This window comes from Prosopis cineraria, unplaced genomic scaffold, assembly GCF_029017545.1.
Source record: "Prosopis cineraria cultivar Desert tree isolate PC_DT_omini unplaced genomic scaffold, ASM2901754v1 PC9, whole genome shotgun sequence".
NCBI classification, from domain to species: Eukaryota; Viridiplantae; Streptophyta; class Magnoliopsida; order Fabales; family Fabaceae; genus Prosopis; species Prosopis cineraria.
The window spans coordinates 32,398,477-32,533,789 of NW_026555340.1; the positions used below are offsets into that span (position 1 = coordinate 32,398,477).

General features: G+C 33.7%; 13 protein-coding genes, 1 non-coding gene and 4 pseudogenes across 30 annotated transcripts; 9 read left to right on the forward strand and 9 right to left on the reverse strand.

The window, feature by feature from the left end:
* The first annotated feature begins 6,156 nt into the window (after positions 1 to 6,156).
* On the forward strand, positions 6,157 to 8,394 carry LOC129320234 (ras-related protein RABA6a-like). The gene is made up of 2 exons (XM_054965567.1): positions 6,157 to 6,657; positions 7,772 to 8,394. The coding sequence occupies exons 1-2, from the start codon at positions 6,434 to 6,436 to the stop codon at positions 8,208 to 8,210; spliced, it is 663 nt and encodes a 220-aa protein (XP_054821542.1). The 5' UTR covers positions 6,157 to 6,433; the 3' UTR covers positions 8,211 to 8,394.
* A 2,268-nt stretch (positions 8,395 to 10,662) lies between these two features.
* Positions 10,663 to 13,845, forward strand: LOC129320233 (pentatricopeptide repeat-containing protein At1g12300, mitochondrial-like). Of its 3 annotated transcripts, none has more exons than XM_054965564.1 (3): positions 10,663 to 12,642; positions 12,750 to 12,860; positions 13,050 to 13,845. In XM_054965564.1, the coding sequence occupies exon 1, from the start codon at positions 10,823 to 10,825 to the stop codon at positions 12,524 to 12,526; it is 1,704 nt and encodes a 567-aa protein (XP_054821539.1). In that variant the 5' UTR covers positions 10,663 to 10,822; the 3' UTR covers positions 12,527 to 12,642; positions 12,750 to 12,860; positions 13,050 to 13,845. The 3 variants fall into 3 exon arrangements, with proteins under 3 accessions (XP_054821539.1, XP_054821540.1, XP_054821538.1); XM_054965565.1 differs by having other exon boundaries at positions 12,760 to 12,860; XM_054965563.1 differs by having other exon boundaries at positions 10,663 to 12,860.
* A 1,242-nt stretch (positions 13,846 to 15,087) lies between these two features.
* Positions 15,088 to 25,004, reverse strand: LOC129320231 (probable serine/threonine-protein kinase SIS8). Of its 6 annotated transcripts, none has more exons than XM_054965561.1 (13): positions 23,838 to 25,004; positions 22,734 to 23,177; positions 22,344 to 22,447; positions 20,881 to 21,953; positions 20,568 to 20,617; positions 20,194 to 20,262; positions 19,334 to 19,434; positions 18,067 to 18,145; positions 17,870 to 17,968; positions 17,715 to 17,783; positions 17,160 to 17,209; positions 16,078 to 16,254; positions 15,088 to 15,657 (listed from the first exon to the last, which is right to left on the reverse strand). In XM_054965561.1, the coding sequence occupies exons 1-13, from the start codon at positions 24,321 to 24,323 to the stop codon at positions 15,531 to 15,533; spliced, it is 2,928 nt and encodes a 975-aa protein (XP_054821536.1). In that variant the 5' UTR covers positions 24,324 to 25,004; the 3' UTR covers positions 15,088 to 15,530. The 6 variants fall into 6 exon arrangements, with proteins under 6 accessions (XP_054821536.1, XP_054821534.1, XP_054821532.1 ...); XM_054965559.1 differs by having other exon boundaries at positions 20,776 to 21,953; XM_054965557.1 differs by having other exon boundaries at positions 20,758 to 21,953; positions 23,838 to 25,003.
* An 11,323-nt stretch (positions 25,005 to 36,327) lies between these two features.
* LOC129319779 (uncharacterized) lies at positions 36,328 to 38,857 on the reverse strand (the record flags this gene model as incomplete). The annotated part of the gene is made up of 3 exons (XM_054964845.1): positions 36,328 to 36,983; positions 37,079 to 37,123; positions 37,994 to 38,857. Coding segments are annotated over 3 exons (1,071 nt in total), but the record flags the coding sequence as incomplete, so codon positions are not given.
* Positions 38,858 to 45,120: 6,263 nt separating this feature from the next.
* Positions 45,121 to 50,467, forward strand: LOC129320086 (mitogen-activated protein kinase 9-like; annotated as a pseudogene).
* Positions 50,468 to 51,039: 572 nt separating this feature from the next.
* On the forward strand, positions 51,040 to 52,252 carry LOC129319780 (uncharacterized; annotated as a pseudogene).
* Positions 52,253 to 54,217: 1,965 nt separating this feature from the next.
* Positions 54,218 to 57,353, forward strand: LOC129319781 (uncharacterized GPI-anchored protein At4g28100-like; annotated as a pseudogene).
* A 200-nt stretch (positions 57,354 to 57,553) lies between these two features.
* On the forward strand, positions 57,554 to 59,370 carry LOC129320087 (protein MOTHER of FT and TFL1). Of its 2 annotated transcripts, XM_054965262.1 has the most exons (5): positions 57,554 to 57,924; positions 58,017 to 58,078; positions 58,194 to 58,234; positions 58,812 to 59,075; positions 59,156 to 59,370. In XM_054965262.1, exons 1-4 carry the CDS (start codon positions 57,730 to 57,732, stop codon positions 59,030 to 59,032), a joined length of 519 nt encoding a protein of 172 aa, XP_054821237.1. In that variant the 5' UTR covers positions 57,554 to 57,729; the 3' UTR covers positions 59,033 to 59,075; positions 59,156 to 59,370. The 2 variants fall into 2 exon arrangements, with proteins under 2 accessions (XP_054821237.1, XP_054821236.1); XM_054965261.1 differs by having other exon boundaries at positions 58,812 to 59,370.
* A 5,312-nt stretch (positions 59,371 to 64,682) lies between these two features.
* Positions 64,683 to 64,755, reverse strand: TRNAK-CUU (transfer RNA lysine (anticodon CUU)). The gene has a single exon. It is a non-coding gene; the product is annotated as a tRNA-Lys (tRNA).
* Positions 64,756 to 66,885: 2,130 nt separating this feature from the next.
* Positions 66,886 to 70,190, forward strand: LOC129320710 (beta-glucosidase 44-like). 2 transcript variants are annotated; one of them, XM_054966271.1, is made up of 11 exons: positions 66,886 to 67,477; positions 67,765 to 67,853; positions 68,036 to 68,111; positions 68,209 to 68,280; positions 68,375 to 68,462; positions 68,554 to 68,806; positions 68,895 to 69,010; positions 69,102 to 69,319; positions 69,415 to 69,446; positions 69,523 to 69,625; positions 69,725 to 70,190. In XM_054966271.1, the coding sequence occupies exons 1-11, from the start codon at positions 67,210 to 67,212 to the stop codon at positions 70,000 to 70,002; spliced, it is 1,593 nt and encodes a 530-aa protein (XP_054822246.1). In that variant the 5' UTR covers positions 66,886 to 67,209; the 3' UTR covers positions 70,003 to 70,190. The 2 variants fall into 2 exon arrangements, with proteins under 2 accessions (XP_054822246.1, XP_054822247.1); XM_054966272.1 differs by having other exon boundaries at positions 66,887 to 67,477; positions 67,795 to 67,853.
* Positions 70,191 to 72,552: 2,362 nt separating this feature from the next.
* Positions 72,553 to 77,154, reverse strand: LOC129320647 (exonuclease 1). Of its 2 annotated transcripts, none has more exons than XM_054966187.1 (12): positions 76,815 to 77,154; positions 76,653 to 76,689; positions 76,356 to 76,530; positions 76,169 to 76,247; positions 75,738 to 75,782; positions 75,442 to 75,591; positions 75,189 to 75,303; positions 74,657 to 74,757; positions 74,159 to 74,256; positions 73,977 to 74,069; positions 73,415 to 73,632; positions 72,553 to 73,249 (listed from the first exon to the last, which is right to left on the reverse strand). In XM_054966187.1, exons 1-12 carry the CDS (start codon positions 76,890 to 76,892, stop codon positions 72,696 to 72,698), a joined length of 1,743 nt encoding a protein of 580 aa, XP_054822162.1. In that variant the 5' UTR covers positions 76,893 to 77,154; the 3' UTR covers positions 72,553 to 72,695. The 2 variants fall into 2 exon arrangements, with proteins under 2 accessions (XP_054822162.1, XP_054822163.1); XM_054966188.1 differs by having other exon boundaries at positions 73,111 to 73,249; positions 73,337 to 73,632.
* A 1,423-nt stretch (positions 77,155 to 78,577) lies between these two features.
* Positions 78,578 to 82,341, reverse strand: LOC129319529 (alpha-dioxygenase 2). 3 transcript variants are annotated; one of them, XM_054964640.1, is made up of 10 exons: positions 82,186 to 82,341; positions 81,832 to 82,092; positions 81,030 to 81,179; positions 80,617 to 80,750; positions 80,309 to 80,522; positions 80,066 to 80,211; positions 79,711 to 79,938; positions 79,330 to 79,532; positions 79,005 to 79,248; positions 78,578 to 78,921 (listed from the first exon to the last, which is right to left on the reverse strand). In XM_054964640.1, the coding sequence occupies exons 1-10, from the start codon at positions 82,276 to 82,278 to the stop codon at positions 78,696 to 78,698; spliced, it is 1,899 nt and encodes a 632-aa protein (XP_054820615.1). In that variant the 5' UTR covers positions 82,279 to 82,341; the 3' UTR covers positions 78,578 to 78,695. The 3 variants fall into 3 exon arrangements, with proteins under 3 accessions (XP_054820615.1, XP_054820616.1, XP_054820617.1); XM_054964641.1 differs by lacking the exon at positions 82,186 to 82,341 and adding an exon at positions 81,293 to 81,359 and having other exon boundaries at positions 81,832 to 81,972; XM_054964642.1 differs by lacking the exon at positions 82,186 to 82,341 and adding an exon at positions 81,293 to 81,329 and having other exon boundaries at positions 81,832 to 81,849.
* Positions 82,342 to 83,768: 1,427 nt separating this feature from the next.
* Positions 83,769 to 85,752, reverse strand: LOC129319324 (guanine nucleotide-binding protein subunit beta-like protein). The gene is made up of 2 exons (XM_054964358.1): positions 84,786 to 85,752; positions 83,769 to 84,065 (listed from the first exon to the last, which is right to left on the reverse strand). The coding sequence occupies exons 1-2, from the start codon at positions 85,665 to 85,667 to the stop codon at positions 83,964 to 83,966; spliced, it is 984 nt and encodes a 327-aa protein (XP_054820333.1). The 5' UTR covers positions 85,668 to 85,752; the 3' UTR covers positions 83,769 to 83,963.
* Positions 85,753 to 89,365: 3,613 nt separating this feature from the next.
* Positions 89,366 to 92,197, forward strand: LOC129319782 (pre-mRNA-splicing factor SPF27 homolog; annotated as a pseudogene).
* Positions 92,198 to 96,180: 3,983 nt separating this feature from the next.
* Positions 96,181 to 99,324, reverse strand: LOC129319222 (protein PLASTID MOVEMENT IMPAIRED 1). Its single transcript, XM_054964221.1, has one exon. It carries the CDS (start codon positions 99,172 to 99,174, stop codon positions 96,580 to 96,582), a length of 2,595 nt encoding a protein of 864 aa, XP_054820196.1. The 5' UTR covers positions 99,175 to 99,324; the 3' UTR covers positions 96,181 to 96,579.
* Positions 99,325 to 100,974: 1,650 nt separating this feature from the next.
* On the forward strand, positions 100,975 to 105,655 carry LOC129319355 (cyclin-dependent kinase D-3-like). 3 transcript variants are annotated; one of them, XM_054964399.1, is made up of 7 exons: positions 100,975 to 101,548; positions 102,088 to 102,386; positions 102,472 to 102,580; positions 103,182 to 103,358; positions 103,771 to 104,006; positions 104,085 to 104,387; positions 105,155 to 105,655. In XM_054964399.1, exons 1-7 carry the CDS (start codon positions 101,444 to 101,446, stop codon positions 105,210 to 105,212), a joined length of 1,287 nt encoding a protein of 428 aa, XP_054820374.1. In that variant the 5' UTR covers positions 100,975 to 101,443; the 3' UTR covers positions 105,213 to 105,655. The 3 variants fall into 3 exon arrangements, with proteins under 3 accessions (XP_054820374.1, XP_054820376.1, XP_054820375.1); XM_054964401.1 differs by having other exon boundaries at positions 103,308 to 103,358; XM_054964400.1 differs by having other exon boundaries at positions 100,979 to 101,548; positions 103,182 to 103,307.
* A 347-nt stretch (positions 105,656 to 106,002) lies between these two features.
* Positions 106,003 to 107,985, reverse strand: LOC129319209 (protein DETOXIFICATION 16-like). 3 transcript variants are annotated; one of them, XM_054964209.1, is made up of 7 exons: positions 107,805 to 107,985; positions 107,267 to 107,353; positions 107,112 to 107,168; positions 106,793 to 107,031; positions 106,579 to 106,698; positions 106,387 to 106,473; positions 106,003 to 106,284 (listed from the first exon to the last, which is right to left on the reverse strand). In XM_054964209.1, exons 2-6 carry the CDS (start codon positions 107,329 to 107,331, stop codon positions 106,400 to 106,402), a joined length of 555 nt encoding a protein of 184 aa, XP_054820184.1. In that variant the 5' UTR covers positions 107,332 to 107,353; positions 107,805 to 107,985; the 3' UTR covers positions 106,003 to 106,284; positions 106,387 to 106,399. The 3 variants fall into 3 exon arrangements, with proteins under 3 accessions (XP_054820184.1, XP_054820183.1, XP_054820182.1); XM_054964208.1 differs by having other exon boundaries at positions 107,494 to 107,985; XM_054964207.1 differs by having other exon boundaries at positions 107,267 to 107,400; positions 107,494 to 107,985.
* Positions 107,986 to 123,748: 15,763 nt separating this feature from the next.
* On the reverse strand, positions 123,749 to 125,791 carry LOC129319260 (WAT1-related protein At3g18200-like). The gene is made up of 7 exons (XM_054964264.1): positions 125,568 to 125,791; positions 125,404 to 125,466; positions 125,187 to 125,303; positions 124,872 to 125,103; positions 124,591 to 124,749; positions 124,356 to 124,507; positions 123,749 to 124,270 (listed from the first exon to the last, which is right to left on the reverse strand). The coding sequence occupies exons 1-7, from the start codon at positions 125,753 to 125,755 to the stop codon at positions 124,120 to 124,122; spliced, it is 1,062 nt and encodes a 353-aa protein (XP_054820239.1). The 5' UTR covers positions 125,756 to 125,791; the 3' UTR covers positions 123,749 to 124,119.
* Positions 125,792 to 135,313: the final 9,522 nt, after the last annotated feature.

Consider the following 135,313-nt stretch of genomic DNA (forward strand, 5'->3'; position numbering starts at 1 on the left):
AAAATTTCTAACATATATTGTGAAAATATAAAACTCCACTTGAGAATCGATTATTTAATAAAAAAACACCAATTTGGATAAGTCACTTTTTATTAAATAATTAATTTTTAAGTAAGGTCTCATTTTTTCACAAAATACGTTAGAAAATTTTTCAAGTTTAGTTAGTGAATTCTCAAGTGGTACTTTTTATTAAATATTTGATTTTCAAGTAGAGTCTTATATTTTCACAATATATGTTTAGAAATTTTTTCAAGTCGAGTTAGTAAATTCTCAAGTAGAGTTTTTTGTTAAATAATTCATTTTCAAGTGAAGTTTCATATTTTCACAAATATATATTAGTAACTTTGTCAAGTTGGGTTAGTAAAATCCTAAGTCACATTAGTAAATCTCACCTCACAAATTACAATTAAGGATCATGGTCCTTAACTGAGGTTTCAAAATTTTATGATCTGTAATTGAGATTAATGTTCTTAAAAGGTCTTTAATTATCATTCTTCCTTTTTTTAATTTTTGGTTGAATAGGAATATCCGTTTGGATCTCATGCCTTGCTCAATAAAACTACATCAAGCATTATAACAAATAAAGTAGGACAATAAATAATAATTCATAATTAAATAAATAACATATAGTATAGAAATTAATAAGTTATCTTAATAATTTAAATATCTAAAATAAAAATAAGTTAAGTAGGGAAATGGATAACATTTCATAAGTAAATTAACAAATAAAGTAGGATAATAAATAAGTAAAGTAAGAAAGTTTTGATATTAATTTAAATAAAAAAATTTATTATTCATATTAAAAATTTAATATTAAATCAATACCTTTAAATTGCAGTAAAATTTTAAAAATTTAAAAATTTTAAATTTAAATAAGTATAATCCAAGGGATTTTATTAAAATTCTCCTTAAAATGAGAATTCTGTTTTACAAGTGGGTCTTATAAAAATAAATCTAGTTTAATTAAATTAAAGTTACATTAAAAAATTTCATTTGTGGCATATAATTTTATGTGTCATACTTTCTCCATCTCAAATAATAAAAAATTTTAAGAAATATTCAGCATCCTAAAATATAATACACTTTGATAAAACAAAATTTTATTAATGATTTTTTTAATATTATCCTTCTCATTATATTATTTTTCTTTAATATTCCTTAACAACTAAATTATTTAATGAAAGATATTTTAAAAAATTTTATATTTTTAAAAAATTTAAAATTATAAAGTATATTTAATAACTTTCATCGATATATGAGATCAAATTTCACGTATCATCCCAATATTAATATAGAGTTAATCCATTTGAGTTAATGTGAGCGAAAGCAGTGATTATCTATTAATTTTTTAAAATATTTTTTAATCATTTAACATTAATATCATTAATTTCATCAAAGAGAAAGTTTCATTTTAAACTTTTAAATACTAATAAAATATTTTTAAATATTAATATATTAAATTTAATTTTTTAAAATATTTATGATTGATATAAAAATAATAATTTAAAACTCACAGTATTAAAAATTAAAGAATTGAAAGTATAAAATTAAGAAACTAAATTAAAACGAAATAAATTAATCCACTGGCATAAAAAATTTGTGACCAAAAAATATGAACCAAATTTTTAAAATTTTAGGAGTATAGTTAATTTACATTGATATATAAGGTCTTTATCATTAATACATAAAGTATTTATCGTTAAAAATTTATAAAAGATTTATCATTAATATAGAACAATATATCATTGAAAAATATAATAAATCGATCATAATATATAATATAATAAATGTCAGGTTATTTACTCAATTTGATCCTATAACATGGGTTATATTAATAAAAGTCACATTAAAACCTTACACAAAATTTAGAGGACTGAAAAATCATTTTATTCAATCATTTATTTCATGTATAGAGCAATTTTCGTTCGGGTTTTTTCCTTACCTGTGGTCTGTGGAGGATACTTAAAGTGATTCGCAATGATCTTGAATTTCTGTGACTTTAAGGGTCGATATACATCAAATATAAATTGCTTAAAGTGATTTTTAAGTGAAATAAAAATATAAGAGAGAATGATAAATAAATAAATTGTAAGAATATTAATGTTAAATTAAAATTTTTCAATACTAACATTCTTGAATTTTAATACTCCTTTTATCATGTTTCAGTGTTAAAATTTTTAATTTAACATTAATATTTTTACAAAATTCATATTTGTCATTCTCCCTAAATATAATACAGAATGAAGGTTCCGTTGTTACAAATGAGTCTTGTAAAAATAGATCCAGTGTAATTAGATTAAAATTACTTTAAAAAATTCATATGAGGCATATAGCTTCATGGGTCATGCTTCCTCTATTTTAAATTATACAATATTTTTAAAAAATATTTAGTGTTCTAAAACATAATACACTTTATAAAAAATAAAATTTTGTTAATAATATTTGAGAAAATAATAGATAAATCTCTCTAAAATGAAAAAATTATAGTAAAGTCCCAATGGGCTTCTTTAGAATTAAAATTCTGTGTGAAATTATTTGAGTACTCCTACACTATTTAGAAAATTGTGATTTTTTAAATTATTTTAATCATTAGTGAAATCAAACTTATAAATGCGTGTGCTAAATTTATAAATAATATAAAATTAATTAAAATTTGCTAAGAGAAAGTTATAATTTTTTAAATCATTTTAATCATTAGTGAAACTAAACTTGTGAATACTTTTATCATACTTGTAAATGATATAAAATTAGTTGGACTTTATTGAATGAAGAAAATTACTAATAAAAAATTGTAATTTCTTATACCATTTTAGTTATTAGTAAAACTAAATTTGTGAATGCTTATACCAAACTTATGAACCATATAAAATTAGTCACAAATGGGCACTAAAGTAATTTCACATAAAAAAGTAATATCAAAGAAGTTTTTTGAGACCTCACTATTGTTATCACATTTTATGAAACCAAATTGTTATTTTCATATTTCAAAGAGATTTATCTATCATTCTCCCATGACATCTTTATAATATTACTATTCTCATTATATTATTCATCGTTAATATGTTTTAATAAATAAAATATTAAATAAAAGGTATTTTAAAAATTTATTTTTTTAAAAAATAAGGCTGTAAGATATATTTAATGAGTTTTATGACTCTACATAATTCTTTTAAAAAGTATCTTATAATTTAATACAAAATGAGTAATAATTTAGGCTATAATAAAAGTAGCCTCAAACAAAATGTATAGGCTTCTAATAGAATTTGAATATGTAAACTTTCAACCCAAGCATGTGATAATTTGAGACTGAACTTTCCAATAATGAACCTAGTTGTCCAACTAAATAAACACTCCCTTCATTTAAAAATATAATATATTTTTTGAGGAATTAAATGTTAAAAAATATGAGATATTTTTAATCTCTTAAGATGTAATCATTGTTCCTTTTTCCTCTAAAAAATGCATTGTTTTTAAAACCGGACAAGATTGGTCGGTCCGACTGGTGAATCGGTGACCCAGCCATGTGTCCGGTCCGGTTTTTCTTTTTATTGTGATTTAAGTTAACCCGGGTGACCCGGGATTAACCTGCCCAAACTCTCGGCTCAGGCGGGTTGGGCGGGTTGAAATTTTAAAAAAAATTGATAATAATTAACCAAGATATATATTTATTTTTGACATGATAATGATTAATGATAGGTCAATAGGAGTCATAGGGTAAAAAAAATCATACTTATGTCAGATGAGGGGACGAAAGATGCAAAAATAAATCAAAAAGTATAAATATATATTATATTATATTATATTATTTTTTAATTTTGAATTATTTAATTAAATAATTTTTAGAATATATCACTTTTATTTATTATCTTTTATTTTAAAATAAATTTTTATTTCTATTATTTTAACTCATTAAAATTTTTTTATCATTTAGTTAACCTTATTTTAAAAAAATATAGAAATGTTGTTATACTTTATTATTGTTAGAATTATTGTTATATGTTATATGAGATATTAAGACTTGGATATGGATGAATGTATTGACAATTAATATTTTTTTTATTTAAATTATATTATTTTATTATGACCTGTCTGACTCCGATTTGACCCCCGGTTGAATCCATGACCTCTGACCCCTGAGTTTGGCCGGTTTAATGACCGTTCCGGTTTTCAGTACCTTGCAAAAATGTCTCCATTAAGTAAATTACTTTATATTTATTTTAAGGTAAAACACTTTATTAAATAAGAATAAATATAAAAAGATAGGGTTAGTTTGAAAATAAGTAATTATTTTATTTGAATATAAATATTTTTAAAAATATATTTAATTAAATATTTCATTTGTTAAATAATTAAATTGAAGTAAATGATTGATCAATTAGGATGCCCGTAAGCAGTAACGTCCTTATTGCATTTTGGCAGCCATTTGTCAATACTCAAGGGGATCACTTTTTCCATGTCTATAAAGAAATAGATTTTCTTTAGGAGTGGTTGAATCATATTACTTGAAATAATCAGAATTAATTAATATGATGATCCACTAAATGTATTGCTTCGCATGCTTTTTATTGCTTTGATGATTATTTAAATTATATGCGTATTTTTTAAGATAAAAAAAATGTGGCATGCACATTTTATAACAGTCCACATCCCTCATTTTTCAGAGCCGTAGTCTACTTCGCTTAAAATGTCATTTTTTTAACATTCAAAAGTCAAGTCCTTAAAATGTCATTCTATTATTCGAGGAGACGTGGATTATGGAGTCTCCATCGCTCCAAAGTTTTCCGATGCCTCTTTTTTTTTTTTTTTAATAAAAAATTGTTGAGGTTCATTTTACCCTTTGACAATTTTTCAGATTTTGTAAAGAACAAATTATAAGTTTTATATACACTTGAAAAAAAAAGGGTTTTACAAAGACTCTTATAAATAGATAATCTATACATAATACTCCATTCGTTTCAAATTATAAGGTATTTTTAAAAGAACTTATTTATCCTAAAATATAAGATATTTTAGGTAGATTAATATTTTATTATATGTATCAATTTTAATATTACTCGATCGCTTTTTATAATTAATTTTTATCCATTTTTTTAATATATTAAATGATAGATATTTTTAAAAATTTATATTTTTTAAAAAATAAAATTAAGTATATTTAATAAAATTTATTGATATATAAATTTTATTTAAAAGTATTTTATAATTTGAGATGGAGGGAGTAAAAAATTTTAACAAGCCATATTATTTAAGAATAATAAATAGAGCAAGGCTGCTTCATCTGATACTGTAATTTTTATTTCCCCGGCTCCAATGGTTCAACTTGAGGCCAAACCAATGGTCGGACTTCGAACAGCTCTCAAAATACAATTTAAGGCCAAAGCCTTTTTCTATTTCTTTCTTTCTTAGTTTTTTGTTGACATGAGCTGAGGCCTTTTAGTTGAGCGGCAGGTACGCGATAATAACAAAAGAAAACATACCAAAGGAGGATTGAGTTTAATAAAAAGGACTAATTCTTTATAATATGACATATGAGATTCAAATTCCTGTTGACAAAAGTGTTCACATTTAGAGGATTATCTGCAAGTAATAAAACAAAAGAAAACCTCCAGATTGCTCGAAAAAAAAAAATGAAGAAGGAAACCTCCAGACACACACTGAATGTCTGATTCGTTCACTAAAATATACATGGTCTGGTTTGTTTTCATTAGAGGCTCTGAATGGGAAGTCGTATCAGGGTTGTTTAAAATAAAAATAAGAAGCCTGCTTAATGTTGTGGGCTCTTAACCTGCAAAACCCAGGAGAAAAAAAAAAAAAAAGAGCACAGGTTCAGCAAACTACCTATTAACACATCGCAAGAGATTTGAATCCAAATTCCAAAGCCATCTTAATTTACTTATCACAGCAATGGCTTCCACCCACTAACATGATGACATCTAAACAATGATTACCCAAAGGTCCTATAATTTGGAATCATTACCCTTCCACATTTTCAGAACCACCAAAGCCATTGTTATGATCTAAACCACATGTGATTGTAGCCAGTGTTGGGGCAAAGCGTATAAAGCCGTCAACACCCAATGAGAAGGGCCATGCGATCAGCATAAAACTGCCAACATCCAAAAGGTAGATGGCAGGTGGAACAATGTCATTGGACCTTCTTGGGAATTCGGTACAACCAGGTCGGGTTCTTCCTATTATAGTTGACGACATCCACAAGAATGGACACCATCAAGGACCAGTCATCATGTCGTTATCTTCGGTTTCACATGTAAATTAGTCGATACACGCCAAAAAACAAACACGGCGATCCTTTTGCACCCTATTACTAGCTACTTCCCATATTAACTAGCATATTCTTCAAGCTCAGGGTTTTCCACCTTCTTCACAAGCCTTGACAGAGGAGAGGGGAGCTTCAGAGAGAAGAGAAAGATCAATGTTTATGGCTGATGCATTTGATGAATATTGTGATTTCCTGTTCAAAGCTGTTCTGATTGGCGACTCTGGGGTTGGGAAATCAAATCTACTCTCCAGGTTTGCAAAAGATGAATTCCGATTGGATTCCAAGCCCACTGTTGGAGTGGAATTCGCCTACCGAAATATCAAGGTCGGAGATAAACTCATCAAAGCTCAGATATGGGACACTGCCGGCCAAGAAAGGTAACTCTTTCTTCACACGCACTTACTTACTCCTTCTTTCTCCACGAGTCTTGCCACTTTTTCTTTCCTTTTCCTCCTCGTGTCGGCATCTTTGATTCTCGCTTCTCCATGTTTGGATCTTATCGATGGTTTTGTTCCAATGGTGAAACAATGCAGATCTTTCTAGTTTCTTTTGAGCTCTCTCTTACGAACGAAACTTTGATGCAAATATTCAACATCCGATAATTAATTACAATAAGAACTCATCTTTGATTGAAAGGATAGATTTTTCCACTGTATTTTCTACATCTGAAAGTTAATGAATAATGAATGCAGTTCATTTTGCTAGTTATTGGTGACCAGATTAAAGTTTATAGAAAACAAAGAAAACAAAACATTACTAGAGGAGCTTTGAGACTGTAGAATCCTTCCGTGATGGACTCTTGGATCTGATCACGGAAAAGGTTAAGTGGGAAAAGTCCATTCAGGTGGGACCCCGAAAACACCGGGATTAAGGATTCTCAGATTTTCCATACGCTTTGTTTCTTGATGCAGAAACATTTCTATGAAAAGAACAGTGCATGCCATTTAACTGTCAGAGACATGTTCAATCTCAGTATCCAGGCACTCGATTTAACTTTCACCGAAATTCTTTGTTTGTAATGCATGCTTCATGTGACTTGTCTTCAAACCAAAGATGTAATTTTGGATGCGAACAACAAAGTTATAACCATTTTGATGCTTTTTTAAAAAAATAGAAAAGAATCTTACCAACAGGGTCACTCATTTGTCGTCACAATTGCTTTCCGCGCTTCCTCTTTTTGCAATAGTTTTTTAAAGTTCACATGCAAGCTTGGTAGCGTAAATAGAGGACTAGGTGGGCCAGGGTATGACGGTCTTATGGTCGAGACTCGAGAAAGTGCAGAATTCAAAAAAAAAAAAAAACAAAGAAAAAAGGAGTGTTGGAGTTGAACTTTGTAAATCAAACGAAACATTATTATTAATAATTAAAAAATGTATCAATTATTAATTATTAGAAACCTCCAGCACAGCGAGGGAACAAGCCAAGACAAGGCATGGACAATGATTTATCGTGAAGAACAAGCTGAGTGGGTGTTGCTTTTATGTGCGACAGGTTTAGAGCCATAACAAGCTCATACTACAGGGGAGCACTGGGAGCACTGCTGGTTTATGACATAAGCAGACGATCGAGCTATGAGAGTGTGAGAAAATGGTTGTGGGAGCTCAGAGAATTTGGGAAGGAGGATATGGTGGTCATTCTGGTGGGAAACAAATGCGATTTGGATCAGTCCAGAGAGGTTGAGAAAGAAGAGGGAAGAGGATTCGCGGAAACAGAAGGACTGTGTTTCATGGAGACCTCTGCTCTGCAGAACGTGAATGTGGAGGATGCATTCTTTCAAATGATCACCAAGATCCACGACGTCATCACTCACAAGAGTCTGGACCCCAAAATCAACGGTACAGCCATCAGTATTCCAAATGGGAAACAGATTGCTGTGATCGATCAAGTCACGGCAACTAAGCAATCTAATTGCTGCTATACTTCGAGTTGAGACCCCTGCATTTACAATATATTTCGTGGAGTCTTCAATACTTTTTTCTCTTACCAATCTTCTTTCCATTGCCTTCTCTACCCCTCATGATTACTTCTTCTCTTCTAAATGATGCACTCATGACCCAATTACAGAATGTAAATGCAGTTTTTTCTATCATATATACCCTTTCTTTTGCTGCTCAGTGATGACTTTGGAGGTGGGGAGAGTACACATCCTTTACAACCGATATTCGTTCCTTTTCCCTTTAATATTTTGAATGTTAGTTGCCGGACTAACTGCATGTTTGGGAGATCTTTTGAAGTGAGAATGGAATGAAGTGAGATGACTAAAAAATATAAATTATTATTTGTAAGTTTTTTTTAAAGAAGAATGGAATAGTAAGGAAAGATTTCTAAAATACTCCTTTGTCACCCATAACTTAATTTTTTTGCCCTCTCAAATTGAAATTTAAGGATGGAGTGATGTGATATAATTATTTCATTTATAAAATTACCCCCAATTTTTTATCCTAATAAAAATATCCTACATGTTATTTTCATTTTTTAATCATCTTTCTTTCCTCTTGCTAGGGTTGCACATAGGTAAGATTGAGCAAGCATCACCCCAGCCCGATGTGCACCTGAGCACTAGGCTAGTTTGATTAAATGAAAATATTTTTACAAGTATTTTTTAACAAGTATATAAAAAAATTTTCTTAAAAAATATTATTATTATTTAAAATATATTATTCATAAAACTAATATTAAAATTAAAATTAATTTTTTAAAAGTTCAAATCAACAACAATTGCCAATTATTTTTACATAATAATAACTTAACAATAAATTTTAAATTTTGAAAGAGATTTAAAAAATTGTAATGATAAAAATTGTCTAAAAGATCATAAAAATAATATAATTCATAATAATTTTTAATAAAAAATAATGTCATAAGATAAATATTATTTACAAAAAATAAAAAAACTTACACATATTTGGGCAAAGTAAGGTTTGACCTCATCGATGCCTAACCTCATATATCCAAATGCTTTGGATAAGGTTAGGCTTACCAAGTATTTAAGTATAGTGCATAACCCTACTTTCTGCTATGTCTCTCTCGTTTTTGCCATCTCTTTTTATCGTGCCTTTCAACATTATGATTCTATTGTGTTGTCTTCTTGTGCAACATGAATGTTTGCTTAAATAATTCTGTTACTTACTTTCTCTTTTTATTCTTAATTCTTAAATATTTTGTTTAACCATTAATTATTATTATTATTATTATTATTATTATTATTATTATTATTTGTTGCATAAATATTATAATTATTTAATGGACATTATTATTATTTTTAAGTTTAGTCATATGAGTAATATCAAAATTTTTTTTAAACTATTCCATTTCATTCATTTTATAATAACTTCTAACCAATAGTCATATAAAACTATTTCTTTTCATTATTAAACTCTTAAATAATAAAAAATTTTATTCTATCCCATTCCTCTTCACTTCATTTCATTCTATTTCATTACTGACTGTTGCTTTTCATCAAAGACTTGTCTTAGAGCTCTTGACATTTAGATATTAAACCACTAAGTCGAAGTAGCTGGAAAACGCGTAATTTGAGTAGTCTGAAAATGTCTAGAAACTTATTTTTACTAATTATTTATCAAGGTACCAGGTGATCAGATTCTTAAAATCTAGAACTACGAGAACAAAAATTTAGACCGAAAATAGAGTATTGCGTTCTGTGTACCCATCAGACGGTGCCAGAGTACCAGGCTCATGCTGACAAAATATTTGAATATTTTTTTCCTAGAGGATATTTTGTTAATATAGATATTACTTTGAACATGGAATCATCGCAAACTGGAATTAGCCGCAAGTCCCCAAGCGAGAGTGCAAAACTGAATTAGGCCGCTTTTTGTGTGACATTGGGCTTCCTCACCCATGGAGAGCAGGCATGAAATGGGTAATAAGGCCCAATATGAACTATGAGTTGGGCCTATATCTCGTCTTCGAAGAACTTTCTGGGCTGAACGAACTGGACATTCGCCGATCGGGATACCACGCACATGATGAGAGTCAGGTTCCCCTTTTCATAGCAAATTGGTAGATAATTACGATTTTTTTACGTCCTTGTTATCATTATTTCTTGATAAAAAACAAAAAGTGAATAGTTTAATAATTAATCAACCAAAAAGTGGTTTTACGACAAAAATCTAAAATACTTTATTTTAAATGAATTATAGAATAATTATATTAATTCCTGAAAGTTTGATTAAATAAATATTATGATTTTGAATGAAATTTAACTTGATTTTTCCAACTAGTTTTTCGTAAAATATGATTTTATTTTTGACAAAATATTTAGGAGAGAGAATTTCATTACATGAATTGAATCTACTAAGCATTAAAATATGGTTTTTTTTTTTTCCTTCTAAAGACGGAATAATATTTATTTTCCTGGAAAAAAAATTTGCAATCTTGCAGCGTCCAAGAAAATGCGGGCATTTGCTATTGGCGGTGGGCAGCAGGAAGGGCAGGAAGGGAGCAGGGCGGCTGCCGGAGTGGGCTGCCTACGAAGATAATCGATTGGCAGCAAGACCTGCGTCTTTCAAGGCGACGGCGATGTTGAATACAAGGTATGCCATTCCCAAATCCCCTCCTCTTCTTACAGCATCTACCTGCCTCGTTTACTTGACTTTTTCTCAAAATCCGAGATTCCATGCACATTCTCAACGGCAGTCTGCGAAGAAAACTTCTGGCTTTTATAATGTCGCTGATGCTTTAGCTTCATTCAATACCATGATCGACCTCCATCCCCCTGCTCCCATTCTCGAATTCGACAAGATTTTGGGAGCACTTGTAAGGATGAAACATTATCCCACTGTTATTTCACTTGTTCGACTGGTAGAGTTAAGGAGAGTGACGCCTTCCATTGCCACTTTCAGTATCTTGATCAACTGTTTCTGCCATATGGACCAAATGGGTTTCGCTTTCTCCGTAATGGCAAAGATTCTCAAGAAGGGTCATCAACTCAATATGATAACTCTGAATACTTTACTTAAAGGATTTTGTATTAATGGCAATGTCTCAAAAGCACTAGACTTTCACGAGGATCTAACCGCAAGGGGATATCGGTCTGATGAATATACTTGTGGCATCTTAATCAATGGATTATGCATAACTGGACGAACAGGAGCTGCCATTGAATTGCTTCAAAAGACAGAGAAACAAGCGCTTAAGCCTAATCTAGTTATGTACAGCATAATCATTGATCGCCTGTGTAAAGATGGACTTGTAAATGATGCTCGCAAGTTAGCTTCTGAAATGATTCTTAAGGGAATTTTCCTTGATATTGTCACCTACAATTCTTTGATTTTTGGTTTTTGCCACGCGGGTCAGTGGAAAGAAGTGAATCAATTGCTGAATGACATGGTAATGAAAAACATCAATCCAGATGTCTATACTTTTAATATATTGCTTGATGTATTATGTAAACAAGGCAGGTTAGTAGAAGTTCAGGGTATGTTTGCCATGATGATGAAAAGAGCTGTGAAACCTGATGTCTTTACTTACAGCGTTTTAATAGATCTGTGTTGTTCAAGCAATAATGTTGATGAGGCAAAAGAATTATTTGATGGGATGGTCAACAGAGGCCTACTTCCGGACATTCAGAATTACAATGTCTTGATTAATGGATATTGCAATATTGACAAGATTAATGAAGCCATGAGTCTCTTGAAAGAGATGCGCCACAAAAATCTGGTCCCTAGTATTGTTACCTATAATTCTCTTATTAGGGGCTTGTGCAAATTAGGAAGAATGTCAGATGTGCAGGAGCTTGTAGTTGAGATGGATGATAGTGGTCAGCCTGCTGATGTAGTCACTTGCAATATCCTGCTAGACACTTTTTGCAAAACCCAACATGTTGACAAGGCAATTGCACTTTTTCATCAACTAGTTGTCCAAGGAATCTGGCCTGATTTGGACAAGGTAGTCAGTTATGATTGGCGGAAAGGTGGAAGGTTGAGTTGGCCGGAAACAGAAATAGAAGGTGGAATACTGAAGACTGTAGAAGAAATTTTTCAGAATCTTTTGATTAAAGGCTTTCATCCTAATGTCAAAACATATACTATTATAATTAGTGGACTTTGTAGGGATGGCTTGCTAGATGAAGCTGTAACCTTGCTTTCAAAAATGGATGGCAATGATTGCCTCCCTGATGTCATTACTTTCAGTACAATTATAAGTGCCATGCTAAAGAACAATGAGACTGGTAAAGCAGAGGAACTTCATCAGGAAATGATTGCTAGGGGTCTGATAAGATGATGAAAGGCATATATAGGTTCCCATCAACCAGACTGAAGCTATTTTCTTCTTTGTGCATCATTTGCTCAGTCTGGGCAGCTCTCCCTCCCTTCACTTTTTAGCATGATCTCTCTCTGGTATGCGTTTTCCCCTTCTGCTATGCCTACAAGTGTTGTCTTTGCCAATGTCCGAACATTATTTTTTATTTAATGATAATTTGAGTCACTCGTGTTTATTTTGGTAGTCATTTCCAGTTTTCATCAGAGGATTGATTGGTATTCAGAGTTTTTGGTGTTAGAACTATCGTGATTCAAGTTTGTTCATGCTATCTGTGTCTAGGCTCACATTATTCTAAGTAAGTATTATATCGCTAATGCCCTCTGTCTTCTATTTAGAATCATATTTTGGCTGACTATGGAATAAATTCATGAGAACAGCTACAAGTTCCAAGTGAAGTTTTAATTTCTGTGCTTTTAGGAATGTTGACTTCCTGTTTGTTGGGACTACTTGTAATTGGTACAAACTCCACACTTTTTTGTGTCAGGTTGCTTGATTTCTCATTGATGGACCTCTAAGAGATTGATTCTCTAGCCTCATGGACCTTGTTGAGGCAGGAATTAAAGCCACCAAGGGAGGATAATGGCGATGCTCAGTACTATTGGACCATGTGAGCAGATGGAAATTTCACTATGAGATCCACACATGAACTACTGATGAATGAGGAAGGGCAGCAAGAAGATGACACATGGGATGTGGACATATGTTGGGGGAAATGGCCTGGGGCGCAATTGGCGAGTGTTCCTCTAGCTTGCGGTTAAAGGAAGACTGCAGACCAATGCTGAGCGATGTTGGCACCAGATGATAGAAAATGGAGCTTACAGCATTTGGGGCAAGGCAGATGAAGATGTGAAACTCATGTTTGAGAAGATGTGAATGAGAAAAGGGAGTCTGGAGGCGCGTGGTCCTGAGAGGAGTGGAGTCTCTGCTTAAAAACCTCGGGAAGAATGATTTAAAGACAACTAGAGAGCCAAGAATGTAGCGGATGGACAGAGAGCATAGTGGCTGATTGTGTTTGGCGCCCCTTGCTGAAAATCATGGAATGCTAGAATCAGAAGCATCTTTGTTAATAAGAACATTAGCTCAGACTATAAAATCTTTGTCAATTTCCTGCACGCAATTGCATTTGTGCATCTGACTATATAATTTTTTTGGGGGTATTATGATAGAAAGAATATACACTGAACTGTTCGATTCGTATGCTCCAATTGTATGCTTGTGAAGCACTCGTTTGTGAAATTGACTATAAAATTTGTTGCTGTGAATGATATTTGATGTTATCATACTTCCGCGCAAGTCCCTAGTTTGAGTAAGGCGCGCGTTAGGGATTGCATGCGTTCATGCAAGTTTGAACCTTAGGTGATGGAAGTGGGAAGGTTGGAATAAGCCGCGAAAAGGAGGGGCTAGAATTGAGAGGGTGCACTGAATGAGGTTCCGACTCAATGCAGATGGAATTAGCGTTGCATCTAATCTGGGCATCTGGGCTTCAACCAATTTCAAGTAAAAGTCCATCACAGCCTTCTCATCCGGGAAAGGATCAGGCGCCAACGAATTTAAATTGAGGGTGCAATTGAGGCATGTGAAGGCAATAGATATCCTGTTATTTTTGAGTTTGGATACTTTTTTTATTTTTAATATAAGGAGTTCCAAAAATATCAAGAACAATGAGTAAATCTCTCCCAATTAAATTACTACATATATTACTACATATACAATGACTGGATTTCAAACTTGCATTCACTTGTTTGAGTGACAAGGGCATTTATCACTCATGGAAACTTCAATTGGCAGTTTGGACATTTTTCTTTTAAAAAGAAAAGTAAATTATTTTAAGCATCCAAATGAATCATTTAAATTTTCTAATTAAATGTTTATATGTATTGTATTATACAGTATTTTTACGGAACTACATTATTTATTACTTATAGATTCTTCCTATCAATCAAATAATGAAAATTTAAATCTCTTAAAATAAAAGATTTTTTAACTAATAGGAGAGTTATCAGGGCCTCTTATTTATTAGCATGAGACATGGCTCTTGGACAACTAAAAATTTTATAATAGGCTGGCCTCGTATGGTCCACGCCACTTTAAAACTTCTCAGTATCCTATATCATGATATGTAGAAATGTCCTCTCACGTATCATCGCATGGAGCTTGAGGCGAGTAATATATATATATATATATATATAATATTACATAATGATATATTGATTGTAAAAAAATAGTTTTTGGGCCATGTTATCTCACAATTGAAGGCTATGAAATTGAAATCTCGACTGTTACGATGAAAGTGTTGAGTTCTTGTTCGAACAAAAACAGAATCTTGTTACTTTAGTTCAATTAAGTCTTGTGGGTTGATTTTTTTTTTTTTTGAGTAATCTATTACGATATGATCCAATGGTTGTCTGCCATTCTGCATTGCGCGACCGAGAAGACGCGCTTTCTTTTCCCCCCACTCTTCAGAACCTGTTCATTTGATCAGAATGCCTTGCCTGCCTGTCTTTTCAGTGTAATTCAGAGAGTAGGAATGAGAGAAGTTGGCATAATCAAACAGGATTCCCATACAATTCGATGCTGCAAACTTACCCAATTCCCACGCCAACTAGCTCGAGCAGCACATGGCTTTCAGTCTCGATCCTATCCTTTTTTGAACAAAACTTCTGAGTAACAAAATTGATACATTGATTACACCCATTTCAAAAGAATTTAATACAAACAAATTGCACATACAGGACAATCTTGATAAACAATGGCTTCACATTGGATTGTTGGGAAGGGGGAAAAAGAAAAAAAGAGGAAAAACCGGAGTGGAAAGAATCACAACCTTGAATGAGAATGTACGAGAGGTCATGGTTTTCAACTTCAACCAATCACTTCTTCACTCTTTCAAATACTCTACAACTTGCCTTCCACTTTTTGCAGTAGATTGAACAAGGGTTTAGTTAGCTGTATACTCATTGGACTCCTATCCAGCTGGGTCTTGTGCAACTCGTGATGCACTTGACCTTTGCACTTGTGAACTAATGATTGGCTTCTGCAATGGCTTCAGAGCTGCCATTATTTCGGCAAAGCTTGGTCTCAACTTTGGATCTCTATTGCCAAAAAGAAGCCACATTCAGTCATGCAGCCATAAAGAGGGAAAAATTCTTCCACCAGGATGTAACAAGCAATAACTAGGGAAAACAATTGCTGGAAACGAATGGATACATAACTTGTTCAATCATGTTTGGGTCTTTATTCAGAAACATTTGAATCATATACATACATACATACATACATATATATGTTGAAAAAAGAAATCTGACACAAACAAGGAAAGCAGGGGAATAATGTCCTCACTCCTCACATACTTCCGTAAGTCAATAGGTACACTTGGCTGTTCAGGAAGATAACCCTTGAATCATTAGCAGTTAGGATATCTCTCTAAAGTTCATTTACTGAATAATCTGCAATAAATAATCAGACATCTACAGTTTAATATGGAAGGACGATACAAATAAAACTACACTCACGTCTGCCAGCATTTTCTGATAATATCTGCAATGTCAGGGTCCATATCATCTGGGATTTCAAGTCGGCGATGTTGGAAACCCACAGCACCAACAACTTGCATTGGATTCATTCCCCCCCAGGGTTGCTGCATGGTAGAGAGCTCCCATAATATGACCCCAAAACTGAAAACATCACACCTGGAAGTTGGATCCCAACTTATTATCATCATAAACCATGAATGGATTAAAAGTAGCAAAGCCAATGAGATGATAGGTAAGAAGGGAGATAATGAACCATGTGGCATGTAAATTGAAGATTTAGAATGTTTTCCTAAAGCTCAAGATGCGCAAATCAGATGGGATTCATTTGTGAACCATTATGTAGACATGGGAAGCAAGATCAAGTCAAATATGACCCTAAAGCTTACTGTTCAAAGGCCAAGTTATTAAAGTGGTTGAATTAGTTTTTAAATGTACTTCAAGCACACTTTACTTAGTTTTTAAATGTCTAAGTTTGTTGGCCAAAAACCATAATATGTTTTGCATGAACATACATCTGATTTTTAGATGTCTTGCAAAGCATTTTCATTTGTCAAATTTATCGATAGAAAAATCAAATATCAGTTGATTCCAAGTGTTAAGTCTCCTTTAAAACATAAATAAACAACTAAATAGCTTCTTCATTTTGAGAGTCCCGGTTACAGCAGACAAGGTTGTAACACCCTAGAATTTCGAATTTTAAATATTAATGAATAGGAAAGTTGAGGTTTAGGACTGATTATATGATATTTCGAGGTTTAGAGAGGTAGAAGCACCCTAACAGTAAGCTACAAACCTTCAAGGCTGAATTAGTTCAATTTTCAGCAACAGCATATTCATTATTATGATCAAGATGCTAACAAGAACCTTGCATTCCCACCACAATCTAATGATGTGTGCGTGGGTGTAGTATATTTCAACATAAATTTTTATTGGGAAGCAACATGTGCCATTCTCAGTATCATACATTCACAATGGCACTCTACTTTCCACAATGAAAATTCAATAGAAAATCAAATAGTTTATACCAAGAACAAAAAACTGAACAAGAAAAAAAAGCTTACTTTTCATTTGAAGGCTCATTTCTTAATATTTCTGGAGCCATCCACTCTGCCTGAAACATAGTTAACGTTATACAACATGAAGTAACTACTGCATCCAATTACTGGGATTTGCATATCTTCTTTCAACAATTCAAGCTGAGGAAATGATTGTGGAAGAAAAACAATGCATAAAGGAGCAAGATCGCCTTATATAAAGACAATATCCATAGTCTAACAGTTAACTTATTGTCACTGATCTTAAGATAATACACGAGGAAATAATGACTTCAAGGTTGTTGGCCATCATATCCCCTTTAAATTCGGCCCAATTCTAGGTGTTCTGGTACTATATATGCAACATACCATAGCAGGCATACCAATTCAGAAGGGATTAATTTCCAGACCTTCTAAAACTGAAGTTAAAGACTGCAGCAAGTGACATTGCATGTGTGCGTGTGATAGAGAGAGAGAGGTTCTGAGAAAGAAAACATACGGGCGAGAAAGTAAACAAGCAAAATTTCAACAAGATACAATGGAACAACAAAGTTTATTAAGGAAAGGTTTATGTTATCTTACTGTTCCTGCAGTTGATCTCGAGGAAAGGAATGTACTGTGCTTCATTCGTGATAAACCAAAGTCGCATACCTATTCAAGGACACAGAAGATTTCATACCAGCTTGGAGCATCCACCACATTATTAAGGAAATTTTGAAGTGGGTTTAGGTTTGCACCTTTACAACCCAGTTTTTGTCAACAAGAAGATTTGGAGACTTCAAATCACGATGGACTATCACTGGAGAGCAGTTATGCAAGTAGTTCATTCCTCGCGCCTGAATATTCATAATAGACAGGTTATGTCTAATAAGAGTCATTGACTAAAGCATACATAGGCTGAATGGAGCTTCACAGAAAGACAACAAAATCCTACAGCATCCAGGGCCATCCTCAGTCGTCTTCGCTCGTCTAATTGATTGTTAGGCCGGTGGATTAATCTATACAAACTTCCCCTGAAAATATTATCTATGTATCAGTATTTGAATGGTCAACAATGCCCACAAAAAAGTCATTTGAAAAACAACGAATACACTTGAAACAGTAGACAAAAAGAAATTCAACAAACTATGGTACACATAGTATCTCAATAATTTCTGAATTTACCAATTGTAATTTATTGACTAAACAAGTATCAACAAATGTTCGGGTTTAAATATGTTTTTTTCAATAAAAGGAAATATTATTTTAAAGCAAAGACAAGATTACATAATAACATGATCTCAAATAGATACATGCCTAAAACTATCCACATATGCATTTCTGTAATGCAAGAATATCCAAATGTAAACCATAATATCTAATAGAAATTACGTAAAACTGATAGAACCTGCAACGAAACAATGCAAATTTGGAAGAAAATAGTTTGCTGTAAACCTCTATTACGCGTGGAAGATGTAAAGGAATACAATCCCTAATCACTCAATGATCTTCTACTACACCAACAGAACAAAACGCTCAAGCTAACACTCTCAGAAAGAAAAGTAACAGCACACTCAACCTGGTTTTCGAGAGACCAGGACCTCTCCCTCACTACAAGACCATACTCATGCCAATACCCCCCCTTACACCCTTTCTATACACCTCCACTTACTGGCAGATTCTGAGCATCGGTTACCTGGTGAAAAGCCCATTCTGCCCCTCTGCTTAATGAGCTTCAATATCTGGGCCCTTACTCCCCCTTCTTTTACAAACCCAGCCCCATTTCTTATCAGTGGACTCATCAAAAACAAATAATTCATTTTCTGTAGTTTTGCCTCAACTATTGCTATTTTACCAAAAGAATAAATATGCTTATCTCATAACATGGAAGTTCTTATACATACAGGATGTACAATTATTATTTTCCCAATAACACGTGTCATTGTAGTTGTATGACATGCCATGTCATTTACTAAACCAGCTCAGTGAGATTTTTCAGTAGATGTCAGAAATAACAAAAAATTAATGTTGAGCCTTCACTTAACAGCTTTAGGGATGAAATGGTCCTTTGCAGTAGAAAAATACATACAGCGTTGTTCTTTTGTCTAAAAGAGAACTGTTCCTTTAATTTTCACTATTAGAAAAGATCAGCTTCCAAAAAAGTGTAAATTTGCAACCAACAATCTCTTACTAATCTCAAGAAATGAAGCCCTCCAAATTACCTGGCAAGAAATTCTGTAACAATTGAAAGATTTGGGGGTTTGGTTACAGCTCCCATGAAGAGAACAACATTTGGATGCCTGAGCCTTTTCATTATTCGGACCTATTGCAATTCAGAATATAATTCCATAAGCACTTCCATCATCTAGAAACATTGATTTGACAGCCATCCAGCATTTAAATTTCAAAAAGGGGAAGAGCAAGTCACTACAAATGGCCAAAAAACAAATTACTAAGTTACATTTATTATGCAGAACTAATAACAGAATCATATCCAAGAATCTTTCAAATTGGTCAATCTTGATCACGTTTAAAAATTCATGAGGAAGACTGAAAGGTGAATTAGGACAAGGCCTCTGTCTCCGTACAGGTGCTCCCCGATTAGTAAAAATATTTTGAACATAATATAATGAAACATATCAGTTATAATTAGTTATGAAAAGATACTGAAAACGGAACGCAGAATGAACAGGCAAAAACAAAGGTAGCTTTACACTGGTGACTGAAAAAGCCCATATCTAGCAACTTGAAGCATATTCTGAACACTAGAGTATATACAAATATTCCTTTCTGAAGCAAGAGCCATATGCCAGATTGAATAAATGTACTGAAAACTTAAAAAAAAAAAAACAGAGGCTAAAATGGCTAAAATTAAACAAAAGATTACTTTTATGTGATTTTTGATTATGGAGCACACATATCACATTGCCGGAAGCAACTGAGGAGACAAGCACCATAGATAAATCTAAGATCGTATTTTTAATGTTTGAAGTATGCATAACAATTAATCAACTGGAAGCATTATCTGAGTAAAAAACCAATGGAGTGGAGATTCACTGCAGGAAGTCAACGTGAATTCTACCTCACTTATGAATTCCTCAAGAGATTCACCAGAGATGTCTTGATCCAAAAATCTCTTTACAGCTACTTCCTAAGAACAAAGCGTGGCAACTAGCAGTAAATACTTAAATTTCATAACACCTACATCATAAGTGAAAATTACCCTGAAAGCAGAAAATATTGATTTTTATCTTGAGGAACAATCAATTAATTATAAAAAGTGTATTTTTGTTTTTCTGCATTTATAGGATATACAGAGGTGAAACTGCACAGGTGAGAATTTAGATCTTGAAAGCCAACAATTGAGAAAAAGAAAAAAAGTAAATAAGAGGAAAAAAATGTATATGCTTGTGCAAAGATTGCAAATAATACAATATGTTCAAGTCAAGAGCATACAAAACTCACAGTTCCATGCCATTCACCCCTGTATACCTCCCCGTATGATCCTGAAGGCCAAGAATATGCCAGACAAGTAAAATTAAGTCTCCATATGTAAAACCAGATATAAACACCTGTTGCTATACATTATAGCACCATCTAAAAGAAGAATGTAATTCAGTCTCATAGAATATTGTACAATTCATACCAAGCCCAATACGCTCACCCAGTGTGATATCCTCCCATGGAATTTCATACTCAGCAACATCATCTAGTGCAGAATCAGATTTTGTGCTATCATTACTTATTGATCTGTCAGATATTCTCTCACCTTCTGTGTTTTCTCCCAAAACACTATGCTCCCCATGATCGCTAACCCCCTGCTCATGAAAAGCACCATCTGAATCACCATCACTTCGACTTCCCTGGTCACATTGTTTACCAACAGCTGCAGTGGTTGCTACTACAGCTGCAGCAGTAGCAGTAGCAGCTGCTGCAACAGGAAGCTCAATATTTGAGTCATTGCTTGACTTTGCCACAGCAACTACCATTGATGAAGCAACAACAGCTGCTGCTGCTGCAGCAACTGGTACATTCTTCCCATATCTTGTAAGAGTTGCTTCTGCATGTGATAGCAAGTGCTGTCCAGCTACTTCCCTATGATCAAAAGGAAGGTTGATCCCTAGACCTTCTAAAGGCTTGGATTGCTCAAGCTGACTGCTAGGAATTGCTTTGAGATGAGCTCTGTAGGGAGGCAAAGGAGGCAAGAATTGAGCAGGACTTTGGTGGGAATCAGGCTGAGCTTCCTGTTTCCCACTCTCCCCTTCAAATTCATTTTCCCCAGTGTTGGAGTTATTCTCAACAATTGGAGCACCTAACTGCTGGTGATAAGTTTCAGAAAATAAGTTTGGAGGAGCAACAACACCACTTTCAAGTAAAACATCGTGAAGTTTTTGAGCTAATTGAGGATTCACCATTGCAGCATCAATCATATATTGTGAAACATCTTTCACTTTCCTTCTACGTACTGCAGGGGAACTGATCCCTTCGGTCCAAGAAGGAGATCTTACATGAACGTAGGGATAATTTGGTCTACCAGGAGCTTCCTGCATCAACAATGGGCCCTTTGATTCGTCTTCACTGGTAGTGGGCCTGCTTATATAAGATTCTTTGCCCAAATAGGCAATCTGTTTTGATCTGTTTCTTTTATCAAATGTACCAAAGTCTGAAGCTTCTTCAGATGAACTTCCAATCCCGCTGCTAGATGATGCTACATGGGAGGAATCAAGGTCCCTTGACAAAGGGCTGGCCACAAAAACAGATTCATCATACTCGTTATGTGATCCAGTTGCATCAGATGGAATAAGTGTTCCAGGATCTGCCATCAGGTCAACAATGTATTCCCTGAAATTTATATTAACCACATCTTATAGTTACAGAATAACGCTTTGTAACTCCCATTTGAAAAAGCTATATGAAAGAATGAGGAAATATTCAGAAACTACCACTTTTCAAGAATTATTTTGAAAAACTACAAAGTGCTACGGCAGAAAAAGAATAACAGAGACATAAAAGAGATTAGTAACAAGACACAGGTTCTACTCTAGAGCAGAATGAGACAAAGGAAGCATTGAGCGTTAATGCTTGAGTACTCAATTGAATATTGAATACAGAAAACAAGAGAGGTAATTCACAGATGCATAAAAGCCAATATCTCAATAACAATGCAAAGAAAACTGCATAAAAACAAATCTTGCCAACAACAAAAAAAAAACAAATTTATTTTACAGTCACCTTCCATCATCAACCTTGACAAAGTTCATGGCCACATCATCAGAACCTGTATAATGTAGTCCTTTGACCAAGCAGCATGGGATGCCCATGCTATCACATAAAACCTATATTTAACATAGAGAATATATATCAGGGGTCGGAGTTCAAAGATTTTATATCAAAAGTACTAAAAAAATAAAAATGTTCACGAATATATCCAGCATGTGGTAAATCTCAAGTTAGAAAATACAATAAAAACACCCATAGGATGTAACAGTCATTATTGGCTCATTCTCTAAATTTCATCTAACAAAAAAATTGTCCACATTATTAGAGGCCTCCATCACTTTGTACACGGGGATTGTTCTTAGTTAAAATCCAAGCCATAAAACAAAATGGATGAACAAGTACCTTAAACAACAATGCTCGATGCCGAGCCAATCCAATGGTCAGAGAACCAAGCGGCAAAACCATGCTACCAAGAGTTGCTTTCAGACTGTAACTAAGACTCTTCCATGCTCTTGTCATGCTTTCAGGATCTGTAACCGGTCCACCCATATAGTCTGCCACTAATATGGCAAGCCTCTGCACCGAATCACTATTTATAACTACTTCAGAATTTGGTCTTGACTTGACAGCCAGCTCCAGGGCTTTTTGCTCAAGTTTCAATAAATTTGAATCAGCAGCCCTATTGACCAAGACTGCTTCCCAAGCGACACTATCTGAGGTCGGTGTCCCTTGCAGATCCACCAGGGAAGGCATTGTTGCAGAGGTTGATTGGGCCTCATTTAAGATCCCATAAAGATCATAGAAACCATCCAAGATCTTATCATCATAACCAATAGCATTGTAATTCTGTGAAGCATGGATAAATCTACGATATGAGATAAATTAGAAAGGAACATATGCAAGACAAAAGAGTCAAATAACAACAGGACATATTCGACTCAACAGGACATATTCGACTAAGTCCATTTTAATCCATGGAATATGTGAAACAATCCAAACACTATGTAGCAATCTGAGTTCAGCTATATGTCCGCAAGTGATTGCAATGTGAGAAGGCGAAATGGAGAAAACGCAGGCAACTTATGAACATGCCAAAGACTATACAAAAGTTATGCAGAATTGAGAGAAGGTAAACAAAATGCTGGAGATCCTGCACGACAGAAGCGCAAGACAAAGCAAACACACAAAGCATGTCCTCTGAAAAATTTATAGGCCTTTTTTTTAGACAAAACTGAACGAGACATTTTATCAACAATCCTGGTGTTCTAAAAGAATAATGACATTGATTCGAAATTGATGCTTTAAACATAATTCAATGCTTCACAGCATAAAACTCCATCTATCCATATGAAATTCTTTTTAAATTTCTCTGTGACTCATATTTTCAACGAATGACATAATGAGCAATCACACTCTGCACATCATCTTTGCTCCCGACGGAATCGTCATAACAAGGAGAATGTGACTTCAACCTTAAGTCAATGAGCTTGAAGTAAGATAACTAACCCAGTATCTGTAGGCCACAACTTCAGCTGGTGTATTATCAGGGCAACAAGAGCCCAAACTGATCTGCTTAACAGCTTCAATCTGCACTGCCTCGGGATCCTCCTTTGCACTCATCTCTAAAGCCAATTGTATCTGATATTCTTCCTCTACTTCGGGATCCCTCGAAGTGCTAGACCCAGAATCACGCCTCGCTGAACCCGAAACAATATCCAAACCACCACTGCTAACTAAATCAGATGGTTCCACTCTTTCTCCTTTTTTCAGATTCAAAGATGGAGGACCAAGACTCTGCCTGTTAGCAACCGAGTGCAACCAGCTCGAAAGCCCCGGAAAGGGTTTATGCTCAGAATTTTGAGGGGAGCGAGAGTTTGATGGCTTCTTGGGGAATGAACCATCATTGGACTTGTGGCCTCTCGATGAAGTAGATCCTGCCGCATCTTCTGATCGATTAGACATGATATGGAGCTTCTTGAGAATGTTCTTCATATCTTTTCGATAGGCTACGGTACCTAATGCTAAAGAAACTGAAAACTCTCCATTGTCTAGGAACAAGCATCAAATCCAACTCGCGCTGTCTCAGAGAAGGTTAAGCTAAGAAATCATTCAAGGAGCCCCTTTTACCACCAGCTCTTTAGTCCGCAACGGAAACAACTAACAAGTTAAACCTATTCAAACAATAAACTGCGAAGGCAGTCCAATCAACGTGATCCAGATGCTTGGATTCTAAGTGAGCAGTTTTCTTTTGACTGGACGACAAAAAACAACCGTCGAAGATAATCCTGAAATGTCCGATCAACCAAATTCACAAGTTTTATAGTATACATCAACTTTATGAAGCAGAAAACAAAAATTCTTGAGGTTACATATTGAGAAGGAGGACAAGATCTTTCTTTGGCCAAATAGAAGCAGAGCACAAAAAGAGACATGAAGGAGTTTGAAAAGAAAATAAAAGTAAAATAGGGGAGCAGGCAAGCAGAGGCTAAGACAGAACAGAGCAGCAAGTGGGAAAGTGGGGCCACAAAGAGTGACCCACCCGGGCGAGGAAGGGAAGGATTTCACGGTCCCATAAAAAGGCTGAACTTGGTGGGAAACACGGCCCAGTAACTTTCACTTTTCATCTCCCTCGCTGGGCTATGCGTTTTGCGCATTCCCGAATCGACTTGCGGAAGAATGAGCATGAACATGAACGTGAAATTTGCGTGCTTCGTGCTCAGATTTGGAATGTTGAATGAACAAGTTTAAAAAATCATATGTTTCTACAGCTTTGCCGTTACAAGTAAGCCCGATATTTGTCCTTTGTGATAAATGCCGCTTTTCCAACTAAAAGACAAATCAACTAGAAGTGGAAGAAGCGACCAACTCACTTTCACACCTTGGTTTACAATTCGAACCACGCTCATCTGACTATCCGGTTGCTGCACTCAATATTCATTATGCTCGCCGATAACGCCATGACGGTAGCCATTAATGCTTTTATTATCATTTATTTTTTAAAAAAAAACAAATCACAAAATCTCATAAGTGAGAGGTATCTGATTTTTTGTTAATATGTGTCTATCTGATTTTTTTTTTAACATTATAACTCCGCCTATGTTTATAGCCGGTCCCAAGCCCGGGTAAAGGAGGAGGGTTGTGTTAGGCCATCAACAGCCAATGTAAAACTTTGTTGAATCTATCATGAACATGGACAATAGACGTTATAATGTTAATGCTAGGTCGTTGCCCGTAAGTAACGCGCTGCATGGCTCAAGTACAGTGATAAGTGAGTTAGAGCCGCTGCATCGGCGCCCGGATGTAGTGTTAAATGAGCAAGGGCTACCGCGTCATTCTGGACGCACGCGGCTAAAGAAGTTAGTCCATAAGAGCAAAATTAGATTTGGTACTTGGAATGTTGGGACATTAAATTGTAAATCTTTAGAGGTTGTAGGGGTTATGATTCAAAGGAAAATCAATATCCTTTGCCTGCAAGAAACAAAATGGCGTGGAGAAGAAGCTAAAGATATTCAAGGTTTCAAACTTTGGTATACAGGAAAAGTAAGTGCACGCAATGGAGTAGGCATCATTATAGATAAGGAGTGGAAGAAGAACGTTGTAGAAGTTAGCAGAATTGGAGACAGAATTATTTCCTTAAAAATGATAATTGGACATGAGACTGTTAATATTGTTAGCGCTTATGCGCCGCAAGTCGGGACAGAAGCCAGTCTTAAGGAATTATTTTGGGAGGATCTAGAGGGGTTGATTCGACATATACCACAGAGTGAAAAGATTTTTATTGGAGGAGACTTTAATGGGCATGTTGGGAGGGAAGCTGGTCAGTATGCGAGGGTGCATGGTGGTTTTGGTTTTGGAGAGCTAAACAATGAAGGACAAACTCTTCTTGATTTCTCATTAGCGTATGATTTCAAGATTGCCAACACTTGTTTCAAGAAGAGAGATGAGCATCTTATCACTTACAAAAGTGGAGCCTCAAGGTCACAGATTGATTTTCTTTTGGTTAGGAACACAGATAGAAAACTTTGTAAAAATTGTAAGGTGATTCCCGGAGATGCTGTTACGACACAACATAGGGTCCTAGTCCTTGATGTGTGTATTATGAGTAAAATCCAAAAACGTCGACAAGTAGTAACACCAAGGATTAGATGGTGGCAATTAAAAGGTGAGAAGCAAGATATTTTCAAGCGAAATTTTTTGGATAAAGGAATTTGGGAATCTCAGGGAAGTGCTAACATCATATGGGAGGATATGGCTAAAAAGATACGGGAGGTTGCAAAAGTAGTTTTGGGAGAATCGAAAGGTTCTGGTCCGAGAGATAAGGAGTCTTGGTGGTGGAATAATAGTGTACAGGACAAAATCAAGTATAAGAAGAACTGTTTTAAAGCCATACATTTGTGTAACAATGAGGAAAATTAGGAGAGGTACCGTATGGCTAAGAAGGAAACTAAGAGAGCTGTGGGTGAAGCTCGTTCTAAAGCTTTTGAAGAATTTTATAAGAACCTTGAGACGAAGAAAGGAGAGCAAAATATTTATAAGATTGCCAAGAGTAGGGAAAGAAAATCAAGAGATCTAGAACAGGCAAGGTGTATTAAGGATGAAGAGGGAAGAATTTTAGTTACAGATGATGAAATTAAAAATAAATGGGAGACTTACTTTTCTAAACTTTTCAATGATGGAGAGGATTCATCTAGTAACTTGGAGGATTTAGTAACTGGTGAAGGAGAACAAAATTTGTCATTCTATCGAATAATACGTGATAAGGAGGTAAAGGAAGCTCTTAAGAAAATGACAAGTGGTAGAGCCAACGGACCTGATTGTATATCTATCGAAGCGTGGAAATGTTTAGGTGAAGAAGGGGTGAGATGGTTAACTAAGTTATTTAATGTGATTTTACGGTCCAAGAAAATGCCTGATGAGTGGAGGAGAAGTACATTAATTCCTATTTATAAAAATAAAGGAGATATTCAGAATTGTACTAACTATAGAGGGATTAAACTCATGAGCCACATAATGAAATTGTGGGAGAAAGTAATTGAGCACAGGTTGAGATTGGAGACAAGTATTTCTGAGAATCAATTTGGTTTTATGCTAGGTAGATCAACTACAGAGGCGATTTATCTACTAAGGAGATTAATAAAAAAGTATCGTTGTAAAGATAAAGATCTACACATGGTTTTCATTGATTTGAAAAAAGCTTATGATCCTATACCAAGAGAAGTGCTTTGGAAAGCGTTGGAAAAAAAGGGAGTACGGATTGCTTATATTAAAGCCATACAAGATATGTATGAGGGGGTAAAAACTAGTATAAGAACACCTAGTGGTCAAACAAAGGATTTTTCTATAAAGATTGGACTACATCAGGGATCATCTCTGAGTCCTTATTTGTTCAACTTGATTTTAAATGTTTTGACGGAACATATTCAAGAGGAAATCCCGAAATGTATGCTCTTCGCGGATGATACAGTTCTTATAGCAGAGACAAGAGAAGAGGTTAATTGTAAACTTGAGTTATGGAGGAGAATATTGGAGTCGAAAGGTTTTCGTCTGAGTAGAAGTAAGATGGAATATTTATATTGTAAATTTGATAAAGGAATATTAGAAAATAATTTGGAAGTGAAATTGGGAGATCAAATTATACCTCAAGTGGAAAAGTTTAGATATTTGGGAGCCATTATTCAAAATAATGGCGAAATCAGTGAAGATATTTCACATAGAATTCAAGTTGGGTGGTTTAATTGGAGAAAAGCTAAAGGAGTTATTTGTGACCGTAAGGTGCCTAATAAACTTAAAGGAAATTTTTATCGCACTGCTATCAGACCGGCAATGTTATATAGTAGTAAATGCTGGGCTCTAACGGGACAGCAAGAGCATAAAGTTGGAGTAGCAGAGATGAGAATGTTACGATGGATGTGCGGACATACACGTAAGGATAAAATTCGAAATGAGCACGTTCGCGAAAAAGTGAGGGTGGCACCTATTAAGGAAAAAATGGTAGAAAATCGGTTGAGATGGTTTGGGCATGTACAAATAAGATCAAGGGAGGCACCAGTGAGAAGAGTGGAACATATAACTTTGAGTCCGATTAAGAGAGGTAGAGGAAGGCCTAAGAGAACACTCTTGAAAGTTGTTGAACGCGATCTCTTAATTAATAATATTCCTAAAAGCTTGATAAATGATAGAGCACAATGGCGTCTTGCAATCCATGTAGTCGACCCCACCTAGTGGGATAAAGGCTTGTTGTTGTTGTTGTTGTATGTGTCTATTAAATGTTTGAAATGTCTTGTTATAAATACTATCTTTTTCATCAAAAGTTAGCAAATGGGGTCGGTATTAAACAGGATTAATGAATATTCTAATCCTTAATTTATTTTATGAATAGGCATTCTAAATTTTAAACGCTTGAAATATATAAAAACTTTTCTAACTTCTAAATTCTAAACACATGAAACCTTGCTGTTAAGTTAAAGAAAACAAATATTATTTTTAAGAATCAAGATGAGTGACATATCAGTGTATGACTGGATCCTACAATTACAAAAGTAATTATCATTTCCTCCAACTTAATAATAAGGTTACAAATGTTCAAAATTTTAAAATTAAGGTGATATTTTGTACATTTCAAAAGTTTAAGGTCCATAAATAAGGATAAAGCCTAAGCTACTTTTTAATCCTGTTAAATAAGGGTAAAATTTAATACACACACACGAGTAGGCATGACATATGAATTAATTACATTATCTTAATCCATATATAAGATATTTTTAATTGAATATCGTACATTAATAATAGTTTATTATTTAGTTGAAATCACATTAAATTACAATAATTTTTTTTAATTTTATCTCTAATAATATCAATTAATATCATGGTAATTATGGATAAAACACCCGATTAACATTTCTTTTGTTTAAGATAAAATTATTTAATTACTTAAAAATATCATAATATTTTTTATATTTAAAAAGAAAATAAGTTTATAATAGGAACAAAAGGAGCAGGGCATTTTGTGCAATGAATGAATCGAAGGGAAGGGAGTAGAACTTTTGGCGTCCGGTTTTGAAACATCTTTAAGGGGGAAAGAAGTCAAATTCTCCGATCTTGTTTTCTACAAAGATTTCTTCCCATTCGTTAAAAAAAGAGGAACTCAGCCAATAACCACGACATGGATTTGCTTGATTCCCGATTTCTGACTCTAGACTTCATATCTTCTTTTGTATTATTATTATTATTATTATTGATTTTAAAATTCTTTACCAATGGCTAATACTCCTTCCACCCTAAATTATAGGATATTTTTTTAAAAAAATTTATTTGAAAATATAAATACTTTAAATAAGTTAAGATTTCATTAAATGCATCAATTCTAATATTATTCTTTATTCCTCTATAATTAATTTCTATCTTTTGTTTTTTTAATGTATTAAATGATGAGTATTTTTAAAAATTTATATTTTTGTTTTGAAAAAATAAAGTTGTTAAGTGTATTTAATGAAATTTGTTAATATGTGAAATTTTTTCTAAAAATATCTTATAATTTAAGATAGAGAAAATATAATAATACACCTTATCCTTACACTTAAAATGATTACTTATAAATGTTATTGACTTAATTACTTGATATCTCGTATTTGTAAAAGATTGTTATTACAAGTCTATTTATCAATCCACTTAACTAGCTTTAATAACAAACCTACACTTTTACTTCATTTGTAACGTTTTGCTTTTCAAAGGCATAACCGTGCAAGATAATAGCTACTTCTAGTCGGAGCTGAAACAATACTATATAGATCTCAGAACTTGAACCAGAATCCCTATTCTTCAGTTAAATTTATGACAGTACTAGGATTAAGAGTATAATGCTAATACAGTAAGCATCTCATAGAATGAAGTCATTTGACCACAATTATTCCCCTTTAACTACCCTTGAGGGGCAGAGAGAGAGAGAGAGACAGAGAGAGAGAGAGCAAAGGGACACCAAAAAGTGCAGTAATAGTCTTTTGATTTAATTTGCTTCCTGGAGCGTGGGGGGTGGGAATTCTCATGGGGCGGATGTAAGCTCCAATTTTGACATTTATTGCGGCTTCATTTTCAACCATTAATGCCAACGGCCACGGCATGTTTGCATCGTTGATCGCCCTTGAATCATTATTATAATTAGTAATACTACTATTTGTCAACATGAAAGCAACCCTGCAACCCAACTTTTCAATATCTTACTTTGATCTGGTTCACTTAGAAAAATAATTGTTCGAAATTACTGAATATTCAAAGCTAATTCGAGGTTAAAGAGGGTAGCTTCTTTTTATCCAAATTAGGGTGAGACGCAAAAAGTAGTTTATGCTTGATATATACTTGATCAAGATGAAACTATTGCTCTTTATTATCAAAATAATACTCGGTCCTGCACTTAACCTTGAATAGAAAGGAATCTTAATTGATTACTCAAAACTCTTGCCACTAACATGTTACTGACGATAAGAAAAGACAACGTCGTCAAGAGAAAATCATAGCAAGTTGGCAACATAAAAAATAATCCTGGGAAAGTCAAATTTGGCAACAAGCCAACTCAATGAATGTCTAAATTTAGTGCTTGTTGAGTTCTTCCCTTTTTAGTTTTACCTTCTTCTTTCTTTTCCAGCAGAATGAGTTGAATCGCCCTTCTATACCCAGCACAAAGTTCACTTTCTGATGATTTCTTGTCTTCTTATATGTATGATCTTCCAACCCACTATTGTAGATCTCATTGCAGAAGATGAACAAGAACAGCCCAGGCTGTCAATGTTTGGTTCAACAAGCAAGGGAGAAACAAAGATCTTAAATTTGAGCTTCCCCCCCTGGTGGGTGGTGTTGTTAAACCTGTTGCTTGAAAGGGCTTAGTCGCCACTCAATTCGAATTAGTTTGATCTATGTTAAACATATTCCCTCATACTCGATATGAATCAAGTTTAAAATATGGGATATTCAAAATAAAAAGAAAATTATAAATAGAAAATTGTATTATTCTTTTGAATCACACTATAAGTTCTCTTTTAAAAGCATTGTTTGATTCAAAATATAAAGTATTGGATGACTTTTATAATTATATTTTCAACTATACCCCTACTTCATTTATTATTTTTGAAAAAAACAATGCATTAAAATTTTATTTATTATTATTAAGATGCTTATATAAGATATTTAATGATGATCTAACTAAAAAAATGCAAATTTTTTTAAAAAAATAAGTTCAAACTAACATTTTTTTCTTATAACTCTGAACTAGTTATCAATATACTATATTTACATCCGGAGGAAGAAATTGCTAATAACTTGCTCTCCATCCATATGATGTCAGTAGTCACATTCCAGTTTTCATGAAATCCATATTTTATTTATATCGGTGTTTGGAGGAAATGCCAAAGGAAGGCTTAATAGGGCACATTTGTTTTGCAAGCCAACCATGAGTTATGTAGGCAACAGGCGTGGTAGAAAATAATGACTAAAATTAGAGCTGATAATTTGAATCAAACCCAACAAGCTAGCTAAAATCTATCCAAAAAATTTAAGGCCAAAATCAAAAAAAGTACTACTTTTTTTTTTATTTGGCCCTATTCAGGCTACCCAGATAAGCCTGAGGAAATTTTTGCCAAGCCTGATCGGGTTCAAACTTAGCCCAAATACAAGAATGAGAAAATAAATTTATATAAAATATGATAAATATTAATTAATTTTTTAAGTTTTATATCATTTTATACTAAAATACTATATATTTGAGTGTTTTAATATATTTATTTTTTAAAAAATTAAAAAATAGTTATATTTCATATTTTTATTATTTTTAATCAATAAAATATCATAAGATAATATTTAAAATATATTTTAATATTAATCTTTATATTTTAAGACCCAAATTTTTTTAAAAAAATGGCTTTGAGTCCCATACATTATTTGCATATAAAAAATTAATTTTTTATTTTTTGTGAATTAAGATAATTAATTTTAAAGTGAAAATGAAAAATAATTTAAAAAAATTATATACTTTAATCTATCCATGAGAACTTATATATATAATATAACAATATGAATTTTTAAAAAAAAACAAAAATGGACTTTCAAGCCTTGAACCTAATCAATAAAAGTTATACTTTAGAGAGTAACGAAATTTATATATCTAAGTTTATACAGATCAAGCTCGCCTGTTCCAAATCTCAAAAGAAAAACTATATATTTAAATTTATATACTAAAAATACATCACTTTAAATTGAAAATAGATATACATATTAATAATAACTAGTGAAAAAATAAAATAAGTGATGCGTGAAAAATAAAATCGCATATCCTCATTTAATTGGAAACTACACGTATACAAGTACTTAAATTTTTTGAGAAGATGATATTTAAGTATTAGAATGTTAAATTAATAACAATTAGGTTGTGACAAAATTTTTCAAAAGATAAGTTGAAAATGTCGGTCCACATAATTGCAAATTCAAGAATTTTAACTATATATATACATTTAAATATTAAATATAATTTTAAAATTGTAACAAGAATTTCTATCTATAAATTTTCAAATTAATATTTATAATTTATTATTGTTTTTTGAAAATTTAACTGTCATTAATTTAAATTTTAAGGCTTAACTATCATTCTTTTGAATTTTTCTCTCTCTTCTTTTCGTATATTGCTTAATTTTTGGGTGGAACTTCCCTTTTTTTTTTTTGGGTTGTGTCTTTCCTTCCCTTACAGGTGATGATCTTTTGTAATATACTATTTGCATAATTTTGGCCACGAGAGAATGACAAAGAATTCTTAAAATAAGTAGTTAATTTAATTTAGATCTCAAGTGTTGACTTTTAAGAATTTGTAAGTTCAGCTTTTAATTTTACAATTTCATTGTAAAGAATTTTTAACTTATTTTCTAAATTTTAATATGATTAAATAATAAATAAATTTATTTTTCTTATTAAAATTTAAAATATAAGTCATAAATTCATCATAATGACGTTGTAAAATTAAAAGCTAAATTTATAAATTTTTAAAAATTGACACTTGTGATTTATGTTAAATTATTTGATCTTACAGCTTTCAATCTAACGATCAACGTGCCTAAATTAAGAAAGGGTTCAATTCAATTAATCACGTGCTTTTCATTCCACAAAACTCCTCCGCTTTTGGAATACAAGTGGCAGATTCTTTGTTTTTTATTTTTTGGGTTTTAACACAAGGTAATAACTTTTATGTGTATTATATTCGAGTTACATATGATAACAATTTTTTTTCTAGCAACTTAGCATTGTAGTGTAGATGAGAGGAGGAATTTTCTTGTAATAATAAAAAGTAAATTTAAAAATAAGGATTAGGTTTGACAGATTGTCAATTTAAGTCTTTTTTATATCAGTACGGGTTTAAAAAAATGTCATTTTTTATAAAAATCAGGCCTCAAGACCCAATTATAATAAACCTTATAAAATAAGTTCAGGCAACTCTTTTATTCTAACTCTAAAAAAATAAATTATTTTTATTTTTAAGTTGAATTTAAAATTTAAAAGTTGTTTATATTTTAAAATTAGATTTTATATTATTTATTTTTAATTTTATAATATTATAACTTGTATATTAAAAAATATAAAATTTTAAAATTTTAATTTTAATTTTAATTTTTTAAAAATTTTAAAAATAATAAGAACGGGCTTATGGGTCCAAACTTAAACCTTTTGAATAAAAGCTAAGCTTAAAAAATTAATTAATTTTTAAAAGTCATGTTTAAAAACTCAAAACCATATATCTAGGCTTGCTTGTTTTTCACATTTAATTAAAAAAAACAAAAAGTGCCATCTAAAACTAACAGTAAAGCGTGGAATAAAAAAGAAAAGAGTGGCTTTTCAAGTAGAGCCGGGAAAACGGGTTAAGCCCGCAGGCTAGCCCGTTTAACCCGCACAATTTGATAAGTTGAGTTAAAAAAATTGATCCATTTTTTAAAACAAGTTGGGTTAGCCTAACTCGCAAAAAAGCGAGTTAAAACGGGCTGACCTGTGGGCTAGTAATATTTTTTAAAAAATATTTTTTTTATTTTTTAATTATATTATATCTTTTTATAAATTTTCAATAATGATAATATCTCTTAAATATATAATTTATGAATTTTAAATATGTTCTTTACATTTAAAATATAGTGTAAATTCTTTTTATAATTTGCAAATAAAATTTTTGTTATAGTTTATGAAGATGATTTATTAGTTTTTATAGAAATGTTTTGAATATATATTATTTATTAATCTCATAAATTTTATTGATTGAAATTATAAATATGAATTCACTAAGAAAAATAATATGAGTTTATATTCAAATTTTCTTTATTAGTGACAAAGATAGCACACCTAGGTGAAAAAATGATTAATAATAAAAATCTAGCAAAATGAATTTGCTTGGTTAAATTCTATATTTATTTTATTTATTTATAAATTTTTTAATTTCTTATTTGCTTTAAAATATGAAATAAATATATATATTTATATTATATAAATTTTAAATTATTAAAAAAATTTGATAATTTTTTGCAGGCTAACCCGAGGATTGACTAGCCCGCTGGAAAATGGGTTGGATTAGATTTTCCAGCCTGTTTCATCTGACGGGCTGGTCCAACCCAACCCGTAAAACTGTCAGCCTGCGTGGATTAGCCCGCGAGCTGGCCTGCAACCCATTTGCCTAGTACTGTTTCCAAGCCTTCATTATCTCTGCAAAGCTAGAATAGGCTTATACGTTTGGAAGAAATTTGAGTTGTATTAACATATATGCTCTAGTTCAACTACAGAAGAATTTCTTTATATTTTTTCATTGAGTTTTGAATAATGAAACTAATGCGCGAAACTTTGATCAAATTCTTTCAGGAATTAAAAGGCAAAGTCGAGCCCGGATTTATTGAAAGACATTGTTTTTATGTTTCCACATGGTTCATGCTGCTGCAGCCATTTTTTTTTTTTTAAAAAAAACCGCAACCCCCGAAAAAATACAAATTCATCAGCATTCTCCAAAATCTGACCGATTTTGCACCAGGCTAAACGGATTCTTCGCATACTGTTTTCATCAAGAGACATGCATTACTTATGCCGGGGCACGGGAAGGGCACTTTCGAGTTACTCTCTCCATCCTTGTATATTAAAAAAAAAAAATAATCCTCAAACATAAGAGGTTATTAATATAAATTTTAATAGATAAATCATTATATCCTTATTAAATTAAAATATATATATATATACTTATTAATTTACTTTAAAAAATAAAAATTCTTTTTTATGATAATTAAAAGTAAAATTAAAATGATAACGTACTTTTAATTAAAAAACTAATTTTTATTAATTTACATAATTTGATTAAAAATATTTTATATATAAAAACGGTGAAAGTATACCCTAATATATTATGATACATATATTGTGCGCGCGCGCGTAAACCATAAAATAGGGAAACAAGAAACACGAGACAAAAACCAGCGATGTTGACAACCAGGCAAAAAGAATTCTTTCATGCCGCAAAGTTTCAAGCACAACATGATCTTCCACTCGGGCTGATTAAACAAGCCAAAAAGGCGGAAGAAATTTTCCTTGTCTCCCTCACTCTAACATTCAGTCCAGATTGAGCAGAATCAGCTAAGGCACATGGGCAGAAGGATCAGAGAATTTGCTAGTACTCAGACAAGTGAATCACCAAACGCATCTAATCCGCAGAATTTGCACCACCTACTACTAAAGTTAAAATTAGCATTTGTTTTCTGCATAATATGAAATCTGAAAGATAAACCGCAATATTCATTACTCATGAACCAATTAGAGGTTTTATAGACACAGATACTGTGTTAATAACATAACAAAATAACAAGTCTTATCATAGGGCCGACTACACACGGACTGTATGACGACGTTATTGTAATCTATCATATGCCAAACATAACAAAACTAATTGAAACCTAACGTGACAGATGCAGCCGCAGGCACAACATATTCTTTCAATCATCTATTTCCGACAAAACCAACTTCAAAAAGGGATTACTAATAACCTGAAGCATTTGTCTTTCCCTCCCGGCGTAACCAAAGGGGTAAAGGGGCAGTGAGAATGCGCGCGCGCGCGCATATATATCTTGAAATGGATCAACATACATTAATATGACTACAGTAATAAGTCAAAGTAAAACCACTATCCGTCAAATAACAACAGAGCCATCAGTATTCTAATCATTCCTTCAGGGTCAATCTAAACCGGTACAAACACTTCAAACTTGTGTGGAATTGTGGATACAGTCATCATACTTTCAATGAAAATTAATTTCTGCTACTTCCTACTTGATTTATAGATCTTTTACCTCATGCGTCTTCTCAAAAACACTTGTGCGAATTGTTCAAAATCAATTTGGGGCTCATGCACATCTTACCAGATTCCACCACTGCGTTTAAAGTATATGCTTCGATGGCATCTACAGTAATTGTAGTGGATATCTGTGGATGACAGACTCGCTATTGCTGTGGCAGCAGTTCTTGAGTTTCATTTCTTAATGGCACATTAAGGTCCATTGTTGCTAGTCCCTCTAATTCTTGAATTGCTGCAATTGCACTGACTGGACTCGCAGTGTTAAAATGCGGCTTGATCAAACCAAGAGATTCATTGACTTTTAATTGCTGTTATAATGAAACAGAGGAATGAATGATCAATTCGATGACAAGGTAGTAAATTGACCAACTAAGCATTCATGTAAGAGACTATTTAAACTTACAAAATATTCAAGTTTCCTCCTCAACTCGTCCTCAACAAATGTTTCCTGTTCCAGCAAAAATAATGTAATGAAAATGAACGTTTCCCGTGAATTTAGATAGCACAAAAGGTAGGACATGCTGACAATACAAGAGAAAATATTACATCATATATATATATATATATTGAAGCATAAGTAATTTCAAATCATATCCTGTAACATAGAGCTCTATATTTTCTACAATCCTAAAATTTCCTTACTCAAACAGCAGAATTTATTAATCCTCAGATGCGTGCGCCTAATTGGGAACCTACAAAATTTGTGCGGCATACATATGGTTAAGCGGCTTTCAATAAGGATTCTGAAGAAAAATCACCAGATTAATGTTTTTATTCATTTATCGCAATTCGCAACCAAGAGAAGAATAAAGCTCAAGTTCAATTATAAGTCCAGGTCCAATGGAATGAGTTAGTGATCAACATAAAAGCATAACCAAAAAGTTGAGAAAAATGCCTCAAAATACATACATAACCAAAGGCCATGACTTACAGAAAATAGAAACCAATCATATCCTCTCTATTTCCCACAGACGAAGAATATTGCCCCGTAAAAGAGTAGGGAGGTAACAAGGATAAGATTTTTTTTCCTTTTTCTTTTTTTTAGGTGACATGAAAAAAGGATAAAGCCCAAACATTGTAAAAGAGATGAATACTACGAATCAAGAGGGGGAAGAGAGTAGAAGACTGACGCCGCAGTCTATCTTCCACCGTCACAATGCAGTCAATAATTTCGAAAGGGAAACATATCATTTCACATAAGCTAACCAAGCGACTTAAGAACAGTGCTTAGCTTGGACGAGATCAGAACCTATAGGGCATATTCATAGAAACGCTCGAGCCCGGAAGAATTTTCATGCATAACCACTAACAGAATTACCTTCTTTGGCCGGCCGACAGATTTTAACGCGGGATCTTTGGGTCTCCTAACCCCTTCAACAGTCAGAGGAGGCCGTCCCGGCAAAAATCCCCCACCTGGCCTGCGCCCATGGCCGCCGCCGCCACTACTATGTCCAACAGCTTGTGGTGGCACTGCAGCTGCACTCTTCTTTGGTCTTCCTCGACCTCTTGGAGATATACTTGGTAAGGTAGCATCTGGCGGTACCGAGGTACCAGTGCTACCAGTTACGGTTTCGGCGGATACAGCGGGACCGGGAGGAGCAAAAGGGATGGCCCTTACGTTCGTTTGATTTTTAGGAGGGCGACCAGGACGCCTTTTGGTCCAGTTAGAAAAGGCCGACTCAGATTTGCGCTTGGGAGGACGCCCACGTCTTTTCGACCCATGCGGTCGCCCCCTCCGCACAGATGGCCCAGGCTGGTCCCCTATGTTCGTGCCAGCGTTCGGTGAACGACCGGGACCCTTTCTTATCACCTCAGGGCTTGCGGGCTCATCTTCAAGACCAAGCGCAAACAACACAGGGTTGGCGTTTTGTCGAACGCCAGGCTGAGGCAGCAGGTCGGCGTTGGGCTTGCGCTTGGGGGGCCGACCCCGTCTTCTCTGGGCGGCAGAAGGGGAGGCATCGGATTTAGGGAGCATGTAAGATTTCTTGACCATAACAAGACGACCACTGGTCTTCAAGCGATTCAAATGCTGAGTCAGCAAGGCGGGGTGAGTTGAAGGAAGGCGCGGATAGGCTTGTTCTATGAACTTGGCGATGGCTTTCTTGCTGGACCCATTTCTACCGTTGAGAATCGCGATCGCTGAACGTATCGTCTGACTTAGGGGAAGAATCCGAAAGGGGCATTATGAAAATAAAGGAGGTGAACAGCAAAAATATTAAGTCGAGAGCAGGAGAGGGGGGAAAGAAGAGGCATCCAGATAAGTATAACGTCCTTGTTCGGTGACATAATCTTACCTCAGCATAGAGAGGGTGGTTTTCCGAATTTGGACTGGGACAATTCGATCTCAATACTGCAAAATGTATGTATGTATGTATGTATATATGTATATATGTATGTATATATACACCCATATGCTATACGTTGTATGAAGATTTTAGTGTAAATTTGACAAATTATGTTAGTATTCACATTCTTTAACGAAGTTAATAACTTTTTTAGTAATATTTGTTTTTTTATAAGCAGTCTTAAAATATTTTAAAAGTAAATTTTATATTCTAATAATATTTACACTTTAGAGTTTAAAATTTTGTGAAAAAATTTATTTTCAAGTAAGGTTGCATGTTTTTACTAATTATGATAGCCATATTTCTATGTTATGTTAGTAACTTTAACAGTCTTATGTAATAACAGTATTTATACTTGCACATATTTAAACTTGAAATAAACATTAGCATTATATTACACTAATTTCAATACATGTACACTATATTTGCATCCCTTTTTACACAGAAGATATCATATCTACCTAAATGATACTTCTACAGTCTTCTTCTCAAAAAACAATGTAAACTGCAAACTTATTTGCATAACTTGTCACCTCCACAAATAAAAAAAATATGGTGTGGGTGTCTATATAAAAAGTTATTCAATAAATCAATTGCAATACTTTCAACTCCTATCATTGATGACATTATTTTTAGCTGCTCTTCATGATTTATGCCTTCTCTAATCAAGTTAGAAACTAATCTTTCATCTTTACAGGTCATCTTTCTTTGTGAATCTTTTATAAAATGTCCTTCAATGTGAAAATAACAAAATACTTCTTTTATTAAAGTACTTGCCATATGAAAAATAAATTTGCAACAACTATAAGCAGTATACAAATTTATTACTTCATAATTATCATTCCCGTAATCCTAACCATGATTACAACAATTCAGCATTTATGTTGCATTTTTCAACATTAAGATATTGTTTGGTTGGAGGGAAGGTAGGGAAATTTTTAAAATTTCCCCTCCCCTCCCCTCGAACACCCCCCCAAATTAAGGGGAGCCCCCTCCCCTTGGACCAAACAAAGCATAACACACTTCTCATCATAAAACAAAAAAAATCTAGCATCTTTTTTACATCTTTCTTGTTCTTCACTCAATTTGTTTAATATTATCGTTCTCGTAAATCATTTATTATATGTGTCTATATATATAATCTATTAATCATTAAAAAGATTATTATTTTTTAGCTATAGAAGAGAAGTGATGTGAGACAGCATTTACAAGCTTTAAAAATTTGCTTGTGCCTACATGGTAAAGGAGATGTTAAAGATAGAGAAGAGGAAATTATAGATTTTTATTGCGCGCATGACAAAGGAGAAAATGTAAAAGAAGCAATCATGTAATTATCTATTATCAAGAGAGGAGAAGATGATGATTTAGATGATCTACTCAATTAATTTTCACCCACATTTATCACACGTGAGATCAGATTTTTCGCACTCAAAAACAAGAATAGAGAACGCAACATAAGCTGACTTGTTGTCACATTTTAGTGTTTAGAGAAAGGGTAATTTTGTAAAGTTGAATATATTTTTTATCCTAGTTTAGGTCCTTGAGTGAGATTTCAAAATATTATGATCCTTGATTGAGTTTAATGTCCTTAAGAGGTCTTTAATTATTATTTTTCCTTATAACAATTGTTAAGAAATAGTATTAAACAAGTTATACATATCAAATATGTGCTAGCTATTGGCCATTAATGGATTTATTAAATATTTTAATATTTTTATACATACGTTTATTTTAATAAATATAAAATAAAAATAAAAACTTAAATTTGCCTTGTTCATATCTTATCAAGGGTGATAAGTATTATAGTGTTCATTCTTTAATAAGTATAAAAGATAATCCAAATTTAATATCATGATTTTTTTATAATTTTTATATATTTTTATTTTAATAAATGTAATATAAAAATAATTTAAACTCAATGGCATAGATCATCTAAGGAGAAATAAAAGGCCAAGGTCATGCCATAGGATGATTGATAAGCACTGAATGCAGTTTCTAATAATAATATATTCCACTCAAAGTGCAACCTTTCCTACTCATATCGTCGTTTAGATTTTGACTATTTATATTAAATTTGAATCATTTATACTGCATGTTTTAAAAATCTTAACTTTTTATTTATTAAAATAAAAGGATTATAATTTTTTTTATAAAATGTGATCAACAATTTGAACAATTTAAATTTAAAATGAGTAATCCAGATTTAATGTTATTTTTTATAATTTTAAAATTAAATTTAAACCATCAATATTAAATCTAAAATATGCATATTGGTGATTAGATTTAACAAAAAAAATTATAATTTTTATAATTTGACTATTCAAATATAATTTAGATAATGCAGATTTAATATTAAAAATATAAAAGTTTTTAATAATAAATTTGGACTATACATATTAACTTTTATGGCCCAGATTGCTAACAAGATGTATAAAAAAATTATAATTTTTTTCTTAATAAATGTAAAATTAAAATTATAACATTTGGTGAGGACTGTCCAAATCTAATTTAAAAGATCTAAATTTAACAGATGATGAGACAAGGGTTGGGGGAGGGAAGTTGGCTCCGCTCACTCCGCTCCACCTTGCTTTCATTGTAGCTGCGCGCATGTCTTTAGCTTGATTCAACCTATTTCTACACCTAAGTAGCCATTTGTTGATTGCTATTATAATATTTTTCTGGTTTCATATTTTATAGTGGCTTACTCTTTAGAAGGCATAGCAGACCCTACATAAGGACAATGCTCTCTCCTGGTTTTATTGTATAGCGTCCTCAAAAAACAATTTGTCTTTGATATAAGATATTTAATGTGATATTAATTATATTTTTTTAATATTACTTAAATTTAAACCTATTCTTTTTCTTTAAATGCGGATAAAATTTAAAAAATACTATAATTTTTTGGAAACAAACATGTGTGTCTATTAAAAGATAAAAATATCATAAGTTAATTACATTAGACCAAGGAGCAAAACTAAAATTAGTAATTAAAAAAACATGAAAAGATTATTTTATTTTCAAACAAAATTAACAACTTAATCACCTTTCATTAATTTTGATAAAGTAGGTAGAGAATAAGAAACAAAGGGAGTATTATTTTTTTTTATTATGCAAAACATTGTTTTTAATAACAAAAATCCAAACGAACAAAACGCTTGACTTTAATTTTAAGTATGCTCTGTTGGCGGAAAAAAATTAATTATACTCTAACTATATAAATTTTAAAATTAATAAAATAAAAAAATTACAATAAGTATAATTTTTTTTTCTTATTCAAGAATAACTAGGAGGAAACTCGACAAAGCAAAATATGTGGTATTTATATGAATGTTTGTGAATTTACGCGTGTCAAGAAAAGTGCATGACAATAAAGGGCGTTTGGTTTAATTGATTATGGAAGTTGAATAAGCTTATTTTATGATTTTGACTTCCAATCCTGTAATGAATAATCATATTAAATAAGTTTCCAAGATGCTTAGCAAGTAAATAAAAAAAGCGCAAAACTTTTTTTTTTTTTTTTTACCGACAGAATGGCGTGTGATATTATTGAAAGAGTATTCTGCTGAACAAAAACTACTAATTTCGTGTCTTCCCAAGCATTGTCTTAGGTCCGTTTGATATGTTTACGTCTTATATTTAGAAAATAAAACTTTATTTTTAAAATATTAAAAATTGTTTGAATAAACTATTTTATAAAAAAACATATCTTAAAAACACATTTAAGTAGTATTTGAGAAAGTGAATTTGAGAAATGTAACTATTTAAAGATCTTAAAAAGTAAATTTAAAAAGTAAGATGTTATTTAATCATATTACTCTAAATTTAATCTCTTATTTTTTTATTTAAAAAATAATTAATTCGTTAAAAATATACTTATAATTTCAATAATAATAATTAGGTATTAAGTTTTTAGTATTATAAATTGAAAAATTAATCATGTTAATTTTTAGGATTAATATATAATAAAAATTATAAATATTTATCATACTTTTTAAAATTATAAATTAAAAAGTATAAATAATTAGAGATCAAATTTTTAACATTTTAGGCTAAATTTTGTGTTATTTAAAATTTTTACTATATTTTTTAAATGTTTTAAATATATTGCACTTGTATAATAAAAGTTACAAATCATTATAAATTAATGTTTTTTTTATAATTGTGCATTCAAAAATATATTTTACTATCATAATTTAAATAATTTTTAATATATCAAACTGACTTTTAAAAAATATATTTAAATATAAATTTTATTATAATAATTAATTTTTATTAAATAAATTTATGTTCTCCTATTTATACTATAATTTCTATTGCTTCTAATTCAATACAATTAATTTCTTATCCTACCCCTTGCATTCTTAATACTTTCTTTTTATAATTTATCTAGTAATATATTTACTTTTGCTACTGAAATATTTGCTCCTGTATCAACTAAAGCATGATATTTTCTAGATCTATATTTTTTATAATTAAATTTTATCAATATGTAAAATAATTTTTTCATATCAATTTTATTTTTTGAATTACTATTATTTGATGATTAATATTTATCATAATTCTTTCTTGTTATATTCTCCATGGTTTTACTTATTCTAAGAAATCTATTCTTAGTATTATTTTATATTGATTATTATTGTCATCTATTACCCAAAATTTTACAGTTAACACATCTCTTTCATTTATTTTTATTCAAGATATTGTTCTATTTCCTTCATTTGTTACTTCAAGATTATTATTTGTTAATCCTAATTGTATTGTACTTTTTTGTTCTCTTGGGTCTACTAAGGCCATTACATCTATCCAATTAGCATCTTGTTTTACTTGTATAGCTATATAATTATTGTTTTCTAGTAGTGTTTTAGGTCTTATTGATTCTAAGGTTGAACTTATAGGTGTCTCAATTCTAGATCTTAACAATAATCTTTCTTGTCTACATATTTCGCTACTTGTACTGGGTCTTCGTTCAAAACTAAAACTTCTTCTAATATTAGGTCGATTTATATTTATATTTAATGTTGGTGTGCTTATTATCAATGTTCTTTGTCCTATGTTGTCATTAGTTATCATTCTTCTTGAATTATTTTCATTTTCATAATATCCTATTGTATTATCTAATTCTAATTTTAATTATTCAAGTATTGTTATTTTGGTTAGGTCTAATTCTATTTTTTATAATACAGGCATAAAATGTTTGTCAATTATTAATTTACCTTTATTTCTTTTATAAATCTTATGCTCATTTATAAATACTAATCTTATTATAGTAGTTATACTTATTGTTCTTGATCCTGGTAATAATTTTATTCCTCCTAATTTATGATATATTAGAAAATTTTTATTCATATTTTCATCTGCTCTTGAAATACAAAAGTCAATATTTACTGTAAATTTTAGTTTTTGATATATGAGATTTTCAGTTAATATTCTTAAAATACTATCTTCAACACTACTTATTATTCTTCCATCAGTTATTAATAATTCTATTAATATATCCTTCTAATGATATATCAAAAATATCGAAACTTTTAGAATCAATTAAGGAAGCTGCCAAACATTATTTTGAAATAGTAACCCAATATCGAGTCTTTATTAGATGTTACTCAACTATAGCAGAAATAACTCCTGACAAGTTTTATTCTTCAATTAATCTGATTAAATTTGGAACAACAAGAAGACTATTTGAGTATGAGCAAGAAAAAAAAAGAAGATCTAATTAATGATGAAGATCTTAGATGTAAGATCTCTATTATCAGAGCTCAAAAAGTACATATAATTTTCTAGGAGCTCAATAGGACAACTACAGCAGAAGAAGAATAGTGGACATACTTCACTGGCCCCACAACATGTATCTTCTTAGTAGAAAAAAATAGCAGAAATTCAAGAAGCTTCAATAATTGGTATCAAAGATTAAAAAATAATTCAATGAATAATGATGAAGAGACAAAGAAGAAAAAATATCAAGTATTGTCAAAGTGTGCTATTCATAAATATAAATATTGTGATGAAAATAGAGAAGTGGACAAAGACTATGAAGACCCTTCTATCAACATGAATATTCTAAATTAGCCTGTCGACAAGTAAAAGAAGACTGAAGAAGATGGAAGAAGATAAAATCAAAAAGACTAAAAGCTAAAAAGAAGCCTAAACCTATATTGTCTCTTGTAATAATTACTTTAACATTCTATTTTATCAAAAAGTCTATGAAGTCTAAGGCTAGCCTTTTTATTTTGTCAAAAGTAGTTTTATTTTCTTATAATTATTAACTAAGGTTATGTAATCAGGGTTGGAATGCCAACTCTATATAAAACCATGTAACTTCTAAGGCAACACACAGCTGAGAACCTTAAAGCCTTCTTAAGCATTTGAGTTCTCTGCCTCTTTGTAACCTTGCCTTCTTACTATCAATAAAAGTATTCTGTTCAATTATTTTCTCCTTTGCAACTATTGAAGATTAAAAGGTATGACTAAGTAATTTTCTTTTAGGGGTTAAGGGGGGATTATTATCTAATGCTTAATAAAAGTTTTGAATTTCTGCAATGATCCTATAAGGGGAATTACTGGTTATGTATTGCTATGGCTATGCCTCCAATAAGAAACGAAGGAAGGCTGTGCTATGCTGGTCTGAAGGAAGTAGTTCTGTGGAAGGTCTATAGCCAGGCTTTTGAGACTGCCGGCTTGTAAATCTCAGTATGAAAGAGGACTGAGAACCTTTCATGCTCTGCTATAACCCGGATCAGTGTCGGTCAAATCCTATAGCAATACATAACCAGCTGTTATAATTGAACATTCAAAAAAATATTTTACTATCATAATTTAAATAATTTTTAATATATCAAATTGATTTTTAAAAAAATATATTTAAACATAAATTTTATTATAATAATTAATTTTTATTAAACAAATTTTTATCAAATGGGCTTTTGATAAATAGAAGACCAAACACAAAGTGAGCTGATTTGATGGCGTAGCTGTGAAAGAATAATTTGTCATATACGCCTTTGTTAGTTTGGGCATTCCGCATCCATCGGCCTGGTGACAACTAAGAGCCAAAGATACGAATAAATCTCACATAGGAGATCCTCCATGTCCCGAGATGACAGTCCCATTTTAATACCACAACGATTGGCAGAGAGTTAAAACCGAAAAATGAGTTTGGCTCTATTTATGCTGTCAGGCAATACTCGTGAGTTTCTAACATTGCCCTTCTCATGCTATTACCTCTGATGAACATATTGCCAACCATTGCTTATAAATAATAGCCTCGCATTCCTGAGACAAAGTGAAGAGTCAGAAGAGAGCTTCAAGATTTAAAAAACCTTGCCATCTCCTCCTTAAACCTTATCCAACCACCTACCACGTCCTGTTTTAATTTTTGTTCCATGTCTTCTCACAAGAAGGTATTTCTTGAAAACATTTTCTTCCTTTTCCCTTTTCTCTTATTCTTGATGAGTTTTTTTAACTTCTTTTGTTCTTTACTATTTTAATTGTTTCAAGGGACTAGATTACATCAGAATGTTGTGCTACAGTTAAGTTTCTTTTTCCCAATATAAAGAACGTCTATGTTTGGTGTCTTACAAGATTTACTGGGATAAAAAATGTTAATTAAGCAGAAAGTCATTGTACGATATTGACTTTAATTATTTTCATTTGTTGGTAACAATTAGAGACATGATACATTTAATACCTTACAAATTGTTCTTGTCAAAAGAAGAGATTAAAGAGAATGATGCTTTTTCAAATTATTATTTGTACTTCTATAGTTTAACCTTGTGATAAATGCTAACTATCTGTGTGAATACATAATGCTTTTTGGTAATGAAATAGGTAGAAATAGAATTTTTCACCAAATATAGAGAGGCAAGTCGATACCAGGTCTAAGAAGTTATTAGTAAAGGAAGTTATGGCATCGTGGGTTTTGTCGTGGACACTAATACTGGTGAAAAGGTTGCAATAAAAAAAATTAATGACATTTTTGAGCATATCTCAGATGCCACGAGGATCCTAAGAGAAATTAAACTACTTCAATTCCTTAAACATCCTGACATAGTAGAAATTAAGCACATCATGCTCCCTCCTTGTCAGTGAGAGTTTAGGGATATCTATGTTGTGTTCGAGCTAATGGAATCTGACCTTCATCAAGTTATTAAGGCAAATGACAATTTTACTTTGGAGCATCACCAATTTTTCTTGTACCAACTTTTTCAGGGATTGAAATATATACATACTGGTATTTTCTTACTAGGTATATGCTTTTTTTATTAAGAATGATAATAAACTTATACAATACTTGTTCATGCAGTTAATGTTTTTCATTGTGACTTAAAGCCAAAAAATATTCTTGCTAATGCTGATTGCAAATTAAAGATATGTGATTTTGGGCTTGCTAGAGTTTCATTTAATGATGCTCTATCAACTATATTCTTGACGGTGAGTAGTTTATCGTGCATACCATACAAACTTATTCCATTTAGTAATTCTTCCTTTAAATTTTCTTGGTGGGAATTTGTAAACATTGTGTTCCATAAAATACTAAAATACATGTCTTAACTCTAAACCATCATTAACTAACTTTGTTTACCTACTTTGACAAAGGATTATGTTGCAACTCGATGGTATCGAGCACCTGAACTATGTGGTTAATTTTTCTCAAAAGTAAGCCTTTCTTCGATCGTCTTTCATATGTGCCAGTTCCCCTTTTTATACAATTTGTGACACCTATGTCTATTGTCTTGCTAGAAAATTAAGGCAAGTTGTTTTTTTGTGTTTACGACATTAGTGCTACCTGTTATTGCTCATTTGCTCATGTAAACTTGACATTATTAATGTTGTCATGTAATTTACAATTGTAAATCTAATCTTGTTTTTGCTTATGTAATTGATATTTGTATCTCTTCCCCTTCTGTAATGGCGATTGGCTTAAAAATAATTCTCTTCTTTTTAATCTTGAATCCATTAGGATACGTTTTAGAGTTTTAGTGCTATGAGTAGTTAGTTTGCCTTGTGGTACTGTCAAGCTGATTTTCTTATAGTTGATAGTTTCTTATGTGTATTCTATTGATGGTTACATATTGATGTATCGAATTTTCTACTTAGCTGCATACCCATTACCATTTCTGCAAACTGCCTCAAATCTTTTTATTTTTATTTATTTATTTTTAAGACATAAGAGGTTGAATGTACTACAAAATTTAGACACATTTGCTTAATTTTAAAATCTTTATCTTTTGCAGTATACCGCTATAATTGATATTTGGAGCATTGGGTGCATTTTTGCAGAGATTCTCTTAAGAAAGCCATTGTTTCCTGGAAAAAATGTGGTAAACCAGTTGGATCTCATAACTGATTTACTTGGGACTCCTCCTGCTGAATCCATTGCTGGGGTTAGTTTATCCAAATCTAGTTTACAACATCAATGGATGAACCCTCAATACTCTCTAAGATTTTAATTCTAAACTTGTACTTTTCTCATGTAACAATTCTAAAGTTGGCTTTCATTATTTATTGTTTCTTAAGCTTGATTTCACTTCCATGTTCTTTTCCCTTTGTAAATAATCTTAATTTCACAGATTTGAAATGAGAAGGCTAGAAGGTATCTTAGCAGCATGCGCAAAAAGAAACCAGTTCCATTTTCCCAGAAGTTCCTTAATGCCGACCCATTGGCTCTTCGTCTTCTCCAGTGCCTACTTGCATTTGATCCTAAGGATCATCCAACTGCTAAAGAGGTTGATCTTCTGACTTCTGATAAGTGATAACCATATAAAGTTACCAAATATGCCAAATGGATTTGTTTTGAATAAAAAAATCCTAAGATATTCTTCGGAGACAGTTTTCTTGTTCTTTAATTATTTTCTCGTGCTTGCGATTGTAGGCATTAACTGATCTGTACTTCAAAGGATTATCGAATATGGATCATGAACCATTTACTCAACCCATTTCAAAACTTGAGTTTGAGTTTGAGTTTGAGAGGAGAAAATTGACTAAAGATGACATTAAAGAGTTAATTTATCGAGAGGTATAGCAATACGGTTGAATGAGGATGACCCTATTTTAAATTTATTATCCAATTTGTGTTTTGTCAATAATTTGTTATATATTTGTGGTGAACAGATTCTAGAGTATGATCCACAGATGCTTGATGAATATCTTTCTAGTAGAGAACAGACTAGTTTTATTTATCCCAGGTATAACAGTAAACTGTATTTTAAACTGTCGATATTACATCCTTTTCTAGCTTAATTACTTGTATGATTCTAGTAGCACAGGCGTGAAATGGTAGATACTTAAGTTGGGGCATTGTTCTAATGTAATCCTTTTTTTATTGTTTGCTTGATACCATATGCATGCTCCACTATTCACTAGTTATTGTTGCACAAATGTGATTGTGATTGTGCAATCATACAATGTTCATTAAACATGTTGCCCCCAATATATATAGTACATGTTAGGGCCTTGTTCAGTTGTTATAACATAGAAGTAACTTTGTCTGCTCAATATTATGCTCCACTTTTTTTAGTTTCGTCACCCAATTATTTTACATAGATTTACTTGAGAGTATTTATTCTTGGATTTAAGGATTTTTTGAGAACTTATCTTAATAAAGTCTTAGTTGAAAGCTGAACTTTACTCTTAACCTGCTCATTATGAGTTGGCATAATTGAAGAACACATATATCATGGGGCATTCAAGAGACAGTTGAATTCAGTGTTTCTTGATACTGAATAATTTAGCAAGTGATTATTCTTCTTGTTTTTTTTGGGTTATATAGTGGGGTTGATCGATTCAAGCGACAGTTTGCACATCTTAAGGAGCATTGTGGCAAAGGTGAGAGAGGCATTCCATTACTAAGACAGCAGGCTTCTTGACCTTAGTAAGTTTAAGTAAACTATATATTTAGATTTCTGTGACTCTGGCATGTAGTACCTTATCAGAATCTCAAGCATTGACTATGGCAATGGCAATTGTACAAAGAGCAAGTTTGTGTAGCCAAGGATGAAAAGAGTGAAGGGACAACAGTTGAGGGTGCTCTTAGGTCAAAAAGGGTAGATGCTGATTTAGAAAATGAACTCCTAAGCCCAGCAACAATGCTAATACACGTAGCTTGTTCAAGAGTGCCAGCATTAGCGCGTCTAAGTGTATAGGTGTGAAAAAATAGGACAACCTTAAGGTAACTACCTAAGTTTTTCCAAATGCTGGAGTCTTTGACCTCGTGTTAATATGAAATTATGCATGAAGATGGTGCTTCTGCATTCCAGCATAATTTGGCTTTAAAATATGATGATGCTTGGTGTTGTTGGTATAGGATGAGCCAATTGAGGATGTGAATGATGAGGCAGTAGATGAGTTGATAGAGAAGATGGATGTCCTCAATGCTTAGTTCATGTCCCACTCATTATTATTTATTGGCTTAGCTTTCACAGTAATTCATTCATAAGCTATTGTGCATTCCCTCCACCTTGCCATAGAAGCTTCCATATTTTTTATTGTGGAAGCTAATCATAGAAACTTTATCATGGATTCCCATTTTTGTATCATTTCTTGTACAGTTTAGAATTGTAATTGTATATTTTTTATGAACTTTGTTGAATTGATTTAAGTTTTAATAGTTTTGTTGCATTATTGAAAATCTTTATTTCTTTTAATACTTGAAAAGAAAAAAGTTAATGCGAAAATGTTTCTCACATCTCAATTACTGTTTTATTACCCCATAACATAATGAGGTCCAATTCTTGAAAGATAACATGATTTAAAAAAAGTACTTTTTATTTTCCTGTTTCTGAAATATAACTAATAACTTTAAAGTATTTTTAAAAACCTGTTCTTATTTTTTATAGTCAAAATGATTAAAATGTATGAATAATGTTGTAAAAATAAAAAGCCACCATTTTCATGACTTATAAATAACATTACGTCCAAGTTGATATTTTTATATTGGAAAGGCAATACATTTCTTACAGCTCATAAGACCATCTTTTTGACTCTTCACCTCCTCTTCATAAAGTGTAAAGAAAAAGAGAGATAAGCGGTTTAGATAAGGAGGCTCCACGTCCATGTGTCTTGGGATATTTGAAATAGGTTTTAGCATAAATTTCACAGGACCATCAAGGCATTTCAAAATCAACACCAACAGTTCAATTTCAACTAGAAATCTCAAAGCCAATTCAAAAATAAGCCGCGAGGTTAATGAACTTGTCATTCCTATGAGTCTACCCACATCATTATCGTCTCCATTTCATCTCGTCTCGTCTCAAAGATCCAGACATGTGATAGAGAAACCCACAAAAGCCTCAAGTTTTAGATCCATAGGTTGTATTTCTTCCAACCTTCTCAACCATGATGATGAGTTTTCTCAACTGGGAAGCTCGTTACTCGGTCACCATATCAACTCCCTTACCTCCACCACCTATGGCCTCCTTAACCTTAACTTGCCTCCTTCCACTCTACGTTCTTACTTTACCGTTGGTTCCATTTTCTTGAGCCTACTCTTCAAACCTTGTTCTCTCCTTTTAAAACCAAAAAGTCATTGATTTTTGAGAGCTTATGGCAGGCCTTGACACCGACAGCTTCCACTTATCTCCCTTGCCTCTGCTCAAACCCTTCACCATCAAAGACTTAACCCTTAATAAAGAGAACAACAACCTCAATAGACTCAATCTTTTAAAGGAGTCTCGTGTTTTGAAGCTGTCAGGAAAGGAAATCAAGAAACTTGGTTCCATTAATCCATCACTGGATTAGTTCAAGAAGACATGCCCACCTAACAGGGAAAACAATGTGGTGATCTATATGATGACACTGAGAGGGGTACGCAAGACATTCAAGGATTGCAATGAGGTGAGACTAAAAATAGAAGGCTTAGGGGTAACAATAAGAGAGCGAGATGTATTGATGGATTGTGGGTTTAAAGAAAAGCTAAAGGAGCTATTGAAGGGGAAGGGGCGAGAGGGAATGGTGCCTCGAAGCGTGTTTGTAAAGGGAGGTGTATTAGCGGGGCTAGAGAGGTGTTAAGACTAACGGAAGAAGGATTGCTCGGGAAGCTTCTAGAAAAGTTGCCAAGAAAAACAGAAGGGATTGTTTGTGAGGAGTGCGAGGATATGAGGTTCTTGTTGTGTTTTCACTGTCATGGGAGTTGTAAGATGGTGATGATGAAGAAGAAAGAGAAGTGCATGACTGTTATGGTGAGGTGCCCTGACTGTAATGAAAATGGGTTAGTGTTGTGCCCCACCCGTTGCTGACTAGTCTAATGAATTTATTCATACTTTCTTATAGATATATGCTTGCTCTCAATTATCTTTGTCATAGTCATGTTGATTTCTCCAAATTTACCATTTTCAAATAAATTTATTAAGAACTTTCACTTCTTTCTTCATTTTATAAATGTTTACTGTACTTTGTTAATGTCTTTGTCTTTGAAAAGACAAATATTGAAAGACATCAACTAAGTGTGTGTTTGGTTTCTCATTTATCAAATGTTAGTTTGTTAAAATTTTATTTGTCAAATGTCGGTTTAATGAAAATTAGTTATTGTAATGATATTGATATTTAGATATATTTTTTTAAAAGTCAATTTAATAAATTAAAAGTTGTTTAAATTATATATAATAAAATATACTTTTGAATGTATAATTAGCAAAAAGAATATTAATCTATAATGATTTGTAATTTTTGCTATATAAATGCTTCATATTAAAAATGCTTCATATTATCATCAATCCCTACTTCATATTATAAGGCATTTTTTTAAAAGGATATTTAATTCTTTTCACAATATATTAAAGAAAGGATTTAATTATTTATCACAATTTTGTAATGTTATCTCTTTTTAATATTTGTTGTTTTTTTTGTTTTTTTGGTTAAATTTTTTATTAGAACATGTGTTCAAATATTATCACAATGTTATTTTTTATTTTGAATTAACCATTTATTTTATGGGCTAAAGAATCAAATGGTAACAAAATTATTGAAAGCACTTTTAAAAAGCTACTTAGGGTTAAGTTGTACAAGTGAGTTTTTAAAACTTTTTAAATGTATTTTTTAAATGGACTTTAGAATAAATTTATGTAAACCAAACAACTTTAACATTTATAAATTTTCAAAAGTCTATCTTAAATATAAAATGCAAGTAAATCAAAGGGGGCTTAAGTCAAGAAAGAGCTCTTTAATTTGAAATTGTCAACTTTGATAGATTAAGTGATAGTTCTCAATTGTGACTAGCTATCACGCTATGGAAACCATTTATCTATTTTTTTTTTGGACAATCAAATGCATCAAATTGAACGAACAAGGAGGATAGGCAGATGGTCCAACATATATCACAAAATGTCCTGTCAAGGGAGGGACTTCGTACACTTACAGTTTCACTTTGATGAACCAAAAAGGCACCCCTTTATGGCATGCACATTATTCACGGCAACGAGCCTCCACTTATGGTGCTTTTATCATCTAACCTCGCATGCCTCACCCTTTATCTGCTCCCATTCAAGCCGAAGTCCCCATCATTGTTGGTAATCTGCTGATTTTGCTCTCTCTCTCTCTCTCTCACACACACACACACACAATATTTACTCAAAGGACTCATCCTATAAAGTATATTTACTTTTGACGACATGTGAATCGTGGAATGTGGATACGAAATTTGATGGCAAGTGAGATGATAAATATGGAAGTGGGCCAGATTATTCAGATGCTTACACCATAAATGGTTTGCTAGGACCTCTCTACCTCTGTTCAAGTAAAGGTATTTGATTAGGTAACTTTCACTGCAAGATTAAAACACCAAAGTTTGAGCAACAACATTAACCCCAGCCACTGGACATCTCAACTCAAGAGAGAGTGCACATTGAATCATTTAAATGAATAGAAGAAGACAATAAAGCTTACAACTATCGTTGATGAATATCATTAAGCCATTGCTATTCTCATTGAATATGGTACCTCCAATCATGTGAATCAACCCCAGCCCTCCCTTGCAGACACAGATTGTAAATGTTTAAAATGAAGCATCATTTGGACTAAAGTGAAAATCAGTTTATTAAGAATGATTTGCTAATCCCCATCATTATATATCTGTTTAAGGTTCCTAACCTTGTAGACAAGAAGGTAGTAGCATATACTGCCAAACTTTTTTGAACCCCACAGCTTTTGCCTTTCCTTTTCTTTTCCTTTGCTTCCCAAATAACACTCCCCACCACACCCCTGCCATGCTCATTCCAATATTCTCTTCCTTCTTTCTTCTGGGCACCCCCTCTGTTCATTCGTATTCCTCTGCTCTCACACCCAAACTGGTTTCACGTTCTCTCCTCTTATACCTCTTCATCATCACGCCTTTGATTCCAAAATATCCATTATTCTATTTTTGCATCTTCCTCCCCTACTTTCTTGCTTTACCTTTCTCTAACGCAGCCACAGTTCAGCCATTCTTCCCCAACTATCCCCACCTGCGAAAATCCCTGCATTTCCAGAAAAATCCGAGGTCACCGAGTGCTCTCTGAATCTCTCGGACGAGCTATTCCACGGGGTGAAAACTACTTGCAGAGCAACCAAAGAGGATGCCGGAGGGGAGCTCCACCAGAGCCATTGCTGTCTGGTGCTGGCAGCATGGCCCTATTTTGCCACCGTTCTTGGATCTCCTACTCATATCTCATCCTATGACAATGACATGCTGTTGCTTCCAGATGATTCATAAACCTGTGCGAATGGTTTGGGAAAGGCTTTGAAACTGGGGGGGGGGGGTCCGAGTTGATTTAGCCGAATGAGACTTGTGATGTGGTCTATTGCTATTGTGGGATTCAGCTTCGCCCCTTCAGTTGCTTGAGGCATTTTCGGTTACCCGGAGCGGCAAACTTGTTGGGAATAAAAACGTGAGAAGATTGAAGAGAAATTGCTTGAGCAGTGGCACCAATGTGAAAACATTTCTAGGTCTTGGCAGGTGCTCCAAATGCTTGAACAATCTCTATACGGTGAGTTATTCCTATTTTTTTCTTGGTTTTCTGTGTAATTCATTGGAATGTAATATCATATGAAAATTGTAGCAGAAAAGGAGTCAGTTTGCTCTTATCTTCAGTTTCTTGAAGCTTAATAAAGTTGAAAGGTCATCTTGTTGGTTTCCTTCATTGGGGGGGTCCCTAGCTTTGTGAGTCAAGAGCTTGTGTAGTTCAAGAACGTAAATCGAAACGATGGCATTTCGGCTCTAGTAAAGAGAGCTAACATTTTCCTAGAAATCTCAGTCACTGGAAATTAACAAAAATGACAGTTAACCAATTCATGCGTTTAAAGTCAGGCCCTTAAAGAAAAATACTAGCCACATATAATGCTCATGAAGCACATGTTCTGTCGCTATTCTGGTCCTTTGAAATTTATAGGAATGCCCATAGTCCTATTCTAGGTTCAAGGCATTAGTCAGTCCTTTTAGCTGGTTCCATCTTTGGACTGTGGTGTTTGCAAACTTGGGATAAATAATTCTTGCCTGTTTTCATATGGAGAAAACACTAAATTTTAAATGGCTTGTAGTAACATGAAAATTACACTTCTAATCTCAACTTTCCTCTTGGCAATTGAGATTTGATCATCTGCCCGATCCTTATGAATTAATTATCTTGTCAAGTGACAGTATTTGATTCACATTTTCAAATTAACCCTCAGCTAAGAGCAAAACTTGACTACCAAATTTGTAGCTTGTATCTCACACGGAGTTCTAAAGGTTGTTTGCTTTTGAAGATATTATTAGTCTGAGATGTGGCATCACCAGGAAATAAACAAATAATGCCCATGCCTCATGGTACTCGGACTTGCTTTAAACATTGACTATTTAAGTTTATGAGTGGATGTTTCTCCAGCCAAAGTGTTATTTTAATATATAGTTTTGCACCAAACCTCTTTATGCTCAATTATGAATCACACATGTCTGATGCTGTGATTAAAATATTGAATCCTACGCAGCTTCCCAGGAAGAAAACTTCAAATTCAAGCCAGACAGAGGATAGGATCGCTAAGATCCACAACAAAGATTCTAAGCTCATGGGCTTGACATGGCTTTTGGCTAAGAACCACACAGCTTATATTCGTACAGTTTCTGGGATTCTCCGTGCTTTGATGTTAAGCACTAATGGCCCTGACCCCAAATCCTGCGCTCTAAACAGTGATGGAAAGCCTTTGGCTGTTGATTCGTCTGAGATCTCTGATCACTCTGCGTCCATCAACCTCCAAGTACCTATTTCTGTTGGCTTGTTATTACTTTCTTTTCTGCTACCACTGCATCTTGCAGAGTTATCTGCAACAAAGTATTAATATCAGGCCATCAGCCCTAACACCGTGTAGATCTGAATATCTGTTTTGGATGGTGCTTCAAGTGTTCGTCAATATTTTAGGCTCTGGAATTTTTCCTAGTAATTTATTATATAGTAGGTTGGCTGAACTAAACCTTTTCCGTATGGAATTTAGTTAAATTTGATATAGCTTTTTGTTTTAAACATTCATTTTATTGATATATGTTGTAAAAACTACACGAACACTTATCAACTTGTCATAGAGGTTTTTAACTAGACCTCTTTCATTGCATCAAAGGGTCATATTTTATAGAAATTATTGTTTAAAAAGGACCCTAAAATTCAAATTATTCAAATGATTAAAAAATTGAATTTTTAATGAATTGAAAAAAGTATTCGTAGCTTCTTTTATCATACATGCATCGGAGTTTTACTCCATAATCTGTGTTTTAATATATAGCCGGTAGATGATCGTTTTCCCAAAGGAGAAAAAGGAACGCTTGGATCGGGAAATCCATTAGGCAGGTCCCATAATCCTTATAGTCGCATGGCCCAACTCTCTTGGGCATCATATTTAGGGCAACCAGAGGCCGCTCATTCTTCTTGGGCAGCATGATATGTACAATTTAAAGTCCAGCCCAATTTAATATAAAGACGTTCTTATATAATCTAATAATTTGGGGAAAACAATGTGGCGGTAAAAAACACGAAATCAATGAAGTAAATCCGCATCTGGATGGATTCCTTTTAATTTCAGTGCAGTCGTGTGTGTCAGCAGCCAGCTTCAAAATTGAAATCTCTCCCTCAAGCTCCGGAATGGTTACAATGGTGCATTCATGTTGGTCCTTATAATAGGCAAAAAAGCTGTATGATTTTTAGCAATTTACAGGGCGCGATGCGCCGATGCCCTCTGATGGGTTGGCCAGATCTTCGCTAGCTGTTCACAATCACAAGAAAGAATCTTCCACTTCATCCATGACGTAGCCCTCCGTTTAAAACCCGCCGAACAACTCTCAAAACTGCCACAACCCCAAGCCCTGTCAGTATTAGGAGCTGCCTTGGAGAAGAGAAAGTGCCATGGTCCGGCGCTACGCGGCACACCATTTGAATCTGCATCCTCCTCCTCTCCGGCGCTGATTTTCCCAACCCGAAGCGTCCCTCTGCTCAGGTCAAGGTGCATGTAACGTCAAAAGGCATTGGCCCTTTGCGGCTACATGTGTAGGGTGGTGATGCGAAGGGACGGCCGTGATAAGGCCATGTGGGAGGAAGAGACGAGGGATTCAACACAGGTGGCAGGCAACGGGAACCCCTGATTTTGTGATGGACCCATGCATGAACCTTGTTTTGGATGTGGTGTATGTTGAACCCCAGGTTGCGTTCCTATATAAACCCAATTCCGCTGCACAGCGGGTGTAGCCCGGGCGAGATTTTACTGCATATACAGAGATATGTCTGCCTCCGTTGATCCTCTGGTGGTGGGGCGTGTCATCGGCGATGTGGTGGACATGTTTGTTCCCTCCGTCACCATGTCCGTGTACTTTGGTGCCAAGCATGTCACTAATGGCTGCGACATCAAGCCCTCCATGGCTGTTAACCCTCCCAAAATCACTCTCGGTGGCAACACCCATGAACTCTACACTCTGGTTTGCTCTCGCTTCCTGCATGCCCGCATTTCATTTTTCACTTGTCCAGGGAATCCAATCCATCAATTTATATCCTAGTAACCTGAATGTAGGTCATGACTGACCCGGATGCACCCAGTCCCAGCGAGCCAAGCATGCGCGAGTGGATTCACTGGTTTGCTATACTCATCTATTCACTATTTCCGTTCCTTTTAGATAACTTGATACATCCCGTTCTTTTTTACACGCTAATTGATCTCTGTTTTTTTTTTCTTTTTTTAAAAAATTAGGATCGTGGTTGACATACCTGGAGGAACTAATCCAAATAAAGGTACGTAATGCACAGTAAATTGATTTTTATGGTATTGTCCCAACAGAGTGCCTTGTATTCTGTCAAGATGCAATGCATCCCTCTCAACAAAACTGAAACTAGTTATTGTCGGAGATGGAGGATGCGATGTCAGATCTCAGATATTTACTAAGCATCGCAAAGAATGTTAAGGTCATTTGATGGCATGCGTTCGCATGTTTCTGGTCCTTGGCCTGCCCTCTTCTCTCTATAAAATATCTGCCTTGCACCTGTCCCCTGCCACGTAATCTCTCCAATTTCGGATCAAATGTTACCTTCCCTCTCCACCTGTCCTTCTCGTGTATGCTCTATACGCGTGCGTGGCACAATCTCGTGTATTCATCCAATTTCTTCTTTCCGGGTACACTGCACACTCGTTTGTGAACGCACCAAGTCTGGTGACGTGTGGGTTCCCCCCTATAGACTACCCTACCTCCCCATCGTAGCACGCAGCACTATCTCGCTCTTATTCCAAGCGTCAAACTTATATGTTGCTGGCTTATTTATTTCTCATCAGCTGAGCATGTTTTCATTATGAAACCTGGAAATGCATGTACAGGGAAGGAGATTCTGCCATACGTGGGGCCCCGACCACCGGTAGGGATCCATCGCTATATAATGGTGTTGTTCAGGCAAAAGCATGCACTGGGACTGGTGGACCAGCCGGCATCGCGAGTTGGGTTCAACACTCGTTTCTTTGCTAGGCAACTGGAGCTGGGACTCCCTGTGGCTACCGTCTACTTCAACTCTCAGAAGGAGCCTGCCAACAGGAGGCGCTGATATGCTGAATCGTGCTGGCTTCAAAACAAAAATAATAGAGGAAGTATGCATAGTTATATATATGTGTGCAGCTTATTGGAGTTTGTCAGTTTCAGACAGAAACCGTGATGGTTCTATGTGCAGGCCAAGTTTCTTACTCTCTCTCTGGTGTTGGGTTGTGTTAATGAATTACGAAGACAAGAAAGGAGGGAGCGGGACAGGAGCTCAGGCAAGCAGGCCACATATCTTGGGTTTTCTTTTCCTGTATATGCAACCTCCTTTGCTTGTGCCATATAAAATGACTCCTTATGCATCTTTGTATTATCAATATATATATATATATATATATTTGTGCATTATATTTTCGGGGTCTCTGTTCGGTGCCTTGTGCGCTTGAAGCCTCTTTATGCCGGTTATGGTTGACTTATTGGGTACTAATATCAGTAAATCGAAGTTCAAAATACTTAAATATATTAGGATATTGATGCGAAGTATATATCTGACCAGCAGCATGTATAGCCATGATAATCAGTGACAACAGAGACACAAACAACAGCGACACTGATAGCAAGGGAGGTGATGGAGTGTTGCTGCCGTCACAACGCGAAACGGACGGTATGCTAATTTGCAAATCTCTTCTTGGGATGTGGTCATCATCGGATCCGGAAAGGAAATATACTTGTTGGGACGGGAGCCCCCCGCTCAATAAGGATGGTGACGGGTGAGAACGCTGAGCAGTAATTTGGCCAAGGTGAGGTGTGCATGTTGGCCTTGTTAATTCTAAAATGTCTCTGTGCGTTTGGATCAATGAATACTCAAGCAAAAAAAACCTGCAGATAAGTCAAGAAATGGAAATAGAATTGTGAATTTATTTCATAATTGAGCTAGTAGGAGCAGGAGTATCATTACATATGGTGGGCCAGCTACAGGAAAAATAAACCATGTTCAATTTTGACAAACAATTAACATTTAATTCATATTTAAAATTGAATACAGCACTTCTAAACTAAATGAAAGGTTCAAAACAGTCCACTAATTAAAAGCACACAAGTAAAAGTGCAACGCTGAATTACTATAAAATAACCCTACAATTTAGCGCTGAGCACAACCCATAAAGACCAGAATATTTTTTATGCATCAAAATTCAGCGTAATGCGGTCCATTATATCATATCGAACTCATAACTAACCTAATGTCCTAGCACAACGTCATCACATACATATCAGTTTAATAATAGCCCCAAAATTCAAGTGCCAAGAGTAGAAACATTACCTTGTGTGTTTGCCGCACCACACCACACCACACCACACTACGATTTAATTTCCTCCATAAAAGATGCCCTCATTATTGTTATTATTATTGTACTGCACGATCTGTTTATCCATTAATTAAAATAAAATAAAGATTCAAAGCAGTCTCAAAGAAGTAGTTCAAGCATCTAGGGTCAAAGTATGATACTGTCTGTGACCTACAAGTCTGGATGTATATAAATGCATATGTATGTCCCACTATAAGAACGGCAGCAGCGGGAAGGAGGCAATGGGCAAATATTAATCTAGACTGTTCAAGAAACTCAATAAACTGATGAAACTTTTTCTTTGGACCGGCAATGAAATGATGAAAAGAATTGAATAACGATAAGTTGAGTGTGCATGCGAGTGCAGATCATATATGTTGCTTCCCATTCCGAGCCAAGCCAGCCCATGTTTCCCTTTCTTCCCACGTGTTTCTTCTGCTCACATTTTTCACACAAAACTATACGTTACAAAATTTACTGCAGGATAACATGAATTGAATGGGAGGAGGTGAATATATTACATATATGACCAATCGTAGAAGGATAACTAAGTTTATGAGACATAAAAATTGTCTGTTCTGCAATTTTTCCATTTCCACGCGAGAGAAAATCCTCCAATATTTCTGGTCCTCTACTGAACCGTAAAATAATATCTGCAAGAATATAGATATACTAATGGCTATAACAAACTGCATGCTTGTAGCTTGTTATGCCTAATCCTAATTAAGGGTATTTTGGGAAAAAATCATTAATTATATTTTAAAATATTTAACATGTCTTATATTTTGTTGATATAATACTTCCAAAAAGAAAAAAGAAAAAGAAAAGGCCATGCACGGAGGGAGTATATAGGCCTTAAGGTGGTATATTTATAAGCTGTTAATATGTACCCACATCACTCAAGTAAAAAAAAAAAAATTGTACACATCCATTTTTCATTTTTCCCCAGTATATATTAACATGTGTTTAATTAACATGATCTTCTATATATGAGGCACTTTAGCATCAATAATTATGTACTTTTGAGAACAGGTGATCATGCACTTCTAAAAAAATACAAATTAGTGAGGGTTTAGGATTTATGAAATTTAGTGATAGATAGTCTATTTTAAATTAGTGAGGGATGTTAATTTCGTAAGTTGACTTATTACCAGTAAGGAAAAATAATCAAGAACTGTCAATGCCTCTCTGAAATAAAATAATTATTCAAAAAAATAATAAAAGATTGTTAATCTTTCTTTAAAATAAGATAATTAGTGAAAAAAATTTATCCTTCTCTAAAATGAGAAATTAGTGAAAAATCAATATTCCTTTCTAAAATACGATAATTAGTGACACATTTTTATCTTTTTTAAAAATAAAAATAACCAACAAGAAAAATAGTGAGGCATTTTTATGTCTATCTAAAAATAAGACAATTATTGAAATATTAAAAGTTTTGGTGAGGAACTTTATTCTTAGCTAATGACTATGAAAAAATTGACTTTTGAGAATAACTTTTAATTATTTATTTAATTATTTTCATTTAAAAAATAAAAATAAAATTTTAAAATTAACTATAATATTTATAATAAAATTTTTTAATATTTAATATTTGCTTTATTTTAAGTTCATTTTCCAAAAAAAATATTTTTTAGTAAAATTATAATTTAAAAAGTCATATAAATATCAATATAATTTTTTATCATATTAATAGTTGAAAATAAAATACAATATATGAATATTTTTTGTAATATATTATTTGATACATGTGTAGTAGTATGTGAATTTTTGACAATTCCCTATTAGCGAGCCTATTTTTATGATGAAATATCCCTTTCTAAACTGGTTTTTTCTAGTAATGACAGAAGTTCAATAGTGATTTAACATAAGGAAGAAGATAAATTTACTATGGATTGTCAATGATTTTATAGTCTAATAGCACGCAAACTCTCTTGTAAGTGGAAGGTCATGATTCAATCTCACTTGTAATATCAAACTATTATTGCCCTTCTGTTCTAGTTTTAAAGGAGATAACTAAATTGCACATCAAAAATCAAAATACTTATGAGGTGCAATATTGGAAAGGAAAGGGCTATCGAGATCACTTCAGTGGTTGGACATGATCTTTTCTCACTTTCTCTTTCGTTTTTCAATCACAACGTCTAACTTCTAGCCACTTGAAATTTTATCAGCTAGCATTTCCTTGATCTCTTGAACCAATTCATCCTTGTGCTTCTTCTTTGAGGAAATACAGCATATACAATATCAGTGGCATGAAAGATTTCAAATTGCTACCGAGTTAGGTCCGTTATATGATGCAAACATACAAAACAAATTTAATTATCTGAAAAGACATCAAAAGAGTGAAAAGATACACAGGCACACGCGCACACATAGAGGGAGTTTTCCACATACCAGAGATGCATTGTTGGTAATGGTGAAGGCAAGCATACGAATGATGGCACTGATTGATTTCCGTGCTAAAACCTTTGTCAAGCAAACAATTCTTGCTGCAAAACTCAACTTCGCTTCCTGCCCGACCTTAACTGTTTCATTTCCATCTCTCCATATAAATTTTCTTATGACCAAATGGTGCAACTTTGATTTGATTTATTTAACATGCAAAATATATTAAAATTTCTTTCGATCGATCCTCGTTCACCTCGCAATTAATTATTAGATCTCGTGATCAGATGCGGCAGATTTGTTGTTGCGTAAATTTTTTTTTTTCAAAAATAAATAAATATATGTACATGCATTGTTTTTTAAGTGTTCACAAATAAAGGCACCTTTTTTTAACAGAAAATTCGAACCTTAGTTGAATGTATTATAATAAGCTAGTTCTTTTTGCTAAACACACCTGCCATAATATATGTTCACTGTTCTTTATCACTGTGTCCTAACCTATAAAGCTGGAGATTGAATTATATATTTACTTATTTAGAGAGTGTGTTTTTGGTATAGCAAGGGAGGATTGAAAGAAAGACGATGTGATCGTGTGGCGAGAACTGCTCTATTCTGTTGACTGGTAATCAGATCATATGTAGGCGGCATAGAAATAACCAGCTCAAGGTCGAACAGACAACGAAATAAAGTGATGAAGGGGCAAGAAAATGTTCAGTTGACAAAGGAAAGCACAGAAATCACTCACCTACGAAATACGCACACAAACAAACACACATTGTCGGTTTCCTTCAAGTCGAGACGAAGCCCTCACTGCATATTCTTCCCAAGAGGGATAAGCTCATAATATTACAGAATGAATGAACAGCAGAAGAAAAGAGGGGGAGAGGGAAAAAGCTGTCCGGAAAGGAAGAAAAAGAGGTGCTTTTGGCAGAGAAAGAAGCGACTGCCACAACGTTAAATATATAGGTAAATGGGAAAGTATATCTTCCCAAGTAATTATGGATCATGTTGACTTTCAGGTATATGTAAGTTTGTAAGAGAGATCGAGAGAGACAGAGAGATATAAAGGAGAATGATTGGGTGAGGGGGTAGATAGGGCATGGAGATGTTGAAGAGTAAATGGAGAATAGAAGGGATATCCAACTGTTGGTTCATCGACTGGTCTTACTCTTATCCCTACCAACAACACTCTTCTATTTTCCATGCTCTTCTCATTTCAATTTATATTTACTTCGCTACCAAACCCTGATTATATATCTTTGCCGTGCGCTTCATTCCTGCGTTCCTTGTTTACGTCATCCATTAATTTACACTGTTAATTAAGTGCCTCTTCCCCCCTCTACCCACACAAACATAAATACTCTCTCACTTGCAGCTTTTTTTAAATTTTTTTAAGCCTGAGTTTTTTTTTTGAATGATTTTTTTTATTTCTTTTTAAGCCTGAGTTACTTGTACATATTTTAAACTGTGAGGATTACATAAGATGTTAGTTTTCAACGCAAAAAGACTGAGTTGATAACTTCTGGAAATTATAAGCATCCATTAATTAATTAATTTTCCTTTTAATTTGTTGTCCCCAACCCAAACCTATCTTCACACTGGTTTTATATTCTGGTGGAATACATTATTACAAAGGGCAGATGAATTTTCGAGGGAACCAGAAAAAGCTCCCCCCACCCCCCACCCCAAAAAAAAAAAAAAAAGTTCATCATTTTTTTAACGATGAGAAATTTTTTCCGAGATAAACATGTGCAGTTGACAAAAAAAAAACTAATAAACATTTGCTCTCAAATTATTTCCTTTCAAATTGATTAGAACGTGAAAACATCAGGTACCCCCCCCCCCCCAAAAAAAAACGAAAACAAAAAAAAATGTGTGAATAAAAAATCACGTTTTGCTTATGGCACCGCGCGCCCATATGGAAGTCATATGTTAACCACGAAATCCAGAAAAGCCAAAAATATTGGAAGCATTAAAAACACCAACCGCCCACCGTGGGGCTCGAACCCACGACCACAAGGTTAAGAGCCTTGCGCTCTACCGACTGAGCTAGACGGGCTTCAAGTTTCAACTAGGCAAATTTATATGAAAAAATGAGACTTAGAAACTTGAACTTGATGCTGACATTTTCAGGTACGTCCACCATAATTTACCTAATGAATTGAATGCCTTGCGCGATCAGTGCGTGCTAATCGAGGAAGGTTTGATTACAAGCACAAAACTCCTTTCTCCCGAGCAAGTTAACTTGATTAGGCTTCAAAAGTCAACAATTTGGTCTTTGCTTTTAAGTCGGTTAGAAAAAAGGGGGTACAATTTCTTTTCAGTAGAAGAGTGTGTCAAATTGAGAAACTAATTATTTAAGCTTAAAATGAGGTAACCAAATTAAGAATTAAAGTATATTTAAATGGCGAATAACGTCCTTCCTCCTACGGGAACCCAGCTCTTTTTTCTTTGAGAGCCTATCTCAGTCTCTCTTCTCCTATTAAGAGTGTCTGTCTACTAAATTGTTTCAGTGAATTTGGTTTGGAGAAAATTTTCTCCTCATGTTGTCGTGAAATCAGTGTTAAGGTGTTTTATTCTCAACACGACTTGGAGTGTAATGTGCAAAGATGATGAAGATGCTACAGTTAATCGGAACATGGCTACGAAGATCTTGCATTTGTTGACAGAACTCTACTTGATAATCAACGGGTACAATAAGATAGGCCATATGTGGAGCGTAATGAGAGGGTTTTTTCTTACGTTAAGTTATTGATCCTTTTCTCTTATATTTTTTATGTTCTTGTGCCCGACAAAATTTGCTTGTTGGAGTTAACTGCATGGCTTAATTAACTAAGGTCAGGAGTAATATTTTACGTGAATATTATATATGCTGCTGGGCTGCTGTCCAGCCTATTTTGCATGATATGTTACTTCAACTGGAAGCATTAATGTCCAAAGTTCCTCTTCCTTTGTTGATACTGAATAGTCAAGGAAACAAAATTATGATATGTGGCAGCAATGGATGCAGAAGAGCCGCGCATCTTCAATGGGCGGCTGAGCAACTTCCACGTCTCCTGGCATCCATCCTGTTATTGAGAAAGTTGAGAAAAGTAAGGTATCTGGAGAAGGAATCGGATTATTAAAAGTGGATCAAGCGGACAGCATTATTCACTGTTTCATAAATTAATTCATGTAATGATGTGGCGTCAGGAGTTGAGTTTGGATGTACAAACGAAAGTGTGCGCTCGGTGATTCCAATGTGGTCATGTACGTACCTAATCAGTCAGGATCAGGGAGTTGTTAGAGAATCGACTTCATGTACATAGTTACGTTGGTGGGTGGGACGGGGGGGGTAAGTAACACATACATGGCCGCACCATATGTTCTGACTTGTGACTTTCCAAACAAAGACTAATTAACTTCTGAACGCAAAAGCCATAAGCTGATTAATTAATTAATTGGTATGCTAGCTTCAAGTGAGGGAAAGGGAAAAGCAAGCAGCCTTCACCGCTTACGTGTTTTGAACGAAGGGAAAGGGTAGATCATAATGTTGGCTGCAGCAAGACTGAACACATTAAGTGCAGAAATGAATGAATGCATATAGAAAGCAAATCATCTGTGAGTGTATGTGTGGGAAGTGGGACGGGGCTGTTGACTTGGACTGGTAGCGCAAATAACGAAATGGTGTGCCTGCTGATTTTGTTGGATCGGATCATCAAACCCTTGCCCCTCTCACTGTACTTATTAGACTGGTTGTTCCTCCGCCCCATCTGTGGCTTCTCGGCCATATACTTACTCATCACATCACACATTAATGGATGCTTTTCCAGTGGGTGTAGTGGGTGTGATGTACGGTGCTGCATCTTGTTAGAAGATAAAATAAGTCTCACTTCTAAATTTTAAAAAAATAAATCATAAATATATAAGTTTAAGAAATATTTAAGCAAATAGCTCAAAATATTTTGGTGGAGCATATTATTTTTAAGTATGTTTAATATAAAAAATTTAATATAGTATCATGAGTTATTTAATTGAGGTTAAAAAAGTTTAAAAAAGAAGAAGGAGAAGAAAGAATGAAAGATGAAAAAAAAAAAAAAGAAATTATTCAAAAGTTGTTCTGATGGCAATAGCAACCATGCGCCCAAGGAGCAAAAACTGCGGCTATACAAAAAGTCGTGGATCCTACTGAAATTGACAGTATTAGGCGAGTCGCCTACTTATTCATAAAGATGAACGATGTTGCGTAATTTTGTTTCAAGAAGACGAACGGCATGTAGGGAGATTCATGTGATAGTGATAATAAAATAAATATGGTCACTCACCGATCTCTACTTGTCGTGCAAGTTGGAAAGATTGCAACGTGACAAAGCAGCTTGCAGCTCTTCGGCCCCGGATTCTGGAACTCGAACGCATGCCTCTCCCTCGTAACACCTAAATTTAGTCCATGAATCAACCTTATCGCATCCACTCGAATACAAAATGTAGTGTACTATAAAGTTCGCTTCTGCCTGACGCATTCTGAGTATCGAGAATGAAGATGAGCGGGAGCTGGAGGGGGCGTCCATGTCGACGCTTCTGGTGGTTGCTATGTTTGGTGCTGATCCAGTGGGCTGCAGCTGCGTGGGAGGTTGATGAGGATGCGGTGGCCTTGGATTTTGACACTGCAGGTCTCAGCAGAAGCAACTTTTCTAACGGCTTTGTGTTCGGAACGGCGGCTTCTGCTTACCAAGTGGAAGGCATGGCCCACGGCGGAGGACGGGGCCCCAGCATTTGGGACGCTTTCATCCAAAACAATCCTGGTTCATTACCTTTCCCTTTTTCATTTCCACCTTCAACATTTAATTTAAGTCGCCTTTTTTTATTTTAACTATCATCAACACTTCTTATTACTAGCATCATTCCCGCTTCTCTACCTATGAAATCATATATTGTGGTTAACTGCTTCAATAAATTGAAGTCTTGTCTGTTTAGACATTGCTTTGTAACTGCACACTAATTTTTTTTTTTAAACAAAATTGTCACAGTTTTTTAGTTACTTAATATTTACTTTTCTTTCCTTTCTTTTGTTTTTTTTTTGTTTTTTAAGAAAATGAACTTTATAGTCGTTTGGAAACAGGGATTATTGCAAACAATGGCACTGCAGAAGTTGCTGTGGATCAGTATCATCGGTACAAAGTAAGTCTTTTTTCAGAAAATACAAAAAGGTCCAAAAATAATTGAAGGGAGGGTGACTTTTTTAATGAGAAATACCTATGTACATGTACTATATTCAATATAAGAGAGATAGTGAGGTTTCCCGTGTTTCTGTCTTCTTATCTAAGTGAATAATAAGTGCCAAAGCATGTTTCATTTAACAGGAAGATGTGGACATCATGGGAAATCTATTCTTTGATGCATACCGCTTCTCAATTTCATGGTCCAGAATTTTCCCAAGTAAATTATACATCACTATATTTTAACACTTGTGCTTTAGATCCAAAAATCTGACACTTTTTTTAATAATTGAGCACACTGTTAAATGTTAATGCAGATGGAACTGGTCAAGTAAATTGGGAAGGCGTTGCTTACTACAATAGACTGATTAATCACTTACTGAAGCGAGGTGAATCTTGAATTCTTCGTCGAGTTTATAGACTAAATAGGACTAGTATTTTTCTTCTTTTGTGCTCCCCTTTTATGGTCTGAATCTTTTGCAGGTGTTACTCCATATGTAAATCTGTACCATTACGACCTCCCATTAGCTCTTGAGTTGAAATACCAAGGATTATTGAGCCGCAGTGTTGTGTGAGTACATGAAAGATAGGTGGTATATAATTATTAATGAGCTTCCAGTTATTGGATAGTCTTGTTTTACTAAAAATAAGTCAAATTGCAGGAAAGACTACGCAGATTATGCAGAATTCTGTTTCAAGACTTTTGGAGACAGAGTGAAGAATTGGATGACATTTAATGAACCAAGAGTAGCGGCTGCTCTTGGTTATGATAATGGCTTCTTTGCCCCCGGAAGGTGTTCAAAAGCATTTGGAGATTGTTCGGCCGGCAATTCAGCCACTGAACCTTACATTGTTGCCCACAATTTGATACTAATGCATGCAGCTGCCGTTCAGAGATATCGAGACAATTACCAAGTAATGTTTAAACGTGGAATGTCAATGTTCAATTCAACAAGCCGAGTTAAAACTTCTAACGCCATTATGATCAATGTGGTGGTTTCAGGAAAAGCAAAAGGGAAGGATTGGAATCCTCTTGGATTTTGTTTGGTATGAACCTCTCACAAGATCGAAGGCTGACAGTTATGCAGCTCAAAGAGCCAGAGACTTTCATATTGGATGGTAAGAAGCCTAAACATATGCACTGTAAAGCTGACTAGTTTAGACCTGCGGGGTAAGACCCTTCAAATTATAGTGTTTAAAATTCGCACAGGTTCATCCACCCCATCGTATACGGAGAGTATCCAAGAACTATGCAGGTAATTGTTGGGAATAGGCTCCCCAAGTTTACTGAGGAAGAAGTCAAGATTGTGAAGGGATCGATGGATTTTGTTGGCATCAATCAGTATACTACTTACTACATGTATAATCCCCGTCAACCAAGATCCCAAGTCCTGGGCTACCAACAAGACTGGAGTGTTGGATTTGCGTGTAAGATGACCTTTCCTTTGGTACATATGTTATTCTTTTTGTCTTCTAGCTTGTAGTTCTCACAAATGAACTTTATATTCTCATGGACAATGCAGATGCAAAGAATGGAAAGCCGATAGGTCCAAGAGTAAGTCTAATAATAATGGTGACGGGTATGCACAGATCATAATGAATTAACCCCGCTTCCATTGAGAATTTTGCAGGCATATTCAAATTGGCTCTACGAAGTACCATGGGGCATGTACAAGGCATTAATCTACATCAAGGAGCGTTATGGAAACCCAACAGTGATATTATCTGAAAATGGTCATTTTTAGATTTTTGATGGGATGCACTTTGTTGGTTCTTAATTGTATGTGAATGAAGGAAGCCGGAAGAATGAAAATAATCGAAATGCTTTTGCAGGGATGGATGATCCAGGGAACTTGACACTTGCTGAAGGTTTGCAAGATGCTGCAAGGATCAATTATTACAGAGAGTATTTGAGTCAACTAAAGAAGGCTATCGATGATGGAGCGAATGTGGTGGGGTACTTTGCATGGTCATTGCTAGATAACTTTGAATGGAGATTGGGATACACATCGAGGTTTGGTATTGTCTTTGTTGATTTCAATACCCTCAATCGATACCCCAAGATGTCTGCGTACTGGTTCAAGCAGCTTCTTACCAGAAACAGGCGGTGAGCAGCTGAGCTCACCATCTCGATGTCGCTGCTCGTACGTGTTTAAAGACAATAGTACCGATGATATATGTCGTGTGCGGTTTTGCTTGAATCAGCAATAGTAGTCACCTCTTCGATTCTACCATTCAGTGAATCGATGGATAATATCTTTAAATAAAACGATCTTATAAAGTTATCATTAATGATTCATCTCTGGTTTCAGAATGCATGTTTGAGATCAAATATAAATTTGCCAAGCTTCCTCTATTATTCTCAGATGGTTCATTTTAACTCAATATTGTATATAAGATATAGTTTTAGTAACGAGACACATTGCTGGCTCCTTGTAAATTGGAAGCCATACTCATTCTGTTTCTGGAATATTTTGGTTTCCGTTTCATTGTTAGATCGGGAAGAACTGACAGTTAATAGTGCTGAGAAACAAATTTCCCCCGTGTAGTTCTTTCTTTCATTTAGCGTCTATGTTCTTCTTTGCTTGTTTGGATAAAACTATGCAAAAGTTCTTATTTTTTGTTAAATCACAATAAGGGCATGGAAAAGTAGTTTTTTAAAAAACATGTTTGGATAAAAAATTCTTTTAAGAAATTTGTAGTTACTCAAGTAATATTATTTAAAACAAATTATTTCAAACTTCAATCCGATATCAAAATTTTTACAGACATTAGAAAAACAAAAAATCTAACAACCCATCATCTTTGGCAATTCGTCTCTAATAATATTTTGTATTTCTTCTATATATTTAACACTTAGTATTTTGCCATTCATCATGCACCACCAAAAAAACAAGTAGAATTTGCCAATTTTATTTTGATAAGGTGATAGTAAAATCTCATTAAAATATATAAATAACAATTAGGTCCTTTAAAATGTCATTTTTTTAAGTCACTAGGTATCTTTCTAACATTAATAATTTTAGGTTAAATGACTAAATTGCTCTTTATTTAAAATAAAAACAACGAATCTAACTTAATTTTTTCAATCACGACTTTTACTTAACAAAAATTAAACCAAAAATTATAACTTTTCACCTGAAATTTCTTTCATAATTGATAAATAATTTTTAAAAACAATCAATTCCAATCACAACTTTTATTTAACAATTACAACTTTAATTTTATGAATCACAAAAATAAATAAAAAATCACAATTTTCATGTAAAATTTTTATTATTATCAAAGTTTAAGTTTTAAAAATAACCAATCACAACTTTTATTATATGAATGTTAAAAATTGCATAAGAAATCATAATTTTTTACATAAAAATTCCTTTTATTATTAAAATTTAAATTGTGAAAAAAATTAATTACAGTTTTTGTTAAACCAGATATAATTTTTATTTTGTGAATTAAAAAATTAAATAAAAAATCACAACTTTTTATATAAACTCATTATTTTTTATTTTAAATAAGGAACAATTTAATCATTTAATCTAAAACTATTAATGTCAAAAGGATATATAAAGATTTTAGAAAAACTATGATATTTTAAGAAATTTTATTATCATTTATATATTTTGATAGAATTTTTTGATTATTTTCTTGTTTTATTTGGCCATTAGCGATAGTTAAAACTGTGGATATGTAATATTCCCACGGTTTCTGAAAACCATGGCTATATTAAATATAGAAAATGATTTTTCTGATTTTTTCCATGGTTACTGACGTAGCCGTGGACATGCCATTTAGAAACTCAAAAAACAAAACTCACTCACCTTCTCAATAATTCACTAGGAGGGACATGAAACGGATCTGGCTCAGGTGAGCACTATGGTGCCCACTAGTCTGAATTATTTAGATTTTAATTTAAACAGTCAAAATTTAAAATATTATTTTATTTTAAATTTTTTAAAATGAAAATTTTAAAATTTATAAAATAATTTTAAAATGATATTAAATTTGAACTATATAGAATATATTTAAATATTCAATATATAATAATTATAAAAGTTTTAATATTAAATTGAACCTTATAAATTAAATCTAGATCAAATTAAAAATAATTTGTATTTAAATAAATATATAATAAAAATATATAATAATATTTTAAATATAAAACATCTAAACGAGATCAGTGTGATGAGCACAGTACATGGACCCGTGATGACATGGAACACTGTCATGATTGCTATCATAAGTCCCAGTCATCACTTTACATTTTGTCAAGCCAGAAAACCTTTCATTGGATTGATAGGGCTAAGACGATTCGAACAAACGTACCCTAACACTGCTTATCCTCTCTGCATTTTTAACAATCTTTTGACCATCGTGTGATGAAATGGACGCATAAATGTGATAGGTCCACATGATCTGTGCATTTGTTTAATTATTTTTATGCAATTTTTGTCCAATTCCTTTACGATCTTGATTTAATTTTTTTTATTTATGAAATTATTATACAATCTCTGTGCAATTATTATTTAATTTTTAAAATACCATGCTATTATCTCCGTATTATCTTATTGTAACTTGTGTAATTTCTATGCATTTTTTGCACAGCAACAGAATCAATCAAGCCCCCGTCCGCGTCCTTTCACTTGGCCAATGTCACAACTAACACGTTTAAACTGCTTCCACTAAAAGAAATCGCCAGCTGTCTTGTCCTGCTTCTAACAAAATACTTGGTAATTAAGGAAACCAACTCAATCCTTAATAAACCGGGACATAAATCATTGACATGTGCACGGACATAGAAATGTTACACCCGAGAAAAGAAATTCAAGATACTGCTATTCTTGCTACCTGTTTCCCTGCCACTGCTTTTCTTGGATTTCTTTTCACTTGCACCTCTTCTTTTCAAATCAGTGAGTTTTATTGTCTTGGAATTTACACTCTCTTGGGATTTCACGTTCCCACAAAACATGTCTGGATCTTCCTCTTCGATCACAGTCACCGCTGAAATTTGATCATCACATGTTTCCGTTTGATCTGAGCAAATGGTCTGAAATTTCCTTTTTCTCGAGAGATTTTCAGGCCTCTCTTCCGGAAAGCTCTCTGAATAAATGCACACGTCCATATATTCCTCACTCTTGGCAGCAAGAACTTGTTCATCGGGGTTCTCTCTCTGAAATAAGGAAAGTTCCTCAGGTCTTATCTTGAATGGGTTGTTGCCAGGAACCTTCAGTGGAGTTTCTTGAGGAATGTTTTCCTTTTCTACCGTTCCACAAGTTACCAATGGTCTAATAAGTTTCTGAAGTGCCAGTGCTTCGCCAGAATACTTGTCTTTGCTCGGGACCAGATTCGGCCTTGTCACTGTTGGTATGAAAAATAATCCACGCCATTAAACATAACAAAAAGAATACATGAAGTTGGCAATTCAGTATAAGGACATATACGCACTTAAAGAAATTCATAAGATTGCCGAGTAAAATCAACTTCGAATTTGATAGAGATCTTTCCACAAGTCACATGACTTGCCTGTACTGTTTTCTCTGGCATTATGGGAGCCAAAGACTTTGAAGGAGCTCTCCTGTGTAAATGCTGCAGAAACTTGGACTTTCAGTTGTTGACGATTGCTCTTGAGAACAATGGGGTCCAAAGGAAGTCCGGAATGTTCGAGCTTATCAAAGGCTTCCTTAGTTGACGGGTTTAGGTTGCCTTCTGCTATCGAGGTAACTATTACTTGAGGAATTTCTCTAATTGCATTTAGACTGGTTAAGGGGGGAATTAAATGTAGTAAACATGCATATAGATCAAATAAAAAACCTCTCGTATAAAACGTGCCAAAATAAAAGGCTACATTGCAAGGCATGCATGTGTGTATAAAATAATCCAGGTCAACGTGCACAAATCCCAGCACCCTCTAGAACAACTGAAGCATCTATTTGGAGGTTGAAACACCAAATGATGTCAAGACCTGAGGTGCTATTAACAACACTCACGCAACAAATGCTGGGAGAGAAGTTGATAACTCTGCAGGGAGTGAACAAGCTATAAAAGATCCAAAATATTCAGGGAAAAAGACAGAATTTAAGGATACGGTCCCAAAAAATCAAGATTTCCGTCAAAGGACTGAAGTAGGTTTTGTGGAAGTGGCATAAGGTGCTTGAGCTCCTTAGCAGTGGGATCATATCTATAGAAAAATTCAGAACCAAACTGTCATTGCTGAAAGAATAAGAAATATTGATATGTTGAAAATAAAAACTGATTCAAAATTAGCACATTCGAGCATGCTGGAAGACTGCAATTGCCTCTTTGAAGGATTTGGCGTAATCTTCTGGCATTTGATTGCGCTTCTCCAACTTGAGAACAGATAACACCTGTTATCAATGGATCGATCAGTCTGGCAGTGAGTTCTTTAACTGTTTTTAATACTATTAACAACAATTCTAAGTAAACTCCAACTCACAGGACATCACAAATATATCAGAAGCTGCTAAGAAGCTCTCCAAATTGACAAACTCAAATTGCATTACATTTTGCTTAGACTTTCGGTTTCTCTTACACATGAATGGCACGAAACATAAGTTCCAGAATTCCTTATGTTCTCAGTAAGAAAACGAAGCCACTTGCATTTTTAATAAAATCTTCTTTTTACTACATGCATATTTGAGCCTAATTGCCTAAGTCAAATGGAAAAGCAAGTTATATACCAACCAAACTTTTGCTAAGAAATCACGCTTCCCACTGCCTCAACCTAGCAAATAAGGGCACACTTACACGATCTAAATTCCGATACTTGGAAACTAAGGCATGAGCTCGCACAATACCAATTCCAGGAACAGATGGAAGAAAGTCACAGCCAGCTAAGACAGACATGCCTGTGAAAAATCAATTTTAAGCCTGTCATGAACCTCAGAATGAGACATCAGGTTGACTAATAAGAGACAATACATCTTTCTGTTGACACTAGGTAAAATTTCTTGACATTATCCTTATAATATCAGGTTAAGTCTGGCTTCATGTGAGAGAAGTGGTTCTTAGAAGTTTCTTGTTTGGTTTTTCCTTTCTTTCCTCCCATCCTGAGTGGTAGGGGAGGTAAAGAGGCAAGTTTGTATCTCAAGACGCCGCAAGCTCATCATAGATAACAGAACAACCTTGTCCCTTTCCCTTGAAAACTCCATGGTTTATTCATGGCGATACAAGTACGTTGCCAGATTATTGTTGGATGGAAAAGCTTTACTGCATCCAATTATGCAAACTATCAAGAAACGTGCATAATTAAGCACACATTGCTTTGAAATGAGTTTACCTGTGAAAAGTTCCATATCAAAATTTCGGAAGGATGGTTTACAAGTCGCTGCTTTAAAAACCTTGTTCAACTCTATGCTTTCACCATTCCCATAACGATCCATCTTAAAGACAATCTATAAACAACCGTTGCAAATCTCAAATCATAGCAGCATTATACTTTAAATTGAAAATTAAAGCAGAAAATGTAAGGAAGTCATCAGGAAAGCAGTAAACCTTGATGCACAATATCAAAGTCTTGGATAGGTTCTTACAGCTGGACAACCGTAGGCAATTAGGTCACTATCCTCGGTGATCACTGCTACAACACCACCCTTTCCTGTTTTAATCTTGGACATGTATGCTAGCTGAGCATCTGCTTCGTATGGAGCTACAACAAACTCAACTTTCTCTGATCTCAAAACCTGTGAGGTAGTTAATTGGATTGACCCCAAAGTGCAGATTTAGCAACAGATTGTTGTTTTGAACTATAGTATCATCTTGTAATACGAGGGTCATTCATAATACCATGGGTAATGAATCTGCGTGAAAGGATATATTTACAACATACCTGAATCAGTTGATAAGCCATGATGGGAGTGACGTTCACTGCCCTCTACACAAAAGAATGCCAACTCTATGAATGCTAACGAAGATGAGTGTTAACGAATCATATGGAAAAGGAAACAAATTTTTATGCATATTCTGCAATGACAATTTATACACTCCGGACCAATTGCTCACTATGTTTGTTCTACCTAGGCTATGCTTATATATATATATATATATATATAACAAGTTGTAACCCACCAGTTAGAAACAGGATTCATTAGATAATGTTTTTGGTGCCAAGGACCTCATTTAATGATTATGCCAGAAAAACATTTGAATAGATTATATCAACCATTCCTAGAGTAATCTCCAATGCAAAATCCCAAGATAAAATTAAATAGAATGCTGAACAAATATAATGATTCGAAAAGAAGAGGGAGGGAAGTGTACCTGAAATAACTCCGAGGCTGCATTGACGTTCCCCTCTTTGAGCTTAGCCATTGCCAAATCACGATTAGCACTTCGTTTTCTGAAGCAAGAGAAAAGTTGGCAAATTATATACTTACTAGCGAGAGATTCGCCTTCATCAAAATTGGAGGGACAAACACAAAAGACGAAGATTAATTTAGAACAATGCCTCTTCCTATCTTCCTCCGTTGCTGCCTTGCAAGGAACGTTGCCGCCATCAAAAACAACAACAGGCGTTATCTTATAGTAGCGAAGTAGCTTGATTCGATGCATAAAGTACTCTATGTATTGGAACTTCTTTTCAGTGTCAGAATTGAGACAAAGCTCCATACTACAGGAATAAGCTGAAAATTTAGAATATTTCATCAGTTTCTCATCATTACCCCGAAGTGCAACGACATTAATGATAGAAGTTAGTAGTCAGTACAGCAACAGGTCCGTAGTATAACAAAATGATATTCTTTACCTCCCTTATGAAGCCATGAATAAGCATCAATACCCACCTGCATATTTGCACCAAAAGAGGAAAAACAAGATTAAGCTAAGGAGAAAGAACACACCTAGATAAAACTCAAAGGAAGGAGGAAAATAAATACGAGGCTTAGAATAAACGGGATGCGATTTTTACGCGTTGTCCGGCATATTTGTTGATGTGAATGGTTTCGATATAGGGCTTCATGAATCGGAGGAGATCCTTGATACCCATTTGCAGTGGGGTGGGTTGTTGCCTCTGGGTTCAATCCTATTCTCCTTCGCTGCTTTCACGTGCTTTTTCCCCAAGTTTGTTTTTACTTATTTAACATACAGAAAAGGAGAGAAAATGGCGGGAGAGGCAGCAGATGACAAAGCAAATGGAACGCATCGATGGAGAGAAAATGGATGGTACAGGTTCACTAAGAAAACTTTGACCACATGCACAGTCCAATCAGAGATCGCTATGAAGACAGTCAACTTGAAGGTGAGATGCGGCGCAAAGTGATTGGTCTTTAGTCTTCGTTTCTTATGAAGGCGAGGGCAGTTATGTCTTTTTATAGAATTTTTTTTTGCCGCGAAAGTATTTGAATTCTCTCCTGTTCACGAAAGACCCGCGCGGTTTCATGACTTCATCTATACGCGTGTGAATTCACCTCCGGCCGTTTTGTCAGCCCGTAAAATACTTAAGAGTTAAGACAGATCTCATTTGCAATTTGGGGCCTCAGGCGCTCATTACACTTACTTTTTTTTCTACTCTGAACTCTTGGATAAGAATTATTCTCTTTCGTGTAAAAAGGGAGGGTAGTAAAGGTCACAAAAAAATAAACGGGGGTGGGGGGGGGGGCTTGAGCCCAAAATTCGAAGCAAACTCTGATAGTTTTCTATGCATGGTTTTTTTTCGATGACAATATTTATATACTTAATTTTATATATTTAATATTTTTTATCTAATTTAATAAAAAATAAATTTTAATGTATTAATAATATTAAGTATAAAAAGTTCAACTTTAAGTATATATAAAAAATTCTCATGTCTTAATCTAATTAAAAATAAGCATTTTAAATGCATAAAATTTGCACTTTTCATTACTTTATCATTTTATTAAAAATGATATTTTATTTCTATATGTATATCAAACATATTTTTTTCATTTGGTTAACTTCTTTTTTGCCATTTTCATCATATTCAATAGTTTTTACTTATGGATAATTAATTTTCACTGATAACTAAACAATGAAATTTCACATACTCTTTCTATCTCAAATTATATATATTAATAAACTTAATTGAATATATTTAATAAATTTATTTTTTAAAATAAAAATATAAATTTTTAAAAAAATCATTCATTTAATAGATTGAAAAGAAGGAAGAACGAAAATTAAAGAAAGAAGTTAATATTAAAATAAACTTATTTAATGAAACATTAATTTTCTCAAAGTGTCTTATATTTTAAAATGTTAAATTTCTTTTAAAAATATCTTATACTTTAAAACAAAAGGAGTATGTTATTATTTGAAGAGCAAATGCTACCATGAGTAATTGAATCAAAACAAATTTGAGTCCCCATATCAACAAATTAAAAGATCTTGAGAAAATCATATTGGATTGCAACGAATTAGTTGTAACATGGAGTAAAAATTTTAATTGTAACATCTTGGATAACTAATAAAATGTATGCTTATTTTATGTTAGAAATAACTAAAACTAAAAATAGGTTAAAAACTAGCACATTTATTAGATTTGGGGAAACATTGAACAAATTTTTAATACAACTAAAAATATTTTTATCTTTTTTTTCTTACTTGTTATTCCTCATGTATTACATTTATACGGAATTCCGAATTTATGATCCATCAGGGGTTGTGTTCTAATTACTGTTTATTTATACTCAAATATAAAACATGAACTAGCAATTAACTAAAAAGAATGGGATTGAAATAAGACGAAGCTGTGTTCGAGAATTATCAATTCTAGAATAAGACGTAGGTTATACTAGAAATGCATCCAAAAAAGTTTTTTTAAAAAAAAAAATCACGAAGCTAATCTCAGGTACAGAGGGATGTAGTTTGTGGGATTTGGCGTTGAATCCCAAACAGAGAAAGCACTTGAGCAGCTCATCCAGTTTCTTGTCATGTCAGGGAAATGCCTGTCAATCACATCCTTCAAACTCTCCGTTCTGTTCACCCATGCAAGCCCTTTCTCTGTGTATGTTTTCGAATTGAAATTGCTTGTGAAGAAACGATCAGCTTCCAGCCTCCTGTTCCTCACCAAACAACAACAAACGATTCAACAATGTTGGTGTTCAAATTTTTAATCCAGAGTATAGTGATCTCAACATACCTCGAAGCCATAAGTACGAAGATGAAGAAAGCAGTCTCACTAATAGCAAACCCTTTGATCTTCTTCTCTGCATGTAAGCCCACTATCAAGTCCAGCTTCTCCACGTCGTCTCCGTATACCTCTCTCACAGCTTCAATCACCTCTTCATCGTCCGTCAAATCTTCCCACTTGCTGATGGGGATCATCAGCAAGTTTCTTCTGAACTCGTTATAGCGTGCAACTCCCCTTTCTCTATCTCTATACACTATTAAAAGACTCATCATTTTAGAACAAGCTGGTTTTACACCAGGGGAAAAAATAGATGATAAGAGAATTAGAGAAGTACCTTCCATGGCAGCCATATCAACTGGATCAGATCTATCTTCTCCATCAATGTCATGAGCAATGAGGTTCCTTATCCATGTAGGATGGTTCCATAAATCAAGAGCTCCACACGACTGATGACCCATGGAAACTAGCATTTGTTCCATTCCGATTTTTGATAGCCTCTTTTCTCCCTTTTTTCCCAACAAGTCGCTCATGGGTACCCTGAAACACATGGTATCATACCTAATTTAGAGCTTTACATGCCATTTCTGATGAGGTTTGCATTATGTAGAACGCAAGCAAGAAACTTCACTCATTCTCTACAGAACCACACAAAGTACGGAATTTTTAGTTATGAAAATAGCATAGTCAAGTGAGTAGAGAAATAAAAAAGGTAAACTTTTCAAGTATAGGAGGACATCTGTCTTCTGCTGCCGGCAGCTTGATGCCTCGGAGGACGATTTCATCAGGTAGAAGTGAATGCATTCTGTAAACACTCACAAACTCTTCCGTAAGCGAGTAGGGAACTCCATGATCTATTGGCTTCCTATTACCAACTAATCCACTAAGTATAGGCCCGCAAATGTGTCCAAATATATCCTTAAATTTCTTCCCCAGAAATCCATACCTGCCAATCATAAACTCCAAAAGGTCAGCTACATAAGAAACAAGCATCAGTACGGTAACAAGGCATACTGTCATCATTCTTAACTATCATATTTTGCTTGCTGCCTTGTAATTCTCTAGGGCCTTACCAATTGATCCTCATGGCTGCCAGAAGAGTGTCAGTTCTTAGGAGTTCTACAGTCCAATCAATTGTATGAATTTTGGCAATGACTGCTGAAGTCACCAATCTCGCATGCCTATAGAGTTGTTCATCATCAAAATCAGGATAATGTGCCTATAAGCACACAACAATGCAGCGCATTACTATGTGAGACAGAGTATTTCAATGCTCGGGGTAAAGCAAGATATATTGTCAAACATGTTAGACTCACGTTTAGCATATCACATACAGCATTGTGCTCCTTGACAAATAGGGCTTGCAGAAGGGAGAAGCCAGCCCAACAATTTCGAACATCACCGGAAATAGGAATACCTCTGGCATCATGCTCAAGAAGCCCGTCTTCAGAAATCCTCAGCTTCCCATCTTTGAATGTCCTCACTCTTGACATGCCCTTCTGGTTATTCCCATATATTACACTCCCATCCCTACATCACTCACAGTTAACGGATTTCCCACTTAATTGGCTGGCAAGGGTGTCTCATGTCAAGACTTTATTCATATTACATGGGCGCTACTTACCACCAAGGAGTCCTTGTGTTGACATGGCCAGTCTTCATATTTGACGAGCCCGTTTTGAATTTCTTGGTTTTGAAGAACTTAAAAGACTTCAATGGGCATCCGCCTGAATATCTATTAAGAGCTCTGATTTCCACCTGGTCAATAAATTATGCAGCCATGTAGGATATATATATATATATATATAATTTCCAAATATCAGGTCCATATACGTAGACAAGATTCTGAGAAAATTGCCAAGTTGATGCAGAACTAGGAATTTGGATGGAAGAAGATATCTTTTTAGACAAAACGCAGAGTGAGTTTTGGAAATTTTGTTGGCCATGCTAGAAAATAATGGTGGCTTGATCTGGTTATTCATGTGTGTAACTTAAAAGCGAGGACGAGTCCTGATGTGGCAGACCCAAGTAAGTTACCTGTTCAGTGTCCTCTAGATGATCGATCCAGTCATGAATCATGAATTGTATCCACGAGCAGGCTATCATGTTGAATTGATTCCCCGTATCTTTGAACTTCTTCCTTGCAAAGAGTTTTGACGCCACTACCGTGGGGTGAGGATCTAGCAACTGTAGATACGGATGATGATTTGTTGTGTCAAAGAAATAAAATTTGCAACTTCAAAAGTAACCCAGAAAAAAGGGGAAATTTGTGGGAGGATGATTGATTAATTGTAATAAACCTTCGAATTGGCTGGGGAAAAATAGTTTGTTCAATGCCTGTTTATAATTCTTGATGGTCAGTAGAAACTACGCAAGAGGCACCAAACAGTGCGATCAGAACATTCAGTAATTTCTACAAAATCCTTGAGTTATGAATTAAAGTACGGAATGCAGTATAATCGGTCTATAGAAGCATTTGAGAGACGCACTCAAAGCTGAATGTTGAGATTTCTTGTTTTACGCGACTAATTAACTAGACTCCTAATCAGATCCCTGGCAATTACGTGCACTTGCTTCTTCGGACAAGGTTCCCCGAGTTGTTTACGTTTTCTTTTCTTTCAGTCTCACTTTCCCCAACTTCTCATGACTCGACGAGTTTGATTTGCCGATTACTCGCAATCACAATCCCATCATGCACCAAGAATAAGGCAACAACAGGAACAAAAACTTACTGGTGGAATGCTACGACACAGTACTAGTGAGCTCACATTTTGGTGTTTAAAACTCCACCCAGAAAAAGAGGCAGAGCCTACTCAAACACGACAAGCTTACTGCTTACCCCATAACCTGAAGTCACTGGTGGCATATTCCGGCCAAAGAAAGTCCCCTGACTGCCCACCAAGTCGTCGGTGGGGTGGTTGCAAGTACCGTCGGGGGTCCGATGAGCGTAGTGGAGGGTGTCGTACTTGTGACCATTGAGAGGTCCAACATGCAACAGATTATAACGCTGGTGCAAGTGCCTTCTGATTCCCAAGTATACCAGCCCCAGCAGCACCGGCAACCTATGCCACAGTCCAAGCTTGTCCACTAAATGGACAACCTGAGTTACAAAAACACGTAAACAAGTGTAAGCTAATAGCTAGTTATGAGGTTACAAGAGAGTGAGAGATCAGAGGACGGTTAGGGTGCTCACGCAGAAGAGAATGATGTCAAAGAGGGTCATTTTGGCGAGAGTGTGGCGGAGCTTGGGATGGATGAAGGGTGTGGAGAAAAGAAAGAGAGCCATTCTGGTGGGAACGCTAAGAGCTTGATATTTTGGCCTGCCTGCTATTGAGGATATTTATGCGCAAGCATGCTTATGAAAATGCACAACTCCGTACGTTGTGAATTCTGACACACAGTAAAAATGGGATTGAGCTTCTTTTCATTTCTTGCCCTCTCGATTTTTAGTTCACTTCTGATTATTTTTAAATGGTTGTGATTTATAATAATTTTATAAAATATTAAATTTTAATTATTTAAAAATAAATTTAATAATTGAAATGAAAAGTGAATAAAAAAAGAATGAAGAGAAGTTGTGTCCCAAAAAAGGGCCTCTGGCTGGGAATGGGCCGCGATGGGATACTTCAGAATGATGGCCAATTAACTCTGCTTACCGGGGATCGCTTCGCTGGGGACCATCTTATCTCGTTCACGAATCATGAGTAGACCATGTGCCTTGCTTTTGCGTCTTCATGTGGCTAAATCACCATAAAAAATAATCTGATAAAAAAGACTCAAGCTCAACATAATCATGAAAAAGATGTAATTAAGGCATAGATTAAAACGTTACAGATTCGATTTTACTTTATTCATTTAGCTTTGTTATTTCATTAAAATTTCTAGTTTCTTGATTTCTTTTATTTTAAAAACTTGCAACAACTTCCTCTAAAATTAAAAATTAAAAATCTTACCAAAAAAATCACATTCAACTCCCCTCAAAAAAATTAATCAATCAACAACAAATCTCATTTTAAAAAAAAAATTACATTCTCATTTTAATAATAATTTATATTAATCTTTATTTGCGCTTAATTTCCAAACTGAATGTAATTCCACCACACTTAAACCTCATCACGGATGCCTTGCTTATATTCAGTTTAACATGTTATAGACGAAACTACCCTCATTAAATTCGTTATTCACTCACATGTTTTTCGAACATTTAACAATCAATTCAAAACACGTTAAATAATCGTGTTCTAAAGTAGCATGGCAAAATAAAAACCATGTTCTAAAGTTACTAAAATTTCCTAAACATTTATTTGTTTCATCAAAACATTATTTGTATTTAGTTTTCATCAAAAAAAATTATCCAGATTTCCAATTGTTTAGCAATCGTATTCTTAAGTATTACTTAAGAATTTTCAATTTACTAAAAATAATAGTAAACTATTTCAAAAAAATTCTGATAACATTAGCCCTTCCAACCAAAGACCAGATTAATAAAACCATCAGGAACACGTTAAAAAAATTTATAAAAAGCCTAACAACACAGTTGAAGAATGCCAAATGGTGGGTCTCAAATCTCAGTATCCAAGTAATTACGACCAAAAATGTCATAAACTAAAATTACATTTTTCTTTTACAGATCACATGATCTTGAAAGAATATGACGCCAACGCATAATGACACTTTGATCCCATGAGGACGCAGGGGTGCATGGATGATGAGGAATTGAAATTTGCCTCCTCCCACATAAAAATAGCAAATAACACCATGTTTGACGAGCAGAGATTGGAGATTAAAAGCTGAAATAACCATATGATTCTTAAATAAAAGGCCTCAAAGCCATTATCTTCAACATGCAAATTGATCACAAAAAAAGATTCCACATTCAACAACCTAGAAAAACTTTTTGACAGTTCTAAAGTAAAACAGTAAACTAGTTTCTTCTCAAAAATGAGATGAGAATTACTGTGAGAAGCTTCACTAATAACGCCCAATACCCCAGACTCTGATTACACCGTCAGTGTAACCGCTGAATAATGTACTTCCATCGGCGCTCCAGTTCAAACTTGTACAGTAGATAACCTACAAGACATCGTAGAAGAGGCAAACCATTACCATTAACATTCACATTATCAACTGCCAAAGAAACCCGAGGGAAAAAGCAGGCAAACAAAAACAAAGAAAATTAGCACAAGTCAAGGTATGCACCGCTGATATCAATTGGGGAGAATCCTTCAACGAACAAAAGAGAGATTGTCTAGAAAAGAAACACGGTATAGATTTTTTTTTGCCAAGAAAACACGGTATAGATTGTAAACAATATTGACGCCCGATTTCAAGATTAAAAACACGGTATAGATTGTAAACAATATTGACGCCCGATTTCAAGATTAAAAGCAATATACAAGTAGGCACCCCCCAAATAACGACAATAAGATGAAGATGAACATCAATGAGTAGGGATAAGATACAGGGTAGAAGAACATTCCTCATGTTAAGTGCAATGAACGAGTTAGAAACCAGTGGAGAGAAGGATGAAGCTCAAATATGATTGATTGATATAGAAGACATGAACATGCATTACAAAAAGAAACAACAAACTAATTGATTCCTAAGTGGAAAGAATTGTAACCATCGAATGGTATTGAAACAGGTAATCAGATTGCGATGGATAAACGAGTGCTAAAATGATCCCATAAAGGAAACTTCTAGGCTTTGAATATTAAATTAAAACTTCTCATTGAATTCTCAAAGATAAAACTGCAAAGCGGTATCAATCAAAATTAACCAAACAAAATATACCTTCTTCTTCGTATTGCTGCCACCGGTGGTACCATCAGCCTTTTCAGCTTCAGTCTTCAAGTCGACCTTCAAATCCTCAACAATGCTCTTACTCTCAAGATCCCAAATCTTGATGCTCTGCTCTGTGGCCGCACAGAGCCAGTACCTGTTAGGACTGAAACAGAGAGAGTGGATGATAGCACCAGCATCAAGAGAGTACAGTCTCTTTCCCTCGGCCAAATCCCAAAGCAAAATCACACCATCCTTGCCACCACTTGCACACAGAGATCCATCAGGAGATACTGCCACCGTGTTCACATAACCAGCATGACCGGTCAGTGTATTCCTCAGCTTGCAGTTTGTCAAGTTCCAAACTTTCACGGTTCGGTCCCAGGATGCCGAGACAATGGTGGGCTGAAGGGTGTTCGGGCTGAACCTAACACAGCTAACCCAATCAGAATGTGCATCACTGTCTTGAATCGTATACTTGCACTCGCCAAGAGTGTTCCATAGCTTAATCGTGCGGTCACGTGAAGCGGAGACGATCTGACGGTTGTCAATCGAAAAAGCCACGGAGAGCACATCCTTGGTGTGGCCCACGAACCTGCGAGCGGAAACACCAGCAGCCAAGTCCCAGAGCCTGAGCTCGCCGTCCCAGGAACCGGAAAGCGCAAATTGACCGTCGGATGATAGGACGACGTCCTGGACGAAATGGGCGTGACCGGTTAGCCTACGACGGGGAACACCGTAGGTCTTCTCCTCCTTGGTAAGGTGCCACAAGATGATGGACTTGTCACGGGAAGAGCTGACAATCATGTCGGAGTTGTCGATTGGAGCAGCAATGGCGGTAACCATGTCGGTGTGAGCACGCATGGTGCCGCGAAGGACAAGCCCCTCAGCCATTCTTCCTGCTTCTCACTTTTGGAATCTTTCCCTCTATTCGACTTCTAGGGTTTGCGGAAGTGAGAGGCCACAGATAGAGAGTGCGAATGCGGAAAATTAGTAATATATACGGTGTGCGAGTTAGGGTTTTGGGGGCTACTCGTCATTGAGCCTGGTTTTTTTTTTTTTTTTGCGTTTCCTACCTTTCTTGGCCAAATTTTTGGGTTATGGATGATGACTGTCATTTTAACGAGAGAAATGTGCATCCATATTTTGCTTAGTATGTTTTTCTTCAGGCCCATTGTGAAGTTCTATGAGAAAATTACGTGTGCATCAAAGGAAAGCAAATTTATTGCCATAAGGTTCATAAATTTGACTTATTTGCTAATAGGTTTATAAAAATCTTATAGTAAAATACATGGAATAAGTTATAAATTTCAAATTTTGACACGTAGACATGATGAGAGTTGTAAAAGAAAAATATCAATTAAACCCTAAAAACATTTACAAATTCCCATGCCATATTCATGAAATAAACTTACAAATTTATAATCTATCTTATATGTTTTTATACAAATTTTCTATGTAATATATTAGTAATGAATTAAATTCAATTATTTATTAGTAATTACATTTCTTAATAACTTTTTCAATCATTACATTGCTACCATTGTCACGTATTAACTATTTTCATCAGTTTCAGTTATAGCGATTAAATGAAAGGTTTGATTTTAAGAACCATCCAATGAATTCTCAAATATTTCATGTTATAAGATAGGGGATTGATGAGAAATAGTTGAGAATGTTTACAAGTGTATGGTGGTTTTCAAAACAAGAAAGCCATCAAAATTTATTTAATAATAAATTTGGTGAAATTTTGTTGATATTTTGCCATAGACAATGTTGATAGATGCATAAACTCATCATCTTCAGTTGAAAATCTTGCTAAGCATCGTCTGCCCGGAGAATTTGCGTTTAACCTCTCTATTATAATGAGTTGAAAATGACCCAAAAAAAACTATATTTCAAATCATTTTAAATTTTTTTTTTTTTGTATAGCACGGGCGCAAGCCCTATTTTAGATATAATTTTAATTTTAGCAATCAATGAGTTGGTTATCAACTAGGCCATTTTTTGCAACTCATCTATTTCGTTGTTTTTTTAAATTAATTGGTGATAAAAATTAAATTGCAGATAAGTTTAAATTTATAATATGCAATCTTTTTATTATTTTTTTAGAAAACAATATAACACGACAAAAGATTATTTGTGGGTATTAGCCCCGGCCCCCCCATTTTTACACGCGCACACACACACACAAAAGCATAGGTATTGGCTGTTAAGACTTGCGCAGCACATCAAGAAATAATATGAATGCCTGCGAAGTTCCAACAATATATATAGATATAGATATAGATGTATATGTGTATATATTCAAATCCTAATTAATTGAAAATGCAATCAACTTTTCCATTAAAATAGATAAGAGAAAGGCATCAACCTTCTGAGTGTGTATATTAAGGATAAGGGAGTGATTCATTGACTCTCTTTTATCAATCATCCACAACAAACATTAGCTGGTGGTAGCAATTATACTACTTTCAATTCAAAATATAATTTTTTTAATTAATATTAATTTAAAATATAACAAATTTATTATTTGTAAAAAAAGTTTCATTTTAGCTTTTATATTTATTAACTTAATTTTGTGTGTGTGTGAATTTTTGACCTTCTTTTCACTCTTTATGAATTATAACTAATGGTAAAAAGGGGAAAATAATATTTTCATGATGAAAAATTAACTTGGTGGTAAAGAGAAACTAAGTGTTGTAATTTGATGAACAAGTATCCATTCAAGAAAAAATAATTCTTATTTTTATTCCAACAAAAACAAATTCCATTATTAACAATTTCAAAAATTTAATTTGGCAGAGAGAGAAATAAGTGTTATGATTCGGTGAATAAGTCACTATTTGAAAAAAATATGAGTCACATTTTCATTCTAACAATAATCAATTTCTTTATTAATAACTTTAAAAAATTAACTTAGTGATGAAGAAAAACAAAGATCGTGATTCATTGAATAAGTTTTCATCTGAGGAAAAAAAATAATTCTCATTCTTCATTCTAACAACAACCAATTTCTTCATCAACAACTATAAAATATGAATTTGATAGAGAAATTGTTATAGTTTGGTAAACAAGTCTTCATTTTAAAAAAAATAAGTCTCATTCTCATTTTAAAACCAATCAATTCCCCCCATCATAATAAAAATACATTAGAGATAGTTTTATTTTTCACAACAAATTTTAATTATATATAAGTCTTTTGATTTTGCAGAGTAATATTAAAATTATTTAATCTTATAATGTAATTAATTGTCATTGGGCGTTCTTGATTGTGATTTTCCCATATCAAAAGACAAGTCCTTTGATATTTTTTAATTTTTTGTTTTCATGCATGCAGACAAAGACCTTTTTCGTTAAACTGAAATTTAGGTTGAGAGGGCTCAAGGGTTAAATGGGTTGAATGGAAGCCGTTAGAGATCTCCCTCCCATGCTTTGTCGTTGCAATTGTGGCTCAGTCGCACAACGCACGCTCCCCGCAGGTAAAAATCAAGTTACTCCTCGTTGATTAAAAAGAATCCAGTGATAGGGACGCGGAAGCAGAATCGTGCTAGTTTAGGGACAGAACCCTAAAACAACAAAAACACAAGAACAAAAAGAAAGGGACGAAATTTATGACGGAAATAAAGAAAGGTATGAAGTAAATAATAGGATAATGATCAAGGCGAAGATCCTCTAAAGCACCTGCCTCTAGGAACCTCAACCTTCGAAGGCACTATAAGAGTTGATCACGCTTTTGATCACGTCTGTTTCTTACACGGAATGCCACCATAAAGCACTAAGGCTCACAAGAGTTATAAACTCTAAAATGAATAATTTCATTCAACTTCTGTCTTGTTTACAATAGGGAGCATGCCTAATTTATATAGGCTCATAGAAAAAAATATTTTCTAAAATTAAAACCCTAATTTTCTAATACTAAAAGGAGAAATAATATAAAATAATGATAAAATATTCAACTACATAATTTAGGAGATGTGATCCTAAAATTATGGGATTACAAAATTTAGAAATTAATACTATAATTAATTCTAACTTTTGACTAGACTCAAAATAAAAAATCAAATTAAAAGACTATTAAAATAGGAAATAATTTAGGAGACAATCAAGGGATCATAAAAGATTTAAAATCATGCCACCCTTGACTTTTTCACTAGGGTTTCATGCCTCTCCTTGCTTGTTCATGCCTCTCCTTGCTTGCAAGAGGCTCAACTTATAGTCTTCCTTGCATTAGACTAAGGTTTGCATCTCTTGAGCTTGACTTTTCATGAGTTTGGATTTTAAATACATTATACATGTATAGATGCTCTCCTTTGGGCTTGAAAGGAGTGCCCCAATGCTCTTCAAGCTCTTGAACTTCTTGCACAAGACTGAACAAGGCTTGCTTCATGGTTTTAGTTCGGGCTCTTATCATTGGACCTCCAATATGTTGTAATGGGTCTTTAGGTACGTTGGATTGGAAGTATTGAGCTCCTTGCATGTCACCATACTCATGATTAACATCTTCAAGCTTCGTTGCCATTAATGTTATGTCATCTGTGCCATAGGTCCATCATCCAGTCTCCGCACTTTGCAGATTTGACACCGTAACTATGGCGGATTAAAACAATGGAGAAATTCTGGTGCTAGAAGCTCCACCTTCTCATGCTCGGCCCAGCGCTTCGGATGCCGAAATCATTGATGCGTTGCCTTACATCGATGACGACTACGCCGGCCCCAGGGTCAAGGCTGAGGTTGACCTTTTTCGAGGAAGAGATGCGACCCAGCTTTAAGAAGCCTGCTGATTTTCTCAATGACTTGGCCCCACCACCCAAGTTCAATTTTGACGTAGCTTTGCCTTTTTACTGTGGGTTCACTTCTATATCTTCATCGTCACCTATGGATTATATTTTGGGCCTTGTTCCCGATGTTACTACTCGCTGCACTTCTGGAGTGTGCCATTGTTTTCAGCTTCTTTTCTCCCTCTCTTAGTGGGGTTCATTACATCTTCTGTCCGCTTTATGAGTTTAGGTTGGACAAAAAAAAAAAAAAAAGAATTTGCGTTCTATCACAGTGCTTAATAGATAATGCAATACATAAGGTGCAACTTTGGGAGTAGCACTGACTTTCCCTGTCAGTTTTATTTTCTGCGTAACGCATTCGTGTTAAATTCAGTATTCGTCTGACTCACTGTTGAATTGAAACAAGGTTAGTGAAGAATGCCATGCCAAATCATTTCTGATTGATTCGTGCATTCTGAATTCCAGGACTACCCAATGATTGCAAGAGAGTATGAGTGTGTACGAGCTGGAAGGCCTCCTGTTCTTCTTGATAGTCTGCGATATGAATTAGAAATGACGCCAATGAATGAGAGAAATGATGAAGCTGCTTGGAAACAATGGCTTTAGAGAGCGCAGCGATTCCTACAACATCAAATGATCAGGTCAATATTTTACGACGTAAATGCTCTATCTAGAGTTCTGTGAGTTTCTTTACAAAGGGAAAATCTAAGCCCTTGTGGCGAAATAGTCATATGTGCCATTGATGTAGAGCCTTTTTACCTCTTGTACTTGCGGATAAAAACCATTGCAGTGAAAAATTATAGGTCAGCATAAGCCCGTGGATTTTGATATAGTGAAAAATTATAGGTCAGCATAAGCCCGTGGATTTTGATATAGGATGGCATTGTATTTGACAATGTCATCAAAGATTTTATTTAATTTGCTTTCATGATTACCTGACCCTAAAATTTTGAAGGAGGTTCTTCAATTCTTTAAGCTATGAAGTGTACTGTAGTGTCACCGTTTGCAATGGATGTCAATCTATGTTCCTTAAAATTTTTGCAAACCTTTTTAAGATTTACCTCCTTTAGAATCCACACCGGTCAAAATTGTCTTCCAGTTCTTACAATGATTGAACTGGTCAATCTGCAGAATGGAAAATTTGGATTTATTGTTAAAATATGGTCCTGATGCCTGGAAGCTGCGCAATCAACGATTAAAAGTATACTTGTCAAGGTTTGTCTGTGACACCTATGAGTTAGTTTCCTATCTTGTTTTCAACAAACAATTGACTTTTTCTATCGTTTCCTACTTGTTATCAATCAATTTTCTTGCATATTGACATGTAACTCTAGTGCTTTATTGCAATGCCTATTCTTTTACCGACTATATAAATTTTTTAGCCTTTAAGGTCCCAACAAGCTCACCTGTCTTGGGTTCCATGTGATGACACAAGCTTACTTGTGATGATATGAAAAGATGATATATATATATATATATATATATATAATATCTGTGGCAGAGCAGGTCACTGACGTCTGAAACAAATCTATGCTTTGTTCTTATAAACCAATCTATGCATTTGTGGATTTGTAATCGTGACTTTTGTAAATGCATCAAAATATTATGCTGGAGCTTTATAATGCCTATTCCCCACATGATTCATAACTTCATGCTTAGCATGGTCTTGACTCCTAACCTACCATTGCGTTATCAATTTTTAGAATGCAGAAATTAGCTCAGGAACAAAATGAAAACATTGAAAAAGTAAACCGTGAAAGGAAATATCGTCAGGTGATTTGACTTTCTTTTCCATGTTTATCTGTTCTTTTTTAAAACTCTACTAACCATTTAACTCAACTACCGTTTTTTTTTTTTTTTTTGGTAATCATCATCATCAAAACACTTCATGTGAGCTTATTGCCTTGTCCACACAATGGAAGGAACTTTGTCAGAAAAATATAGACATCCAAGCTGCATGTGCTTCAGTTGAAAACCACATAAAAGAACTGAGAAGAGAAGCAGCAGAAAGGTGGCTCTGCTATGTGAAGTTTTCTTACCTTTATCTCATTTCAATTTCAACTAGTACTGGAGTTAATTTGTTCTTATTTTAGGGGTTGGAACCTGGATGCTGTCACTGAAAATGGCCATATATTTCAGAATCGTAGAGTTTTCTTAGAGTGCTCATTCGCTCACAGTTCATGCTTCATATTAGTCTCTTTTATTAACTTTACTCTTCAAAGACTTAGGGAGCATGTCAGGGATTGTATCTTTGCTATATGCCTGTTTTCTTTATTCTGTTTTTATGCCATTGCATTCTCTCTCTCTCTCTCTCTGTGCGTTGGTTTTGGTGGTGGGAATTTTCTTTTCATTTTCTTTTGTTGTTGTTGTTGAGTGTGTGCGTGCTTCTTAGAGGGGGGATGCACATTCACAATTCAGACTGGCAGTTTTTCTGGGTTCTGGAAATCTGCTTAGAATGTTCTTTGCTCAATTGCTGCATTTTTTTTTCTCAGATTAAATTCAATAACTGACTGCAAACGACGAGAGTTGTTGTTAATATCCAATTATGCCGCAGGATCTCATCATGTTGTTGGTGCTCGCTGCTGCTTCAAACTGAAGGATGATCATGATCTTAATCTTCCATTCTCGTCATACCTACTCTAATACGGTGGGGGATTTTGGGGGCTTGGAGGGAGGCAATGTATTTGAAAGAAAAACAAGATCCTTTTCAGTCTTTGGATAGAAAATTTCTCATCCGGCGTTGCTTATGGGAAGTAAAGTTCTGGGGACTGTTTCTCCATGGAGTGGACATAACATCTCAATCTAAATTTTTATAATTAATTAAAATTAATAAAAAATATATTTAAAAGTAATTAAATGAATTAAAAAATATTTATCGATTTTGACTTAGGATATAATTTAAGATTTTTAAAATATATATATATACACACACACAAGGGGGAAAAAAAAAGGAGCGATAGCCCACACCTTTCATTTTTCACTTTCCCTTTGTCTATTCTTTTACCTGTGCGATGCAAACCAGAGTGCGAGAGCGAGAGGAGAATAGCGATCGTGCGAGAGCTCTTTTTGGAGGTGAGGTTCTACAATGGGATGCTTTAGGAGTTATTTGAAGTTTTTCAAGTGTTATAAAAATATATTTAGTCATCTATTTTTTTTAGTTTTTAATTTTATGAAGGTAAAAAATTTAAAATTTGAAAGAGGAATGAATTTATGATGAATAAATGTAGTTGTTGGGATTGTTAGTGGTATAATAAATATTTGAGTATTAATTTGTTTATGAGATTTGAATTTAAAGCTTATGAGTTAAACCCAGTTTCTTACGGGTGAATTTTTATTAAATCTAAAAATACAAATTAATTTATTAATATTTAGATGATTAATTAAAATGAGAAATAAATTATTATGATTATAGAATGATGAATTTAGGTTTGAAATTGAGTTTATGATTTTTAGGTGTAAATTTTTGAAATAAAAAAAAATTATGATAATAGAAAATAGTTTAAAAGGTTGATTTTAGCTTATTAATATTTATTAACAATTAAAAAAGGACTTAAAAATTTTATTTGTAGATACTAACTCTAGACTTGTATTAATAATGAGATTATAAATTTTATTATACTCTTTATTAGAATATAATTAGAATTATTTTATTAGTTTCAATCATTGAAACTAATATTTATAAATAATATAAAACTAAAATATAAATTTATTTTTGAAGTTTTTATGCAGGTGCATTTGATATCTCAAATTTTTTTGGCATAACTTGACCTCAATGTTTTTCAAAATAATACAATGTCACTTTGGTCTAACAATTTGACCGTGTTGTCTATTAGTCAATGAAATTTAACTATTATATGTATTGACAGCCATGTGATATATTTTAAAAATAAAAAAATTGAGAAAAATCCACACACTTCTTTGTGCTTCTTCAATAATCTTCTTTGACCAAAATCAATTTTTTTTCCAAAAAATCTCAAAACCTAATAAAATTGTAAAACTAGTTTGAAATCTTCTCTACCAACCATGATCCAGCTACAAAATTGTGAACCCAGCCACAAATTCTTCATTCCATCCCCTTTCTCTAAATTAGAATGAGCCTGTGAAATTGCAAATAATGGAGAAACACATATTGGTAACTTAAGGGAAAGGGTTGCTTAATGTGCATTATAAATTCCTTACCACAATAAAGACATAGATCTAGACAAGTAAATTCAAAAACTCCATAAAAAGCACATTAAAAGATAAAAGCAATTGAACTATGGTGAGAGAGTGAGAGAGGAGAGACAATAAAATTAATAAATTCCAAAACAAAAAAGCAAAAACAAAAAATGTGGGTTTGGAATGATGAACAAAATCATGGCAATCATGCACACAATGATGCAACATGACATTGTGCTTGAGCAAATCATTGAACAAATCACATACCCATACCTAGATTAACAGACCATTGTACTTAAGAAAATTGCAAATCACATACCTAGATCATAGACGCAGACCCAGATTGACAAACCATTATGCTCAAGCTAAAGGGGTGAACCTTCAAACCAAATCACATATCAACAAACATATCATACTCGAGCTAAAAGGGAGAACCCCCAACCTAGATTACAAATTAATGAACCCATTACGCTCGAGCTAAATCAAGCCTTCAATAGCTTCTTTACCATCATAAAATATCCCCACCTTAAACCATTGCTCTTCCTTCAACCAAGCAATTGAAAAATTGAAGTAGGGATGAAGCTCGTCGATGGCCTTAGGAGCAACTAATCTGAAGTGAAGATGGTGATAAAGCTCAAGAGGGAGAGAGAAGGGAGAGATAATAGAAGGTGGATAGAGAAGAGGACAAAGCTTTTGATAAGGTGGACAGGGTAGAAGAGAGAGAAGATGATTCAGTGGAATTAAATTATAGACCTATTTGACATGTGGCATGCCACCTCAACACTGGATAGTCAAACTAATGGTCAATGTCTAGTTTTATTGATAGAGGGTGACATTGTATCATTTTGAAAAACATTAAGGGTGAAATTGAGCCAACAAAAACTTGAGGATACCATATGTGAATGTGTGGAAAATTTAAGGGCAAATTTGTTCTTTAGTACAATAATATATTATGTGTGAATTGTATTGTTGGTGAAGGTTATAGTGGAAGAAAAACTGTAAGGAATAATTTAGTGAAAAAGCCAAAAGATAATAATGTTTTAATTTTTTATTAGTATTGCTTCATGTTAATTGTGCGACTATTGAAAAAATTGTGAATTTATTGATAAATTATTTTATTATGTCTATAAAAAAATTTAAATATGTATAATTATACAATGTTGGTATGCAATTGTTTTGTTCTTGTGAAAAGTGTTGGAAGACTTGTTGTATTTTTGTGCCATGTGGTACGCTCCTATTGGAGACTTAATAGGTGGCTTATAAAAGCTTGAGCTAATCTACCTCTGGCTAGGTAATTTGGCATTAAGTGAGGGTTACGGCTCAAGGTTAATGGAGGGAGATAACGATAGTTGTTTGTCATATATTACAATATCTCTTGTATTTTTGTCAGAATTATATGATTGTTGTTTTCCTACCTAGCAAATACACATATAATTATTTGCATATATTGTCATAATTTGGCTTTATTTATTGGGATTTTTGAATCTTATTATATGGTTAACAATTTTTAGGGGAGGAGCCATGTGTGATATGTAGAGGAGCCCTTGAGACTTATGATGTAGATTCACTATTTCTTTTAGGTAATTTGATTTATGATTTTAATGATGTTATATTGCCAATGCTAGAGTTTTTTATTTATTGACCATTATATAAATGTAATGATGTAATCATACTCTTCAAACTATTTCTACTTTTGATAAACTTCAGATGATTGTAATTTTGATGTTTGATTTATTTTGAATGGTTTGAAAAGGGATAATCAAGGGGCCATATAACTGGCTTGTTTTGAAAAATGATCAAGTTGTCTATCCTAGTTGTTGGTTTATAATTTGCACTTGTTAGGAGTATAAAGTTAAAAAAATATAATTTTGGCTTAATGGCACATAGAATGTTAAAATTTATTTAAAATTTTGTGTTGTGCAAACATAAGCTAATTATTGAATGCTTTTATATTGAATTTATTGATGTGAGATGTTTTAGGTGGTTATAACTGAACTATGATTGTAAATGTGTATTAGTATATCAAAAATTATTTTGCATTATTTGGCAAGATTGATAGGTGATTATAAAATTTTAAAATGCATAATTATTTTTATTTTTCTTATTCTATTGTGTTTATTATATTCTTAATTTTAAAGAAATCTTTTGAACCTTGCACACTTTTTTTGTTTTTAAATGCTTGGGATCTTAAACTTTAAAAATGACAATTTAAAGAGTTTAAATTATACTTTTCATAATAATACTTATTTATTTAGTTTAATTATTTCTATCATGATAGTTGTTTTAAAGGTATACTATTTTATAAAATTATATTTTATTAATTTTTATTATAGTAATGTTTCAAGTTACAAAATTATTTACAAAAAAAAATTAGTTAACTTCTGCTTATCATGGTAGAAATTTTTTTTATCACAGTTAAGTTAATTGTTTAAGAAAAAATTTAAGGTATGACAGTGGGAATAACACAATTTCAACAACTTTCTAACTAGCGAACAGTTGCTTTACATGCTAGTATGAACCATTTACCATTGCCATCTTTATACAACTTGTTTCTCATACATCAAGACGATCAAGGAAACAGATTTTGCAAAAAAGCTATTCGTCCCGTGGAAGCTAGCTCTCATTAGCCCATGCCCAGCATGTATTTTGAGTACACAAAGGCACGCTACGATCTAATTACAGACAAATTTGCAGTAAAATGTATCTTATATATGAGAGAGAGAACTTTATCTTTTTATATATATAAAAAAAAAGGAAAAATAACTAATGAATTAACAATTATAGTTGTAAATAATGATATTTGCAGAAATGGTGTCCCCATAGGCCTGGCGTAATCAAGTACTAAAGCGCGAGGAGCAAATTAGGAATTACTTAACAAGTTTGACGTCTGGATTCCTCAAGGGTTTGAGCCACATGTCAGCCACGATTCGCGAGGAAATACTCCACAACAAGTCTTGTCCTTTGGATGATTGTTGCTTCCCCTTCTTCCCTCCCTTCCCCAGTCCAAATGCAACCAACCATTGCATCGCTGTTAGCCTCTGCTTCTCGCTGTCCCATCCGCTTTTCTTCTTGCCACTTCTCAGCTTGAAGCCTCCCACATGCATGCTTGTCACCTTGAATCTCTTCTCTTCACCGTCACCATAATCATTACCTTCTGGGTCTGCAATTGTTGCGTTGATAACTACCATCACAGGCCCTCCAACTGCTTCATACCGTCTTATTGGATCCCGAAGTTGGACCACCATTATCATTGCGATGTTTGCTGCTTCACTCTGATCCCCCATCCATTCTTCAAGTGAAACTGCAGAAGCAAAAAGATCTTTCGCACTATTGCCTCCTGTTTTTGTGCTGAGAGGTGACACATCGAAAGGAGCTTCTTGCTCAGCCATGTCAGCTTGAATTTTCAATGCCTCAACCGCCATGGACTCGATTTTCTGCAGCGAGAATGCCGGAATTTTCTCTGCTGTTAGCGGGTTTTCATCAACATTCCACAGTCCTGTTGAAATTCTCTCCTTCCTTCCTTCGCTCATCGCATTTGCCATGCTTTTCAGTGCAGAAACTATACGAGCAGCGCTTGAACTCGCTCCTTCCTTGTTTCTTCCTTGTATGATGGCAGAGGCAATGCCTTCAAAAGCTGTCTGCTCTGCGGTTTTGCCCATCAGTTCATCTATGGGCATTAAGGTGAAAACTTGAGAGCTAAGTTCATCAAGCTCCGTGCTAGCCAGTTTCTGAAATAATTCAAATCCACTTGAGGATTGATTCCATGGCAACACAAAAGGCTTCGATATCTGCATTGCTAACTTTGGAGTGTCTTTTCTGGCAACAACATTATCTAATGGGTTCATAGAAGCCAAGCAACCCCCATCCCTTGTTTGAACTACACAACCCAACCCCTTGCCAAGATCTGGAAGATACACTTTGGACTCTTCATCTGCAGCATTCTTTTGTCCTTCAAGTTTTAAAGGAGGAACTCGAGGCTGATTGGTTTTGTAGTGGTGTCCACCGATCTCTTCATCCTCGAGCATTTGAAGAAACTCCCTCGTCACGGTTTCTTCATCTGCATCTAATCTCTGTGATTCTGTTTCATCCTCGGTTTTTAAAGCTTTATTATCCTCTCCCATCATAGACTCGAGAGCTTTTATCTGCTGTGCAATTGAATCAAGCTCGCTTAATCTTGTTAGGTTTAGGTGTAACTGATCATGCACTATTTCCTTGACCACCTCGCTAGAAGCCGACTTTACGTCCATTGATTTTTCAGTTTCCTTTTCTCCATCTTCTTCCTTCTCTTGAACTTCAACTCCTTTGTCTACAACCTCAAAATCGGGAAGATCAAAATCCTCCACATTTGCCTTCTGATCATGGGATTTTTGGGCAGAGGTAGAGGAATGCTGAACAGGGTTGGGATCATCAAGATTCAGATCGTCCATTCCCTGAATATCTACTTCTTCTCCTGCCTGTGACTGTGAGGCACACCAAGTGTCGCTCTTGGTCGTTATTCTTGGACTAGGCATGCTGAACGATGTCTTGGATTGTTTACGAGCAATAGACGATGATAAAGTTTTCAACTTGTTGGATTTCGGGTTCTCACCTTGGTTACAAATCTCAATCCCTCCGTCTTTCTCCATGATTTGGAAACCTAGCTTCAGAACTAATTCTCCTCCTCTAGCCTTCCCAGAAAGACTAAAGCTCGTATCCCATTGCCGAACCCGCGTGCCCTGCTGATTTTTCTCAACGGATTCGTCTATCAGCTGGCTCAAATCCACGGAGCTCCTTCCAAAATCAACCTCTTTAGCGTCCACTGCAAAAAGATAAATCCAAAACGGACGTGGCTCAAATTTAAGCCTCTGCTTTCCACTCCCATGCGTGCAATAAACGTGGCATCTGATGAACAGGGTCTCCTCGAAGTCAGCAGCTCCTTGCGCAACCCGAGAAGGCATTGTCTGGACAGCTCCATCCTTCGTCTCCTTCTTCCTAACACAAACAGAAAGCCTGAGTCCGTTCATTGAAGAGGGAAGGCCCTGTGCGGCGACGACTTCGACAGAGAACAGACAACTCAGTTTCTGCATTCCAATGTGAGAAAGAGCTCTCATAGGCTTCCAGCTCCAAATTCCTTTCTTCTCGGCCGAAGCTGACCTCTCATCCAACCGTTTGATTTCAGGCCGAGTGGCTGGCGAAGGTGCTGACTGGGCATCCTCAAGCTTCGACCTCGACCGCCACGGGGACAAGGAGAGGCGACGACTACGAGGTTTGGTGATTGGTTTGTCTGCGGTGAGGGGAGCGTCGGCGTCATCATCAGCTGAAGGGATGGAAGGGAGTGAAGATCGCGGGAGAGCGAGGGAAGCAGTTCTTCGGGTGGGGGCAGGGCTGGAAGTGTGTGTTTGGTAAAGGGATTGGCTGAGAGCCTCCAATTCTTGAAGCAGCTGGGCATTAGAATTTCTGGCGGCGGGGTACTGAGATGCCATGATATGAATAGAAAGAAGGTCGCAGAGAGAGATGAAGGAGAGAAGGAGGATAAGGGGAGGAGATCATTTCTCGGGGAAGGGTCAGGCTAATGAAGTTGAAGGAGGAGGAGCATAAATGAGACAAGGGAGGCGATGGGTGGGAGTTTCTGAACCAGTAAAATTGAACGGATGGAATGTGTGGATATAAAAGATGAACGGTGGCATTCCGTGGTGGCGTGGGGAGCAAGACGAACATGAAAATGAATACGCACGTCGCAGGCTGGCCCCATCCTATTTAATGATGGTTATCACTGTTGACCAAGTTTCCCTCCCGCCGTTTCACCTGCTCTTCTTCTTCCTTTTACCCCAAGCACGCCCTCTGTGTTACTGTGCTATCCGATACCATACCAGTGACGGTTAAAGGAGACAGTAACAGATAACCATTAAACAGAGTTAAGAATTTGCGGATGGTTCGTGAACATAGCCCAGGAGGAGTGGAGAGTCATCAAATCTTGTGACTAGGCTCGCGAGTCGTCTGTGTGAACTTCTTCCTGCGCTCTCCACGTGTCCTTGTCTAGAGGGGTAGTGTGTCTAACTAAGCGATGGGCTCGGCCCGCGTCCTCCCAGGACTGAAATTTTGTCATGGTTCTGTTTCATTTTAAAAGCCGTCGTAAATTTAATTATTGAGTTACGATGAATTTTTGGCCAAAAAAAAAAAACGTTGCGATGAATCGATGATTATAATTATAATAAAAAATAAAATAATACAGTCACAACAATCATAATTTAAAGTTAAATACATAACAATTATAAATTGCTTCTAAGCTACAAATATTGTAATAACTTAATTATTGAATTACATAATTTAAATGGGAAGATGGTTATGTAAAAAATAAAAATAAAAAAATAAACAAAAATATATGTGCTTTAACTTTAACTGAATATGTAATATATTAAATATTAATAAAAAATAAAAATATAATAATATATTCGGAAGGAAATCGGGTCAATCAGTGAGGGACAAACATCAGCACCTCTAATCTAACTTTTCTGGCCTTTTGTTTAGCTGTGATCATTTCGCTGTGTTTAATAAATTTGACTTATGTTTAAAAAACTATGCATGTGATGAAATAGCCTCCCGAAATAGCCTGATGTCAGTGCAATCTCATAGCACTTAAATTGAATTTAAATTTGGGGAATGGCATTTAAATGTTGAATTAATAATGGTTGTGTTTTCAAATTTTTATTTTAAAATATAAATTGTAAATATCCATTCAAATAACTGCAGACAAAATTTATTTTTTATAAATTTTTGTGTGGAAATCCAGCTGTTATTACTTCACTCTTCTAGAATTTAATAATATAATTTTTGGTATTTTAAGCACATTTACATAAATAACCTTTAACTTTTTTTGTTTTTAAAAAACTTTCTCCCAAGGTTTTCCAAGGATCTGCTTTGGACTTGGACTGGCAATGTGCAAGTGTTTTCGTATGTGGGGTTAGTATCATATCAACGCTCTTTTTGTTTTTCGTTCCCTTCCCCTTCTCATTTAAATAGAGATAAATTAAAAGTTTATTTTATTTTTAAACAAAATGTGTGCTGTTTATAACAAGGCCAGATCATATGACCAATGCTCGAGTGTACGATGCTTATGAATTATGAGGCATGTTGTTGGCCCAAAAATAAAAATAGTAACAGGCATGTTGATTGTTAGGGGAATAAGTAGTATATATATATATATATATATATATTTAATATAACTAAAGACCATTCTCAAAAAGAATACAAAGAAAGTTAAACAAGCTAAAAAGGAAGCCAATTCATTCACCATCAACCTCCTCCGGATAACCAAAGTGAGAGATGATCAAAGTCACACAAAAAAACGCTCGCAAAAGTCGGTTTTTCTGGCAGCATGATGCGCGATACTAATAATCTCTAAAAGCAAAATTAATAGACACTATCCATCTCCTGCTAAAGAGGAAGTGAAATATTGAATCCCATAAAACAGCACTTGTTTTCCAACGAAGTATCAATTTAAGCTCTATAATTCTTAATTTAACAAGTTTGTTCTACAATTTATAGCCGTTGCTCCCCCCCTCCTTTCAGCTGCTCCCGGCTCATTCTTTCTTGTCCCTGTGAAGTCTCTTATGGTCTTTCAACGCTTTTCTCGCATCCGTTGTTGCTCCTTTTCTGCAAAACCCTAATTTGCTTGGAATGAGTCACCTTTGAATTCCCCGTTTTCAAGGTGACTTAACTATACTGCTGTTCACACGATAAATAAACACCAAAATGTCAGACCTCGATCCGTCCAAGAAAGTGGCCGATAGATATCTCAAACGTGAAGTCCTTGGTGAAGGTACCTATGGAGTAGTATACAAAGCCATTGATACCCAGGTAAAGCGAACCGTATTCTATTCATCCTGTTCATTTTTCTTTTCTTTCTTTTTAATGAACAAAATTATGTGGAATTTGTTTAATCGTAGATTTTTTTTCTTCCTTTGGTTGATTAAATTGCGTGAGTGAAGAGGATTTGGGAGAGAAAGACGGGCTTCATTTGGCGTGAAGCAATTCGATGCATCGGGGGAAAGAAAACATCTTGACAGAGAGTCCGACAATATTGCGAAAATAGACTTATACATGCTTTCGGTTGCCTGTCTTCCAAAATTTGGTCTAGACAATTTGTTTAGCTTAGGTTTTAACCATTGGCTTGAGATTACTGCAAAATTGTACGTTGGTCACCGGGTATGAGGAAGCAATTCTTGTTCTTCGTATAAATTTCCAGATCAAATCTTTTGTTTTATGACAATTTATCTTGTCTAGATATGAATGCGTTTACGTTTTGATGAACTGGCTTACTGGGCTTTTAATTCAATAGTGGTCGCAGTACCTATATCTTGTGTCGTTCTCAAAACCTGTATCTATTACTTGAACAGACAGGACAGACAGTTGCAATTAAGAAAATCCGGCTTGGCAAGCAGAAGGAAGGGGTAAATTTTACAGCCCTTCGAGAGATTAAAATACTTAAAGAGCTCAAAGATCCAAATATTATTGAGTTAATTGATTCTTTCCCACATAAAGGCAATTTGCATCTTGTCTTTGAATTCATGGAGACTGATCTTGAAGCTGTTATAAGAGACCGGAATATCTTTCTTTCACCAGCTGATATAAAATCTTACCTTCAAATGACTCTCCAAGGTCTTGCTTATTGCCACAAGAAATGGGTTTTGCATAGGTAGAGGAGCTGTTTTGGTCTTCACAATGTTATTTGTTACTTGCTTTCAAAGTTCTGACCTGAAAAGATTGCACCTTTCTTTCAGGGATATGAAACCAAACAACTTGCTGATAGGATCTAATGGACAGCTGAAACTTGCAGATTTTGGTTTAGCTCGAATCTTTGGGAGCCCAGACCGAAGATTTACTCATCAGGTTTGTTTCTTTTCATATAATGGCATGTTAACCACTTTGAGCATGCAAGTTTCATGGTATTAGTACATTTAGTTAGAGGCCATTGGCAGTGAATGTATTTTCTTCAAAATAAAACTTATAGAATCCTCTATAATACTCTAACTTTATATCTTGAACTTCATAGTTCCCACAGACTTTGGATGGTTGGAGTTTGCAAAATTGGAAGGGGATGTGCCTTAGACCGGGTTATACTTCACTTTGTTGTTGAAGTTTAAAGAAAGTATTGACTGCAATGCATTGGATTTCACTTTTAAATCTTTATAATTATAGCTTGACTTTCTCTCAAAAGCCAAGTCTCAATCATTTTAATGGTTTTCTCCCCCTATTGTGTATTGCCTTAAAAAATGGGAATACCAAGGGAGTAAAGTTTTTGGAGATTTAACGTTGGAACAGTGGTGTGATAGTATACCGAGTTCTGGTTCATGCGTTTTATATTGTGGTTCTCTAGGATAATCATATATTATTGTGGCTCTGAGAAGTGTAGTGCAATATGTGCATTTGTCTTTTGCACTTTTTGTTGATGAACTTCAAATCTTGAATCTTGTGCTAATTATGTGGATAGGTGTTTGCTCGTTGGTACAGAGCACCTGAGCTGTTATTCGGTACCAAGCAATATGGCTCAGGGGTAGATGTTTGGGCAGCAGCTTGTATATTTGCTGAACTTCTTCTTCGTCGACCCTTTTTGCAGGTAAGCAAGATCTTTGTTATATCACAAGAAAGGGGAAAAAAGATTGTCATGGTGGGTTATTACATTTTATGGTTAATAATTGGTACTCTGAAGTAGATGGATTTTAATCTCAGCAGTTAGCCTGGGCGTTTCAACATTTTAACTTTATCAACTTGTTCAAATTATAGCTAAAAAAAACCATTCGAAGCTGTTTACTGAGCTGAGGTCAGCTTAGAAGCCGTTAACTATGGTGTTTATGGGCATTATTGAGTATTATTTTCACTTTCATTTTATTCTTACTCTCATGTGTGCTATATGGTTATTTGTGCGCGTTTTTTAAAAATTAATTGTCAAAGTTTGTAGATGTAATCAATTGATTGCATAGTTTTTTCTCTTTTTTCTCTTTTTTTGTTGTAATAACTTGTTTCTTGAATTAAGCACAGTTCTTATATTTTTTTTTATATTTGTTGTTAACATTTGCTAGGGTTCAAGTGACATCGATCAATTAGGTAAGATTTTTGCAGCATTTGGGACGCCAGCTCCTTCTCAGTGGCTGGATATGGTATACCTACCTGACTATGTTGAGTACCAATATGTTCCTTCCCCGCCTTTTCGTTCTTTATTTCCAATGGCAAGTGATGATGCTTTAGATCTATTGTCGAAGATGTTTACCTATGATCCAAGAACTAGAATTTCAGCTGTGCAGGCATTAGACCACAGGTATGTGCCTTTTATCACTCAATAAGAAATCAATGACTTCCTTTTGTTCCTAATTTTGTGTCTTCTTTTTTCCATTAGGTACTTTTCCTCAGCACCTCTGCCCACAGAACCAAGCAAACTTCCTAGACCTGCCCCTAAAAAGGAATCTAAGGTTTCTGATTTCAATCCACATGAGGGTCCTACTGTACTATCACCTCCAAGAAAGTCCAGGAGAGTGATGCCAGGACGTGATGGGTTTGAAGAAAATTCATTGCGAGGTGACAATGTTGGTGACTTCAGGCAGACTGCTGGTGATAATACTGGCAAGAGTGAACCAGCACCAATGTCAATAGATTTTTCTATCTTTGGATTGAAATCTCCAAACAGACCTACAATTAACAGGTAAAACAATTTAGATCTTTTAGTAATTTTAAATGGAGAGCTTAAGACCTATGCTCATTGTTTTATTTTTGTGGCTGGGAGTTTGAGTTTCTAATCAAAGCTTCCTTCCCACTTTCTTCGTTGCCAGTGAGCAAATATTATTTATTTCCAATGCATGTTCGTTGCAAATTTAGTTAATGTGATGTCCTGAACCAAATGGGCTCTAACAGGCATCGTATAAAAATTTATCAGATTGGTCCATCTCGATTAATTTCATGTATAGAGAAGTTAATTGTCTAGCTGATTGTTTAACTAAGAATTGTCATACTTTTCTTAACGACTTATACATCTTTGATCAAAAACCTCCTTTCTTAGTTGGGTGGTAGTTGATCAAAGATTTGTTGGTGTTGCTTTTTTGCCTTGTACTGCTACTGTTGTTGGTGGATTTCCGTTTCGTTAAAAAAAAAAAAAAAAGATTTACCAGATTCAAATCACACAGCACTTTAAGTAACATTAATTGTATGCAGCAATTTTCATTGAACTTTTGTAACAATGTTAATCTACGGTCTTTGATCTCTGACTAGGATCCAAATTTGGTGTTGTTTGAGATGCCTATTATATACGCGGGTGAGGCTCACGATCAAATGCAATACGGGGATGGGAATATTGAACTTGATTCCATCTTTTGTTATAATTAATAAAATTGCATTATGCCGGATGATTGTTTCTTTGAATTTTACTTTGTACTCGACGTTAACTAACTTTTGTTCCATTGTATGGATCTGCAGTGCTGATAGATCACATTTAAAGAGAAAATTAGATCTAGAATTCCAGCAGCCAGAATGAATATTCTTTGACTGGAGCTGTCTATGCAAGGGACACAATTGATGAAATGTAGTGAATACTTGAACGCTTAAAAGGTGTCCCTTGGTCTTCCCAGACGAGGCTACCTTGGATTTGTAAATGCTCAAAGGAAGAAGTAGCAGTGGCCGAATATTAACTTCGTACTTGATCGCAGTCCTGACACCTAAAGTTGATCTTACAGAAAAAATGAGAAGTTACACAGCAGTACACTTCATCTCTCTCTCTCTCTATCTCTCTAACCTGAACACTGCCCCACTGTTCTTCATTTTTTTTTTTTTGGTTTAACGTTTCAGAGAACTTGTATTTTATAATGGCGAGGGCATTTTCTCGAGTCCTTGCTCTGCTTGGGGAACTGAATTTGAACTCGAATTTGTTGTTGAACACTGTACCCTCTCCCTTGTTTCAGATAGGTTATTGTCAACTTCCACCATGGCTCATTTATTTGAATACATAATGCTTAAATTTTAGCTGCTTTCCCGCAAATTATGGTGTGCCATGTCCACTTTTTTTTTTTTTTTTTTTGGCCAAAGCCATGTCCACTTCATTGTTCCAATTTCTTGATTTTTTTTTTTTTGGGGCGTGAAATTTCTAGAGTTACGGTAAGATTAATATATTGAATACTAAAATTGTGTTGACCTTGAATAGTCAATTTCTCTCTCCTGTTAATTTTTTTTAATGTCTCACTTCCTTTTAAAACAAAATTAAAATGTGTAATAGTAGTGGCTGAGGTTCGAGCTAGCGTACAAAAATTCTAATTAATTTTCTCATTTTTGTAAGGATTGGAAATCTTTCTTTTATTCTCTGCATTACATTGAACTAGAAGGACTTTTCTAGCCATTACAGACTGAACTAGTCTCTTCAGTTACACCATGTTGAAGCTAAAGCGAGCAGCATCATCGATACAAATGTTGTCCACTGTGACATGTTTACGCCAAAAGAATGGTGTAAGGTTTTGCCTTCATAAGGTGTCAACTAACGTAAAGACTTGACAACTTCATGAGACTATGCCCTCTGTGGTCGTTGAATCACCCACTCTATCTTTAGCTTTCATTGCCTGAAAGGTAAGGGAGGATTTAAAAAGGAAAAGGGGAGGGGGAGGGGGGCTAAGCACATGACCGATAAAAGAAGAGGATGAAACAAGAAGATCAAAATTCACCTCATTGTCCCAATCAGTACGAACAGTGATTATGAACAAGGATAACAATTGAACGAAGAGTGCACATATGATCCCCAACCAAAGTCCCTATATTGTAGTTGTAGCAGATAACAAGATACAGGTTATTGCATTCTTTTTGACAAAATGAGAAAAGTTAGCAGAATCTATGCGCTACGAGAGAAGGGACTTCACCTTGCCACCAATGTGCAAGACAAAAGCAAGTATGACAGCCGATGGAATCCCAACCAGATATTATGACCCAAGATTGACAAAAGCTCCAAGTTTCTGCAAACCACATCCTCTTTGCCGTGCCTATATTAGAGTCGCCAAATGCAATATACCACTTGATCAAATTTTATAACAAGTAACTCTCGCTAAATGCATAAAACAATTGAGGATGAGGAACCTGAAAGAACGCATTGAAGTCCATCCAGGAAGTTGGATAAAGCAAGAATTGGCAACATGGTTGCTACATATTTGACTACTTCTACTTCCTTGCTGTAAGCGTGTCCCCAAATATTGCGTATTAGTATTAGCACCGTTCCGATTAAGATGCCCTCAATAATGGCCATTACTGGCACAACACACACTGCTAATCGGGCAGTACGTGGATGACCAGCTCCTAGTTCATTTGAGATCCGAGTGCTACAAAATACAACTTACAATATTTAACAGATGTGCATACTACTTCCCTATCATTCTGAAACTTCATAAGCACTACTCACCTTACAGCTCCACTGAGTCCAAAAGGAATCATCCATACAATTGATGCCGTGTTAAGGCTGATAGGACCAAGATAAGGTTGATCCAAACATTAATAATGTCAAGTAAAGTAAGCATGATAATTGTGAAATGTACTCAAATTCCATAAGAAACTAACCAGATATAGAGCACTGATATTTCCAACTTTGGATTTGGAAGTAGGCCAGACAAGAGAACCATCATTTCGAATGACCATGTTTCCTAGCTGCTCATCAGCCATGATAATGTCCAATAGAACATTAAAATTTCATACTACAAGGGAAGTGTGGTTTTGATGGAAGCAACAAAAGGTAAGTCTTTATCAACTATGATTGATAGTACTAAATCGTGAGAAAATGAAATTACCAAACCATAACAGCTGAAGGAATGGCTAGTCTCAGAAAAGTGAGTGCTATGCAGAGCCTCTTTTGAAAAACCCAACCAAGTTTTAGCAAATGATGGAGAAAACTTCACATACAGTGACAACATCAAAACATTAACCCAATAAGATATAGCATTCGCCAAGGCAGCTCCTTTATATCCTAGTCCAGATTTGAGTACCATAATGTGACATACAGGAATATGCAGTAAATTAGTAACTCCAGAACTGAAGAACAATGGAAATACAATATTTTGGCTTCGTAAAAATCCGTTAAAGCATTGCAGAAGACCGTTACCAAAAAGGCATGGAATCATGAACTAAGCATACTGTCCTGCTTCTATAGATATATTAGGATCTTGGCTAAAGGCAACTAGAATAGATCTCGTGTTTGCCCAAACCATGGCCCGGGGAATGCTAACAATCATAAGAACTAGCATGGCTGTCTGCATGTGTATCCCCAACATGTGGTGCTGCTCTGCACCATATGATTGGCCACATAAGGTATCCAGTGCACTAGCCATTCCAACCTATTTGAACCACAGAAGGGAGAAAAATATGAGATTAAGATATAAGTATTTGGCATTGGAATTAGAAATGATGCTAGTGAAAGACTTCCACGTTGAAATCAAAATATTACTTTTTAGTTTGTGTTACAGATTAGATATTAGCTTAATTAGATTTATAATCATCAATGCTATTTTGAATACCAATCTGCGACTTGTATATTTTAATCCCCTGCTGGGTTCAAAGCCTTCATGATAAAGCGTTCAGATAGATAGTGTAACATCTCAATTTAAATTTTAATAGTTAATTTGGGTTAATAGAAATTTTGAAAAATATTTAGAGGTAAATAAATTAGTAAAAAATGATTATTAAATCTAACTTAGGATATAATTCTAAAAAAAATAATATAAAATAAATAAAAAGAAATAAAAAAATAATAAAAAAATATTATTAAATTATTATTATTATTATAAAAAAACAAAAGAAAAGGTGTAAAAACAAGAAAGGAGAAAAACAAGGAAACTTTCCGCAGCCGCGCATCAATAGTAAAATAAAATAATAAAAAAAGAAGAAGAAGAAGAAGAGAGAGGAAATAATTTAAAAAAAAAAGATGTGGGACCCACTAAATTTTTATAAAAACTCACCTGTTCCTTCATTTCTTCATTCCTTCTTTCGTGCGTGAGCTGAGGTAGAGAGAGAGCATCTGTGAGCCAAGTTCACCGGTGCTGGGTTTTAAGGTAAGAGTTTTTAATAGGATATTTAGGGTGTGATTTTAAGCTTTTCAAGACTAAGTAAGTGTTCTAAAATTTTTTCTTAGTCATCCTTCTTCTTTGGTTTCTGAGTTTGTAGTGGTAAAAAATTTAAGATCTGGAAGAGGGATGAATTTATGTTGAATAAATATGATTTTTGAGGTTGTCAGTAGTATAATAAATGTTTTAGAGTATAAATTTATTGATGATCTTTGAATCTGTGACTTATGGATCAAATTCTAAACTAGATCTGAAAATATATGTTGATTTATTGAGGTTTAGATGATTATTTGCGACGAGAAATGAATTATTATGGTTATAGGATTATGATTCTAAGCTAGAGACTCAATTTTTAATTTTTGGGTATTTTAGGTACGAATTTATGAAATAAAAAGAAAATTTTGATAATAGAAATTAGTTTAGAAGTTGATTTTTAGATTATTAATGTTTATTGATAATTAAAAGAGGAGTTAAAAAATTTTACTTAATAGTATTAACTATAGATTTGTATTAAGATTGAGATTAGGAATTATGTTATATTTTTAATTCTATTATTAGAATTATTTTATTAGTTTCAAAAATTGAAACTAATATTTATAAATAATATGTTATTTGTAGATTATATTACTGGTGAAGATTGTGGTGAGAGAGAAATTTTAAGGAATAATTTATTGAAAAAGCCACGAGGTAACCATGCTTTTAATTTGTGATTAGTGTTACTTCTTGTTAATTGGGTGATTATTGAGAAAATTATGAATTTTGTAATATTGTATAATTGTGCAATATTATTATGAATTTGTTTAATTATTGTGGGCGGTGTTGGGAGACTTGCTATTATTGTTGTATTTATGTGCCACGTGGTACGCCCCTATTGGAGCTCAATAGGTGGCTTGTAAGGGTTCGGGCTAATCTACCTTTGGCCGAGTAATTTAGCACCGAGTGAGGGCTACGGCTCGAGGTTAATGGAGGGATATAAGGATGGTTATTTGTGTGTATTGTAATATTTCTTATATTTGTTGGAATTATATTATTTTTAATTCTCACTTAGTAAGCACACACTTAACTATTTGTATACACTATCATAAATTGGCTTTGGTTACTGGGACTTTTGAGTCTCATTATATGGTTAACAATTTTCAGGAGAAGAACCACGAGTGACACGTGGAGGAGTCCCAGAGGCTTAATGGTATAGATCCACTGTCTCTTTTGGGTATTTAATTTATGATTTATAATGTGTTATATTGCCAATAATAGGGCTTTTTGTTTATTGTCAATTATATGAATATATAAATGTAATTATGCCTTTCAAACTATTTCTATTTTTGGTACAATTTGGATGACTGTAATTTTAATATTTGGTTTACTTTGGATTGGTTAAAATGGCATGATTATAAGGCCAAATAACTGGCTTGTGTTGAAAATTTATTAAATTGCTTATTTTACTTGTTGGGAGTATAAGGATGGACAAATGTGATTTAGCCTAATGGCATGTGGGAGGTAAAAATTTATCCGAAATATTATAGTGTGTGAGTTGAAGCCAATTATAAAATATTTTATATTGAAATTATTGATATAAAAATGTGTTGGGTGGCTGTAACCCAACTATGGTTGAGTTAAATTATTTAAAAAAAAATTTTGGTGTGTTACAAATTTTTGGTATCAGAGCTACATATTTTAAATTCTTATAAATTATGAAATTGTTATACATTAACCTAGTTTATTGGCAATATACATTATTAAATCATAATACTTCTCCATTATTTTTTTGTCTTGAGATTAGTGTTAACTTAATTATGTGACTTCCATCCTTTAGGAGGGGAGAGATGGTGTCCAAAACTAGGAGAGGTGGCGAAATTGCTGGTGATTCTATAGAGCCAATAGGAAATGACATACCTTCACTGCCACAACCAGAGCCCACACAGCAACAAATTGGGCAAGGCGAGCCTATACAGTCACAACTAAGGCAGGATGAGCCAACCATGAGGCAAATGATGGATCTACTATATAATCTTAGTGACCGCATGAAGAGACAAGAAGAAGAGTTGGCCGCTTTAAGACAATATAAGGAGAATTCCAACCGAGAGGGAAATGGCCAACAAGAAGGAAGCCATACCAAGGTATTTAATGCGAGCCAATTTACTGATGAAGGTTCACCTTCCTATTCTCACCATGAGACTAGTCCGAAGAATGTGAGTCTCCACTCTGAGCAACAGACATCCACGATCACAAAGATCTGGAGTACTTTTCGTAAGTTTAATCCTCCTACTTTCGATAGAAATCTTAAGCCAGCGGTGGTTGAAGAATGGATAGATCAATTGGAGAGTATTTTTCGTATGGTTGTGTGCACTTCTAATCAAAAGGTGCAGCTGGTAATATTCATACTACAGAAGAGTGCTAAGAAATGGTGGGAAACATCAGGACTGAAGGATGATTCCTCTCTTACTTGGGAAGATTTTAAAGCCATATTGTTTGAGAATTATTTTCCTACTGCACTGAGAGCAGAAAAGGAGGCTGAGTTTCATGCATTTCGTCAGGGTGATTTAGATGAGGATGAATTTATTGAACAATTCTCAGAATTATCTAAATACTCTACTTACCTCCAGAAACATGAAGACACGGAGTGGATGGCTGAACAATTGCTAGAGAAGGCGAGGCCTGATCTAAGGGAACAGTTAGCCCCTTTTGAGATCAAGACATTCAGTGAGATGTGCAATAAGCTTCGAATAGTTTCTTAGAGGAAGAGAGAGGCTAAATTAGAAGCTGATAGAGAGAGGAGGAAAGAACCTCATGGGAAGCCCCCTATCCACACTAGACCCATTGGTGGAGTAGAGAAGAGGAGCAGTCAAATCTTTGGAGGCTTTAGAAATCAGAAGAAGAAGGGCTACTACCATAAGGGCCAAAGCTACAGAGGTAATCAGAGTGGGAGTCAGGGGTCCTACAGGAGCCCAGCAACCTCTACTCCTACTTCCGGTGCTGCTAGTAATCAAGCATGCAATAAGTGTGGGAAGTTTCATTCTGGTGATTGTTGGGTTTGTTATATCTACCAGAAGCCTGGTCATATTGCCCGATTCTACTATCAAAATTAGAATAGGGGTAATGATCAGAGACCTACAGTACCAGCACGAGTGTATGCCATCTCTGGGCCGGAGGCTACTAATAACCCTAATGCTATCCGAAGTATAATCTGAATCCTTGATAATGATGTTTGTGCTTTGTTTGATTCGGGTGCTACACACTCTTTTGTGTCTGATGAATGTATGAAAAGATGTAAATTGCCTATGTGTACCTTACCTTTTGATGTGAAGATTTCTACTCCTGCTGGTTTGACTGTAAGGACTGCTAAGGCATGTCTAAATGTAGAGGTTGAGTATGAAGGTCGAAAGACCACCATAGACCTCATTTGTCTGTCTTTGTCTGGGATTGATGTTATTGTAGGGATGGATTGGTTGTCTGCAAATGGAGCTGTACTTGATTGTCAGAAAAAGAGTGTGTCACTCTCAGCTCTTACTGTAACCCCTGTAGAGTCCCAAAGTCCTATGTTGTTGTCTGCAGCTCAAGTAGAACAGTGTATAAGAAAGGGCTGTCAAGCTTTTATGATTTTCTTCTCAATCAAGGCAGAGATTGAAGAAGGTGTAGATCAGATTCCAGTAGTGAGAGAATTCCCTGACGTCTTTCCTACTAAAGTGATCAGTTTGCCTCTAGAACGAGAGGTTGAGTTCTCGATTGAACTCGTACCTGGTACGGGGCCTATTTCTAAGGCACCCTATAAGATGTCTCCATTGGAGTTAGCTGAGTTGAAGAGACAAATTGAAGAGTTATTAGAGAAGGGGTTTATCAGACCGAGTGTATCACCATAGGGGTCACCGGTACTGTTTGTGAAAAAGAAAGATGGAAGCCTTAGATTGTGTATTGATTATAGACAATTGAATAAGGTAACCATCAAGAACAAGTACACCTTACCTCGAATTGATGATTTGTTAGATCAATTAGTCAATTCAGCGGTGTTTTCTAAGATTGATCTAAGATCAGGGTATCATCAATTGAGGGTTAGAGCAGAGGATATCCCTAAAACTGCTTTTAGGACTAGATATGGGCACTATGAGTGCCTAGTGATGCCGTTTGGGTTAACAAATGCCCCAGCTGTCTTCATGGATTATATGAATCGAATCTTCAGGCCTTATCTCGATGAATTTGTTGTAGTCTTTATTGATGACATACTTATTTATTCTCGGGATGAGGTGGACCATGCTAGACATCTTAAAATTATTTTGGAGATATTAAGAGAGCACAAGCTCTATGCCAAGTTGAGCAAATGTGATTTTTGGCTTAAAGAAGTTAAATTCTTAGGCCATGTTGTTTCAGAAGAAGGGATAGCGGTGGACCCTAGTAAGATAAATGCAGTGATGAAATGGGAACAACCTCAAAGTGTGACAGAGATTAGGAGTTTCTTAGGTCTTGCAGGCTACTATCGTCGTTTCATTAAGGGTTTTTCACAAATTGCAATGCCTTTGACTAAGTTGACCAGGAAAGATGCTCCATTTATTTGGACGAACGAGTGTGAAGTTGCCTTTCAGGAGCTAAAAAAGAGGTTGACCACCACACCGGTGCTCACCTTACCTGTTCCAACTGCTCCTTATACCTTGTATACTGATGCTTCTAAGAAAGGTTTAGGTTGTGTATTGATGCAGGAGGATCGAGTAGTGGCTTATGCCTCTCGACAGTTGAGACCTCATGAGGAAAATTACCCTACTCATGACTTGGAGCTTGCTATTGTAGTATTTGCCTTGAAGATTTAGAGGCATTATCTTTATGGTTCTTCTTTTGAGGTCTTCAGTGATCATAAAAGTTTAAAATATTTGTTTGATCAAAAGGAGCTCAACATGAGACAGCGCAGATAGATTGAGTTTTTGAAGGATTATGACTTTGAGTTAAAGTATCATCCAGGGAAAGCTAACGTAGTCGCCGACGCTCTGAGCAGGAAGCTTGTACATACTGCTCACATGATGGTTAGAGAACATGAATTATGGAGTAGTTTCCATGCAGTAAATGTAGAAGTAGTCAAGAATCGTTTGGCTGCTCTACACATTACTGAACTTGAGAATAATTTTTGGGAAGAAATTAGAATTGCGCAACAGAAGGATGATCATTTGAATAAGATTAGGGTAGAGATTGGGGCTGGAAAGGCTGAACATTTTGATGTGACCGATGATGATGTCGTAAGATATAAAGGTAGAGTGTGTGTGCCTAATGATACTTGATTGAAAAATATCTTACTTGAGGAGGCTTACAGAGTAGATATACCATTCATCCAGGAGCAACTAAGATGTATCATGACTTAAGACATGGTTGGTGGTGGCCAAGGATGAAGAAAGATGTAACTGAACATGTAACTCGTTGTTTGACTTGCCAGAAAGTCAAAATTGAGCATCAGAAACCAGCCGGGATGCTACAGTCTCTTGATATTCCAGAGTAGAAATGGGACAGTATTTCTATGGACTTCATTACAGGATTGCCTAGAACATCTTCTGGTCATGACACTATATGGGTAATCGTAAATCGACTCACCAAATCGGCTCACTTTCTTGCTATCAATATCAAGTATTCTCTTAAAAAATTAACTGAAATCTACATAAGAGAAGTGGTGAGATTGCACGGAGTGCCGACAAATATTGTATCTGATCGTGATCCGAGGTTCACATCAAACTTTTGGAAGTCATTACAGGAATCCATGGGTACTCATCTGAGTTTTAGCACCGCTTACCACCCCCAGACTAATGGGCAAACGGAACGAACCATACAAACTCTTGAAGACATGTTAAGAGCGTGTGCCATTGAGCTTAGAGGTAATTGGGATAGTCACTTGCCATTAGCTGAATTTGCCTACAATAATAGTTTTCATTCTAGCATTCAGATGGCACCTTATGAGGCATTGTATGGAAGAAAATGTAGATCGCCACTATGTTGGACAGAATTAAGTGAGAGAACTGTTTTAGGGCCGGACATTATTGATGAGACTACCTAAAAGATTGCTTTAATCAAGCAAAAATTACTCACAGCTCAAAGTAGACAAAAGAGTTATGCGGATAAGAGGAGAAGACCGCTTGAGTTTGAAGTAGGTGACCATGTATTTTTGAAAATCTCTCCAGTAACTGGTGTTGGAAGAGCTATTAAGGCTAAGAAATTGACACCAAGGTTTATGGGGCCTTTTGAGATCTTAAAACGAGTTGGACCAGTAGCGTACCAAGTAGCATTATTACCCCAAATTGCTGGTATACACACAATATTCCATGTATCACAATTAAAGAAGTATCAACCAGATCCTTCCCATATAATTGAACCCGAGGAGATTGAACTCAGGGAGAATTTAACATTCAGAGCTGAACCGAAAGAGATTGTGGATTATAAGGACAAGCAATTAAGAAACAAGACTATTAGATTGGTTAAAGTAATCTGGAAGGGCACAACTCCAAGTGATGCTACGTGGGAGACCGAGGACAGTATGCGACGTGATTATCCTCGTCTTTTTGATTAAGTAAGTAGTTAATAGTTACTAACTTCAAATTTTGAGGACAAAATTTTTAAAAGGAGGGGAGAATTGTAACATCTCAATTTAAATTTTAATAGTTAATTTGGGTTAATAGAAATTTTAAAAAATATTTAGAGGTAAATAAATTAGTAGAAAATGATTATTAAATCTAACTTAGGATATAATTCTAAAAAAAATAATATAAAATAAATAAAAAGAAATAAAAAAAATAATAATAAAATATTATTAAATTATTATTATTATTATAAAAAAAACAAAAGAAAAGGTGTAAAAACAAGAAAGGAGAAAAACAAGGAAACTTTCGGCCGCCGCGCATCAATAGTAAAATAAAATAATAAAAAAAAGAAGAAGAAGAAGAAAAGAGAGGAAATAATTTAAAAAAAAAGATGTGGGACCCACTAAATTTTTATAAAAACTCACCTGTTCCTTCATTTCTTCATTCCTTCTTTCGTGCGTGAGCTGAGGTAGAGAGAGAGCATCTGTGAGCCAAGTTCACCAGTGCTGGGTTTTAAGGTAAGAGTTTTTAATAGGATATTTAGGGTGTGATTTTAAGCTTTTCAAGACTAAGTAAGTGTTCTAAAATTTTTTTTTAGTCATCCTTCTTCTTTAGTTTCTGAGTTTGTAGTGGTAGAAAATTTAAGATCTGGAAGAGGGATAAATTTATGTTGAATAAATATGATTTTTGAGGTTGTCAGTAGTATAATAAATATTCTAGAGTATAAATTTATTGATGATCTTTGAATCTGTGACTTATGGATCAAATTCTAAACTAGATCTGAAAATATATGTTGATTTATTGAGGTTTAGATGATTATTTGCGACGAGAAATGAATTATTATGGTTATAGGATTATGATTCTAAGCTAGAGACTCAATTTTTAATTTTTGGGTATTTTAGGTACGAATTTATGAAATAAAAAGAAAATTTTGATAATAGAAATTAGTTTAGAAGTTGATTTTTAGATTATTAATGTTTATTGATAATTAAAAGAGGAGTTAAAAAATTTTACTTAATAGTATTAACTATAGATTTGTATTAAGATTGAGATTAGAAATTATGTTATATTTTTAATTCTATTATTAGAATTATTTTATTAGTTTCAAAAATTGAAACTAATATTTATAAATAATATGTTATTTGTAGATTGTATTACTGGTGAAGATTGTGGTGAGAGAGAAATTTTAAGGAATAATTTATTGAAAAAGCCATGAGGTAACCATGCTTTTAATTTGTGATTAGTGTTACTTCTTGTTAATTGGGTGATTATTGAGAAAATTATGAATTTTGTAATATTGTATAATTGTGCAATATTATTATGAATTTGTTTAATTATTGTGGGAGGTGTTGGGAGACTTACTATTATTGGTACAATTTGGATGACTGTAATTTTAATATTTGGTTTACTTTGGATTGGTTAAAATGGCATGATTATAAGGCCAAATAACTGGCTTGTGTTGAAAATTTATTAAATTGCTTATTTTACTTATTGGGAGTATAAGGATGGACAAATGTGATTTAGCCTAATGGCATGTGGGAGGTAAAAATTTATCCGAAATGTTATAGTGTGTGAGTTGAAGCTAATTATAAAATATTTTATATTGAAATTATTGATATAAAAATGTGTTGGGTGGTTATAACCCAACTATGGTTGAGTTAAATTATTTAAAAAAAAAAATTTTGGTGTGTTACAGATAGTCTAGCAATATACTAGCTGACAAAAATGTATAGCTATGCTTGTCATAACCAATGCAAAACTAAGGAGGGAAAATTTTAGTAAGACCCGTTGACTAGATTTAATTTCGGTCAAAACTCCTAAAAGTTTAAAATCTCATTGTACATATGTAGGACTGAAATGAAATTAAAGAATTGATTGAAATAACTTTATTACTTTTGATGAAGATAGGTGCATGAAAAACTCATGCAAAGTAATTAACAACTATGGAAAATAAACGACAGACATAAGTGAAATTTGTAATTTTCATGAACAGCATAACATCGTCAAGAAATTATGAGTTTTGACTGAAATTGACTCTCATCAAGGGGTCCTCATTGAAATTTTCCCAATAAGAATCTTAATTATTATGAAGCATTAAGTTGAATTATATAAGTAAATGAAATCGAAGCCAGGGCGATTCAACTCGCCAATAAGCTAAAACCAGTTAATGATGCAAAAGACGTAGCCACAGAAGCACCAGAGAGAGCCAGTTCGCCTAGATGCCCAACGAACATGACAGATATAACTTGTAAGCAATAATTTAGTAGATTCGCTAATATCAATGGACCAGCCAGCCATAATTGTCTCCTCACTTCTTCAAAAACTTGAGTTGCTTCTACTCTTTTTAGCTTGTTTCGCTCTGTTTCAACTTTGAATAATCCATCTTCCCCTGATATTTGAATCACAGGAGAACTTAGAGACGTCGTTTGGTTTTCTATCTCCATTGCTCTGATCAGAGAGGGAGCGAAGATATGCGGGTCCTCCGTATAGCTTATAGTGAACGTGTTTGGATATTCAGAAACGTGATGCCCGCCCAAGTTACTGATAGTCAACAGACATTTAAAGTTGAAGGAAGTTTGAAAAGGGTCCATCCATCTTTCAATTATGGATGCCTGACAGGAACGTATAACGTTGAAACTAGGATCAAATTCAATTATGGATGTTATTATATTTCGTGGAAGAAGTAGCCGCTAATGGAAGATGACAGGGTGGTGACTGATTAGAAGCATTTCCAAAACAAAACAACTATAATACTGTCCGCGCGTGATTCAAAACAAGGCATTCTTAATCTACACGACAAGTGTGTGCAATATGAAGAAGAGGCAAGATATATTGTCAAATCAAAATGTGCACATAAAAAGTTGTCCGTCTCGAAACTTTTTCGTGGTCCTCCCCCCACCCCCCACCAAAAAATAAAAAAACTTATATTTCATTTTAGGTCAAGAGAAAAAGACAAAAAGTTGTAAATATGATTTTTTTTTTGGCGTAAAAAGTTGAAAATATGATTTAGATAGTCGTAAATATAGGAGTCCCACTTGTACTAAATTACTCTTTATAATTTGGAATTGAATTTTTTATTTTTACGATTGTCGAAACTAACATTTATAATTTATCTTTTATTAATTTTTTTAACATAATAACTGCAATTAAATTTATCGTTCAAGATTTAAACATTATTCTCCTTATTTTTTTGAAAAAAATTACATTCAAGTCTCACGAATGGAAGTTTATTATTAAGAGGTTTCATAAATTTCATAAAATACTTTCAAGTCTCAAATTCTACACATTAACAACAGTAATTTACAACTGCTGTTGCCTAGTTATTAATGCCTTTAATGAAATTGTTAATGCATTGAATTTGAAACTTAAGAATATTTTATAAAATTTGTGAGACCTTTCAATAATAAACTTTCACATGTGGGACCTGAATGTAATTTTCTTTATTTTTTTAAAATTTTATGGATTGCAAGAAAGTAGAGCTTTAACTCTTACTTTAAATCAATTCAAGCCAATGAGGCATTCACTAATGAGCCATAATTATTAAACTTGACTCTAACCAATAATTTTTACTTTAAATAAATACTATATTCATCTTAATTTATAAGATATTTTTAAACAGAATTATGCATACTAATAAAATTCACTAAATACACTTTATAATATTATTTTTTCAAATCCAAAATTTAAACTTTCAAAAATATCTTTTATTTAATATTCTATTTATAAAAGAATATCAAAAAAAGAGAGTGTATAACAGAAGGGATGAAATTGAAAAAAATCATTAATCAAAATTTAGTTTTAATAAAGTACCTTATATTTTGGGACATTAAATTTATTTAAAAATATCTTATAAATTAGAATAAATAAGATAGAAGCTAACATGGCGTTCGCTAATGAGCAATCATTTATATAAATCTTCATGCGTTTTGAAACAAATGTCATTTTGGAGTACATAAATCAAGAAAGTTACTAAATAGCTTTAAATTTAATCTTCAATGTCTTTTAACTAGTTGGCAAAAAAAAAAGGTGTCTTTTAACTATAAAATGCCAAAGGACAAATTCATGGGATTGAGGAAATGTAAAAAGAAAAAAAGGTAGTACTTACCATCTTTCTTATTTTCTTTTACTTCTTAACTAGAAAATATCCTTGGACAGCCCCCTTAATTTTTTTTTAACTATGTTAATGGGGTATGACTTTTTAAGGGGGAAATTACTTCTTTGACCTCTCAATTTTTCAGTTGACTTTTAGCTTAAATTTTTCACTGTGCATTCCTCATTTTTTACATCTGCACGGGTTGTCTTTTTACTCAAATAACAAATCTCTACTTCACCATCAATCACTCTTATTTATCTCTTTTTACAGATAATAATAGATAAAAATATAAATATATTATTAATTATTTTTAATTTTTACTGTCAACCATTTTTCTAAATGATGAAAGTGTGAATTTTTTATACGACAAAATATAAGTATTTAATTTTATAGATTTAATATACTTTTATTCAATTAAATCAAAATAAGTAGACTTAAATATATTAATAATGTTAACGACATGAGATTGTTGTGTAATAAATAATCTATAAAAATTATACATGTATTTATTTAATTAAAAATAAGCATGTTAAATATATAAGCTTTTCCTTCTTTTTATAATCAAGTTTTTCTTTTTTAATATATTCTTTGCAAAACTATTTTTCTGAATTTTTGGAAAAATTGATTATTGAAAATTTTCAATGTTAATATATTAATAATCATATAGATGAAATGATTTATTGTTTCTAAAATTTTATCAATTATATTATAAAATTATTTTTAATTAATAATAAAAAATTTAAATAACTTAATATAGATATACTATAAAGTTCCCCCCCCCCCACACTTGCTGTTTTGGTACACAAGCAAGTATTGTAAATGCTTGTATAAGTTTTTCCCATTTATGGCATTATTGCAAAAAAAATTATCTCTAAAAAAACTTGAGATGGCATCTAGGTTTGATGCAAATAGATGACATCAAGTTAAGAAATTTTTTAAAATGGTTATTAGATGTCAATGATGGAGATTTAGGTTTGTCAATTGACAACATAGTTGAAACTGAAATTCTACATGAACTGCTAATAACTGAATATATAGAACTGTTGTAGAAGATTGTAAATGCAATGTGTGTGAATTTATTGGATAATTTATCAAACAACAATTACTTCAATGAGAGAGCAATACTTGCACTTACAATTGAAATAGTCAATAATGTGAATGATCATATATGCTTTTTGTTGCTTGAAGAATCAAATGAATTCTTCAATTGTGATACAATATGTAAGTCAACACAACGTAGATAGATTTGTTGACTTCTACTCTATTGAATTTTCAAATTCAATTACAAGCTTAGAGTTACCTTTACAAGTTGACCTTAAAAGTTGGTGCACCAAAAATGCTTCCTAAAAACATTGACCAAGCATTGGGTTTATGTAATAGTAATAAGTTAAGGATCACCAAATTTGGGGCAAGTATTATTGAAGCAATAATATTGACTAGGTCGTAGCCCAATGAGAAAGTACTTATTCATATGGTGAATATGAATCCTTTTTATGAGTAGGTGACTATTTCAGATGCAAAGAACACAATTTTCTATTAGTCTTTTATTTGTTCACAAGAGTCAAAGATAATCTCTTCAACACGTAGGACTATACTTGCCTAAATCAGTACTCACACATTGGCACTTATATGTTGCTATTTCTAGAGTTAAAAAATATTTAAGGATTGAAGATTTTAGTACATGACAACGATAACTTGCTGAAGACTACAACATCAAATGTTGTGTGTAGAGAGATATTTCATGATTTGGATCAAAGATGAATCCTTGATCTGTACCTTGATATTTTTCATTGCTTATCCTAGCACAAATTTCTCCTCATCTATCATATGCAATTATTTCTTGTTGCTTTTTTATGCCATTTTCAATGCTAACATATATAAGAGACTTGCAAAATTTTTACAATATGTTTTGTTTCATACTCTCATATCATACCACTTCCTGTGCATCGCATAGGAAGTAAATGCTCGTTTATACTTAATAGAATGTGACTCTCGTTAGGAGTAGAACATGCTTCATATTCTAAAAGGTCAAATGTTTAGTCAAAAATAATAGATCATTTAAATATTTAATTAAAATATTTTAAATTACATGATGATGTGTAAAAGGTTGGCTTTTATTTTTGGATAAAGAAAGCTTAACCTTCCATCTTTTATGTCATTAAAATTATTTAAACAATTTTATATCAAACTCTTTAATAATTATCTTTTTAATATAGAAAAGCAAAATGAATTAGTCCCTCATAACATAACGATTAAGGTTTGAATTTTATAGAGGAGGTGATTATATTTAGTGTTTAATTATGTCTTGAATATGATTGTCTCCATGAGAGGACACTCGTATACAAACAAGAAAAAAGAAAGAAATGCACAGTTAAAAAAAAGAATTGATTATTGTTCATAGCTGAAAAAAAAAAAACTTTGCAACAAATCAACAAAACAAGTAACTTTTAGCCATATATTTATTGGGTTGGGTTAAATTTTATCTAACACGAACATGGCCACTTCGCCCGTGGAAGGCAAAACAAATTTGCAATTAGAAAACTCTAAAAAATAGAATCGATTGGCATATTATTGTATTAATATTCCAAACAATAATTAGAAAAAATATTTGAGTGGATGACCGTGAATTTATAACCTAAATAATAATTAGTCTCTGAATCAACTTAGGTCAAATTCAATTACTCCATTGATGCAGAAATGATAGAAAATATGATGAGATCTATATGAAAGGAAAATAATTACCTAATGCACAATTAATAATTGCTTAAAGTACATCATTTTATATGAAACTAATTTAAAATAAACTAATGAAGGTCAAACAATATAAAGCTAAAAGCGAGAGCAAACATTCATTCATCGTGTCTATATGTTTTTATATAACACAAAAAATAAATAAAATATAAATCTAGTTTCTCCCATTGCCAAAATACACAAGGGCAAATTTTTACTTTCATGAAAGTTTTAAATTTCACCATTATGACTTATGATTTTTTTTTTTTGGTGCAAGACTTGTGAATTTTTAAGCAAAGGCTTTGACTACTCATCAGTAGAAAAGGCTTTTTACAATAAATGTTGCATTTTTTAAAGGCCATCATTTTAAAAATAAATTTTGGTTTTTTTGTTTACAATTTTTTAAACTTTTGCACATAGTTACAAATATAAACACCTTATTTTATTTCTGAACTTATTACCCATAAAAAATTAAAAAATAAATTGAAAATTATATAAATATAAAATATCATATTATTAAAATATAATATAAAAACATTTCAAAATGTCAATAGTCATGGTCAAACATGTTTTAATTTTTTTTAACAAAATGAAGATAATAAACATAAAAAAAATATATTGCAAAAAAAACAAGGTGAGAGAAAACAATTAAATTTTTTAAAAAAATATTGATGTCATGAGCCAACAACACGATTAATTAATTCTACTGTTCCATGAATGGCATATAGAAGATTTACGTGTTCTCTTTCTTCAATAAAAAGAAGGCAAAATTGACAAAAGATTAACAAATGCTTTCTTGAAATTATATGGTGTCAAATATTATGAAAGAAAGCAAAACTCTCGTAACGTCATTTATTTCGAAGCAGAGGGAGTATTATTTATGATTAAAACAGACTTCTCATTTATCGATGATAACAGAGCATTTGGTACTACAGCCTACGGGGCGTCCCATGTGTGTTCTTGCTAACCTGTTGGGTCCCACTTTCATCGACCATGGGGTTTAAGCAATTCTTATTCTTTTATCCAGAAAAGTGCGTGCAGATTAGTTAAACAGTTCATCATCATTTGGACACGATCAACGTTACGTGGTTTTTTTTTTTTAATTCAATGTTGGTTGAAAAATATTTATAAATAATATATTTAGATAAATTTTATACTCATATAATTTGCGTAGTTTGATAGGTAAATAATTTATGTTTAAAATATTAAATTCAAATATTTATATCATTTTCCTTGTTGATCTATATGTAAAGTGATTTTTTTTTATAAATTATTTTGTACACTTTTCTCTAATATAATTTTGAACGGTCAATCTTGATATATTAAATCTAAATATTTATTATTTTAATAATACTTTTATAAAATATTAAATTTGAATCGGTGAAATTTCACATGGTGATTAAAAGGAGAAATTGGGAGGAAGTGGAGAGGAATGAAAATGTTGAGTATCCTCTCTCGTTACTAACCGCTAAACTGAAACCAAAATCCAATGTTATTTCCCTGTTTACATCTTTATTAAGTGTGTATTTTAAAAATGGTAGGGTGACGTATCACTAGTTAGTGTTTATGTCAAATAAATTTTAAAAAAATGAAATAAACAAGGACTTGTTACCTTATTAGCGTATTGATGCTGTTCATGAATTAATTAACACATGGTTAAAAATTACTGCAGGATGATCAAACGCACAAGTGGTGATTACAATATAGATATCATTGAAGCAGCAAATTCCAGATGTACATGTCTGCGTAACGCAGAGCACATGGACTCTTGATTCCGTGATTCCAAATCCAACCGACCAAACTGGAGCTTGTGATCAACTTGTAATGCATGAGCAGGCCTTGTTCCTTGTAAGCCAGCTTAGCAAGAGCCTTGGACCCTAATAACTTCCTCAAATAAATTAATAGATGAGTCACTCTGTTTTACAAGTTGAGATGCTGCTAGCAGATCCTTAGCAGACCTCTGCAGTATCAAGCTGTCAACATATAGATGTGTCAAGGTATGTCTTCAGGAACTACGCCGCTTTCACCATTAAGCAAAGGCTTTGTTAATGATGTTTCCTCTGAGTTTGCCAATCTCTTCTCGTTGGTTTTTCCCCATAGCACGAAGTAGAGACCGAGCACTATAAGAATTACACCCACAACCCTGCATATCAATAAACAGGAATAAAGCAGTTAGGATGTTTTGTGATTTAAGGAAAGGAAAATGAGAGACTTTTCACTAGTTATACCCTCCAGAGTATAACTGATCTCCAAAAACAAGGGCTGCCATGACAGCAACTAGAAAGGTTTGTAGGGGCTGGAAAACTGCCACAAACACTGGGCCACTCTTTTGGATACACCATGTCTGGACAGACACTACAATGCCGGATATAACAACTGCCTGAAATGATCAAGAATCAGTGAATTGAGCTTCACTTCAAAAATGGCAGCACTTGAAGAATTTGAAGGAGTGATGGGCGTTACAGCATATAGGATAGTGAAAAGCTCCTCTGCAGACTGTATCTTCCAATGCTCCCAAGCAGTTTCCACAGAGGCTGCTATTATCAAGAATTGTATCAGTCCAAAGAAGCATGTGAATGATATGAGTGTTAGTTTTGCCGGATACTTCTTCAACACAGGGGCCTGCATGGTGTTGTTGATTTGCAAGTCTGGTTAAAAAAATGATAATTGAACGAGTCCAGATTAAACATTACTGTTATGACAGCATCAGTGTATTCTGCATATATACATGGGAATGGCCAGACCTGAAAAACCATCCATGCAGCCCACGATGAGCAATTTCCGAGCAAGTATATGCAACCCCAGGTCCAGTTTTGCATATTTTTTGAAGCCTGGTCTACTCCTATTTGGTGCATCTGCAGGTGCAGAAGAGGACGGCCTTTGTAAAGAGTAATTATAGTGGCACCCCCTACGCACGCAATTGTTCCTACAACTTTTGCCAATCCATCTCTCCTTGTCACGTTGAGATCCTCAAGTCTGACGGAGAATTGAGAGTTCATAAGATTATCAAGTGATTTAAATTGAAAATGATAGATATGGTTACTTGGATATTCCAATACCTTAGAGCCGATGCCATCACAAAAGTGATGGCAGGAACTGAGTTTTGCATTGCAGAAGCAAGTGTTGGAGATGCATAATATAATCCCAGCAGGTAAAAACCTTGGTTTGCCGTGATCCTGCAATGATCAATGAAAAACATGAAGGGAAGAAGAAAATATTAGAAACTGTAGGAAGCAAATGAGAGAGTGGAGAACTGCAGCTCATTGATTTGCTCACCCCAATAAAGCCAAGAGGAAGAATTGAGCCAGTAAAGATAAAGTAAGAGGCGGTCTTTGACTCCTGATTATAGACAAACATTTTCCACGTTAAAATCTACACAGCAACTACAAAAGAAGCTGAAAGGCAACCATAGAAAGACAAGCTTCGTCCGGAAAACTCACTTTTCCAAGAAATAAGCAAGTGGGCTCAACAAAAGCAGGGCAAGTAAGTTTCTGTATACAGGGTAGACAACTTTGCTGACGCCTATGTTCAGTGCGAGTCTAGAGACGATATGAAATCCTGCAAGGCAAAACTGAAGAGCAAGTAACACCACAATAAGCTTCACTTTTTCCGTCACAAGAATTCCCATTCTTCTTATCTTGTTGGAGCGAGAGCAACTTTATACTTTTCAATGAGGAACAATGACCAAGGCGAGGTGATTATATTATATTATATATATATATTGTGTGTGTGTGTGTGTGTGTTCCTTTTTTTTTAATAATTAGTATTATTAGTCGATTAATAGTTGATTAAAACATTTGAAGCCTCAGCTAATTCTTACAAAGACATGTGCACGTTCAACATAAAAAGTTATCTTTAAACTCCATATTCTCCGGATGATATAAGTTTGATTTCATTTGCTTGTTGACTTCTGATTAAATATATTGGGGGAGACAATATCAGAGTGGATCATGTTCGCCAGGTATTAAGAGAGCGGCCAATCTCTATCATTGTCCCATTTCTGTCACTGTAGAGGACAACCGAACTATTATTCTCATATTTGCTCTATGAATTTCATCTAACAAGAAGTTAATTGTTTATTGACATGATTTTTGAAGTCGCGGAATGACAATGATATTTATGATGTCTATTGGCTTCTCCTTAAAAATAGAATGAGATGATTCTTGTGAATGCAATTCATCAAGTGATGGAGGAAGACCAATGTGAACCAAAGCCAGGCATCCCAGGATCTTAGCATAACAGACTAACTGTTTCATAGATGGACAAAATCTGATCACGTCTGAAGTTTGTCCCCCTTCACGAAATAAAATTTTATCATTAATTGTTCTTCTTTCATATAATCGTAATATTTTTATCGACACAAATCTTCGTCAGTACATCAATTATATCTTGAGGGAAAATTTAATAATTTGATGTGCTTATTGGTAAACCTGGAGTTAGCTACTGGTTTTTAATGTACCTTTTTAAATATCTTTTACAATATTCTGCTAACTTTTTTTCTTTGTATAATTGGCCAAAAGACATTTTGATTTTTTGAAATACCAAAACGTTAGGGTTTTACATTTTTTAAAGATTTTTCAAAGATAAAAGTGTATAATTCTAATATTTTTCTTTAAAAGATTATAAAATTAAAATTCAAAATTCTGCTGTTATGCAATTTCAAAATTGCAAAGTGTCTCTTATTTAACACAGAAGTAAATGAACTAAAGATAAACAAATTGGAATTAGAAAAGTGAGACATTACAAAATATATTAAAAAAAGGCATATTAGAAACCCATAATGCCTGAATCTGCCATAAATTGTTCATGTGCATCCCAACAAATATTGAACTACAATATGCATTTTTTAAGTGAGAATATTCCTGATTGTCTGTTGTGTCATTGAGGAGAAGAAACAATAATTGTTTACTTGAATTGTAAAATCACTAGTCAATATGGGGTTTATCATATCGATCTCATGATTTATTCTGATCCAACCACATTGTGATTTTCGTGTCGCCTTGTTATGCGTTTGTTGGATTTGATTTTTATTCTTATTGAAAAAGTTTTATTTCCGTTAGAAGAGTAAAAGTTTTATATATTTATTCAAGGACTTGTTACGTTCTTGGAATATTTAAAAGATTTAAAACACAATATTGAAACAGTAAGAAAGATCAGTAACTCACTTTGTACAGCGGAGCATGTTTGGATAAGACTCTAACTTAGGTTTGGAGGATTTTAACTATGGTTTGGGTTTAAAAAGTTCATTATGTTTTGTTTGGTTTAAAACATTTTGAAAAGAACTTTTGTCCTAAAACCTCAGTTAAACTAGAAGCTAATGAGTCTAACTTTTACCATTGAGTTGGTCACGTCTTAACAGCATTTAATGCTATTTACATTTTTTACCATTTGTTAATTGCGACCGCGTCCCTTATCTACTCATGTTGACATTCGTATTTTGTGAATAATTTTGGCCTCTGCTGTTTATATTTTTGAACTTAATAAACTCTTTATCTGTTTTGCATTTGAATTGTTTTCAATTTTTTATTTTTTCCTTTTTTTTATATTTCTAGACTCCAACCGTTGGATCTAGAATGACTTCTTTACTATGTGCACATATTGTTATTTTAGTTTTTTATAATTTAATATTTTGTAATTTGTAATTTACTTTAGAGTTTTATAATTTACAAACAGTAAATTATATATGAATTCCTTTTTTTTAATTATAACTTAACTTTCATATTTTTCATTAAAATATATACAAGAAAACTTATGTCTATTTTTTTATCATATATTTTAACTGATTTTTGAATCAAATTATTCAAATAAATTTTAATTTGTCCAATTGACTTTAAAAAAAATATTCACATATAAATTATGTTACAATTACATACTTTTATTTTAATCTCAATTGATTCATACCTTCAGTTGGGAATTTTTTAATGCAAATACACGCAAAAACTCAAGAAGGGTTAGAATGTAGTATTTGGTTGTTTTCTATATTTTTGTATTTAAAATTTGTTTTGCAAAACATTTTTTAGAATTGTTTTTTAAATAAAATAAAAAACTTATTTGATTATGATAATTTAAAAACATTTTTTGAATTAAAAAATTAACTAATAATGACAATCATTGGCAGAAAATAATGGTAGCTTATGATAATAATTAGTCAAGCTAATGGTAATTTCCAATAATAAAATGTAGTGTATTTTGAAAATAAAAAAATAAAATTAAAACAACTTAATAACAAAAAATAAGAATAATTTTGGAAACTATTAAATTCAAAACACTTATCCAAACAATTTTTTAAATTTCTTGTTTTCAAAGATAGAAAATATTTTTAAAAAACATAAAACAAACAAGCCCTTAATATCTTAGATTAGGGGCATTTCTTTTCTATTCTTCTTTTTATAATAAATTTCACTTAGGTCAATCAAGTTAATAAGGATTTGATCTATAATTTAAAAGATTATGAGCTGTTTGATGTGAAGTTGGTTGGTGATTTGTAAGTATATTGTAAACGTTTTTTGAGTCTAAAAGTATGTTTTGACTTTGATAAGTCCTCAAGACTTAAATCATTTTTTTTACATAATTAAAACTTCAATTAATCTAGAGAGTTAGATAAAATTGGGCCAGAACATATACTCATGCAATAAACATGAAAATAAGAAGAAACAAAAGAACACATCATAAGAAGCCTATACTAAATGTTTAGACTCTGATAAATTCTCAGGACCTAAATTATGTTTTTTTTTTTGCATAAAAAGTTCACTTAATCTAGGGAGTCACATAAAATTGGGCCAAAACATGCAGGCATACAATAAACATGAAAATAAGAAGAAACAATAGAACACAGCATAGTACACTCATAAACTTGAAACATAGACCAACGTCCAACAAGCGTTTGGTTCAACAGAGTTGTACTAGCTTCCAAGTTATATACAATAGCTTTTGATGGGAGAGCTTCTGCCCGAATGGGTCTTGATTCTGCTCCATCATGATTAGTTGGAGTTGTTGATTTTTAGATACTATCCTTTTCATTATTTTTTTTGCCACATTACATGTAGTAAATTGATGAATTGACATGATCATTTAGGTTTTGGCACAACAAAGCTTGCACTGTATTTTGTACTCTGTTCAGCATGCCTTTGGTAATGACTCTATTACAATGCCCGATCCTAAGTAATTGTTGTTTGTTAGATTTTGGAGGAACTACTTTGCTACGCATTGGGGAATTGCTACAATTCTTCCTGAAGAGCCTTGATTCTCTCATTGGGAATCACTTTGAAACTCTTGTCGAAACTTGACAACAATGTACTTTATTCACAAGTAACAGTGTTAGGCCAGCTGGTAGATGATTTTTAGCATTCACTTTACTCATAGATTGAAGTCATGGCATTTGGCTCATTTAAATTAACTGTCTTGACGGCAGATACATATTGTGCATCACCCTTCCCTATGTTGTGCATTGCCCTTCCCTTGTGCATAATATGTGCTTGCTGCATGAATCTTCTAAACTATATTTTCTTTGATTCTATTTATAAATCATTTCTATCAACATTATCAATATCAATACATCAAAAGTATAAGGAATAAAAGTAAGTAAAATTTTAAATATAATTTTTAAGTAAAAAATAAAAAGTAAACAAATAATATACTATTATTTTTTCTGTCTTTCTCTTTCTTTTTTTTCAAGGATAGCTTGAGAATTTTAATTTAAAATAAAACAATCCTATCAATTAGTGATTTATAAAATAGACTAAATTATACTTTTAGAATGTGACTAATATTCATGATCGAAGGAGTATGTCTCATTTTCCCTTCTTGTTTTTTTTTTTTTTGTAGAATTGCCTCTTTTTTACTAATCAATAGTTTTGGTTTGCTGTTGAAGAAATGCTTTTCAGAAGTCATTTGTACTTTTTTCCGGGGTAATGTTATTGCCTTGAATAAAGCTTTAGATGTTGAGCATCATTGGTAGGAAATAGTTTTTGATTTCTTATTAGTTTGATTTTGGTTGCCTGCACTCCCCATGGGTTTTGTTTTATGAGTATTTCAGTCTTGCTCTAATATGCATGTTTCTTTTATTTTTCCACTTTGCAAAAAAAAAAAAAAAAGCTCATAGTCGTATTCAAATCAATGAGGATATAAACAGTGGCCATAATGATTGGCAACAGATTTGAATCACGTAATAATATGCGCTCATAATTCATTATTTGGCACGCATTCTTGGAACTTACCGTTTGTTTTGTAGCTTGGTATCATTGGCGAATGGCGAATCAAAAGGCACATATGGTGTACATTAGTTCCTTTTTTTTTTCAAGTAAAAAGTATTTATTATCTGATTGAAGCAGGTACATAATCATGTGCTCATCTAGGAAGTCCAGAAACAAAGAAAACATTTGGTGAGGTAGGGATACTACTAGGCCTCAATTACAGTAACTTTTAAAACCATACTTAGCTGTGTGTAAAACGCTTATGACACATGTCATTTTTATTATGTATCTTTGAAAACCTGTATTCCGAAATGATAAATAGGGTTACCATAGTTGCCCTACAGTTGTTAGTTGTTACAATCTAACTATGCTGTTTAATCAAATAGTTTAAATTATTTTAATAAAATAAACTTCTTTCAAGTATATTTAATATAAGTAATTATCACTTGTTAGGAATGAGGAGCGATCATCTGTAAATTGAAAGAAAGGAGAAAAGGTCAATATTAGCGGAAAGATATTATATCTTAACTTAAAATTTTTAGGCTCAAGTTTATGGGTCTTTTTTTTTTATTATATACTCACTCCAATTTTTATTATAGACACTTTTAACCATTTTTCGCATCTTAAGGAAAATTATTTTTTTAATATAATAAAAAAGTGATATGTACTTTTATTTTTACCCTTAGTTTTAAATAAAAATACAATTACATTAAATACCTTCATGTTAATTAAGAAGGGTAAAGTTGAAAAAAATGATTTAATTATTACAAGGAATCCTATATTTTAGACTAAAAATTACTTCCAAAAGACGTTTCATAAGTAAGACCGAAGGAAGCATTAATTATTAAGCCTAATTTTATTAGACTTGAAGCTTCCCACATTATTTTACATTCACTTACATTTGACAACTAACACCTCATGCTTCTGGCTAAAGATTTGCCCATTATTCAATACAACCACCCTCCTAGCTTGGGCTTCCAGTGTATTGTGAAAATGGCTACAACAATCTGTATAGTCATGATTGATGCAGGGCCTTGCATCTTTCTTATTTAATTAAGATGCACATAAGCATGACTAGTTTTTTCTTTTTTGTCAAATGTATTATATTGATTTATCTCCATGTTAACTGCCCGCCAGTGTTTCTCTCGTTGGTAACACTCGAACAACTCTTACTTCCCCTGCTTAAATTCGTTATTGTTCAATATCATAGCATGCCTTAGAAATCTTAGTTGTGCAGATAACCTAATCATATTTTTTTGTCAATGTATTGAATGAAGTATGGCTGTCAACGTCAGTATGATGATATTCACGGTGCAAAGCGGGGCCCTGTCAGAATTATGCCGCACAGGCTGCTGGTAGAAGAAAACCAGTCCATTTTTGTTCTGTTGTTAGGCAACTATGAAATGATCTAATAAGAAAGTTGTGCTGTTGTTTTGGATATGTGATTAGTAGAATCGTTAGGACAAACCCATGTAATTTTAATATATTACAATGGCCAACAAAGAATCCTTTCACCATACAATGGGGTGTGAGGCATATTTGACAAATTCAGCGTTCATCTACGGCGGAATGGAAGTGTAAGTTGTGTTTATATGAAGCTTCATTTCTGAGGCCAAGGAATCATGGCCCAGCTTTCTTAATGCGCATATTTGAATAACTCCGTTGTTGATCATGAGCTGGCTGGAGGTTGGTGACGACTTAGATGTGATAAGTCAAATGTTTGAAGGATCAATGAATAGGGGGAGTGATAACTGAAGAGGAGGGTGCAAAAACCAGTGCTTCTGTATAAACATTGAACCTTGCCATAGTATGATGGGGCCATTCAAAGCAGAAACAGTGGAATCTGTGCTCTAGGCAAATTTCATGGCTATGAGAATTAGAATGACGGGGAACCGTTGAAATTGGGAATTTTTCATAAAATGCTTGCTGTACCCATCAGATACCCTTATCCACAAAATCCAATAGCGCCAGGCCGCCGACCTCTCAGGAAAGAAAGCCCGGAAATGTACGTGAGAAGTCAGTACTGTGCATAAGCAGAAATCAGCATGACAGTGGCATCATTAGAAATGAAGAAAACCATGTACTTTTGTCAACTTGCCATACGCCAACGAGTCATTCTTCATTGATTGCTGTCACTGAAAATTTCGTTTATGCCTTAGTTCTACAGTGATTAATAGTTGTTCTCATTCTTTGCTGATTCCGTTGTTATTGGGATGTCATCAGAAAGACGTTTCCTCATTGATGGTATTGTCACTTGGATGATTGGACATTAGATCCTATCACAATGTTGCTCTTGTTTCATAACATGGAACCCACATTTACACTTTCCTCATAATTTATGCTTCTATTTTTTTTTTTTGAATTGAAAAGGAAGACATGTCCAATAAGATCATGACACTTGCGGATCTGTATATGTCATTTCCATTCCACCATCTTATCTCTTTCTTTTTCTTTTTTCTGGTCAGATATGGTATAATAATTTTTGGGAAGACGATCCCTTCTCGGAAGCATTTTCGACCCGAAGGCCAAGAAAAAAACTTTCCTTTTTGTGTTATTGCTTTTCACAGGATATGAGCCCAAGAGCTAATCAAAACTAGCTGAAAGCTGAAATCCTGATTCTTTGTGGCTAGCCGGATGATTTTCGGCTTAAATGGGCCAGCATGTATTCTAATGTTGTATAGCTATGCTTGCTTTGTTGTCAAAAAACATTAATTAATTACCCATTGCACTTATACCTTTGAAGTTCAATTTTTTTTAAATAAATTAGATATACCACATTATTTGTATTATATTTAATAAATACATGACATTTAAATAACATTAATAACATCAAATATAAATTAATTTTAATATTAACGACAGTGGGAGAGAAAAAATGCAAAAAATCAATTTATATTCTGTTATAAAAATAAAATTAATTAAAAAATATCACATAAAATTTTATTTAAATTTCTTAAAATATTTTAATTAGATAAATTATAAATGATATAATACACCTAGTCTGTCTAACTATTTCTCTTGAAATTCTCCACTGGATGTTCTTTCCCAGCCTTACCCTCAACCTTTTAAAGTAAATTATTAGTTTGGTAAAGAAACTATAATTAAATATGCATAAAAAAAATATTTTTGTTAGTCTATTATTAATAGGGACAAAATGAAAATTAGGGGGGCAACTTCGAATAAACAGTAGTAACAGTGATCAAGTGTTGATAAAAAGCTTCACAAGCTTTCACGCACATTAGCAGGTTTTTTTTTTAAACTTTTTTTAACTAACTACTCCCTTCATTTTTTTTATAAAAGAAATTATCATTTTTATATTTTTATATATGTAAAATTATATATTTTAATAAATATTTATTACACATTTATTAAATCACTCCTCATAATTTATATTAATAAAAAATAATTAATACTTTCTTTTATTAATTAATATAAATATTTTAATTTAAATTTTTTAAACATAATTATTATAATTAACTAATTTTTTAAATTATGTTATATAATTTTGTTTTTATATATAAAAGCAGGGAGTGCTGTCATTAAGGCTCGGTTTGACGTCTTTCATCTTCTCGTATTGTAAAGTGCATCAATATTACTGTAGAACAGTAGTTCTTTGAACAGTAAATGGTGGGATTTTTTTTTTTTTTTTGTCTTTCAAATTTTCCTACCTATAAAGTGGTAGGGCGGCCAGGCTTTATTTAATTTTGTACATGTAAATAGGTGGGTCCATTTTTTTAAAACAAATCAACCCTCTATTGCAATTAGCGTGCAACCTCTTTTTTATTTTTTATGACCATTTTTTATTTTTATAGTAATTTTTAATTATTATATAGCAAATAAAAAAAGATTATAAGGCATGGGACTCATAGAAAATATGAGTGGTGAATATGAAAAATACTAAAAAATATTCTTTTCAAATTATAATATATGACATCTTCTAAAAGTTTTACTTAATTTAAAATATAAAGTATTAATAATTTTTATGATTGTTTCTCAACTATACCCCTACTTCATTTATCACACTTTTTTAAAAAAATTATGTATTAAAATTTTAATTGTCATTATTAAAGCACATATCTAGAGTATTTAATAAGGAAAAAATTAAAACTATGTAAAAAAATTAAAAGATTAAGGTTTTAACTAATTTTTTTAGAATCATAAAGTAATTATCAATGCCATGTATTATGGTTCAGATCAAGGAGTATTTTATTAAATATTTTTTTACAAAATTATGTATATCAATGAATTTCAGTAAATATACTTTACAATCTTATTGTTTAAAAGTAAAAATATAAGTTTTTAAAAATAATCTTAATTTAATATAACTTTACTTGTGAAGCATAAATAGAGAATGAAATATAAGAAAAAATGAAGAGAAATATTGAACAAGTATAATTAATAAAACCTTAAACTATTTTATATTTTGAAATATTAAATTATCTCCAAGCGTGTTTTAAAAATTAGGATGGAGGGAGTATGTGTACCACAATTTCCTTTTTCTTTTTTATTTTTATACAAAAAAGAAACACTTTGTGAAAATTAATGGATCTCAATTTCAAAAAAAAAAAATCAAAAGAATGAATGGTAAATATGAAACTTATACATAATAATATTTTGATTCATTTCATGCATAATATAGATCATTTATTGCTTTAAAATTTGTTACCTTTCATGATCAATTTGTAAATTTTTTAAATAGTACAATTAATGAAAAATTTTTATGATCTATATATTTTTTTTACATAACGAAAGAACAAATTGTAAAATTTTTTTACCCTTTAATTTATACATAATAATAAATTTTGCATAAATAGTTTGATGCTTATTTTGAAAACGTAAAAGGTAACAAATTGTGTAATAAAATAAATTATTTATTCTTTCACCATGTAAAAAAAAATATAGATCATAAAAAATATTGCTAATTTAAATAACTTTTAATATACAGATTTGAAAAGCAATTGAACTTAATTATTATGGGCTCATGCTCCTAAAAC

What these genes read in the sequence shown, in the direction of transcription:
- LOC129320234 (XM_054965567.1), top strand. Translation starts at nt 6,434, where the DNA reads ATGTTTATGGCTGATGCATTTGATGAATATTGTGATTTCCTGTTCAAA. An exon ending in GACACTGCCGGCCAAGAAAG is followed by an intron (nt 6,658 to 7,771) that starts GTAACTCTTTCT and finishes TATGTGCGACAG; the next exon opens with GTTTAGAGCCATAACAAGCT.
- LOC129320233 (XM_054965563.1), top strand. Translation starts at nt 10,823, where the DNA reads ATGTTGAATACAAGGTATGCCATTCCCAAATCCCCTCCTCTTCTTACA.
- LOC129320231 (XM_054965557.1), bottom strand. Translation starts at nt 24,323, where the DNA reads ATGAAGAACATTCTCAAGAAGCTCCATATCATGTCTAATCGATCAGAA. An exon ending in GGCATGGAACTGTGAGTTTT is followed by an intron (nt 20,263 to 20,567) that starts GTATGCTCTTGA and finishes CTTTGTTCTTAG; the next exon opens with GAAGTAGCTGTAAAGAGATT. An exon ending in TGAGGATGGCCCTGGATGCT is followed by an intron (nt 17,969 to 18,066) that starts GTAGGATTTTGT and finishes ATGAATATTCAG; the next exon opens with GCGCGAGGAATGAACTACTT.
- LOC129320087 (XM_054965261.1), top strand. Translation starts at nt 57,730, where the DNA reads ATGTCTGCCTCCGTTGATCCTCTGGTGGTGGGGCGTGTCATCGGCGAT. An exon ending in ATGCGCGAGTGGATTCACTG is followed by an intron (nt 58,079 to 58,193) that starts GTTTGCTATACT and finishes TTAAAAAATTAG; the next exon opens with GATCGTGGTTGACATACCTG. An exon ending in AGGAACTAATCCAAATAAAG is followed by an intron (nt 58,235 to 58,811) that starts GTACGTAATGCA and finishes ATGCATGTACAG; the next exon opens with GGAAGGAGATTCTGCCATAC.
- LOC129320710 (XM_054966271.1), top strand. Translation starts at nt 67,210, where the DNA reads ATGAAGATGAGCGGGAGCTGGAGGGGGCGTCCATGTCGACGCTTCTGG. An exon ending in ATGGTCCAGAATTTTCCCAA is followed by an intron (nt 68,112 to 68,208) that starts GTAAATTATACA and finishes ATGTTAATGCAG; the next exon opens with ATGGAACTGGTCAAGTAAAT. An exon ending in GAAAGCCGATAGGTCCAAGA is followed by an intron (nt 69,447 to 69,522) that starts GTAAGTCTAATA and finishes AGAATTTTGCAG; the next exon opens with GCATATTCAAATTGGCTCTA.
- LOC129320647 (XM_054966187.1), bottom strand. Translation starts at nt 76,892, where the DNA reads ATGGGTATCAAGGATCTCCTCCGATTCATGAAGCCCTATATCGAAACC. An exon ending in TTCATGGCTTCATAAGGGAG is followed by an intron (nt 76,531 to 76,652) that starts GTAAAGAATATC and finishes CTAAATTTTCAG; the next exon opens with CTTATTCCTGTAGTATGGAG. An exon ending in TGATATGGAACTTTTCACAG is followed by an intron (nt 74,758 to 75,188) that starts GTAAACTCATTT and finishes GATTTTTCACAG; the next exon opens with GCATGTCTGTCTTAGCTGGC.
- LOC129319529 (XM_054964640.1), bottom strand. Translation starts at nt 82,278, where the DNA reads ATGGCTCTCTTTCTTTTCTCCACACCCTTCATCCATCCCAAGCTCCGC. An exon ending in ATCTAGAGGACACTGAACAG is followed by an intron (nt 80,751 to 81,029) that starts GTAACTTACTTG and finishes TTTATTGACCAG; the next exon opens with GTGGAAATCAGAGCTCTTAA. An exon ending in CTGTATGTGATATGCTAAAC is followed by an intron (nt 80,212 to 80,308) that starts GTGAGTCTAACA and finishes GTGTGCTTATAG; the next exon opens with GCACATTATCCTGATTTTGA.
- LOC129319324 (XM_054964358.1), bottom strand. Translation starts at nt 85,667, where the DNA reads ATGGCTGAGGGGCTTGTCCTTCGCGGCACCATGCGTGCTCACACCGAC. An exon ending in GCAGCAATACGAAGAAGAAG is followed by an intron (nt 84,066 to 84,785) that starts GTATATTTTGTT and finishes GATGTCTTGTAG; the next exon opens with GTTATCTACTGTACAAGTTT.
- LOC129319222 (XM_054964221.1), bottom strand. Translation starts at nt 99,174, where the DNA reads ATGGCATCTCAGTACCCCGCCGCCAGAAATTCTAATGCCCAGCTGCTT.
- LOC129319355 (XM_054964399.1), top strand. Translation starts at nt 101,444, where the DNA reads ATGTCAGACCTCGATCCGTCCAAGAAAGTGGCCGATAGATATCTCAAA. An exon ending in AAGAAATGGGTTTTGCATAG is followed by an intron (nt 102,387 to 102,471) that starts GTAGAGGAGCTG and finishes CCTTTCTTTCAG; the next exon opens with GGATATGAAACCAAACAACT. An exon ending in ACCGAAGATTTACTCATCAG is followed by an intron (nt 102,581 to 103,181) that starts GTTTGTTTCTTT and finishes TTATGTGGATAG; the next exon opens with GTGTTTGCTCGTTGGTACAG.
- LOC129319209 (XM_054964209.1), bottom strand. Translation starts at nt 107,331, where the DNA reads ATGATGGTTCTCTTGTCTGGCCTACTTCCAAATCCAAAGTTGGAAATA. An exon ending in GGACTCAGTGGAGCTGTAAG is followed by an intron (nt 107,032 to 107,111) that starts GTGAGTAGTGCT and finishes TGTATTTTGTAG; the next exon opens with CACTCGGATCTCAAATGAAC. An exon ending in TCTTGCACATTGGTGGCAAG is followed by an intron (nt 106,474 to 106,578) that starts GTGAAGTCCCTT and finishes ACTACAATATAG; the next exon opens with GGACTTTGGTTGGGGATCAT.
- LOC129319260 (XM_054964264.1), bottom strand. Translation starts at nt 125,755, where the DNA reads ATGGGAATTCTTGTGACGGAAAAAGTGAAGCTTATTGTGGTGTTACTT. An exon ending in GTGATGGCATCGGCTCTAAG is followed by an intron (nt 125,104 to 125,186) that starts GTATTGGAATAT and finishes ATTCTCCGTCAG; the next exon opens with ACTTGAGGATCTCAACGTGA. An exon ending in GATCAGTTATACTCTGGAGG is followed by an intron (nt 124,271 to 124,355) that starts GTATAACTAGTG and finishes ATTGATATGCAG; the next exon opens with GGTTGTGGGTGTAATTCTTA.